This window comes from Ictalurus punctatus, chromosome 9 (assembly GCF_001660625.3).
Source record: "Ictalurus punctatus breed USDA103 chromosome 9, Coco_2.0, whole genome shotgun sequence".
Lineage (NCBI taxonomy): Eukaryota > Metazoa > Chordata > Actinopteri > Siluriformes > Ictaluridae > Ictalurus > Ictalurus punctatus.
Window position 1 is genome coordinate 25053617 of NC_030424.2, and position 143656 is coordinate 25197272.

The 143656-nt window shown below is 38.0% G+C and overlaps 6 protein-coding genes and 1 long non-coding RNA gene across 17 annotated transcripts; 5 read left to right on the forward strand and 2 right to left on the reverse strand.

The window, feature by feature from the left end:
* Positions 1-306: 306 nt before the first annotated feature.
* On the forward strand, positions 307-17541 carry plekhd1 (pleckstrin homology domain containing, family D (with coiled-coil domains) member 1). The gene is made up of 13 exons (XM_017476899.3): positions 307-909; positions 2811-2904; positions 3026-3115; positions 3248-3324; positions 5175-5266; positions 5524-5576; positions 7310-7404; positions 8550-8643; positions 8793-8986; positions 11982-12114; positions 13811-13955; positions 15609-15752; positions 15978-17541. Exons 1-13 carry the CDS (start codon positions 803-805, stop codon positions 16124-16126), a joined length of 1467 nt encoding a protein of 488 aa, XP_017332388.1. The 5' UTR covers positions 307-802; the 3' UTR covers positions 16127-17541.
* Positions 17542-18561: 1020 nt separating this feature from the next.
* Positions 18562-30246, reverse strand: ccdc177 (coiled-coil domain containing 177). Its single transcript, XM_017475449.3, has 3 exons — positions 29477-30246; positions 23981-27113; positions 18562-19516 (listed from the first exon to the last, which is right to left on the reverse strand). Exon 2 carries the CDS (start codon positions 27105-27107, stop codon positions 24570-24572), a length of 2538 nt encoding a protein of 845 aa, XP_017330938.1. The 5' UTR covers positions 27108-27113; positions 29477-30246; the 3' UTR covers positions 18562-19516; positions 23981-24569.
* An 8613-nt stretch (positions 30247-38859) lies between these two features.
* smoc1 (SPARC related modular calcium binding 1) lies at positions 38860-108434 on the forward strand. 10 transcript variants are annotated; one of them, XM_053682730.1, is made up of 16 exons: positions 38861-39175; positions 58483-58648; positions 59904-59987; positions 65130-65236; positions 65630-65729; positions 68535-68585; positions 69498-69545; positions 75471-75560; positions 75704-75787; positions 87085-87277; positions 89419-89495; positions 90892-90997; positions 92004-92248; positions 93482-93535; positions 104093-104211; positions 108408-108434. In XM_053682730.1, the coding sequence occupies exons 1-16, from the start codon at positions 39092-39094 to the stop codon at positions 108417-108419; spliced, it is 1620 nt and encodes a 539-aa protein (XP_053538705.1). In that variant the 5' UTR covers positions 38861-39091; the 3' UTR covers positions 108420-108434. The 10 variants fall into 10 exon arrangements, with proteins under 10 accessions (XP_047013780.1, XP_053538705.1, XP_017331429.2 ...); XM_017475940.3 differs by lacking the exon at positions 108408-108434 and having other exon boundaries at positions 104093-107182; XM_047157823.2 differs by lacking the exon at positions 108408-108434 and having other exon boundaries at positions 75504-75560; positions 104093-107182.
* Positions 108435-108568: 134 nt separating this feature from the next.
* On the forward strand, positions 108569-117805 carry LOC108269854 (solute carrier family 2, facilitated glucose transporter member 1). The gene is made up of 10 exons (XM_053682732.1): positions 108569-111514; positions 111883-111981; positions 112765-112925; positions 113023-113263; positions 113389-113551; positions 113650-113834; positions 114865-114969; positions 115245-115346; positions 115464-115667; positions 116650-117805. The coding sequence occupies exons 1-10, from the start codon at positions 111500-111502 to the stop codon at positions 116827-116829; spliced, it is 1455 nt and encodes a 484-aa protein (XP_053538707.1). The 5' UTR covers positions 108569-111499; the 3' UTR covers positions 116830-117805.
* An 8278-nt stretch (positions 117806-126083) lies between these two features.
* On the forward strand, positions 126084-130864 carry LOC108269857 (nigrelysin). Its single transcript, XM_017475950.3, has 3 exons — positions 126084-127494; positions 129135-129286; positions 130039-130864. The coding sequence occupies exons 1-3, from the start codon at positions 127393-127395 to the stop codon at positions 130448-130450; spliced, it is 666 nt and encodes a 221-aa protein (XP_017331439.1). The 5' UTR covers positions 126084-127392; the 3' UTR covers positions 130451-130864.
* LOC108269860 (uncharacterized) lies at positions 129506-135484 on the reverse strand. Of its 2 annotated transcripts, XR_008397013.1 has the most exons (4): positions 134893-135484; positions 133386-133520; positions 132496-132663; positions 129506-130079 (listed from the first exon to the last, which is right to left on the reverse strand). It is a non-coding gene; the product is annotated as an uncharacterized LOC108269860 (long non-coding RNA). The 2 variants fall into 2 exon arrangements; XR_001813571.3 differs by lacking the exon at positions 129506-130079 and having other exon boundaries at positions 131323-132663.
* A 1195-nt stretch (positions 135485-136679) lies between these two features.
* Positions 136680-139288, forward strand: LOC128628789 (F-box only protein 36). Its single transcript, XM_053682737.1, has 4 exons — positions 136680-136836; positions 137010-137118; positions 138305-138477; positions 138918-139288. Exons 1-4 carry the CDS (start codon positions 136741-136743, stop codon positions 139125-139127), a joined length of 588 nt encoding a protein of 195 aa, XP_053538712.1. The 5' UTR covers positions 136680-136740; the 3' UTR covers positions 139128-139288.
* The last annotated feature ends 4368 nt before the right edge of the window (positions 139289-143656 follow it).

Genomic DNA, 143656 nt, shown 5'->3' on the forward strand with positions numbered 1-143656 from the left:
AATCCGGTGCTTCCTTACCAGCCTTTTTTTTTTTTTTTTTTTTTTTTTTTTCTCTACTTGCAGTTATGTTGCATTCGACTAATGTCCTCTGACTTCCTTGTGTTGCTTGTCGCCTAAATTATTAAACCATTTTACTTAATGTCATACTTTTGTGTAAATAAAAAAGCTGGCCACATTTGATTTATGGATATCTGGTATCTTTTATGCTGGACTTCACTTAGGAGCACCTTTTTGATGTCTCTCAAATGGGAGTCTCAGTTTCTGCCAATTGACTGCATTAAGTACTCTTAGATCTGCACTATATATATTCAGTATAAACAAGCTGTGATGGTTTGTCTGTCTGTCCCTAATGTGTATCAGTTAAAAATAGCTATAACGCTGTGAACCTGACTTGCAGAATGCCTTAACGTTGATTAATGCACTGTGAAAATGGGCTGTTGCTCTTTTGTTGGAAGTGTGAGTGTTTCTTTAGTCGCACTGATTTAACCGATATGACTGTTGCAAGTAATCTAAATAAGTGTCATATGAGACATCTATTGACCATCTCTCAGATTTAGAAACTCTGTCATACACCGCTCTCTCCCTCGTGCTCTTATGCTATTACGTATTCGATGCTTCTATCGATGTCCACATCATTCTGCCTTGTTGAGTTATTGGAAGTTCCCTAATTGGCTGTGAGTGTGTGTGTGTGTATTTGCTTTAGACTCTCCCCTGCTAATGTTAACCCCTCCACCCACTTCTTTGAAAACAACAGCCGTGTTTTGCTCCTCCACGCTCTTTTTATTTCCCTTCCTGGATCTCCATGGAGCAGCCGGACTCTAGCGTCCCAGACGTCAGCAGTAAAGTGCAGCTGCATGGCGTGCTCTGGAAAAGATCCTCCGGAAGACCATCAGCCAAATGGGCTCGAAGGTACAGTCGGGATCTCATCTTCTATCGAGATAAGCTGTTAGGTGTATTACTATTTTACCGTCTGTACTGATTTTAAAAGCTTGATTTTCAGAACATTTTTATGAATACAGGAGTTTGTATGTTGTTTGTATGGATAGGTACTGGTTAATTCTGAGATTTTATTCTCTTGGTAATAGAAGTATTATGGGTTTATTCCTAGAGATGATGAGTCATGCAGTAGGACTCTGTGGAAGTATAGAGCACATATTCAGCTTTTTTCAATCCATCCTAGAACAGAGTATGGGAGAATGTACACATCATTATTACTTGTGTAGTGCCTGAAGTGCATTATTGATCCTGGTGCTTTTAATTCTACAATTGATACAAAAAATAGACACACATTTATCATCTAGATTCTAAAGATTAATATGCAGATGTACAATAAAAGTTATTTACCTCGTCATCTTCGCAACACTTTTTTATTGACGTCCAAAATCTTCACACAGACTAAACAGTTTGCAGTCATATTAATAAATTAATTACAATCGATCACTGATTTAATACAGAGCAGTGGCATTAATGGATAAAAACTAAACAAAAACAACAGCCTCCAGCGTTGTACAGCTTTGGAGAAAGGAAGAAAAAGAACAGCTTTGTACAGATTCTGTAAGTCTCAGGAACTGTCCTAGAAGGATGAGCACAATTCTTCCAAAAGATATTCCTTCGGTTGGTGTTTTTGATGATGGTGATGGAGAGCGCTGTCTAACACATCACTTGAAAAATAATCTCCCATTGGTGATCAATTGGATTGATTTCTGGTTACTGTAAAGGTCGTAGTATATGGTGTGATTTGATTTACATCATTTTCATCCTTGTTAAACCATTCAGTGAGTCCTCGTGCTTTGAAGATGTGGGCGGGGTCATCATAGAAGAGACCACTCCCATCAGGATAGAAAAGTTTCATCATAGGGTATATGTGATCAGTCAGAAGAACCGCCATATTGATTTATTGTTGGAGAACGTCCACATTGAGCTTATGATGTTCTTGAGAACCTGCAAATTCTTCTGTCCTGAAGTAGTGGAAAACTACCATAATGTAAAATAAACGGCTCATCACAGAGAACTTCGCCATATCAGTGATTATAAAGGGTTGTTTTAAAAACCTGTTTATGTGGAGTGTCTGGCATGATGGTTTGCATGTTTGCCTCACAACTCCGGCTTTGAGGGTTCGTTTCCCACCCCCGCTTTGTGCACGTAGAGCTTGCATGTTCTTCTGGGGGTTTCCTCCAGCTACTCCAGTTTCCTCCTCCAGTCCAAAGGCATGCATTGTAGGCTGATTGGCATCTCCTATTTGTCCGTAGTGTGTGAATGGGTGTGTGAGTGTGTGTTTCTCATTTGTAAGTCGCTTAGGATAAATGCGTCTGCTAAATGAGTAAATGTAAATGTATGATTAGGCCCTATGATGAGTTGGTAACGGGTTGTCCCCTGCCTTATGCCCGAGTCCCCTAGGATAGGCTCCAGTCTACCCATGACTCTGGGTAGGATAAGCAATATGGAAAAGGGATGGATAGATGGAGTATTGTCAGAGCTGCAGTTTTTTATATATATATATATATATATATATATATATATATATATATATATATATATATATATATATATATATATATATATATATATATATATATATATAAATGAATCAATACTGACCAATCATAATCAAGAATTCAACAGCACTAGTAGAAATGCCCAACGAATAGCAAATTGTAGCTAAAATAAATAGAACGTAAATTATACACGACAACAACAAAAAATTCTCTACAAATTAAGGTAGAATGTTTTTTTTTTTTTTTTTTTTTTTTTTTAAATTAAAATAAATGTAACATCTGACCTGTTTTATTATTATATTTTTAATTGAACAGATTCTTCATTATCAAAGACAGCTTCTTGCTTTACTATGCTGAGAATGAGAAAAGAAACTTTGAAGCTAACAGATACTTCAACATCCATCCAAAGGTGAGCGTCTCTGACTTCCATTATGAAATACAATCCAAAATCCAAAGAACAATTGGTTCGCTTCTTTCCAGCCTGTTCTCTGTTTCTTTTTCTCTGACTCACAATCCTGTTGTTTTAACAGGGAGTTATCCCTCTAGGCCGATGTGTGGTCGAGCCAAAGGAGGAACAGGGCATGCCCTTTGCCATGGTTATCAACCATGAGGAATTTAATGTATGATCTATTCTTCTGATTACCCTAAGGCGTCTCTAAAAAAAATAAATAAATAAAAAAAAAATAAAAAAAAAATACACCAGAGAAGAAATTGTACAGTATTTTGTTACTAACTTTTATCATTCTTCACAGGGAGACATCGTGTTAGCAGCAGAGTCAGAGTCAGAGCAGAGCCAATGGCTGGAGATGCTGGAGGAGTCAGGAAAAGTGTGAGCCTAAGTACTCAAGTGCATACAGTTAAGATTGTATACTTTTAGAACACAATGTGTCCATTCACTCATCTTCAGTAAATACTTTATCCAGGTCAGGGTTGCACTGGATCTGGAGCCTATCCCAGGAGCACTGCGAATAAGGTGCAGACGTACCAGTCCATCACGAGCACCTTTAAGGCAAAATGACAAACAAAAGGCATTTATTTTATACAAGCAAGCCATTTAGTGCCTTCCTTTGCACAATTCATCAATTGCCACTCTCTAGCTAACTCTCTCCAGCATAGTTGTGAACAAGCTATTGTTTGACACATCTTTTCAAACTGTTGCTCATGCTGCGTTACAGGGCCAGACTCAGAGGACAGCATTACCTGCCATCTTCCACATACATGAGATAAAACGTACTTGCGATTGACTAGCGTTGCTCTGATTGACAGAGGAGTGCTGGTAATGCCATCATTCCCACCCAGAGAGCACGGCCAATGGACAATCCCGCAACGATAGGGTAAATGCTTTCCTGTTGTGCCATTTAGGAGCCCCCCAATAGTGTATAGCTTGGGTTACTGTCTGCACATTGACTTTCTGTGCATGGTTTCCCTGTGTCCAGGTGGGTTTCCAGCACGTTCTCTGGTATCCTCCCAAAAACATACTAGCAGGTGGATTGGCTACGATTTTTTTCTTTAAAGTGTATCTACCGTGATGCTTTATCTGCCACCCACAGATATGTAATATTGGATCATTTTCCTTAATAAATAAATGACCAAGTGTAATTTTTTTTTTCATTTGTTTAATCGGGTTCTATTTATCTACTTTGAGGACTTGTGTTCTGATCTGATTTTGTTATGGTAATATTTATGCAGAATATTTAAAGGGTTCACAAACTTTCAAGCACCACTGTAGTGTGTAGTCTCGCATCATGCCTAGTATTCCTGGGACTCCGGATCCAACGTGACCTTGACCAGACGAAAGCACTTACTGAGAATGAATGAATGAATGTTTGTTTATGATACAATACAGTATGTGGCCAAAAGTATGTGGACACCTGATCGATACCACCCATATATGCTCATTGAACAACTCCTAAGTTGATTCCCACTGTGTTGCTATAGCAGCTTCCACTCTTCTGGGAAGGCTTTCCACTAGACTTTGGAGCGTGGGTGTGGGGATTTGCCCCTTCAGCCATAAGAGTATTAGTGAGGTTGGGCACTGATGTTGGGTGAAGGCCTGGCATGCAGTCGTCCTTGGAGTTCAACCCAAAGGTGTTCAGTCAGGGCTCTGTGCAGGCCACTCAAGTTCTTCCACTCCAATCTTGGAAAACCATGTCTTTATGGAGCTCGCATTGTCATGGTGGAACAAGTTTGAGCCCCTTAGTTTCAGTGACGGGAACTAGACAATTGTGTCTGTCCAGTAAATATTATGACAGCAGTTTTGTGCAGAACCACATATGGGTGTGATGGTCAGGTGTCCACATACGTTTGGCTATATAGTGTAGTTTTTGGCAAACTTTTGTACTCAAATGTATATAGATGGGTCCAAATATCTGACTTCACTACCAATAACTTTTTATTTCATCATACTTATTTAAACTGATACAAACCAAATTTTAGCCAGATGTTTGTATATAACTGAAATAAATCATAATATAATGTTCATACAGAACTTTTCTCCAAATGCTAATGAATTTATGCTTCTAACATACTCCTATATTAAAGAAAATATAGACTCTACGTATAACCTTTTTACTTGACAAAACTACAGTATATAACTGCAATATACAGCTTGAAGAGCAAGACATATAGCATACTAATGGTGTTTGTTGCATAATTTGTAATGTGATGATCTATTTTCAGCACCTGGAAGAACGCCCAGTTAGGCGAGGCTATGATTGAGAGTCTGGAGGCTCAGGGACTGCAGTTGGCCAAAGAGAAACAGGAGTACCTGGGTGAGGCTCGTGGATGCATCAGCATGAGGGTTGAACTTGATTACATTTCATAATAATGCTTTTGAAATGATATCTTTTATACTGGTATAGCTCAAATAGGTTTTAAAACATATCAGTTTCTTATCTTGCTGTGAGCAAAACCTAATGTTGGTCAAAGTAACACTGAGAATAATGCATTCATACACACACACACACAGTCAGTTAAGACTGATAATGACTTTAATTAAAAAAAACTCTCTGTGCTTGTTTTTCTTCAGATAAACTGATGGAGGAGACTGAAGAACTAAGTTTACAGAGAGAACAGAAGGCGGTTAGTTACAAGCTGTTATTTATTTTAGACCTACACACACTGAGTTGCCAGGTTTTTTTTTTTTTTTGGTTTTTTTTTTGTTTTTTTAAATAATTTTTTAACTCTGTGTAATTAGGCACTTGTATTTACTGTGCTTCTATGCATTTAATAAGTGTTTTATGCTGATAGGGGGCTCTTATTTTATCTCATGGTTCTCGTACAAATTATCACAATTATACGGATACAAATTGGGCTGTGTATTAATAATGCTTGCATATTTACATCCATCTCTGAATGCATGGCAAATAAGGCGTGTGTGTGTGTGGAATTTTTTATTTTTTTTTAAATGGCATTTTTATCGAGCAAAAACATCAGATTAAATATTGAATCCCGTCAAATGTATCTAGTATTTCCTTGTATAAGATTACAATAAACCAAGTGTAAGATTATTAAACCTATTTCCAGAACAATAGTCTTGTTCTATTGGCAGGTATTTGACCTAAGCATTTATTTCTAGGAAAAGAAAAAAAAAAGCAAGATTATCTGCCAATAAAATAAAGAAAATGAAACCTTGAATCTACAGAGTGTTCCAAAAGTCTCCATACACAGGGGATTATGTTTGTTAGCACCACGTCGGTCATGCCTTCGTCAGTGGATGTTCGTGGACGTCCACTTCTCGGTCGGTCCGCAACACTTCCAGTCTTTTTGAATTTTTAATAAGTTTGGCAGCAGTGTCGTGTGTGATGGGCATTCCATGTTTCCTGTTAAAGTCCATCGCAGGCTTGTGACAGCTTCCCGATCCAGCCGTGAGAATGATTTCAATACGTTCTTCTTTTGTCAAAGGCGTTCTGAAAAAACTATCTGAAAAAAAATAATAAACTAAATATGAAAAATTTTGAAATACATTTTGCTAAAAAGTGTTAATTCCCATATCTATGGAGACTTTGTGGACACCCTGTAGTGAAATTAGCGATGGCAAGATTTTCTAGTTTCTTCTCATGCTAATACTGAAACGTTGAACATCTATATCTGTATATACAGATACAGACATCCATCCAATATTGTTTTCTTTAAAAACGACTCAGCTTTAACCTGTTTTTTTTTTTTTATTATTTCTACCTGAAGCACTTCACATTTAAACTCTCACACAAAAATCACTGAAAATATAACAAATATAATAACATATTAAACTATAAATATAATGAAATCAATCTTAACGAAAGACAATCAAGTCTCTTTATATGTAAACATTTCCCATTCCAAAAATACATTTCTTCTCCAATTCCAATCATTGCTTGGATCATTTGTTACAAGATACAATATCTGAAATGATTTCTTTGATATTTAATCCACCCTTTCTTTTACTTCTGTTGGCCCAGTACCGATACTGGTATCATATCATCTTATATTTGGCTTATGGTAATCTAATAATAGAAAATTCTAGATAAATCTGACTATATTCAAGATAATTTCACTTGCTAAGATGCTAATTTTGCTTTGTGTATCTACACTCTTTAGCTGTGTAGATAGCTACAAGTACACTTTGTAGGTTTACAATTACTGACCACAGTCCATCTGATGCTGTGGATAATTTCTCAGCCCAAACCACCACTGGAAAGAGACCATTGTATGACCTCCGGTGACCATATATTATTTAGTGGAGGATTCTAAACACAACAGTGACACTGAAACAGTAGTGTGTGTGGCACTGGTACACATGTACAGTACTGTTTGTGTGTGCAAACACACTGTAGGAGCTGGAGCGACTGAATCAGGTGCTGGAGGAAGAGAAGCAGAGGTTTGAGGAGGTGCTGATGGAGCTTAGAGCCGAGCAGGAGCAGATCAAGCGGTATACCTCAGTGTCTGTAAATTGCTGCATGGAATTAGTTTAATGTTTTTCTTTACCCTTTATTGCACAATGCTGCATGTTGATGCCATGATTCTGATTACTCAGAAGGTGTTGATTTTTAGTTTTCTATAACAGCAGCTCTGATCATTCGAATCATATTTATTCACGTTTATTTTAATGCACGTGTTCTAGTCCGTTATCATTTCTATAGTAACAGCTCAATCACAGTTATGTGTTTGCTGGATGCTCCATGTAATCTAAGGCTAATATATTCCAATTTTAAATGCAGTGAATTTCTGTTTTAAAATGGGTTGTTATTTAACAGTTAGTTGATCTGGTGATTTTTATTTAGCATTTATTGAAGGGTCTTTAGTGTCAACACTTTCTTATTAGTTTTCCAGAATGATGATCGCGTTTTGTGATTTCTCATCATGAAAAGTCTGAATATTTTGTCTCAATAACTAAAAGTGATAGAGAGAGAGAGCTGTTTATAGCCACTATAGCCAAAGTGATAACAAGAACTAACTTGTTTCACAGACATTCCATAACATTAAACGTAAATATAATGTATAAAAAGTAAGATTCAGTAATCAATTAAAAATTGTTAATAGTTAACCAATTGCTGTGGTATAAGATGAATAAAACACTTCAGAATGTGCTGTTATAGGAAAATAATCCACTTTGGCTGCATCACACCACCCCATTGTTCATTATTTTCCTGTACATTTTATTCTTCTGTTCCTTATTTACTGCATATAGCGATAAAGCAAAACACATAAAAGTATATCAGTATATGACAGTTTTTCATCAGTAAGAGATGATGGAAATGAGCACTATGTGTTAGGATTGCCATTTAAAGGATATGTATGGTGTCACTACCATATTTTTTTTTTTTTTTTTTTTTTTTTTTTTTTTTTTTTTTTTTTTTAAATGGGGCACTTCTGCAGGATGTATAGATACTGTATGATTTGAAGTAATGTGTCATGAAGATCTAGGCGAGGTAGATGTGTCAGGTTACTGAAGTGGAACGGATGAAGCCGCTCATATGAGTTGCTAAACATCTTTAATAAACAGGTACATTTCTGTTTTAGGTTTCGGTAAGTCAGACGTTTTGACGCTGCTGTAATGCTGTAGTGTGTTTTTAGGGATTTGGATGGAACAGCTCTGTCACTGAAAGGAGTCGAGTCTGAGAAAGAAGAGCTTAACAGTCTGACCATTCGACTACAGCGGTCTCTTGAGGTACACAGCTTCTTGGAACTGCTTTAATAAATTGATCAGAATGACTGACTTACTGATAATACTATTGAGAATTCGGGATTTCATTAAGTGAGCACTAGGCTTAGTTCTAGTGCTGCAGTATTTAGTGTTTTGTGTTTGTGACTGCTCAGGAGCTATCTAAGGAGAAGCAGCATACTCTGGATATGCTCAGAGCGAAAGAGATGGATGGGATTGACTCTGTGGACCAGGCTTCTGCTCCTGACCTTAAATGCCCCAAACCACAGGAACAGCTACAGGGCAACCTAAGAAACATCGAGGAGCACATGATGTGTCTACTCTGTGAAAAGAAGCAGGCAGAAGAGAGGTAATAAATAAATAATTTTAAAAAGCATCAAGTTGATCAAACTCATCATGTGTTCTGTTTTTATAAATGCTATATGATGTACAGTATTTTAGCTCCATGGAGTGTATATAAAATGCAAAAAAAAAAAAAAAAAAAAAAAAAAAACATGTATCACAAGCAACAAATATGGTCAAATAATGTATTGTTAAATTGTTTAGATGTTTAAAAAAAATCCAAATTATATCAGTTTATACGTCATGCTGAGTATGACGTATAAAGAAAACTATTACAACATGTTCATAACACAGCGCTGTTTAATTCTTGATGCTAATTGGACAAAAGGTACTGAGTAATTTCTTATTGCAGCAGCTCTGAAAGTAGTTCTGGCTGCAAGGAAAATCACAGGTTTATATTAATGCGCGCACTCTAAAACTTTAGCATTTCTATACTAACTTACATGCGAAGTTGTTCTACATAAACGGATTAAACATGTGTTCGTTGCTACTGTGATACTGAGACGTTTATTTAACATGTTTGGAAGGAGTCTCCAGAGTTAGCACTTTGTATCAGACAGAGGTAAAGCTGCAGCTTTAAGATTTCTTCCATCGGAAAAGAGTTTCTCAGTGACAAGCTGCGTTTTTGTCTCATGAAAGAAAAAGAGAGGGTGGTGAGGGGAAAAAGAGAGTATGACTGCATCTGAATATCCCTGCTAACCTACTTTACAGTAGGCGAAAAGCAGTACGCCAAAGGAGTAGTATGTCTGAATTCTCAGTATTCATAAAACAGTTGGCGAGAAATACCCAGATACCCAGACTGCTTCCAACGAGATTCTGCAGTAGGGAACCAGTGGACTCTGCGCTATCCCATAAGGCAACGGGACTGGTGCAGAAGAGTTGTCAGAATCAGATATAGAAGAAGGCAGCTTGTCGGGTCTTCTGAAGTTGTAGATCACATGACCGTGCCAACATGGTGGATGTAGTATGTCCGGATTGTATTCATAGTACACACTTACACTGATCAGTATGTGAATCAAATGCAGTATGTACCGTCATACACAATTTCAGACGCAGGGTCTGTTTATAGCTGCTCTAAGAAAAGTGATAACAGGAGCTGATGTTCCACAACATTCATTAACTATAACTAAATCAAACATGTCATCCTTTTATTTAAAAATTTGCAAATTGCTGTCTTATAAGAGGAGTAAAACACCTGATGTGCAGTAACTTCACCTGATGTGAGGTCCTACCAGTAACTACCCTTCATCCAACTGTTTTATTTCTTATATAGACCATACATTTGCCACATAATTTAGTCAATTATGACAAGCTTGTAGTACATTCATTACTGTCTTGAGTACTGTCATCCAGACGTATTTACACACATCATGCCATTTGCACTTTTGATAACATGCCATTTGCACGTCACTCGCACTTTCGAGCCATCCTACCTCATTTTCTCTTTGCTCTTTACACTTAATGCGACTTGCTCTTCTGCCCTTCTGGTTAAATGCTAACTGCATATTGTTGGCTTTGTACTTGTGCTTGTACTTTTACTATAGTACTTCAGCAGACAACTTAATATATTAATGCCTGAATGCAGTACTAAATAATTCAGTACAATGCAAGTTGTGCTTTAAAGTATGATTTGTCAAACCGCATCTGAAGGACTGAACCTATATTCCTGACTCAGACCTACCCCAGTGTTAATGGAGGCTGGAGGCGGTTAAGTGGAAACATCCATTGATTTGCAAACGGACATCATATTGATCAATGACCACCATGAGCAGAGCACAGTGAGGATATAGACTGACTTGAGGCTAGGAATGACTTGCATGACAGTATGGTATTGGTTAATTATGCTTTAGAAGGGTTTGTGCTATATTGAAGTCTACCTCAGGTATTTATTCAATAATGAACTCTGATTTAAACACTAACTTTAATAGTAATTAGTTGAATGTAGGACTTAAGATGAGGACTTTACTAAAGGAAAATGTCACACTTTTTTTTAAATCTCAACTACTTACTCTGATGACTCTCTCTATAAATGCTAAATAAACGTCTTGCTCACGAAATCCTGTATGGACTGTGTTTTCGGTAAGTTTTTTTGTTTGTTGATTGTTGTGGCCAAAAATGCTTGATTTTGCTGTGGCCTTTTTTTTGTTGTTGTTTTGTTTTGTTTTGTTTTGTTTTGTTTTTTTTGCAGAAACTACTTTATTAATTAGCAAAATTGCAATTCAAAGGAATTGTCTTTCACAGTAATGTTTGTTGGTAAATGAGACCTATTCGGTGTACTCGTTCGACACACGGGACTCGAAGAGGGCTTTGGCTGAGTGTGTGTTGTGATGACATCACGTAATGTGTCTTGGCCCAAATCTGCTGAAAATCTATGGTAATTCTGAAAAATTGCAAGCTCCTCCGAATATTGCGATGTTTCCTTGATTTTGCGTTCATTTCTACGATCTCAAAATTGCTAAATCCTGGAGAGACTGACTTCACCACATCAACTATTATACACTTTTCTTTGTTAAATAACAACAAATGTTTAAACACATTTCATATTAGATGTAGATTTTATGAAGCGTCAGCCATAAAAGTCCCTCTGTATTAGCTGTTACTATAGAAACGATAACATATTTGAACAAGCTCATTGATGTAAAACTGTGGTTTGATTACAGCCGGAAATACTGTTATAGAAACTTAGTCAACACCTTCTGACCAATCGGATTTGAGAATTCAACAGCACTATGGTATAAAAGATGATAACTGTTTAGTACATCATTGCATCTAAGATTGAGCCCTTTTCTATATTTCCTACAAATGTCAAAATGCATTATGGGTATTTGTGGGGTGACAAAACATAGGACAAAACACTTTTAATAATGCATTATATAATGAATATAATGTGACGTATATAAAGTGTGCATCCCAGTAGGGCTTTATTATTGAATACAACACTCCCGTTAATGTATGGATGTGCGTGGTGAGAGCCGAGAGCTGCTGTGTGTCTCCCTCTGCAGGCTGAGAGAGAACGAGCAGCGAGCTCATGTGCTACAGGAGGAGAGAGAATTTTACTCAACTCATGCTCAAGCACTTCAGCAGTCCCTCAGTCAGCTAGCAGCTGATAAACAGCAGGCCGAAACTGAGCTCAAGGTGAGTAGGAAGGACATTTACAAATCACATTTACAGTATATTGCACCTTGAGGCACGAAACAGAACAGAGAGAAAGCACTCTGGCTGTGTTGAGCAGTAATATACAGTAGGGGTGATAAAGGTATATCAGTAATAGTAGGATGCTACTTGCCTTGAGCCCACTAACAAAAGCACACTCATCGGATAGAGCAGGGGTGGGCAATCTTATCCGGAAAGGGCCGTTGTGGGTGCAGGTTTTCATTCCAACCAAGCAGGAGGCACACCTGATTCCACCTGTTTAATCAGTTGCTCTTGGCTTTCATGGATTCAGGTGTGGCTTCTGCTTGGTTGGAATGAAAACCTGCTCCCACACCGACCCTTTCCGGATAAGATTGCCCACCCCTGTTATAGAGTGTGCTCTATATCAGTGTTCTCATAAATTCACATACCCCTCGCAGAATCTGCACAATGTTAATAATTGAAAAAACATAAAAGGGCTCATTAAAATTGCATTTAGTTTGTTATTTAGTCCTGCCCTGAATAAGCTATTTCACATAACACATCTTCACATACCGTCCACAAGACTCAAAAGTTTAAAAGTGTCGTTACCTGGATGATCGGTGACTGGTTTTGTTTTGTGATAGTTGTTCACGAGTCCCTTGTTTGTCCTGAGCAGTTAAACTGCCCACTGTTCTTCAGAAAACAGTTCAGGTCCTGCAAATTATTTGCTTTTCCATTTTCTGCATATTTGAGCCCTTTCCAACAGTGGCTATATGATGTTGAGATCCATCTTTTCACACTGAGGACAACTGAGAGACTCGTACACGACTGTTACAAAAGGTGCAAACATTCACTGATGCTCAAGAAGGCAACACAATACATTAAGAGCCAGGGGGGTGTAAACTTTTGAACAGGATGATTGTTGTAAATTGTTATTATTTTGTCTTCTGGGAAACATGTAAATATCTTATGTAGGGTCTGAAGGGCCGTACTAAATGATAAAATAAGATCTTTAAACAAAATAACAATTTTCACGGATCATATTATTGTTGTTGTTGTTTTGCCGTTACTCCAGACCTGATATATGTCCAGCAAATGACAAATATCACATTCAGAAAACCATTTCAATTACTTAGTTCTTGTGATAATTTGTGGTACTGAATTTAATGCTTTGTTGGTAGAAATTAAATTTCTTCCTTTTGTTCTGTGTGCAGAATTTTACACAGAATTCACACCTGATATTTACTCAGCCAGTACAATCCCCCATGCATTAGACTCGACTGCAGAAACTAAAAACCACAGTGGTTACATGCATTAGTGTAAAACTAATTCTAAGCATTTTAAAGAAAGGTTGTTTAAGAAAAGATCAATCTTTTCATATTAAATACAAAGTCTTTGATTCTGTGTGCAAATGTGAAGCATGGCATTCATGCACGCTTCTCACAACCTAATCTGCTATTAAATTTCATAGAATCTCTCTTCTCACTTTTCTCTCTTTGTCTCCTCTCTCTGCACACATCCATTATTATTAAGTTACTCCTGAGTGATAAAGAAAAAAAAATCGATGCTTCATCTCCACACTCCACTGCATCGTCCTTCTCTCCCGTGAAATAATCACTCATCTACACCATCTATATTCCACACATCTTCCTTCAGGGCTATATAATTCTTATGTAAGTAATGTATCTGTGTGTGTGTGTGTGTGGGGGGGGTCCAGGCTGAGATGGAGTCCAGGGCAGAGTTAGAACGCAGGCTGAAGATGGCTGAGGAGGCCCTGAAGAACCTGGAACAGGGTCTACACTGTTTGGAGCGCAGTCGAGAGACAGACGAGAAGCTGATAGGAGATGTCAGCCACCTCCGCAGTGAGTGTGCTCAAAAAACACGTTAAAATATTTACAGTCGTGCTGTTTCTAGATACTATAAGTGCTATTTGCAGGAGCTTAGGGCCACTGAGCCACCAGGGGCTCCCATAAGAATGCATATTTTACTGTACTGTACAATATATATACATTTGATTTACCCAACAAAGATCCAGAAACACCCCCTTTTGTATTTCTAGTTATCACGTCACTTTCAGAATAACTGAACTGATTTGATGTTATTGCTTCATTACATTACATTTTACCACAGTGTTATCGAATTCTCAAATCTGATTGGTTTGAAGGCATTGATGAATTTTTTATAACACTATAAGATGTGCTGTTATCAGAAAATAATCAACTTTAGGGTGCTAACAGTAACTCCTCTTCGTGTCTGGCTACATCACACCACCCCAACATTGATTATTTTCCTACAACAGTATGTCATGTTGTGTTGAATTCCTTACTTTGTCCTATTAAATACTAACAAAGAGGAAAAAGGGACCAAGCAGGAAACCCAAGTAAAAACAACAATTCAAACAAATCATACTTTAAAGTCAGTATAGTCACAGAACTTTTAAGGGTTATTATCAAATTCCAGTTTAAACCCCTATTAAAGGTTAACTTTCTATGTAATTCATTTTCTTTAATATATCCTCTACCATTTGGGACTACTCTCTCAATCTGAAAATAATGGAGATATATTACAATATGGTATGATTATGGATTTATTAACTAGTGAAAGGTAACAATTTTGAGAAGTTGAGCATATGTTTGATATGTTTTTCAGTGAAAGCCAGTTAAATAGACCGGAGGGGGGGGGCAACGAACATAATTTAACTCAAGCCAATGATGTGCATTATTGCAGACTATGGGCAATAAGTGAGCACTTAAATCCATGAGAAGGGAGACTTTATGTAGTCAGACTTTATCCTCTCCGCATGCTGTTTCTGGTATGAAATGTTAATGATAATTTTTGCTCAAGCGTTCAAGCTGTGAGCTGTAATGTTACTTTGTCACATGTTAAGATAATATTTAAGTCTGGCTGTGTCTTCATTTTTGCTCAGTGCAGTGTTTAAACGTGAGATGACCGTGAGATGTGCTTTATTTTGTGAAGGTTAATATGCAGGAGTATTTTATTCATCCTGTGGTTGTTGGACAAGTGAAAAAAAAAACCTGACTGTTGTAGCAACAGCTGACTGAACCTGCTTGTCTGCCAGGCAACTGTGAATCAAAAACCTGATGAATAACATAAACTGTGAATCAAAAACCTGATGAATAAAATAAACTGTGAATCATAAGCCTGATGATTAACATAAACTGTGAATTGAAAGCCTGGATACATAATTTGCTTGTCTTGGGCACCACTGAAGAAACCACCCAGACATTTCAAGGAATTAAGCCCATTTTGTTCAGTAGCAGGTGATGAAACTTTTAATCTTAAAAATGTCGCCCATGAAGGTGAAGTTTAAGGTTTTACCCCATAAGTGAAGTTACACATGAAGTGAAATTAGACTTCAAAATTTAAGTGTGACATGTTAAATGTTTTCTTTGCTGCTGAATACATTTACCATCCGAGTCGGGTTCTTTTCTGCCTCTCTCTCTCTCTCTCTCTCTCTCTCTCTCTCTCTCTCTCTCTCTCTCTCTCTTTTTCAGAGTTCTTTGAGGAGTGTATCTGTGCTGCAGAGATTGAGGCCAAGCTGCCTGCCATCATGAAAAACTCTGTGTATCTGCATAAAGCTGCTGCACGGCGAATTAAAAGCTGTCGCATCCAGAGACATGCTTCCAGGCAACACTGGCGTGAGTGTTTCTCTTCTGTCCACTCACACACATACACAGCACACACACCCCGACATTGTAGTGTCGCTGTAACATGGGATTTAAAAGGATATTTTATATTGACCTGCAGTTGCATTTATGATCGAAATCTGATGATGCACTGTAGAGCTCAGTTTAGTTATTTGTATCCCCTAGTTTTACACACACACACCTTCTCATCTTCCATTTCTTTACTGTGAAACACAGGGAAACACTCTCAGTCTTTTGCTGGAACACATGGAGAGACTTCCAGTCTGGAGGACCTGAAAGAGACCACTCGGCGTCTGACCTCGGACAGCTGCTTTAGACAGCACAGCAAAGAAGGCCATCAGCCGACAGGGCACAGCGCAGTTTAAGGACTGAGATCAGTGTGAGGCATCAACACCAACCTGGTCTGATAATCGTTCAATGAGTAAAGATTTGCACAGATTTTGGATGAAAAGTTGTGAATGGCTAGAAAGGTTAGTGTTATGAGAAGGCTTAGTGATTGGATCTTTTCTTTGTTTGTGTGAAATCTCTTGCACTAATAGGTTCCAATTATTGTTTGATCAACACACAGGAAGTCCTGAAGGATATTGAACGTCTTTATATGACCGCTTTCTCTGCTGTAATAAGTTATTATACATTATATACACTCACTGTCCACTTTATTAGGAACACATGCACATTCATGCAGTTGTCTAATCAGCCAGTCATGTGACAGCAGCCTGATGTTGCTGTCAAACATCAGAATGAAGAAATTGTGATTTCTGTGACTTTGATCGTGAATGGTTGTTTTGAGTATTTCAGAAACTGCTGATCTGGTGGGATTTTGAGTGTTATTGGCCTTGAGAGTTTACTCAGAATGGTGTGAAAAACAAAAAAAAAAATAGAGTGAGCATCAGTACTATGGGTGTAAATGCCTCATTGATAAGAGAGGTCAGAGTAAAATGGCCAGATTTGTTCGAGCTACCAGGAAAGACGTAGTAATTCATGTAATCACTCTTTATAACCATGGTGAGCAGAAAAGCATCTCAGCATGCACAACACATCAAATCTTGAGGAGGATGGTCTACAACAGAAGAAGACCACATCAGGTTCCACTCCTGTAAGCCAAGAACAGGAATGTGAAGCCATCATGGGCACAGGCTCATCGAAACTGGACAGTTGAAGATTGGGGGGAAATCATCTAGTCTTTTTCCAGTCTTCAACTGCCAAGTTCTACCATTCTGTGTAAACTCTAGAGACTTTTGTAGGTGAAATTCCCAGGAGATCAGCAGTTTCTGGAATACTTATTCCCATGTGGTACCAACCATCATGCCACAGTTAAAGTCAGAGATCACACTTTTTCCCCCATTCGGATGTTTGATATGAACATGAACTGAAGCTCTTGACCTGTATCTGCATGGTTTTATGCAGTGAGCTGCTGCCACATGATTGGCTGATTAGACAACTCCATGAATGTACAGGTGTTCATAATAAAGTGGACGGTGAGTGTATATTATGCTGGACAGTTAATTTTGTTTTACTTGTCACAATTTTATATTCTTCAGTTGTTTCCTCAGGATGTGTTCATATTTATTCATTTACTGTAGTTCATGTACATCATTATATTTCTGTCTTAAACATTTCTGACAATATCAGTTACACTGGTCAAGCTCAGCTACAGTAAAAAATGATTAATATTAACATCCTTAATGTAATGTCCATTTATCATAGCAGCACACTGTATTATGTTTAAATCGAATACAATACTGTATTTTTACAGGACATATTAACTATATTACTGTATGTGTATATATATATATATATATATATATATATATATATATATATAAATAAACCCCACCTGTTCTGTTCTTTGATTTATTATGTGATTAATGTGATGTGTTAAATAAGCAATCATTTTTTTAGTTCACAAAATGAATCTTATTCTGTAAAGAAATGTAAAATTTAAATATTTAAATATTAATATAAAAAAGTAATACAAATAAAATAAAGAAATGAATGTGAATCTTTGTAGAACATGGATCTATAGCTATGAAATCAAATTATACACAATGACAACTGGCTATAATGGAAAAAAAAGTCATGTTAAATAAACTGTTACAAAATAAGAAACTTAAGTAAAACAGAAAACTTATTATGAAAGATAATGGAAAAAATGGAGTGTGTGTATGCATGTATGTATGTATGTGTGTATATATATGTGTGTGTGTGTGTGTTATATATGTGTGTCAGGGTTATTGTCAAAATGTACAGCTATTTGCAATGAACAAATCAAAGAAAAGCAATTGAATTAGTTCAACACATCAAATGCTTTAAGTGGTTTCCCCAAATTCAACTGAAAAATGCAACTTATAATGACTTCTCCAGTCTCAAAATTATTCAACCCCCCTTAATAGAATCCCTCACAACAACACAAATATGCAACTAATCAAGGGCTTCATTAGTTGCAGCAGGTGTGCTTGAGCTGGAACACACTAAATACCTGGACGGGGCAGAAAAAGGAAGCTATCAACGGCTGCAAGCAGATTTCTGAGAAGGCAGGTTGTGAAAAACCCTCGAGTGACTGCAAAAGACCAGCAGCAATCTTGGTGGCAACAGACACTGAGGTTTCAGTGAGCACAATTTTGATTGCAACTGTATGTATATAAAATAAGGTCCTTTTGATACAGAATCTCACATGGCTTTTTGTGTTGAACTGTAACACATTTACAATATTATACAGCTGAGGCTGGAGTATTTTACTGTATGTGCTACATAGCCACATGAATCTTGAATTAAATAATTATTAAAATGAGGCAATATCTCAGATAAATAAACTTTTATTTTTTTTAAAAATGGACTGGACACAATACCACTCATTGAAAAGTTCAGACTTTATTTTCTTTAATCGTTCATACAGCACCCTATTCACAAAAACTACTGTTGTAAGCAGGTTAGATCACATGTTTTAAACAGATCAGTCTGTTTAGTTTTGTTTGTGCACACCCAACAGCTTCGATTTCTTCTTCTTGTGAGAGTTTAATATTTTAAGTCTCGTGAGTTTGAAAATGTGGTGATGGACTAAAAATACACTTAACTGATACACACACATGAACATAATACTGCTGTGCTGTAACTAACAGCATTTCAGGGTTACTGTTAGAGCAAATCATTTATTGTACTAGTCAATGACACATACTACATCCTCACAAAAAAAAAAAGAATCATTATGAGAATACAACAGCCAATAATCATTTAACTTGTGGGTTTTACTCTATTTTACTTAATTAATACAAGATGTTCAGATGATTGATGTTCACATTTTAATTTTATCCAATGAAAATACTCTGTATTGGCAATCTAAATTGAAACAGCGCAAGCATGATGTACAATATGAAACTAAGATTAATTTCACAGTATCCTATTTTTATTTATTTATTTATTTATTTAGCCAAATAGCACTATTTTTCCTTTAGTTGGCCATCTTTACAACAGAAACAGAAATCCAGCATTGATATGTGTCAGTGAATGATAATGAGATGGCTGTTCATTATTGCCATCTCATTAAAAAAATTTTCTCCATTCCTGACACTGTAGCTGTACATCAGAAAATAAACTATTTTAATGCTTATTAAAATCACACGTATCCTAATCACTGTTAAATTGGAGAAGAATGTGAGATTGCAGGTACCAGCATTCTTGTGCAATTTATTGGGAACAATCTGCAGCTCACGAAGGATGCCACCTTCATCATCTCCAGACCTACATAAACATATGACCTAAGAAACAAACAAAAAGTAAGCATGTTAATATGCCCATGAGTCGAGGCTATACCATGCATGCGTTATGAAACCTTGACCTGTGTTGGCCCAAGGCGTTATACAATAGGGGAAATTCTGTGTCGGAGGGAAAAGCAATTGTTCCAATGGAAAATGTGAAATGCAAGACACAAACGATATTGCTTTTAAATAATGACATGCAAAAAAAAATGTATTGCTTTTATGTCACTTGATCGGATTTGTTAAGTTATACTATAATTACTGTGTATTAGAAGTGAACATCAATGTACTGCAGTCATGCCATATTGAAATGCAATCACTGTCCAATCATAACCCTAGGCCATACTCATGGGTGTGGTTGTAATCGGAGAATCCATTCCATATAAAAGAATGCTGGAAACTTAATCATCAAGCTTTGAGAAAGTGTAAATAAGACTAAAATACTCACACACTCACAGCAGGACCTAGAAATTATGCTAGCTTTAGTTTTTAAATATTGACAAATTTAACATTTACTTCTTAAAAAGCAATCAATTATTTTTCATTATTCAGTCCATATAGGATTTCGTTTTTTTATTTTATTTTTTTTTTATTTTTATTTTTTTGTGTGTGTGACTGTTGCAGCCAAATATGCTTGATTTTGCTACGGCCTTTTTCAAAAATTTGCGATGCAACTTGCAGTTTTTTTGTGCTTTTTTTGCGGGAAAACTACTTGAATTAGAATTGAAATTGCAAATGCACAAAATTGTCTTTCGCAGTGATGTCTGTTGGTAAATGAGACCTTTTATGTGTACTCAAGTTTGACGCACATGAATCGAAGGGAGCTTTGTCTGAATGTGTGTTGTGATGATGTCACATGACGCGTCTTGGCCCAAATTTGTGGAAAATCTGTGGTAATTTTGAAAAATTGCAAGCTCCTGCAAATATTGCGGAGTTTCCTTGATTCCGCAATCATTTCTGTGATCGCAAAATCCTGGAGGGACTGATTATTAAGGAGAGGTGGAGTGACTTAAATTGATCTATTAGTTAATACAACTAAACAGCTTGGCAGATTTGAGCTCACTGTCTTCTGATCATTAGGCCAACAGCTTAACCACTGAGCTACCACTTCCCTGTCAGTGTGCTATGTTGTTCAACCCCCCTGGAATTTATTAGATTTGTCTGAATAAAACCTGATAAATACAAATATTCTTCCAGTCATATTTTTATCACAAACTCACATGCTTTTACAATGAATGTTCAAAGTTTAATTTAAATGCTGCTTGCGTAAGTATTCACCCAACTTCTAGAAGCTCCAAATGAAAGATACTTGTCTTAACAAGGACACAATTTACTTATAATTAGCCTCCATCTATAAAATATAAAAACAGCTCCCACTATCTAGACAAAAACTACCTCAGATGAGTTGTCACTGAAGAGACTGTCAGTCTGAAGGTAAGGAGTGAAAATGAAGACTAAGGAGCCTTCTACTGTAAGTAAGTTAAAGACGACGTAATGGAATTTCATAGCATTGGAATAAGGTGTAAAATTATATCTAAGAGGTTGGACATCCCAGGAATTACTGTTGGATCAATAGTGAGGAAGTGGAAGCTGCATCACACCACTCAAGCACTACTTAGACAAGAGTTTTCTCTCAAAAAACAAGATGGAGGCTGGTGAGGGACACCTTCAACAGTGGATGAGAGAATGAAGTAAAACTGCACCAGACAACCATTTCAGGATCTGTGCATAAGTGAGGACTGTATGGGAGGATGGCTGGAAAGAAACCATTGCTCAAGAAGTGCTTTATGAAAGCACAATAGTGACCCAGTTAAGATTTTTATTTTTTTTGTGACGAGATCAAAATATTTGTTGGATACAAGTTTCAAAGTCCCACATGTTGCACAAACCTAATGGAGGCCATAACTCAATTGATATCATCCCTACAGTGAAACATGGTGGTGGCAGCATCATGCTCTGGGGACACGTTTTATCCTCAGAACCTTGGCTTCTTATCAAAATTGAAGGGAGATTCAAAGTCCAGATTTGAATCCCATTGCTTATCTGTAGCACTGTTTGAAAATTGCAGTCAACATGACATCCAACCAACTTGAAGAACCTCGAGCAAATCTGCCAGGAAGGATGGGCATAAATCACTCCGAAGCAGTGCGCGAGCTAGTAGGAACTTCCCCTAACAGACTTAAAGCTGTTATTGCAGCAAAAGGTGGTTCTACGAAATACTAGTCTTAAGGGGTTGAATACTTAAGCAAGCAGCATTTTTCAGTTCTTAATTTTGTTCAAAGACCTGCTGTTCGAAAATAAATTTTGACTTTAAAAATGTCCTATAAGCACGTAAGGAATGTATAAATGTAATTTGTAATCCAAATGAATGGGAATCTATGGCTCGGCAGCCATATATGGCTCTTTCAGTGATTGTCAATGGTTCATCATCTGGAAAAAAATATAGGAATCACAAAAAATAGTGTCAAGTCAATTAAACTCTACATATTACATATTTTAAAATATTACATAATTCATAATCGATGACCGTTTTGTCATGTATACACCAACCTGTGGCACAACAAGCTGAAATTCCACTGGAGAATGTAAAGCAGGGCAGTAATTTCTCTGTCTTATTCATAATCAGTTGAAAACCACATAGCCAATCTGTTTAAATTTTTTTAACAAAGGTGAAATGGCTAAAAGAAAAAAAAAGACAACGAGTATAGTTCTTTCCAGTCCAAACGGACAGACACATTTGCATATTTATTCTTTCTTACGTAATGCATCTTGTATTGATTTACCATTTGAGGAAATTGTCATAATTGTTTAAATGACATATACAGGTTTTAGAGCAACATATGCTTCCATCCAGATTCCATCTCATCTTTACTTCTGAGACTCTACCTCTCTAAAATACTCTTTTTATACCCAATCATGTTACTAACCTGTTGCCAATTAACCTAATTAGTTACAAAATGTTCCTCCAGCTGTTTCCTTTTAATCATTTTTTTTTTCTTTAAATGGTACATTTACTCAGTTTAAACCTTTCATATGTTTTCTATGTTCTACTGTGAATAACGTCTGGGTTTAGAAGATTTGCAAATCACTGCATTCTCTTTTTATTTACATTTTACACAGCGTCCCAACGTTTTTGGAATTGGGGTTGTACTTTGGTCTCTCAGCAGTAAGCAAGCACTCTTCTAGATCCAGCACTCACCCACTCACATTCCCCTGTTCCCTTGGGATCTCATCAAAGGCTTGGGCCACCCTCTCCATTGCACATTACTATGGCAACTACTGCACAGAAATGTGTCTCAGGCACCTCTCCATTTCTGCTTCCCCTTTTTTTCAGTCATGAAGATTATGTAATTGTACGATTTGTTACTTTCAGCTGCAGATTAGTTCGGATAATTTTTGGAAATGTCTGACTGCAGTATGACCCCATTTCTACATTTGAAGACCACAGTTTAAAATTAGTTTGTATTCAAATGGTGAACAGTGTCCTCTACTTCAGGTGTTGTATTCATGAGCTGAATCAGAAGGATGTATGCAATTTTTCAGAAAACATATTGCTAACGTGCTAATTAAAGGCGCATAATTACATAATAAATAAAGATTACATCTTAGCGGTTAAGTGGGTGACGTGTTCATTATGTAAAAACTGCTTAATGCTTTATATAGACTGCTTTTCCATACCTGTCCAGGCACAACTTAGCTAATTCTGGGTACCATCACTTTCACCAATAATAGATTTCCCCAATGGTCCCTGCTACCATTTTTACCAATGGCATAATAAAAAAAAATTCTGCCTATGTTTATTCTACTTTCCAAACAGACTGAGATGGGGGTTGAGTGAAGGGCCATTAGAGAGACTCTATAAAAAGACTGACAGAAGGCGCATGTATACCCAAACAATCACGAACTGCAGTTTTCTAAATGAGTTTTCTTAGTTTCTTAGTCCCTGACCTAGTGAACTTGCATGAGGCTGTGTTTTGGATAGAGACTTCTATAAGTCTCTCTGGATGAATGCTGTAAACCCAATTACATTAAGCAATTTAACCATTAAGCAATTTAACCATATATGTGTATATTCCACATATATAAAAGTACAGTAATCCATGCAAATTATAGGATTAGAAGTTGATCAAGTTGAGGTTTACATCAGTTGGTCTAATGTACTGTGCATAAATTTACATATACTCAGGAGCAGGGGTAAGTTACAAAGTTTTTTTTTTTTTTTTAATGTACGTGATTTTCATGAATACCAAAGATATTGTTTAACGACATACTAATGATTTACGCATAAATCCATTCGTCTCCAGCTTGATAAAAGAGGCCGTTTGTACGGATGCCATCGCTTAAACAATATTTTTCATGTTCTACATATTTTGTAGGTTATTTGTACTAGTAAGATTTTTGAATGGACTATTGCTTCATAAAATAAATGATTAAGTAAGATTTAAGCAAATAAAACGAACATACCTGATTGTGAGAGAATGCAGAATGTCAGCGCAGGTTCATGGATCCTGATGCTGAACCAAACACTTCACTGCTTCATCAGCAGCTGAACTCTGCTGAGATCACTCTTTGCCACGTCTTCACGTAAACCCTGCTCTGTCAGCATTGTCTATCACACATAGGCAAGTCCTGGTTCAGCGTCAGCAGGTGTCAGATTGGGACTTCTAACAATATCATGCACCCAGTTCTATATTATGAAGCACTCTGCACTCTCCTTTGTTTGGGTCTACCAAAATAAGTCATAAGTGATTAAATGGTGACTTGCTATTTAGTAAACAATAAAATTTTTATGAACAGTCTTCAGATAAGTTTGGCTATTTGGCATGTTACGAAACAGGCATACCATTGCAAGTGACTCATTCACACATAACCACCAGTGGCAAAACAAAGAGAAATGTATTTCGTTCATGATGAATGGCTCAACAGTTGGAAAAGAAACATGATCCCATGAGGAGATATGTTTCAGCAAAGCTGTGGGTCCAGTTCTGTGATGAGGCGGCCATGGAGGCTCAAGCTGCTCATTTCCAGTCGTAGGTAAATGTAAGTAAACATCTCACTTTTCATCCAAACTAGCCTTTAACTGTGCTTCCAGGACCATCTTGTCAAAGGTGCGCATGTTGGTCTCTTCTCGCACACGGTCCCGGACATGGAAGGAGGCACGTGCTACTGAGCGGGCACTTTCTAACACAGCCCGTTTTTCACGGAATATCTGTTCACTTTTCTCTAGCTTGCGCTCTATTGATTGGAGCAACTCCAGGCGCCTCTGCTTCTCCTCCTCCTCCACTTTCTGACGATTTAGTCTCTGAAGGCGCTCCTTCTCCAGTCTGCTCTGGACAGCTCGCTGGGCTTTTTCTCGGGCCCTCTCCTCTGCCACCACAACGGCCTGATGTGCCCGCTTCGCTGCTTCCCTCGCCCGGGCCTCCATCTGCTCTTTCTGTTGCCGCTCGCGCTGCTCAGCAGCCTTTCTGGCTTTCTGGATCTGCTGTTCTTCACGCTTGGCTTTCTCCCGCAGCTCTTGTCCACGTCGTTCCTGTATCTGCTCATAGTTCTCCAGTGAGCGGCTTAGCTTCTCTTCTGCTGTCCTACGTGTTTCCTCACGCTCGTCTGTTTCGCGGCGCTCAATCTCCTGGATGAGTGCTGTATGCCGCCTCTTTTCAGCGCGATTGAGGCCACGAAGCTCCTCTAGCACACGGTGCTCTCGCTCCTGCCTCTTCAACTCTGCAATGGTTAGTTTCTCTTTGATGAGCAGCTTCTCATGCTCCACCATAGCAGCCCGCTCTTCTTCCAACATTTTTAAGTTCTGCTCTTGCATGGCCTTCTTCAGCTTCTCCTCACGAGCAGCCTGCTGAAGTTTTTGCAGCCTGCTTCGCTCTTGTTGCTCAGATAATTCCCGCCAGCGCTCTTCACTTTCAGCCACCCGACGTAACTTGGCCGCTGCTGCCTCCCGTTCCTGCTGGCTGAGTCTCCGCTGCCTGGTGGAAACTTGTGACTGCCATGCTCGCTGGCACTGAAGCACCACTCGCTGTTTATCCCGCTCTTCACGTTCACGCCGCAGCTCCTCTATCCGGCGTTCACTGTCCCACTGCAAATGGGCAACGTAGCGTGTCTGACTCATAATATCTTCTTCCTGGTACCTGGCTAGCATTAATGCTGCAATCTTGCGGTCACGTTCTGGTACAGCCTTGAGCCCTCGCCGCTTTACCTCTTTTACAATGCGATCTACCTTCTGTGTAGTGTGCGGAGAGTGACTCAGATCTCCCAAGCTTAAGCTTCGGCCCATCAGAGAGTTAAAGGTAGCTAAGGTACGAGCACGAGGACTAGAGGTCTTACCCCATTGATCCCGTACCCCTTCCCAGCTGTAAGAGGAGGATGCGGACTCTGAAGAGGCACACGTGGTTGTTGTTGCTGTTGTAGTAGTGGTTGAAGTATTAGAAGAGCTAACCACTTCCCTTCTTCTTTGTAATGATTCTAAAGAATGGCTTCTTTCTCTGGCTTTTGACATGAACATAATGTGCCCATTGTGCTGAGTGAATGGACTAGTGATGCCATTGGCAGGGCTTTGCGCTGCCGATTTTGATACAACTGGCGCAAGAGATGATGACATCCTTGGAAAGGAGGAAGGCTTTGGTGTTGACCTAGGGAATGTGTTTGCAGACTTTTTTAGGGTACTGGATGTTTTTTTGGATACTGGTGTTCCCGTTGTCGATGATTTTGGAGATATGGATCCTTGAGATCTTCCAGCAGGCTCAGCAGCGAGTAATTTAGACTCTTTTACAGATGTTCCTCTAACTGTATGCCCACTGCTCACTGGACTTGCTGTTAAGGATTGAGCTAAAATTGGTTTAGTAGATGAACTTGCACATGAAGGGGATGTTTTTGCTAATTGGCCTGAGAACTGAGATATATTTTTTGAGACGGGCTGTGAAGTTGGTGTACTATGTGGTTTTGATGGACCACTGCTAGAAGGTGACTTTTTGGCGATGGGACCAGAGGTAAGAGAACCATGACTGGTTTGCTTAGTCACTCCAGTGCTGGTTGTATCTTGAGGCTTTTCTGAATCCTGTGATCTGCTGCTGTTGTTCACTGCTGCCTGGAGGCCCCTTCTTTTCTCCTCTTGAACTATTCTTTCTCGTTCCTCTCTGCACTGTCTGAGTTTACCATGTCTGTTCTTCTCATACACTTCAAACATGCCTGTGGCTACACGCATACTATGGCCAGGTGCCTCACGTGCAAAATCAGACAGCGATCGAGGCAGAAGTTCCACTGGTTTGACTCCACATCGTGCGCATGCCTCGAGTGAACGAGGGCTGGTCAGCACATAACGGCTACCTTCTGCAGCTGGGGAATCAAAGTTGTAAAGGTCTAGATGTATCTTAGGATGTTCAGGTTCACTGTTCTGTAACTGGCTACCTTGAGGGATCTGTTCAGGCTCAACTGTGGGTTCTTGTTCTTGAGAGTCACAAGTAGTCTTTTCCTTTTCCCCATCTTCATCCTGCTCAGGTAGACAGGGGGCTTCAGGTGCTGCAGCTGGGGTCTCAAGATACGAGCATCTGATCTTATTCTGGTCCTCGGGTTCCAATGGATCCACCATGGTGAGCTGTGTGATACAAAGAAAAAAGGAAAGAAAATGAATAGGTGAGGTGCTGTTTGTAGTGCTCAAGAGATCCCAGAGATCATAGTTTAAGGGTGATGAACCTTAGTAACCCAAGGTTACAGGATGCAACTCAACTGTCATATAGTACATAGAGTGAGTTGCATAAGTATTCACCCCCTGGAACTGAAATGGATTAAATTGGGATTATATGACATGAATCTACAGAAAAATAATCCATAATGTTGAATATTGTTGCTTCTCTGACTAATGCCCTCTTTACCTGGACAAAATCCTCTTGCCAGAGCAGTGGTTGTGCCATATTCTTTCCATGGTTTAATAATGGATTTAATGGTGCTCTGAAAAATGTAAAAAGTTTTTCTGTCCTTTTTTTCAGCCATACGAGTTATCATTTTTCCAGAACTACATCCAAATAACTGTTTTTGATAGATGCATGGTCTTCATGATACTGTTTGTTTTATATATGTTTTCTAACGATCCATGGGGTTTATACTGAGATCACCTAACATGTAAATTGGGCAGAGGTAGACTCCATTCAACTAATCATGTGACGTCTGATGGAAACTGGTTGCACCAGAACTAATTTAGGTTTTCACACCAACTTGTAATTTTTCTTTTAGAGATAATTTTGCACTTTTTGTTATCACTTTGATATTATGGGCTATTTTGTGCAGATTCATGAAGCGAATCCCAAATAAATATATTTTAGTTTCAAAATGTGAAGGAATTCAAAGGATTGAATATTTAGGGTTATAACACACTGTAGGTCTATTTTATTATCTGCTCTGCAAGTACTAGGGAGGCCTAACTACATTTGCACAATTACATTAGGTCCACATGCATACTGGATAGCAATATGAAACTTATTTATCTATCTATCTATTTATGTACCCACCTATCTGTACATACATCTACACACATACAGATAAGGGCAAAAGTTTGCATACCCTTAAAACAAAATATAGACTTTGTTTAAAAAATAAATAGTAGCAAGATATAGTGCAACGATTCTATTCTTACATATAAATTACTCCCTTAGGACATATTAGGTATAATTTTTTTAATTTTTGACCCTGGATTACTACAAGGTATTGTATGGTGGTTGGTATATTGGAACTCCTCCATCAAATGTCACTGTGCTGCTATTACTGTACCATTTAAATATTGTCTTACACTATTGCACTTTCAACTGTCCGCAAACGTCTCTAGTCTCTACACACAGATTTAATGTAGATATATAACTGCATTTTATTGTTGGTTTTGTCTATTGTAGGAGTTTTCTACTCTACTGTGAGTTGCAAACCCTGTTTCACTGTACATATACAATAGCAATAAAGATGCTCTATATATGACGTATTAGGTTTCAGAGATGATCCTACTGAAAAGATCCATTCATCCATCCATCCATCCATTTTCTGTACCGCTTATCTTACACAGGGCCGTGGGGAGCCTGGAGCCTATCCCAGGCAACTCCGGGCACGAGTCAGGAAACACCCTGGATGGGGGGCCAGCCCATCGCAGGGCACAATCGCACACACACTCACACGCCCATTCACACACAATGGACAATTTGAAAATGCCAATCAGCCTACAACACGTGTCTTTGGATTGGAGGACAAAACCAGAGTACCTGGATGAAAACCCCAAAACATAGGGAGAACATACACACTCCGCACACAAAGGGCAGAGACAGGATTCGAAACCCCAACCCTGGAAATGTAAGGCAAACGTGTTTGCAAAATCAGTTAAACAGTGCATAGCCCCCCCCCCCCCCCCCCCCTTTTTTTTTAATGTTCTCTTAATATTCTTTAACATATTCTCTGTCCACATTTATGATTTTTTAAATAACCAATTGTTTTATAATCACTGTCCTCTGACCAGCCTTTGGATCCTCTATCCTGTAATAATTGTGTATTCTAATTGGAACCCAAGGAGAATGCAAACTTTTGTACTCAACAGTATCACTGCTAACCCTATATAGCTGACATAATCTGCTCAAATGCGTCATCTCCTGCACATATAAACACATCCCCTATAACAAACAGGCCTACTGCTTGTACATAGCCTATTGGGTTGAATCCCAGCACAGAAAACCTCTTTAACACCACGACCACCTTGAACAGCTTTGTGTTCCATACTCTGCATGTTACAGGGGTGAAACATCTGTTTTAACAAACATCAAATGAAGCTGACAAAGCTTGTAAACCTTGTATCACGAGAAAAGGCCCGACACAGGCCCACACATTGAGCACTGAAAGAGATTACCGACACATCAGGATGAGTCCACTGTGCGTGAAAAGAAATGTTGCGCAACTTAAATCCAAATCCTTAGACTTGACGTGATTTACCTTTCAGCTCGCTGATAATTTGACGAAGCGTTGTGCAGCGCTGTGCATGCACTCCCTCGTATAGCCTGCATAATAAGCGCTTAGGAGCACTGCATCCCTCTGCGCTGAAACCGAATCCCACAGCGACACGATGCGGTTTTATTTATCCGAGCTGAACAAATCCGACGTTATCAAAATCCCGCGACCTCCGTGGACACGACAGCCAGCGTTGGGTTACAGATCTGGCATGCACAGAAGGAACTCGGTGTTGTCAGATCGGGTATGGTCCTCCTCCTCCTCCTCCATCCTCTTCCCCACATCATCATCATCATCATCAGTCTCCACCTGCATCCCGCTTCTCCTGCATCCACACTGCGCCTCCTGCTGACTGCGGGCTAAAATTATCCAACACAGCCGCCCTTGGTCACTTCATTATGGCTTTACTTCTCTTGAGCCCCTGCTAAAAGCAGAATGGAGGCATTATAATTAAACTTATAGTCTATATCAGTCTATATCTATATATCTGGGTGCCCAAAAGTTTTCCAGGGCAAGGCCCCCTAAATGGCATTAACATTTGACCGAGGCTCCCCTTTTGCAAGATGTCTTTAAAACACATTAAAAATACAGACTTCTGAATATATCCCCCTTTTTTACGTTGATGTTTTGTCTGTTTAGCAATTAGAGAGTTAGGTATAGCAAATGTGATTTTGATGTGTATTGTTACAAATAACATGTTATAGTAATGCATATATATAACAAATCATGTATTTATTTTTCACACCAAATTGTTGACGCCCGCCGGGCGCCCCCTGGCGGCCCCCACTTTGAAAACCGCTGGTCTATATAAATATATAACGCTGAATGGTCTAGCTCAGTGGTTTTCAAAGTGGGGGCCGCCAGGGGGCGCCGGGGGGGGGGGGGGTTTCAACAATTTGGTGTGAAAAATTAATTCTCATTCTCAGACAACCACACACACACAATCAATTCCTAATGTAATGTAATGTAAATATGTGAGATGTAATTATTAATTTAAAAAAGGGGGGATATATTCAGAAGTCTGTATTTTTATGTGCTTTAAAGACATCTTGCAAAAGGGGGGCCTCGGTCAAATGTTAATGCCATTTGGGGGGCCTTGCCCTGGAAAAGTTTGGGAACCCCTGGTCCAGTTCAGTACATTTATTGAGGACTGTAGTCCTACTATTGTTTGTTTGTTTGTTTGATGTAAACTATATTGAAACATGTAATACGTACTGGTGAATTATAGGTTTGTTTATTTATTAAATATAATATCTATTGTATTGTACTTTTTGATGTTGTTAAATTCATATTTGCATTGTAATCTATTCAAATTAAAAAACAGCATAGTAATTATTTGACATTCTGTGCTTGGTTTGTTAGAATGTATTAGTTCTGTTTGTTTTGATTTGACTTCATTATGCTAATGTTTACTATATAATTCTATTAATATTTGGCCCAAGCTAGAGAATGTGATTTTGTAGCTACTGTATGTATTTGCTTTAAAGTATTCTTAGCTCATAAAAGGACATTAACTCAATGTCTTTATGAATATGCATTAAAGATTATGTCTACATCCCAACTATTCATTCATCCATTCATTTGTGTCCCTCTGGCATTTAAAGGTCCTATGTAGACCCTTTCAGAAAGAAATGTTGAAAGTAGAACTCCTTTAGAAAACAATTAACCATTCAAAGAACTCTTCAGGAACCCTTTTTCTATTATACAGATTACTATTTTGAAATCTGTCCATCAAAACTCTGAAACGGTGGTCTGATAACACGACACCTGTCTCCCAAAAGTCTTTACAACAATGCCTTTAAACGATGCATGTGTTTAATAAAAGCTTAATACTAATCACAGCGTTTGCACATGTGGTATGTTTATTATTTTAAATAATAATATATAGAACTTTCTCCTTGTACTTTCACTGTTTTAATACAGTAGAACTGCAGTACCACCAACTGTACACGTGGAGGCGCCACATGCCCAGCACAGCAAACTGCATGTACCACTGAAAGGCCAGGGCCTAAAATCTAGAGCATTGTTCCTCAATCCTGGTCCTGAAACACCACCAGCAGCCTGCAAACTTGGTTGTTCTACTTCCTCTAACACTACCAGATTGAGTTTGTTCAGGTTTGCTTAGCTGATGAGCTGAATTTGGTGTGTTGGGAAACAGGTAAAACAACAAAATGTTCAGGAGGGAGGTATTCCAGGAATTTATTGAGGTACACAGTTCTTAACCCTTCCATTCACTGATACACTCATATTACATCATGAAGAGTTTAGGAAAGTGTTGATCAACTGCTCAGAGGAGCAGAAATGGGAAACACTTACATCTCAGTTCACTTATTTACCTAATCATGGTCATAGAAATGCAAAAATAATACGCTTATGAATGTTTTATTAATCTGATTACTCCTCAGTACAGCTCTACAAGTATACACGTTATACACTGTATGCACTGCTTGAGGGAAAACCCAACCCCATTTTTTTCCTTCTTTGTCAGCATGCGAAAAAATTCCAATGATCTGACCAAGCATAAATATTTTTCAGACAAAACAAGAATTTTTTAGCCACAGCAGAACAGTAATGTTTACATGGTTGGGAGAGGATATCCCTAGAGAGTGGCGTAGGAAACCGACTGTACAGTAAACTGTTGTGTTTAATGGTTTTGATGTGTCACATTACACATAACTTTTATGGAAGTACCTTTGATCCATATTTCAATGTGTATTTTGCTGTTGTTGGTGGTGTTGATGGTGTTGCGATTGTTGTTGGTGGTAACCAGAATGAACTAAAACATACTAAATCTAAATCTTAATTATTCATAAAGTGAAAGTCTTCTTCTTCTTCTTTTTTTAAAATTCAAAACGTATTTAATAAGGACATGATGAACGTCATCTAAACTCAATTAGCATTAAATCACTTATATATATTTTGTACATTTGTCTTTACTGTCAGTCCACCATGTCCACTGTATATGTACAAGCAGTGTGTGGGTTTAGGGAGCTGGATTGGGTGCTGGTGACCCACTAAACTCTTGACCTGTGAGGGGAACAGTGCGAGTTTAATTGACCCCCTGTCTGTCAGCCGTATCACAGAAGCAGCGAGTAAGAACTAACAACAGGGAACGTGCTTGCTACCATGTAAATTGGGGGCATGGGATGTAGCAGGGGGTCATGATTGGTGCAGCCAGTGCGCAGTTCACTGGATCAGGAGTGTGTATGTGTGTGTGTGTGTGTGTGTGTGTGTGTGTGTGTGTTCTCTGAGCTGCACAGGGGTCATAGAGAGGTGAGATACATGGTGAAGGTATAGTACTCAGACACTTTCCCCAAGTTTGGTATTTGTCTAAATATGATTTTTGTTTATTTTTGATTCTTGTTTATGATGTAAATGATTCCATGCTGCCCAGATTGAACCCACATTGGTCTAATAAGCTCTGATGTGGAGTTGGACATGGAACATGTCAAGATGTGAAAGAAAGATCAGTCGATTAAAAAAAGTACAACATGAGGCATGTCTAATTGATACTGATAGAGTAATATATATATATATATATATATATATATATATATATATATATATATATATATATATTTACCTGGAAGTCTCATAATATTTGAGGTAAATTTAAAAAAAAGATTTTGTTCTGAGAATGGAATGAAAATCGTTGATTATATTGTTATATTGTTTTAAAAAATGTATTTGGGTAATAATTGTTCGACTGGGAACTGAGTAATACATTAAATGGGAATGAGCACAGTTATTTATTTGTCATGTCATTAAATTCTTTGGGGAATAAATCAGCCTTTGGACCCTGTGTCTTCCAGGCAGGCTTGTTCTCATGAAGACCGGGACCTCTGCTTGCCCCCAGTTGACATTTTCAGCTTGGCTTTGTCAACAGCAAGGGCCACGTTTTTCTGACAGTTTTGACAACTCCCGGCCCCTCTGTTCTCTCTCGCTTCGTCTCTTCCCCTGGTTCAGACGGAGAGAATCCCCTCTCTGGAAGAGGGAAAAGGTCCCAGAGACCAAGCTGTTAATTCAATCAGGAGTGTGGCATGCTCAATTAGGCACCCATAAGGGCCCAGGAAGGGTCCGCGGGGCCCTGTGGAGGGCAAGCAGCCCAACCTCTGAGAACCATTAATTGTGAATGACAGTGTGTAAACATTTGGGTGAATAGGCGGCACAGGTGCTGGACACCCAAGCCCTGTCTCAATGGCCCTTTTCACACCCAGATTCCCTCTCCACTCCCTCACTCTCACTCCTTCTTCTTTTTCTGACATTACATAAGGTGCAACAATGACAGGATTGGGAGAAGTTGAGTATTTAAGTATATGTGTAGGAAAAAAAAACTGTGAAACAGTGGTTGACGAGATGTGGAATTAAGAGGCTCCTCTGATTCAGGAGAAAGAACTCACTGTAACCAGAACATGTAAAAGATGTGGAATTCATCAAATGAAAGCCAGATGAGAGGCTTTAACGCAAGCAGACTCTCCTTCTGACCTCGCATTTTTTTCTGTGAAGTCCCCTCTCTGTCCATCCTCCTCTTTCTTTCCACTTTTCTGCTTTACTTTTTCTATTGTTTCCTGACAAGGAGCTACCAAGGGGTATATAAATATATAATCAATCAATAAACAATAATCTTGTTTGTGAGCAGGAATTTTTACATGATCCAATCTGACCTTTAAATGCACGTTTCAAATCGAAATCCATAACAGCGCAATAAAATATCAGATTTATCTGCAACTGTAAGCAGAACTGTTGTAAAATACAACAAGGCTGCACATTGCTGAAATGTTAATCAGGTTCGTCTGGTATAAATGGACTTTCCATCTCTTACGATTAAAAAATGCTTAAAAATAAGGCTCAGTTTTTGGCATCCACATCATCTTGTTTGCTATTAACAAATAGCTTGAAGTGGATTCTTTTTGACTTTCTGGAGTCGAGTACACAAGCACCACCAGTGGTTGTAAGTAAAAAACTGACTTAATGGTATAAAGAAGAGGCTGGGGCTGATTTCTTTCTAGCCCAGACTGTACATTCACATAGCCTCAGTGTGAGTTGGGTTAAATGATTACACTTGGAGAAACCTTAGATTTTGTGTAACTAAAAATGGCGGTGGTTAGCTAGCTCAGTGGGTAGGATGTTGGATTACTGATTGAGAGGTCAAATCCCAGCACTGCCAAGCTGCCAGTGTTGGGCCCTTGAGAAAGGACCTTAACCCTCAACTTCTCAGATGTTTAAAAATGAAATAAGTGTAAGTCACTCTTGATAAGGGTGTCTTTTAAATGCTGTAAATGTTAAAAAATATATATACTTAAGTAGTATATATATATACTGCTTAAGTAGTATATATATATACTGCTTTGCTGACTCATTCATATCATCAGTCAGTGATTAAGAAAGCAGATGTGAAATACAAAAGCAGCTGTAAAAAACGTGAACAAGGTGGGATACTGTCTCGAATACAGATTTTTCAAAATATATTTTTTAAACTAGTAATTAGACTAAGCAAACAATATCAAATCAAAACACAAATTAGACAAATTGCACAACGTAGTAACAGAACTGGGTTTTTTTTTGTGTGGTTTGAACAACACAGCTGGCTAATGAGTGATGAATGTGTTAGGGCAAAATGTGTTGGGGCAGTGGGTCATGAGTTCAAACCCCAGCACCGCCAAGCTGCCACTGTTGGTCCGTAAATGTAAATGTACTATACATGATTACGAGCTTGAACCTTTTGTACACACTGTTCAATAAGTCTGTACAAAATGGAGTCCTGCTTGATGTTCCAGAGATTTGTTCTGAAAGTTAAGAAAACAGTATCATTAGAAATCTGCTAAGTATACATGTGCTTCAGAGGGGGCTTTTGTTGTTAAAAAAAATGATTAACAATTAAGGAAGCATCTAAAATCTTTAGAGTGTGAAAATGGCCGAACAATTAAAATTTCCCCTTGATCTGTCAAAGCCACACTAAAGCTCGGGCCAGATGTCTAATTACACAAGATGAAACTGGTTTTAACGGTGAACCGCACAGTATAAAACACACAGGTATTGTGACCATTCAACGTGAACTGGTCTTGTCATGCTTATCTTAGACATCAAAATAATATACAGGCAGGGGGGACATTCTCTGGTCTCTACATTCGTGCTGATTAAAAGCATGCACGGCACACAGCCTGGCGATAATTAAACCCAAATCGGTAGGGAGCCGCTAGCTGCTCTTGTCTACAGACACCTGCTAATTTTCTGGCGGCTCTGTTCCTGTAAACAGACAGTGGACAGTGAATTGAGGATCTTTCAAAAGGGCCGGCGTGATAATTGGGTAGCGCAGGTCGTTTCAGTTTGTGCGTTAATTTTTTTTCCACCTCTCCCTTTGTCAAGCAGATGTTTCAAGTCCAGCCAAGTGACAACCCCAGACCGTGTCAGGCAACTTTCCTACAGCAGCAGTTTTTCACATTGAGCTTTTGTCTGGTGCTTGGGCATAGTTAAAGCAGAGAGGGCAGAGCGAAAGTGGGTGCAGAACATTAAGTGATCTCGTTAACATTCCATTAGACCCTCTTGATCCCACTCGCAGCCGTGCCCTCCCTTTTCTCAGAATAACTTCACACAGGAGTGGACCAGCTGGCACAGTGAGGAGTTGTTCAGCACAGCCAATTCCTCAGGGAGAGATCCAGGAGTGGATCAGGACACAGCCCAGTTCTGCACTCGTGATACTGTGTATCGCTGTGTGATAGTATAGTGCCCTGAGCTACATGCTGTCTGTACCCAATGGTAGTACTCATCTAAGATAGCTTCAGACTGAAAGAAAAACTTTCCCATGTTAGGACCTTTCATTTTCTAGCCATGTCTTTTCTGTCCTCTTTCATGTTCACACAAACATGGGTAAAAATCCACAAGTACAGAGATTATTCTTCCTCATTACATGCCTGTTCAGTGCTGATCTCTAAACCATCATGACCTACAGAGTGAGTGTGTGTGTGTGTGTGTGTGTGTGTGTGTAAGTGTATAAGAGAGTGCAAGTGGTTGGAGCAGAAGGGGTGCAGGACACCTGCGCACAGCTCAAAGCCCCTCTGTCTGCTTCACACTGTCAATCACACACACACACACACACACACACACACACACACACACACTTAACAGGGAGTGAGTAATAAGAATAAGACAGAGAATAAGGGTGTGTGTGTGTATATATATATATATACACATACATACATATATATATATATATATATATATATATATATATATATATATATATATATATATATATATATATATATATATATATATATATATATATTACACACACCCTCACACAATACCAGTCAAAATTTTGTGGACACTTGACTGAAATGTTTCTCATGAGCTCAAAAATCTTTTGATCTGAAGACGCATGATTAAATGTTTGAAATCGGTGTTGTAGACAAAAATATAATTGTGCAAACATATTCATTTCTTTCATTAGAAAAACTATATTTTATTTACATTTTTTTTTTTTAACCGGACGACTTGGAGCAAAATATTCTGAAAAGTAGCCGATAAGGGTCCAGCGTAGGTGGGAACTCCTTTAATACTGTTTAAAAAGCATCTCAGGGGAATTCCTCAAATCTGTTGAGAAAATGCCAAGAATACTTTTCTGGAAATTCTAGGCAAAAAAGGGTGTCTACTTTGGAGATTCTAAAATACTAAATTATTTTGATTTATTTGGGATTTTTTAAACACAACATAATTCCCATAGGTCCATTTGTGTTACTCCAGAGTTTTGATGACTTTATTATTATTCTATAAGGTTCTATGTTGGAACCTACAACTAAAATTTTAAAAAGGGAAAATAAGATGAATCTTTTTACAGAACCCTTGAAATACCCTTTAAGAAGTCTTTTTTTTTCTAAGAGTGCATGCTGCCTACTTAAAGGCAGGAGGAGATTTTGATATCTATTTTAACATAGTGCCATGCAGTTTGGTTTTTATGATTGATTGATTGCTTGATCTATTCATTTATTCATTTTATCCCATTTGGGTGATTGTATAGCGATTTTAGATACATAATTGTATTCAGACATGTGTTTTAGTGAAAATGTTTTAGTCAAATTCTTGCTTATTTAACACAATATCTACAAAAAAAACAACAACAACAACAAAAAAAAAAACAATGATGCAATACTAATTACTGAGTTACCCCAGTGGATACACACAGTTCAAAGCATAGAATAAACATAATAGTCAGGAACAGTTATGACACATGTCTGAAATTCAGAAAAACTCTAGCAACACTTTGTAAGAAATAAAGCAGAATGGGGTGTGCTGTTATAGGAAAATAATCAACAACAAGGCGGTGAAGCAGTGTTACTGATTATTTTCTCTCATGCATATCACATTCTCTCATATCACAGCAATTTGCCATGATTACAACTATTGTAGGCGATATAATTTATTAATTAATTACACGGCATACTTTTTAATGTTGGGGAATGGCCACGAAACACATTGTTCCTGTTATCACTTTATCATCTTTTCCTTTCCAGACTCTTTTTCTCTTTTTTAAAGTCAATAAGACAAAAACATGCCAATCACCATGTTATCCAGAAACCAGAAAGTGCAAAGTCTTCTACTCTAGACGTCCCTGTGTCAGGGAGAAATATACTGTTGTGCCTCCGTTAATACACAAACAAACAAACAAAAATTAAAGAAAGAAAGTTGATTGGGGTTTAAGGTTTTAAAATATATTTAAAATGTAGGGTTGTATATGACGTCTTGTATATAATCTATATGGTTTTTAAAAATATATTTTTTAATGAATTAAACAAGTGGATAATTTGGGAAGTGCTGGAAGATGCCCAGGCAGCTCTATTACACAGTATAGTAAAGAAATGTAAATAATCACATGGCATAATTGTAGTTATAATTATCACATTTTATAATATTTTATACAGCTATTCCTTCTGTAAATGTATCTAACGCCTGATTATTACATATTTAATCATTATTTTTTCATTTCATTATCATTAATCATTTAATTTTTTTGTATCATTAATTTTAATATCAAAACTAACAAAAGAGCAATACTGAAACCTTAAGATCTGAACATCCAATTGTAGTTAATTAAATTAAACCCTTAATGCAGAAACAAATATATATACTATTTATATATTTCCCCAATATTTTAGCAGTACTAATTTTTTAAACTGTATAAATTTACACAAATTAACAGTCGCCCTTTTTCCCCCCTCCATATTGTTGGCACCGGTGAAAGAAATCCTATTTTCCCCCGGACTTCTCATTACAGGTAATATATGTGCAGCGTGCAGCGTTCATTGGACGGTTCTGGTGTCAATCATCCTCGGTGATCCCACCTCCTGGGTTTTTAAATAAGCGCCAAAAGAAAGTGAACTATTCAACCTGTAGCTGTCGCGAGGAGCGCGCGCGCGTGCTGGATAAAAGCGGGTTGCTATGGCGATCATCAGTCTGTGAGCGAGCGCGAGCACTATGTAAACTCTCACCTTCATACAAACCTAAAGAAGAAAGTGGACGAGAGGAGGACTTTTTTGGCGGGTGGGTTTCTGCTCATTAAGCATTTGACTCGTGCATAGCAGTGACTGTTCGACATTAAGAGACATGTTTCTTCATCACTTGGTGGTTCTGTGTTCTTTGACCCTGTTCGTGACGCGGATCTCGGCACAGAAATCCAACGGTCAACGGGTGAGTGAGAAAATGCGCGCGCGCGCGCGCACGCACGCACACGTTTATCATTTGTCTTACAATCCTTGTGAGGACCTTCCAATTACTGCAGCTAATTAATGCTATGCAACACCTAAACCAGAGTCTATCATTAACCTCAGTAACCATAAGGAAAACTTTTGCCTCTTTTATTTATTTATTTACTTGTTTGTTTGTTTGTTTATTTATTTATTTAGGGTTTTTGTGTGTGTAAAAGGCAGTTTTGCTTGTGGGGACCTGCTAAATCTCCCCACAAGGCCAAACTGTCAGATACTCTAATCCTTGTAGGGACTTTATATCTTGTTTCCCACCAAGATATAAAAACACACAAGCTGTCACACATACACACACACACCAGCTAGGATTAATTATCAAGTATTTATACACCAATTGTACGATAGTCATCATTTATTTGGTTTCATTTATTGATTAAATAGTCGCTAACATGTGCCTGAATGAGTCACATGACCTGGTGACCTATCCCATGTACCTGAAGGACATGAAATCAGACTGCACTGTGTTCTCCTCTTCGTACTTTGAAGGTCTGCCTGCTCAATACAAAGAGAAGCAGATGAATCAGCATGGCATGGGCCTGTGCTATATTATATATAATTATGAGTCTAATTATAACAGAGAATCGTGATTCAGGATGTTCCAATCCAGATTTTCTGTTTTCAGTCCGATACTGATATCAGAGCTCTGAGTATCAGACTACACCTGATGCCGTACAGACACCCTAACAGTAACAAGCTTTCGACACTTATGCAAAACATTAGAGATGTGTACTGACGGCACGCATTAGGACATGTGTCCTTTGTTCACGGGCATGATCGGAGTTGCGTTAAAACCTGTGAGCAGATCGGAATAAAAAAAAGATGTCATTTACGTTTGCTCAGCAAGTTATAAGCGAGACAGGATGAAACAGAGAGTTAAGGGCTTTCCTCAAGGAGTCAAAAACGACTTTGTGGTGCTGGGATTTGAACTCACTTGAATCCTTCCAGACAGCAGTCCAAAACCTTAACCACTGAGTCGTCACTTCACACACAAGGCTTCGAAAGTAAAGCTCTCCCCAAAAAGCCCTAAAGAAAGTAAAGATAAAAGTATAAGTATCAGATTGGTGCATCCATAGTCTCGCCGTATTCTAGGCATTAATGCAGAGTAAACTTGAAAAAAAATAAGAGGAAAAGAAGTAAAGTCAGATCGGAATGAACGCATATACAGTACATTATTGAAATAACAGCTACTCAGTGCTGAATTATGAGTCTTACACTCATAATTGTTAATGGTCATTTGTGTCCAAAGGGTGTAGGTGTGAATTCAAGACAAAGCTTTTAGCTGCATAGACTATTCAATCGAATTACAACAAATGATTTGAGTATACATTTCAGTCTTCATGATTACTGAACTTGCATAACATTTCGAATAAATAACACACCACTTTGGATGTAGAATTATTATTATTTTTTTATTTATAGATCAATACTGAATAGTCCAGCTGTGTATGAACGGAGCCACATTGTCCTGTGGGTTTGCCAGTGATACTTCAGTGAACCCATTGCCCTTTTGTCGTATATGTCTTTTGCTCCCCTTGCACCCCTCTGAGTTGTAAGAAAGGAGTGAGCTGTTGCCTTCTTGGCTCTGCATTTTATACAATTTCAACAAAGACAACATTGTGGATTTCTTTTTTTTTTTTTCACAGCTGAATCGGTTTGTGGGGGCAGGACGCCCTGAATGGTAGCACTATATGGCTGTATTTAAAAGCAATACTTTTCCATCAGCCAGCTTTTGTTTTCCGTCCATACGTCAGGCCGTCATTTTCACAAGTGAGAAAGTCTGAGTCACGGTGATGAGCCTTATTCTTTCCTCGCTCACTTTCTCTCCTCCTTCTTTTTTTTTTGTCTACTCCCCTACCCCTTTTATACTCTGGTCTGAATCAATGATATGACACTGGCCAGACAAAACTCTACAATGTGCCCCAGTTACAGCATTTTTTCCATCTGAGAGAGGGAGAGAAACCTCAAGTACCTGATGGGCCAACATATTAGGCCCGAGAATGATTTGGCAAGATTGTCTTTTTTGGATAATGTCTATTTAATGAGCCACAGAGACCACAGAGAATGAGTGAAAGTGTGTGAAAGCGAGACAAAAAGAGCAGGAAACGTAGGATGAGAGCAAAAGAGAGGAAACAAGTGAGAAGTTGGCGGATGGCGCAGAGGGACTGTCATAGTTGTGGTCTAAGCGTGTGTTGACTCATAGATGAATCCATGAGCAAGTAATGCATTATTCTGATTTAAAAGAAGAAAAATGGATCATCTGTAAACGTTGATGAGAATGTAAGGAACATTCGCATGTTGTTTTAATTATGCCGTTTTAATCAATATATTTTAGACGTTTTATGGAGTACCAAAGCGTTTTATTGGCGTGTGGAAGAATCTGTTCATGTAGGACTTGAATGCGAAAGCAACAGAGTATTGCATTAGGAGCAGTTTCAAAAATTTTAATTGCTCCATTTTCTTGAGACTATCATGAGAATGTCTTTTTACCTTTTCTTGAATTAACACTGATACAGATATTATATTCAGTTACTGGGCTTCCTGAGACAAGATGACTCTTTTAACAGGTGGTGTGTGTGTGTACACTGAAAGAGAAGAAAGACTGAAAAACTTTGTCGGCAATACTAAACAAGTCCTCCCTTTTGCGCCTGAGAGGTTTCTAAAACACCCTGGTGTAATCATTACTGGAGGTCAGAGGGGTTATGATATTAAAACGCTGGAGTAAAACGCTTTAAAAACTGTCCTCCCCTTTGTGCCTCATTAAAGCTAACTTATCTCTCGGTTGTGAGAACGGAAAGCTTTATGAGGAGTTATGAGCACCGTGCTGGAAGGTGCATCCAAGCCAGTTACAGAATTCTGCACAGTAAGTTTTATGGAAAGTCAAATTCGATCAGGATTTAAAAAAAAAAAAAAAAAAAGCCTTTCTTGCCATCAGAGGGATTGTAACTTTCCATTTCTGCATTTAATCAGAATTGAGGGCCTCGTTTCTAGAACATACACCTGAACTTTAAAGCTGCATAGGGATAAAAAATAAAAATAAAAATAAAACGTTTTTCACCAAAGTAGGGAATCTAGCTAAATGAAACAAATCATCCACTTGGAGTGTATGAATGCCACATGAAAACAGTCTCTTGTTTCACAAGTGGACAAACATGACCCTTGTATCTCTGTGGTGACAGAGTAGAGAAAGAGAAAAAGGTCTATCATGCCCTTAATAACTCAATCTTTCAATAATTGGCATAAATGACCACCAATGGACTCATATTTTCACTGTATCAGTTAAATTAATTATTGCAGTTTTTGTCCAGTCACCATTTTTCAAAGGCAGAACATGGTATTTCTGATTTATTGGATAACTTAAGGGTTAAATGTCCAATAGCCACGTGTTCTCTGTTTTATTTTATTTTTTTCAGCCCTAAGAGATGTTTCTCAACACTATCTTGGGAAGTACCAGCTGTAAAATTAATAAAATGCTAATAAAAACAAGATCTACAGTATTTAAGTTGGACATGATGCAAGCATCTGAAAAATCAATCAGAGCAAAGACTCCAGTCCAGTCAAATGAATTCACCTAGGATCTGCCGTTTTGTCTGTGCTTGTAGAAAGCCGTATATTTGGCAATGTATAGATGTGTGACAAAATAAAGGAAAAAAGTAATAAATGATTAGCAGGTGTACTGCTTGATATATTTAAGCATTTAGCATTGTAACATGCACAATGGCATGTGTAAGTATGCTGAGCAGGCCCATATGACCTTGATTTTGGATCGAGATAGCAGTCACAAAGACTGCTCAGCTGGAGGCAGTTTCAATAGAAACATTGAGTAAAATGACACCTGTATTTAGATTGATGGTGAAGTTGTCAGTAATTAGGGCTGGAAATTGTGGCATGTTCAGTGAGTGTGATATTTAAGAAAAATCAAATACAAAAACAGAAGAGTAAGTGAGGTTCTTCAGGTAACTTTGCATGTCAGTGCAAGGTCATAATTCGACTGTCAGCTGTCAGCAAGAACAGTCCATCAACAAGTAGAGAAATATGAGAGAATATGGATGTAAGCAAATATTAATATGGAATGGACAGATAATGTGTTTAAATTAATACAGATACAAATAGTAGGCTGAGAATAGAGGTGCATTTGAATTAGGATCCTGTGGAATGCAATGAAAAAGTCATGCACGTGGGAGGTTTTTTTCCCTTCATATACAGTATCTCACAAAAGTGAGTACACCCCTCACATTTTTGTAAATATTTGATTATATCTTTTCATGTGACAACACTGAAGAAATGACACTTTGCTAAAATGTAACGTAGTGAGTGTACAGCTTGTGTAACAGTGTAAATTTGCTGTCCCCTCAAAATAACTCAACACACAGCCATTAATGTCTAAACCGCTGGCAATAAAAGTGAGTACACCCCTAAGTGAAAATGTCCAAATTGGGCCCAATTAGCCATTTTCCCTCCCCGGTGTCATATGACTTGTTAGTGTTATTTGTGGAACAAAGAAAGACCACATTCATTTACAGAGGCACTGCACGATGCATTTACAGCATCTTTAGTAATGGCCTGGTCAGGGTTGCAATGGTTTAAATTAAGCTACTATTTTTAAAAATTATTTTATATATTACATATTTGGGAAATACTAGTTGTAACCAACTATATTCATTATAAATGATCAGGTGCAGGTATATATTAAATAATAACTACGTGAGCTGGAATATTAAAAAACAAAAAAAAAACAAAAAAAGCAGTTCCACTCACATCTCTAGTTGAGACCAATTATGAATTGTGAGAGCCAGAATTGCTGATCTGCTTAGGGCGTGCAGGTGGGATTGGTCATATTTATACCCCTCTCATATGTAGTGTCTGGTGTTCCCTTTGTTATTGAGGTGTGTGGCGTCATCATGCCAAGATCAAAAGAGTTCTGTAAGGCCCTCAGAATAAAGGTTGTGGATGGTTATGAGTCTGGCATGAGTCTTGCCAATAAGCATATAGGCAAAGCCCAGGCCTTTTGGAATAATGTGCTCTGGACAGATGAATCAAAGATTGAGTTGTTTGGTCACAGTAACAGCAGACATGTTTGGTGCAGACCAAAGACTACTTTTCAGGAGAAGCACCTCATACCAACTGTGCAGCACGGTAGTGGAGATGTTATGGTTTGGGGTTGCTTTGCTGCCTCAGGGAATGGACATCTTGCATTCACTGATTCATTTACTAATTCTGCATCATATCAAAGAGTGCCTGAAGATAATGTGGGGTCATCTGTCCAAAAGTTGAAGTTGAATCGAAAGTGGACCTTTCAACAGGATAATGAACCTAAGCACACTAGCAAATCCACCAAGGAATGGCTCAGAAAGAAGAAATGGAGGGTTATAGACTGGCCTAGTCAAAGCCTGGATTTGAATCCCATTGACATGATATGGGGGAGATTTGAAATGGGCAGTACACGCAAGAAAAACCTCAAACATCTTGCAATTGAAAGAATATTGCATGGAAGAGTGGTCAAAAATTCCAGCATGCCTGATGGTCAATTATGCAAAATGTCTTCTGAGGCCAAGGGTGTACTTACTTTTTCCACAGAAGCATCTCACATGTATTGATATTTCTATTGAATAAATGATTGAAAAAGCTACTTTTCCTTGTGGTTTTGTTCAAGTATGCCAACTTTATTAATAGGTACTGTAATATTTACCATAAAAGCCTGAATAAAGCTAGTTAATATGTGGGGACTTCAAAGAATGAAGTGCAACCTCCAAAGCTGGCACCCGATTTAAAGAAAATAATTAATAAAACTTCTGATAAAGGATCTGTGATCTATGATTATACAATAGCTAAAACAAACCTGTTTGAAAAATGTTCACCTGTACAAATGAATGAAAACCATTCATTACTTTTTAGACAGGATGCCAGCTTTCCCGAGGTTGATGTCTACACACTTCTCTGATCTGTACATGGTTCCGATCTTTACATGGTGAATAATTTCAAATCCTTTGTGAAAGCTTCTAGCTTGAAGTATTTGGACATATTGTATGTAAATGTTTTCTCAATATGTTAGTTTAGTTTATTAAGGCCAGCTGACCGCTTCTACCTTTACCTTACCTCTGCCGTTTCAGTGCTGTCCCCTACCTAAAAACACCATGAAGGGAATCTGGGAGCTGTAGGAAGTATTGCAGTATAGGGTCTGAAATAAAACAGTTTAGCAGTTCAGTATGTTGAATAATCTCACAAAATGTCCTGTTTTACTGAACATTTTTGTTGACTAGACACATTGACTGTTAACCAGAGACATTTTTGTGCAATCACAAGCTTATTTCACTGTGTGACTAGTCCTACTCCACAGAAGCTGTGTCTCTAACTACAGTGTATGTGGGTGGGTGGGTGGGTTGTGTGTTAGACTGATTTGTGCTCTCTCTCGCACTTGTATTTGGCTTTAACTGTTGGTTCCTTTAGCAGCTCTGTGCTTGGATTGAATTCTGCTTCACTTGGACGTCGCTTCGGATAAATACACTTGCCAAATGAATAAATGTAGAAGTAAATATAACTGACATGATTTTGAAAGGAAAAATGCTGTAGTAGATGTCAGTGAGAAAAACGGAATACCCCAAAGAGAAAAAAAAAAAAACATCCTAGCAAGTGAAAATATTTAAAATATTGTTAAATATAGCCAGTATTTCATATTATACGATTATAAAAAGCAAAACAAATATATGATTATTAAACTTATTTCTATACATTTTTAAAACTAATTTTCAAGCTTAAAATATTCTTGTTCTATTGGCAGATTTCTAATTTTAAGAATTTATTTCTAGAAAGAAACAAAATTATTTGCCAATAGAATAAGACAATTTAAAACCCACAATTAGTAAAAGTATCTAAAAATATTATTAAAATTATAACATTTTTAAACATATGTTTAAAAATCTCATAATAAGAAATCTTAAATAAATTTGCCCAAATTTGAGATATTTCCACTTGGGGTTTTTTTTCTTTTCTTTTTTTTTTTTTTTTTTTTTTTTTTTTGTAGTGACGGTCTGTTCATGAATAAAATTAACCAAGACCATCTGGGCTTTTGGCTGTAGTACAGTGAAATATGATCAATATGTTTTAGAGCAAACACTGTAGACCAAAGATTCTGCTATGATTTCATCTTGGTAGTATAATTTAATCCTGACCACTGGATTACAAAAAAGCTCCACAACATCAGATTCACATCTGTGATAGATGCTCAAATATGTTCTGTTCTTTAAAGTCAGTTTAGCGTGTAAAAGTTTCCATGACAAATCCCTGAATAATTCATTTCTTTACTCAAATCTACCTCAAAAAATAGTATGGGATCCCAGCCTTATGATTCTCAGGGTTTGAAAAACGATTGATGTTTTCATCAATCTGTTTCACGCTGCTTTAAATGGCGGTCGCACATTTGTTTAAGCACCCATTAGAGAAAGCTCATGTTGGGGTAATAAAAACGAATGTGTAAATTGCTGATGTGCTCAGATGCTGGGTCTCCAGCATACCTGTGTGAGTGCATCACCAAAAGCCTTGTAAAGCTGCATGAAGAACAAATGCAGACAGACCAGTGTGTGCCAAGAGTGCATTCTCCCAGCCTTACAGATACAAAGTCTGGTCCCAGCCACTTTTCTCTTTTCCCACCTCTCTTTTAATTAGCTCACATCACAACCCACCACAAGCTGCAAATGTACAACATGAGAGCGCGAGAGAGAGCGCGCGCGCGAGAGAGAGAGAGAGAGAGAGAGAGAGTGTACATGTAATATAGCTTTTTACAGCCTACTTTTAACAGTGTCTTCTCTGACATACTGACACTCACTACCGACAGACAGAAGGCAGACGGCTCAGTTGGACCGAGTGTCTGAAAGAGAGTGAGAGACTGAAAGATAGGGAAAGTGTGTGTGTGTGAGAGAGAAAGCGAGAGAGGGGGGGATAGAAGACTGGCTGTGTATTTGATACACAATGAAAGACAGCTGGGATTTGGATCAGGGAGGCTTTTCGACACAGAGAATGTGTTCTGGGTCAGTGCTAAAGCATTTCGCTGTGGAGAGATAGCAGTGGGTATCAGCGGAGTGATATGGCACACTGTGGGAAACACCGGCAAGATTGCCAGCCTCCCAGAGCCTTCAATTACAACAGGATAAAGCAACACTCCAAACCCCCCCAAAGAAGTGTATCATTGCAAAATCGGTTTTTGGCATGTTTTATGAAACATGACAAGATATAGGAAGTCGGTGGTTAACTGCAGCAACCTGATCTCATGCAGGAATTGTAAGGAAAAAGAGTGTTGGATTTTATATTATTGAAGCCGTGAGAAAAGCTATGGCTGATAACTTTAATGATTTGCTCTTCTGAATATTTTTCACATTCTTCTGAATATTTAAGTGTGATTGTGTGAAATCTTCGACATTTCCACATCACTTTTCTTGTTTCTTGCCATGGAGAATTTACACCATTTGGTCTTAAAGATTAGTCACATGTTCAAGTCTTGCAATCCAAAAGCTCCAGTTTCAGATTATTGCTGTCCATGTTTTATTACTCTTTTGAGACTGAATGGGTTGCAAATATATGTTTTGTAAGTACTTTCCCCCCCTGTTTTTCTCACCTACTTGGTCACCTGCCAATTCTCATGCCCTATCATATGACAGCTACCAACCAGGGAGGGTGAGGGCTAACCAATACTTCCTTCATGACATTAATTCCTGCCATAATGGATAATAATAATAATAATATCTCAAAAACCTTCCTTTGCTGTCTCTTTCTATCAGCTCACTTCAGAGCCTTTGTGCTTCGTATTTTCCCATATTCCTTTCTCAGAGTCCTTCCTATTTCCTGGGTGGCCTCATCATTAACAAGATCTCTGTTTCCTAACTAAATGAATAAGACTAGAATAGAACAGTAATATGTAACTCTGCTCTGTCCTCCACCGCCCTACCAAATAAAAAAAAACATATTGTAACAGGAATTGCAAAGCAAAAATTAATAAGTCAGATGTGTAGATGATGAAGTATGAATGCTTATGAGGTATGAAATATGAGTGAGGTATGAAGCTATAATCTACCGCAGTGATCACCATCCATGTTCCTGGAGAGCTACCTTCCTGAAGACTTAAGCTCCAACTGTAATCGTGTCCAACTGACCCTCTAATCATTGCCTTAAGAAGTTCTTGGTCAGCAAATACAGGTGTGTTAGATTTAGGTTGGAGATGCAACCTGCAGGAATGTAGATCTCCAGGATCAAGGTAGGTGACTACTGATCTACAGTATTTGTGGGAAATAGAGGGGTGGCTTATCATACAAATTGAATTTATAGCTTCTTCAATTAATTGGTGATATTGGTTATCTTGATATTGGAGGATGCATGTGCAAACACACACACAAATTTATATTTAAGTGTCTGTTTAGTTGTGTATTTAGGTGCACATTTTTTCAAATGAAGGAATACAGGCTCATGTGTAAAGTAAAAGCAATCACTGCTTCCATGTGATTTAACGTAACAAAGCAAAAAATCGACAATTTTTAAAAAATTATAGCAGGAAATTGTTGCGATTGTTGTATGTAGTATGTAGCCAGTTGGTTTTGACCAGAAACAAATACTTGGGAATATATGAAGAATATGACTAGTCTAAATACAACCTAAATGACAAAAAAGTTGGGACAGTCTGAAAAAGTTGGGACAGTATGGAAAGTGCTAAAAACAAACAGACAAAAAGAGTCATTTGAAAATTCAGTTCGCCCTGTACTATATCGAAAACACATTATTAACACATTATTTTATGTGGGACAGTCCACTGTTTACCACTCTGTAACATCACCTTTTCTTTTAATAACACTTATTAAGCGTTTGGGCGCTGAGTGAAGACACTACATGGTTAAGTTTAGCAAGCAGAATTTTCCCCCATTCATCCATTATGCATTTCTTCAGCTGCGCAACTGTACAGGGCTTTCATTGCTTTATTTTGCGCTTCGTAATGCGCCTCACACTCTCAATCGGAGACCGGTCAGGACTGCAGGCAGGCCATGCTTGCACCCGCACTCTCTGCTTATGCAACCATGTGCTTGTAATCCAGGCAGAATGTAGTTTGGCGTTGTCTTGCTCTGGATGGCAGCACATGTTGCTCCAAAATGTGTACATATCTTTCTGCATTAATGGTGCCCTCACAAATGTTCATGTCAGTGCCCATGGCATGGGTAACTAGGGCTGTGACGGTGGTCATGACAACCTCATCACCACTGTGGTAGTTTGCCACCACGGTGGTGGAGAGCCACCTGCGGTGGGATCACATCACATGCCACGTTAATGTTTCTGCTTGAGTGGGCACTACAACAGGTACAAAGTACAACATTTTGTATACAAGTATAATAATGAGTTTCTATATTTATTTGTATTTATAACCTACCATATAGCGGAAGACTTTATATTAATACACAGCTTATGTAATCATAATCAAACGCCTTATATGGTGTTGTCTGTTAGTTTGGTGCGGGTATGTCAGGCGAATTCTGCACTTTCAATTCGGGTTCTGGGATGGATCTTGTTGGGAAACCAAATGTTACAGGCGATGTAGGAACATTTTGGATTTGTGCCTAACGAGAGAGAAACATGCGACTGTATCCATTTCCTCATTCCACTTCTTCTCCTTCTCCCCAGGTCATTCACAATACCGTATCCCATAGTGCTCTCAGGCTGTTTCTCATTGCAACAACACTAGAGCTGCAACAAATATTCAATAAAATCGATAATAATTATCGATTAGTTGGTCTGCGCGCGGCACGGGGAGATTTACTCATTAAGTTACTTCTGTTCAGAAAACACGCTTCGGATAGTAAATACTAAAGTTGTGTCCTAAGTGACATACTGTGCACGGAGTACTCTACCATCTAGTGTATGAATTTTAGAAAGGTAATCTCACCTCAAATGGAACATTAGCGGGTTTTTACTAACTGGAAGTATAAGCCACTTCCTAGTCGACGGCACTTGACGTCACACGCACGTAATGCAACACCGCTAGCTTTAGCCTCAGAGTCACGATAATGGCTTTCTTCAGTTTACTGTTTCTGTCAGCGTTACCTTTTTTCCCAACATGACCTCAGTCCTCATCAGACGGAGGCGAAATCGTCACGTGTCTGAGGAAGAAAGTGTGCGACCTATAAGTCCCCTAAGGCATGGTAGCATTTTATATTAAACACCGGTACAGGGTGTACCCCGCCTTGTGCCCGATGCTCCCTGGGGTAGGCTCCGGGTTTCCCCGTGACCCTGAAAAGGATAAAGCGGTATAGAAGATGGATGGATTTTATTTTAAATAATAAAAAAAAAGGCACTGAAAATTTGCCCCACTCTGTCCAATTAATCGAAAAAAATAATCGGCCAACTAATCGGTAATGAAAATAATCGTTAGTTGCAGCCCTAAACAACAAGGCTTTTCACGACACAACTAATGCTGAGTTGTTTCACTGATGGAAGTGCTAAAATAAAGCCCCATTTAAGTTTTTTTAATTAAATGACATACCATGACGGACGCTGGCTTTTGGACCTGATGCTGATAACAGCTTGGATGGTGCTTTTCCTCTTTGGCACGGAGAACACGACAGCTGACCACAAATCACGATTCTACTGTGCTGATGAGACCGAGCCCAGAGAAGTCGGTGGTGCCTCTGGACAGTGTTGATGTTTGGCTTCTGCTTTGCATAGTAAAACCTTAACTTGCATCTGTAGAAGCAGCGGTAAATGGTGTTGACTGACAAAGGTTTACCAAAGAACTCCCGAGCCCATGTCAGGATATCCATTACAGACTCATGACGGTTTTTTAAGATAGTGACGTCTGAGGGATCGGCGATCACACACATTCAGAAGTGGTTTTTGACCTTGCCCTTTACTCAACAAGATTTGACCGGATTCCTTGAATCTTTTAATTATATTGTGCACTGTACAAGGTGAAATGCCCAAAATCTTACCAATTTGTCTTTGGGGAATTTTGTTCTCAAAGTGTTGGATTATTCGCTGACGCATCTGTTGGCACATTGCCGAGTCTCCACCCATCCATTCTCTTGAAGGATTAGACCTTTTTTGGAGGCAACTTATATACTATGATTAGACGATTGCCTCATCTGTTTCACATCACCGTCTTATTTCAACTTGTCACATCGCTATTGGTCCTAAATTTCCCCTGTTCCAACTTTTTTGGCACGTTACATGCATCAGTTTCAAAATAAACATTTATCTTCAAAAAAACTATACAGTTGTTTAGGTAAAACATCAAATACCTCGTCTTTATATGTTTTTTGTTTCAATACAAGTTAAAGTACATTCACAAATCACTCCTATTTTTATTGGCATTTTACATACTGTCCCAACTTTTACGGATGACCTGATGCTTCACATAGTCATAGTCACATAGTCCATTTTTTTACTTTATATAAAGTTTTGAAAATGACAACAGCAGCTCTCTGGTATCTAAACTCCAATGACCGTCTCTCCATCCCCCATATCACATTATCTCATGTTACTTGATGTTTTGGCTTCACTTCTTTTTCTTTTCTTTTCATCAGGCACTACTTTGACTGATAATCATTTGCAAGCCCGTCAAAAGATTTTTTTTATTATGGCAGTAGTTATTTTTTGGTTTTAGCTTCATTACGGCTACATCATATCTATAACTAAGTATTTACATCTCATGCATCTCAGGCTAGAACTCAGAGGTTTAAATGTGTAACTAATATTTTAAGCATTTTAAGCACATTTACCCAAATGCATAGCCTGTGGTTGATTTTCTTTAAAAGAATCATTTCCCAGCAGGAAATTAACATTATATTGGAGCTGAAGAACCAGTCTACTCTTTCTAAAAAAAAAAAAAAGCTTGCTGTGCTCCTTCTCTGTGCTTTCAGGTTGCCGATGCCTACATGTGTTTTTCATGTTTTAAAGCAGTGCCTTCCTCCTTCCAATATAAATGCACGGTTATTATGTAGGTAAATATGCTATAAATATTTTCACTTTCGGTGAAAAGTTTTATGTTTTGTTGTAAGACCGTCCAAAATGTAATCTTATCCAGCAGGAGTAAAATCCATGGTTAATTTTATGGTCCTACAACTCAAACTACAACGCGAGAGCCTGTGAAATGGGGTTGGATTCTTGCAGAAGGAACACTTTTAATGTTTCTGGAGAGGATTTATTTTGAATTCCTGCATTTTAGACTCAATGTGTAGTCATTACTATATCTTGTAATTATGTATTTAGAAAATTAATTACAGTAAGATACTGTATACCATTTTAAAGTTGTATTTTTATAAGTAGTTTGTTAGATTTAGTCAGTTTTAGTTAGATCGGCATGCCTGTTTAACAAAAGGTTTTTAGACAGATTCAGGAACTTCTAAACTTCATTTCGTTACACTACATAGCCAAAAGTTTATGGACACCTCACGGTCACACTCATATGTGCTTTTTGAAGATTCCATTCCAGATTATTCCTGTTATAATAACCTCTACTCTTCTGGGAAGGCTTCCCACTAGATTTTGAAGCATGTCTGTGGGGATTTGTCCATTCAGCCACAGGAACATTAGTGAGGTCAGGCACTTATGTTGTTTCAGGAGGCCAGGGGTGCAGTCAGCATTCCAGTTCATCCCAGAAGTTCAGTGGGGTTGAGGTCAGGGCTCTGTTCAGGACACTCGAGTTCTTCCAGTCCAACCTCGGCAAACTATGTCTTCATTTACCTTTGTTTGTGCACAGGGGCATTGTCCTGCTGGAACATGTTTGGAACCCTAGTTCCAGTGAAGAGAAATTGTAATGCTACAGCATACAAAGACAGTCTATACAATTGTGTGCTTGAGACTTTTTTCACAGCAGTTTCAAGAAGGCTCACATATAAGTATAATGGTCACATGTCCACAAAGTTTTGGCTATATATCCATCCATCCATCCATTCATCCTTCCATCCATCCTCAACCGCTTATCCGTTATTGGGTCGCGGGGCAGCAGCTCCAGCAGGGAACCCCAAACTTCACTTTCCCGAGCCACATTAACCAGCTCTGACTGGGGGATCCCGAGGCGTTCCCAGGCCAGTGTGGAGATATAATCACTCCACGTAGTAATCCACCTAGCACAGAAGTCCAACAACAAACATGCGCTCGGGTTTAAATCAGGGAGGCCGTTCCTCCCAATCACGCCTCTCCAGGTATCTCCATCATTGCCCACGTGTGCGTTGAAGTCTCCCAGCAGAACTATGGAGTCCCCTACTGGTGCCCCATAAAGGACTCTGTTCAGGGTCTCCAAGAAGGCCAAATTTCTCTGAACTGGTGTTCGGTGCATATGCACAGACAACAGTCAGAGTCCCACCCCCCCACCCCCACAACCCGTACACGTAAGGAGGCGACCCTCTCGTCCACCGGGGGTAAACTCCAACGTAACGGCGCTCAACCGGGGACTTGTGAATATCCCCACATCTGCCCGGAGCCTCACACCCTGGTCAACCCCAGAGTAGAATAGAGTCCATCCCCTATCCAGGAGTACGGTTCCAGAACGGAGACTGTGCGTAGAGGTAAGCCCCACCAGATCTAACTGGTAATGCTCGAGTTCCTTCTCCCACAGAGAGGTGACATTCCAGCCAGCCTCTGCCTCCCGAGTCTGGTCCATCGAGGCCCCTGACCTTCACTGCCACCCGTGTAGCAGCGCACCCGACCCCCACAGGTCACTCCACAAGTGGTGGGCCCATAGGATGGAGAGGGGGGTCCCACATTGCTTTTTCGGGCTTTGCCCGGCTGGGCTCCGTGGCAAACTCAGCCACCAGGCGCTCGCATTCGGGCCCTCCCTCTGGTCCTGGCTCCAGATGGGGGCCCCGGGCTTCCTCCGGGCAGGGTAACTCCTCCTCTCTTTGTTTTCTTCAGGAAGGTTTCTTTGAACCATTCTCAGTCTGGCCCCTCCCCTGCGACCACTTTGCCTTGGGAGGCCCTACCAGGAGCACAAGGCTCCAGACATCACAGCCCTCAGGTTCATAGGGACACACAAACTTCTCCACCACGATAAGGTGACGGTTCCTGGAGAGGTCATATACCACTTATACCACATATACCACTTTTGGCCATATAGTGTATACAAAAAAATATACCATAGAAACACATTTATATTTCAGTGATAATAGACTTCAAAGTCAAAGTCAGCTTTAGTCAGAAGACCCATATTGCTGAGTACTAAAGCCAACAGTAAATATAGACATTAAATACAGAAAATAATACCATAAGGTATACAGAGCCACACAAAATTTAACAAGTCACATAAATAGGAAATATATATATATATATATATATATATATATATATATATATATATATATATAAGTGTGGCAACAAGAGTTGGTCTCCTTAGTCTGGACATTCTGGCCTGAATACTTCTTAGCCTTCTCACACTCCTTGTGGTGTAAATGTCCTTAATGCCAGGAAGGTTGGTTCCAGTGATGCGCTGTGCCATCTTCACTACCCGCTGCAGGGCTTTCCTGTCAGACAATGAGCAGTTTTCATACCAGACCGTAATCCAGCTGGTGAGTACACTCTCAATGACACATCTGTAGAAACCAGTGAGGCTGGAGGGGGGCATGCCAGCTCTCTTCAGCCTCCTTAGAATATACATGTGCTGTTCTGCCTTCGTTACTAAGGAGGAGGTGTTCAGTGACCACCTCAGGCTGTTGGAGATGTGTAGGCCCAGGAATTTGAAGGACTGTGTAGTTTCAGCTTCTTTGCCATTGATGAGTAGTGGTCAACAATCATCTCTTTTCGACTTGAGTCCTATTCAATGTAATTTACATTTTCACAGATTATGGGACTTTGACTACGGCTGTGATTTGCATGACATCATGTACATTTAATCATTTCTTATAAAGTTTCCTATATCTTTCAATTCAGGCCATTGCATTTCAATAAGAGTGATCAGCAGCAAGGCTCTAGAGAAATGAATGCATCAGACTTTGTGGCTCTACAATGCTAATCACACAGGTTATTATCATTTTATCTAAAGTTTTCATTGGTTCTTGCTACATGAATCTTCATGACCTTTAGGATTGCTATTATTCAATACCATATTAATGACTCACAGATTCCTTCAAGTTTCTGGCATCGTGAGTGCCACTTTCATGCCATGTGATTTTGTTTACATTGCCATGATCCTTTGTTTCTGTGCTGTTGTTGGTTTGTTGCCCCATGGTGTTCACCTGTTCTGTGTTTAGTTCTTGATTAGTTTTTGTATTTATACCCTGCTGTTTTGTTTGTTTTTTTGTCTCTGTGCATTTCTGTATTGTTGAGTTCTGGGGTTTTTCCTGGACAATTCTGACTCTTGTGTTTATTGAGTTGTGATCATTGATTACCCTTGTGTGATGTTGCCTGTCTGTGTTTTGACCCCTACTATGGACTTTGACATCAGTTTTTGGATTTGCCTTAATAAAGCAAACACTAAGTTCATGCACTTGTATCCTGCCTTCACTAACCACATGTTACAATAGCAAAATATATTGCACGTATTCAAATATTGGTTGGAGTAATTAAAAAAAAAAATCAACTTAGAATATAGGCATGTTCTGTGTCCATTTGCGTTATTGTTGCATGAAAATCTGCTTTACCCAAAATCCCTTCTTTGAATAACTTCATACACTAAGTATGTTTTGACTTTGTGCAAGTGGAAAATTTTGTAAACTGAATGTCTTCTGAAGTAATCTTTTTTTTTTTTTAATTTTAAAAAAGCTTGCATTAAGGGGCTGAATTATATCTTAACATTTAGACTAGGCACATTTTGAATAAAGTCATTTGGCTTGCGTAAGACAAAGCTATCATGTTACCATAGCGTTCTGTTTTTTATTTGTCTGTTTTTGACTAAAGCCAGTAAAATGATAAATAAATTATTTCTCCTTCGTCTGCTGTCGCCAGAGCAGTAATTCCGTTTTATTTTGTCTGCTTTTAACAAAATGCTCCCATTCCACCAAGAGATTACTTTAATATCCATTACTGCATTGAGCTTGCACTTAACATGGCACTTTTATTTTATTTGAAAATAAGCCATATATGGATGAAAGATTTGTCTTAAAGTTGATTTATTAAGCCTGACCCAGAACAATCAAGTTAACACAAGCTTCATAAAAATGAATTTACATGAAGTTTACAACCGCTATTTTTCAGTCTTATTGGAACTGGCAGGTACACAGTTTGAGTTTAAATGGCACCACTACCGAATACATCATTATCATGGGATAAAAATATTACATAATTAACTTAGAGCTTTACCACTCTTAGATTGGATATTACACATTTCACTACAGCGCATATCATACACGTTTAACATTATAAAATGTAGCATTTTGACACAAGGCAGGGGACACCCTGGATGGGGTGCCAACACATCTCAAAGCACAGTCACACACACACTCACACTAAGGACAATTTGGAAATGCCAGTCAGCCTACGAAGCATGTCTTTGGACTGGGGGAGGAAACAGGAAAAATGGAAGTCCCAAAAGCACGGGGAGAACATGCAAACTCCACGCACACAGGGCAGAGGCGTGAATTGAACCCCCAACCCCGGAGGTGCTAACCACTAAACCACTGTGATTCTTGCTATTACTGTATTTGTAGCTGTCCCATGAGTTTGCACCTTCCTATGCAGTCCTCCTCTTGGTGCCTTTTAAACAAGCACCACAGCAGTGGTCACGATCTCAAGTCATGACCAAAGAATTCTTTTACAATGTGTGATTTTATCTGCGACAGCAAAATAGGGCTGGGGATCATACAGTGTAAAAGCCAGCTTAAGAGCTCAAATCTCTACATTTATTATTTAGTGATTTATGATTCAGTAACTACAGTGAAACTACTAGAAGAGGAATGTAGTTACAAGATGGACAAATGTAAACCTATACCTGCTGACGGCTTAACCAATTTGCTTTTCCATTTGGAGGATTAGTATGTGCACTTCTGGGGAGGAACGGTCAGCTGTTTTTAATCTAGCGGTGTGTCTTAGCATAACCTAACTCTCAAACTCCTGCTCATCGACTAGCCACTGGACAGCAATGCAACACAAACGAATCTGGTGTTAAGCACAACTCCTCGTGTGTTTCCAGAGCAATCTCTCACTCCTCATATGACATTAAGTATTGGTTTGACTGACTTTTTATGTTGAAGTCTTGGACGCTGAAGTATGAACTATTTGAATGTTTGAGGGAACTGTGGGGAGAAGAATAATGTGTGGACTTTACTGTCAGAACAACAGGCCTAACTGTGTCTAATTTAGAGCAAAGGGAAGTGCCATTATTGTTGTCTGCTGAATGATTTACAGCCTCTATTCCACTGGGTTATGCTCATCTGGGGGAAATTTCATGAATGTTAAGACTGTGTGAATCTGTGAAACACATGACGCTACATCTGTATTTATCTACATGGCATGAATAGATCCATCTGACTGCCTATTAATTCTTCTGTTTTGTTTGGATAACTTTTAGTACAACACTAGTAATGGCACTTTGAGCAATTTGGATTCAGCTTTTCCAGACACATGATTCATCTAAATGGTAGTAGCAAAGATGGGATCAGACTGCTTAATTTTTTTCCTAATAGTGAAACTCTCTTAAATCTATGAAACTCATTGTCTTTCAAAGCTCAGCTACCTTATGCTTAATTAGTCATTATGCATGTCTTTGCATAGACTATATTTAGACCACAGCACTGTTGAATTCTCAAAACTGGCTGGACAGAAGGTGTTGAAGAATTTTCTCTGATGGCTCGGAAAGTAGTTCTGGTTGCAAGGCAAATCACAGGTTTATATTAATACATTCGTTCTAATGCACTATTCATTTTGTGTGGTTTTTTTTTTTTTCCAGCTATAACATACTTGTCTCTCAGACATTCCACAACTTTAAATGTAACTGTAAATGGTTAAAAGTATGACATGTCATTCTTTAAAAAAAATAATAAAAAAATTCAAATTGTAATCATTGGCAAATTGCTGTGAACAAAACACTCTAGCTCGTGGGCTAGATCATGCCACCCTGGCTTTGATTTTTTTCCTATAACAGCTAACTCCATCCTGTTTTATTCCTTACTTATTTGTAGAGTGTACATACTTTCTTCTCTACATACTTTCTTACATACCTGAATAAGTCATTAATATTGCTTAATATGTCTATGTAATATATATTTGGAGATCTAACTAACTATCTCAATTATCATGGTGTGTGTGTGTGTGTGTCTGTGTGTGTGTGTGTGTGTGTAGTGGTTGATCGGGGATAGAGACAACCACTGCACGGTTGCCTGCTCAAAGACTCATGTCAAACCAGTGTGTGGCTCAGATGGACGCAGTTACGATACAAACTGTGAACTGCAGAGGGCAAAATGCAAGGATCGCACACTGACTCTAGCCTACAGGGGCCGGTGCAAAGGTCAGTAACCACACAGCTCAGATTTAACTTACTTCTTCACTCAACTTGTTTACTTTTTTCATGTATGTGTTTAGGTTTGAGGTGACATTATTATTATTATTATTATTAGTAGTAGTAGTTGTAGTACAGTTAGTAGTAGTTGTAGTAGTACTGTAGTAAAAGTTGTTGTTGTTGTAGTAGTAGTAGTAGGGTAGTTGTAGTAGTGTAGTAGTAGCAGTAGTAGTAGTAGTAGTAGTAGTAGTAGTAGTAGTAGTAGTAGTAGTAGAGTTAGTAGTAGTTGTAGTAGTGTAGTAGTAGGGTAGTTGTAATAGTGTAGTAGTAGTCGTAGTAGTTATATTAGGGTAGTTGAAGTAGTGTAGTAGTAGTAGTAGTAGTAGTAGAGTTAGTAGTAGTTGTAGTAGTAGAAGTAGTAATAGTGTAGTAGTAGAGTTAGTAGTAGTTGTAGTAGTGTAGTTGTAGTAGTAGTAGTAGAGTTAGTAGTAGTTGTTGTTGTGTAGTAGAGTTAGTAGTAGTAGAAGTAGAGTTAGTAGTAGTTGTAGTAGGGTAGTAGTAGTAGTATTGTTAGTAGTTGTTGTAGTAGGTAGTAGTAGAAGTAGTAGTAGTAGTAGTAGTAGTAATAGAGTTTGTAGTAGTAGTAGTATTGTTAGTAGTAGTAGTAGAGTTAGTAGTAGTTGTAGTAGGGTAGTAGAAGTAGAGTTAGTAGTAGTTGGAGTAGTGTAGTAGAAGTACAGTTTCAGGTCATACTATGATAGAAATTTAAAGTCTGTGATGGTGCTTGCACCATGAAGGATCATGTCTTACATTTTCCTTAGTGGGAATTATTTGGCATAGAGACTTTATTTAATTCGCAGATTGATAAATAGATCCATGGTTTAACGAGGGGGAAAAATCCATGCATATCTTCACAGTTTAGCAGTAAAAAACTTTTTTTCCCCCACATTAAAAACCAGCACTCTGTAAAGGTTTTCATATATTCATTTGTTTGTTGTTTGACTTTCAAAGTAGATGTTAGTAGTACTGCAATCAGCTTTCAGACGAGCTTTTTGGGCAGTCCTTTTATTCAGTCCCTACCCCATCATAAATCTGGTCATTCAGTTTTGTGTGCATCATCAACCTATCAGTGCGGAGAAGAAAAAAATACCAGATATCTATTTAGGGACCCTTTTATTGACTGTTATTAAAATTTAGCAAGAATAGCCCTATGTCTAAGAGGTAATTGATTATAATTGAAAAACTATGGACTCCTATATTTCAGGTAAGCTGTATGGGCGGATTGATCAGTCCCCCATGCTTACTGTTCCCACGCTGACTTCAGAAGGTAAAGAGCTAGAAATCAAAGGTAAGTCACACCTGGCTCTTAATCATCAGAAATCTTACTTACAAGGATTTTTACACAACTGTATCTGTCAGTGAAACATTCCACATACCCCATCTTACAAAAGCGTTGTGCTTTTTAGTGGAGTTGTTTGGGTACGGTTTGTTTAAACAGATGGTGATAGGTATGAAGATTAGGTCACTGGAAATAAAGCTGTATCAGATTTTTAGACTTTACAAGACAGGTGTCCAGCTGTATGAATGAGATTAGTCTCCAGCGTGTTAAGTGTTTTCATTCCATGCTCATCGGTGTGCATGAAAGTGTTCACAGACCGTGTTCACACACAATGAATTTAGGAATATGGCTGGCACTGTGAAACCGGAAGAATAAATTAGTATACAGAACAGTAGAATCCAACATTTTCTATACTTACACTGACATACAGGCAAGACGTTATGTTGATGCTGGAGAGCATGGTCTATTGCAACTATTGAATTTCTTTTGGTATGTTGGTTTACCATATAAAAAAATCTATTCATGATATTCAGAGGAAGCCATTCACTGCTATTCCTTGTTATAGCCAAGTTACTGTCAAACATATCAAGTTTGGCTCAGAAACCCCATCTCTCAAAGAGTTAATCATATCAAATAATAACTATGTTATATAGTTTATTTTGAGTTATATTATACTATTCTCAAATCATATCATATTAATTTTCATATCAAAAACATATTTATACCACCGCACTGTTGAATTCTTCAATCTGGTTTGTGAGAATGTGTTGATTAGTTTTTGCTAACAGTAGCTCTGACAGTAGTTCCAGCTGCAAGGCAAATCACATTTATATATTAATGTGCTTTATGATTGTGATTTACATTATGATCTCAATATTAACAACTAATTCACATGGACCTGTATATTGACAGATGTGGCACATAACATAAAGCTAATAATAATTAACAATAATTAATAAAACTTGCTTTTTTTAACAAAGTAATACATACAGTACTGTATAATAAACATATTTGTTCATATACTCACTGATATGGTGAAGTTTAGGTAGACTTTGTTTAAAATTTATGGAAGGAGTCTCCAATGTCAGTGCTTTGTAATGCCAGAGGGAAAGCTGTAGCCTGAAGTTTTCCACCACAGGAAAGTTTTATTAACTTCAAGAAAGAGAAAGAGGGACTGGTAAGAGGGCATTGTTTATTGCTATTATAAAATGATAACAGGAACTAATTTGTTTCAGGGACGTTGCACAACATTAAATGTAAATAAAAGCAGATAAATTTATGATGCATCATTCTTTAATTAATAAAGAAAAATGTATCATTATCAAATTGGTGTGGTATAAGAAGAATAAAACTCTTTGGGACATGCTTAAACTCTTAATTGTTGTTTTTTGTGATTGTTGCGGGGAAATGCTTGATTTTGCTGCAGTTTTTTTTCGTCAAAGTTTTTGTGTTTTTTTTTTTTGCTGAAAACTACTTGGAATGGTGAAATTGCAATTGCATGAAATTGTTTGTCTTTCTCAGTGATGTTTGTTGGTAAATGTACTCATGCTCTACGTATGTGAATCGAAGAGGGATTTGGCGGAATGATGAAATCACATGACGTGTCTTGGCCAAAATCTGTGGAAAATCTGCGGAAATTTTGAATAATCGCGAGCTCCTCCAAATATTGCGGAGTTTCCTGGATTTTGCATTAATTTCAGTGATCGCAAAATCTTGAAATCCTGGAGGCACTGACCTAATATAGAAAGCTACAAATAATACATTTCGGCCTCATTATATGATTAAAATCCACATTCAATCGCAATCGGAAATTATTACAAACACTCGTTTGTGTTTTAAAGGGAGTTTTGGGCAAACATAGTAACATAAAATAGCTACTACATTCATAACATTAACATAGTAATCTCATAAATTGTAATGTGTAGCTTGATGCTATTAATAACAGTCTGAGGATTTCTGAGGAATTTTAAAACGGTAAACTCTCAAGTGTCAGCTTTCTAAAGATACCTTGTTTATGTGCATAGTCAGATGGACTCATGCGCAGCAACCTTTTGATTTTGGGTAGGTCGTTTATGCACCCCCTTGTCAAAATGGGAGGTGGGGCGGAATTTGAGAAAGGGTTTAAAATATGCAAAAAAATAAATAAATACTTTGGGGATTCATGACAGGCAGCATCCCATCATCTGCTCATTGATTATTTTCCTATAAAAGCACACCCCATCTTGCTTCAGTCCTTATTTAGACTTTGATCTGATTTTCCATAAATATATACCCTGTTTACATTTACATTTATTCATTTAGCGGACGCTTTTATCCAAAGCCACTTACAAATGAGGAAATACAAGCAAAGCGATATATCAAGCGGAGAACAATACGAGTCGCGCTACCATACAAGATTTATAATTGAGTTCTAGAGAAGCAAAGTGCGCAGAGTAGAGGTATAAGGGTTTTTTTTTAAAGATAATGTGGGGTTGGCATTTTAAGGGTGAGTTAAGTGCTCACGGAAAAGGTGGGTCTTTAGCTGTTTTTTCACAGATTCTGCGGTCCGGATTGAGGCTGGAAGTTCATTCCACCACTGAGGGACAGTTAGTTTGACGGTTCTGGAAAGGGACCTTGAGCCATGCTGAGTAGGCACTACTAAGCATTGGTCGTTAACCGATCGTAGGTTGCATGAGGGAATGTAAACCTTCAGGAGAGTGTTGAGGTAGGGGGTGCTGTTCCAGACGAGGTCTTGTACGTGAGTATCGAGGCCTTGAATTTGATGTGGGCGGCTACAGGAAGCCAGTGGAGGGAGATGAAGACGGGTGTGACGTGGGTTATTTTGGGCTGGTTGAAGACGAGGCGTGCTGCTGCATTCTGAATCATCTGAAGGGGTTTGATGGAGCTGGCTGGGAGGCCCGAGAATAGTGCGTTGCAGCAATACAACGCACTTGTAGCAATTTTGCAGCAATACAAAGTACGTGTAGAATCAATAAGAATTTATAATCTAAAAGACTAGAGATGTCCTGTTTAAGCGACCAGCTTCATTATGTCAGTGGGACAGAGATTGGAAATGGGTCATTCTTAAATATGGAATTTCTTCTGTTTGGACTCTTGGTTGTTTATTTCTATTTATTTCTATGTTTCAGGTTTCATTGTTATGTTGTATTCGCCAGTGTTATTTGAGTTTCAGATCCTTGACAGACATTCTGCTCTAAAGTTCATTTTTCTGTCAGCGTCTGTAAGTCATCCAGGCCTTGTGGTAGAAAAGTGGCTGGGATGAGGTTTTCGGTGTTGGTGTTCAAAGTTTTGCTTTCTCCAAACAGGACACGGTTTGTATTTACCCCAAAAGTTCAACTTTTGTGTCATCTGTCCACGCACGGTTGTTTGAGTAGTGCAACACTCACGCGGTGTTTAGCAAACCTGAGAAGGGCAACAAAGATTTATTGAGAAAACAATGGTTTCTTTGGCAGTACCCTGTCATGCACAACACACATTCACATTCGTATGGACTTATGCAGATGTTATGGTTGCAACACATTTCTTTGTCACGTTATCTTAGTGCAGTGTTTTGCAACATTATACTATTAAGAAAAAGTGCACCTCTAGGGTTCTTGGATGGATAAGGGTTCAAATTGGGCTGTGATGGAGGTGAACATCTTTGGGAATTCTGTTGTAAACCTTACCAGTTGTGTGAAGTCTTTATTGATCAGCTCCTATTGCTGAGTCAGACCAGGCCAAACACACACCTGAATCAACTTAGCCAATTAGAATCGACTGGCGCCTTAGTCCAATTACTCTACTTTCATTACACTGGAGATTCACATATTTTTTTCATCAATTATTTTTATTGTGTAAACCGTTTCTCCAATATGGCACTATAAAATATTGTATAATCCACATGCTTTAGGCAACTCCATTACTAATGTGAGTAATATGAACAGAAGTTTCCAAAGCCTGCAAAAACAAAGGTCAGTCCAACTTAATTTCATGTAGGCTTCTAACAAATTTAACAAATTTGTTAAATCTGCTTTAAACAGGTGTTGCCTGTTACATTTTCCTACAATGTTTTGAACCTTTGCCAGGGTCTGAATTCACTGCCAAGCTGTAAACTATTAATATAGGCATGGGGGGAAAAAATCACAGTATGATAAGAGTCTGAAGTGACTGATTATAAGAGCATGTTTTTAGCTTTTAGTAGTGCTATGACCAGGGTTGCCATATCTGTGCATAAGATTCCATATGAAAAATGTAGTTCTTTAAATCATCTTGTATTATTGTACATTTTTCTCATGCATAAACATTATTTTTGATAAACATTCCAATTCTCTGGGAAAACCATACACCTGGCAGTGTGTTATTTCGTCTTATGGGAAACATCTAAATATCATATGTAGCTTCTGAAGGGAAGTACTGAATGAAAAAGAAAGATATTTAAACAAAGCAATAACAAATTACACCAATCATCCTGTTCAAAAGTTTACACCCCCCTGGCACTTAATGTATCGTCTTGCCTTCTTGAGCATCAATGAATGTTTGCACCTTTTGTAGTACGAGTCCATCAGTTGTTCTCATTGTGAAAAGATGGATCTCAACATCATATAACCGCTGTTGGAAAGGGGTCAAATATGCAGAAGATGCTGAACCTGGAGGATTTTTCTGAAGAACAGCCGGCAGTTTACCTCCTCAGGACAAACAAGAGACTCATGAACAACCTTCACAAAACATAAAAACAGTCGTTGATCATCCAGGTAACGACACACAGTATTAAGAATCAAGCGTGTGTAAACTTTTGAACTGGTTCATTTGTGTAAATTCAGTTATTATTGTGTCTTGTGAACTATATGTAATCATCTGTTATTTGAAATATTGTATTCAGGGCAGGACTTAATAAAAAGTATAATTACAAAGTACAAAAATACAATTTTAACGATCTCTTATTATTTTTTTAAATTATTAACATATTGCAGATTCTGCAAGGGGTGTGTAAACTCATGAGCACAACTGTACATTGTACCAACAGGATTTTTTAGGATTGTCTCATATGATTGTTTTTCCATATTACCATATTACATGATTTTGTAATTACATATAAAGTTGTATAAATTGTGTTCCAGTGATACAGATGTCATACTTAATCCTATTTCAGCTGTGTATGTGTTTCACACTCAGGCCTGTCAAAATGCCTTGTGGAGAGGAGCCTGGCGCTGGAGCAAGCCAAGATGGCACAGGAGTCCATCTTCATCCCAGAGTGCAACGAAGACGGGACATTCGCCCAGGTGTGTCAGCGCTCTGGATCACTAAGTCCTATACATTACATCTGACACTCCTGAACACGAACAAACGGGTCGTCTGGGACTCGCACGGCACCTTGATCTAACTCCAGGGGACACACTGCCTCCCTGTATTTCTCATCAGTAGCAGAATATTGGGAAAATGTTTGGAAAAGTGTACATTAAATCACTTCAGAGACCTGCTCCACTCACTGTTCCAGTCATGTATTAAACTGTCACAGACGGCTTGCCAAATCCAGACTATCTGTCCATGACGAGGATTTATTGCTAAAGCTGCTAAAGCTCAGTCTGTATGCCTGGTGAACATCTTCAGTAATACCTGTGTAGTTTTTTTGTAGGAAATGTTGAAACATTTTTTTTGTGTTTGTGTGTTCTTAGGTCCAGTGCCACACACTTACAGGTTACTGCTGGTGTGTAACCACAGAGGGCAAACCCATCAGTGGCACCTCAGTGCAAAACAAGACTCCAGTGTGCTCAGGTACTCCAGTGTGTGTGTGTGTGTGTGTGTGTGTGTGTGTGTGTGTGTGTGTGTGTGTGTGTGTGTGTGTGTGCTAAGCCAGCTCGTTGATCTATTGGGCTCTACACGATCTTAAGATCTTAAAAATGGGCCACAATTATAGTTTTTTACAGTTTTACAGATTTTCTAAAAGTTGGCATGAAACAAGAACATCCATATGGGTGGTGGTGGCTCAGGTGGTAGAGCAGGTTGTCCACTAATCGTAGGGTCGGCGGTTCGATTCCCGGCCCACATGACTCCACATGCTGAAGTGTCCTTGGGCAAGACACTGAACCCCAAGTTGCTCCTGATGGCAAGGCAGCATGGCATGGCAGCTCTGCTACCATTGGTGTGTGAGTGTGTGTGTGAATGGGTGAATGAGACACAGTGTCAAGCACTTTGGAAAAAAGTGCTATATAAGTGTCGACCATTTACATCACGCCAGTTTCATAATGCATAACATTTATATATGCATTCTATTGGAACAGGTACATAAATTAATTAAGGAAACAATACATCATGATGGGATTTGCTGTTATAGGCTGGGTGATGTGATGCAGCCCAACATAAAGTGACGTTACTGTTACTACCCTGAAGTTGATTATTTTCAAATAACACAAAGTGTTTTATTCCTCTTACACCGCAGCAATTTGTCAATGGTTACACTTTTCTTGGTATTAAAGAATGACACCATACTTTTTATCCCTTTATAATTATGTAATTATGTAATTATGAAACAAGTTAGTTCCTGTTATCACTTACATTATAACAGCTAACAGTCTTTACCTCACCAGACTTCCTTTAAGTTAACATTGCAAAACTTTAGTAAACTAGAAAGTATCAATCTCAATACTTTACTAGCATGATGTAACACTAGGTTGACTGGAAAACATTTCAATTACAATTTAAAATTCTGACTGTTGGTGGATATTTAGTTAGGTAAGTAAAGGTAATAGTTAGCGTCTGTTTCAAAAAAGTGCTAGCATTAGTATTTACTTACCATGACAAAACAAATAGCCACCTAGATAATACAATACATCCTATTTTTTCTTTTTTTTATATATATATATATATTACCTAAACACTGTAGGGTGTGAAATCAACACTGGGGGTTTTACTGGGGATTTTACTGTGTACCTGTCCCAGCCAACTTTAACTTGAAATATAATCATTAACATATATATTTTTTAAATCCTTTGCATTAATATGTGAATCCATTTAACATTTCATGCTTGAAAGATTATGAAAAATGTCCACTTTATTTTAGCGTCCAACAACATTCACTCAACTCCGTTACCTTCTGTTAACACATTCACCCCATAAAATATCTGAAGTACTATGTTCATCACGAAATTGCATCAACCAGATTTCCAGCAGATTACAAAAGATCCTCATTTGTAAGTCAGTTTGGATAAAAGCGTCTGCTAAATGAATAAATGTAAATGTAAATTATAGGAAGAAGAACGATCGGCTCTTTTGTTGGCTCTTATTTTCGTTGATATTGTGATATTGTCCTTTATATACTTATGCCATTAGCATGGATGCTAGTTCACCAGCATTTTGTGTATTTCCTAATTCTGAGCTCAAATCCTCAAAATGGGAATGCTGTCTGAAATGGGTTAACACACACAAAAAAGTGCTAAATGACATCACAATCATGGAATCGCCAAGATGGCTAGTCTAAAAATGAAAATAAGGAACAGTAATAAAATAATTTATGATAAAAAAAGACATAGATTGGCTATGTGTGTGGATATACTGTATATGACAGAACATACACACATGATTATGAGTCGAGCAGCCTTGCTTCAGTTGTAGTCAGATTTAATTCAACACTGATATTTATTGCTGCAAGCTTTATTGGCGAGGTTGTTCCAGCATAAATGAGTCTGTTCATCATAACCTTGAGACCTTTTGTTTGATCAAGTTTCTGCTCTTTATTGGAGTTACTCTGATGTTTAACTTCAGCTACCACTGTGTTTATTTTACACGTCCTCTGTTTGTGCACTGCGTCAATGCTTGATGGATATCGCAGCACAGTATCTTGTACTTTCTCTCTCCTCTACGTCTCACTGCTTCTTTCCACAGCATTTATCCGCCAGATCATACCATTACCATAAAAAAAACAACCCACATGCAATTGCTTTCAAAGGAAGATGTTTGGAGGGGAACTGAAAGTGAATGGGAATACTTTACTATAATAGCTACAATTTTCCTGCTAAAGATAACTCCCTGGACACATGCCAGAATTAGATTGCAATATGACCAGAGCACCTGTTTCTAGTCTGGTCTCTTTCTTCTTTTTTTCCTCCATGTGTTTTTACACTGCATAGTTAAGCAATAACTCATGCTGACTCAAGCTTCTATAAATTCTCCAGGCCATTTCACATTGTTGATCATCTCACCCATTACGAGCGCAAGTACAAAATATAGCGGAGACGTTTCGGACGTTTTTACAGTCAAATTTATTTTCAGACATCTTTGAAGGTGGCAGGCTTGGTATGTATTTTTTTTTTCTGAAGTTAGCGCTAACGGTCTCTACCTGTAGCCCTGCTGTCCTGCATAAGATCCAATAATTTCATTATTGTTTCTTGTGAAGACACCCTCATGTCCTAGATTAAGTAACAATAAAAGTGTAATTCCATTCAATGTGTTTATTTCTGCCAACATGGCAAATTCTTCCTTGGACATATTCAGATGATGGAAACCTGTAAAAAATCAAAATAGGTGCAAATATTTATACTGATGGATCATAACACAAGTGAAATATCTCGAACACGTTTTCAGGAAACGTCCATGAATTTATGGGAACTCATGCTGGGACGAGTGGAATGACAGGTAGTAAATTCTCCTTAAAATCGCCTTATTCAAATTCATTTCTCCCTCCCGTTACAATTGGTGTCGATCTAATTCGGTGGATATATGCATGCCAACTTATGTGCATGCGCCTTGATTCCTGTCCATTGACTGACCTTGTCCATAACTGTAAATATTGTAACTGCCTGTGCTATTATTATTATTATTATTATTATTATTATTATTGTTATTGTTGTTGTTATTATTATTATTATTATTATTTTTATTTATTTATTATTTTTTTTGATGACGTGTGTCCAGCATCTTAATGTTAGTATGCACCCCTGAGATTTCTGTCTTAATTTTCCATTGTGGTTTTTGTGTTTTCTGTCTTTGTTTTATGTTTTGGCAGAATGGCTAATAAAACATGTTTACATTTTATTAAAATATGTTTATGTTTGTAATATTTTAGGTTGACTTCAGAGTAATCTACAGTTAATCCATTTCAGTGTTGTGCATGACAGTATATCCTACACAAATCTATCTTTCATTCAATGTCAGTAAATGTATTTAATTGTCTGATCAATGTCTGTGTCTGTATCAGGTTCTAGACAAGTCACAGTCCCCCCCCCCCAGACTGTACACTCTTAGGAAATGAAGATCTCTGAATCGTTCTTTTTTTAATTCTATGAGGTCCTGAGTAGATCCCTACAACCAAGTTTTTCCGTATCAGAAAGAGAATTTTAGATTAAAACAAACCTCTAATTATATAATTATGTCCCTTTAATGAAACCGTGATGAGCCCTTTTTTTTTTCTAAGACTGTACAGCAATATGTGCATGCTCCTTCATAAATTTCTCCTGGATGTTTAAACATTTAGGATGCATAATCCAGGGGAAATCCTGCGTCAGAGAATTTTTTTTTAATTTCTAATCCTTTGCTCTGTTTCTAAAGGTTCAGTAACTGATAAACCTCCAGGACCACCTAGCTCTGGCAGAAAAGGTGAGTTGAGATCTACAGAAGCTGTGCGTGACCTCTATGGCGTGCAGTGAGCAAAAAAAAATTAGAAAAAAAATCATAAACTGTACATTCATACATGAAAAAAACAATCTTTGTCAGTTTTTCAAGCCTCAAAATAAATAAATAAATAAATAAATAAATGTCAGGTGATACGTTTTTCTGGTACTGTAGGTATGTATGTACATCTCGGTGTGTCTGTGTGTTGAAATTTATTTGGTTTGATGCATAATCCAAGTATCAAAGAAGTTAAACTGGATAGTCACTCCCTGTGAACTTTAGAGGATGGTGTTTTCTAGTGTCTTCTTGCCTTTACTGTAGGCTGTAATGTAGCAGGAAAAAGCACTTTCCTCTTTTATCTTGCTAGTTTATCCAACTTCAGTCAGCTCGCTCCGCGGTTTCTATTCTACAACTATTCTACAAGAAGCAGCTTATTTGTGTCGATCTTGACTCCAGGCTTGAGTTTATGTAATTAGGTGCTTGGCTTCTCTGGGCCGTAAACAATGAAAACCTATTCACGTTGTTAGCTTTTACAGTCGGTGTAAGGACTTAGTGCTGATCAAAGCCTTGGAATCAATGTTCCTGCCCCACGACACACAGTGAAATCTCAAACCGCTCATCCAGAGGTTAACAGCAGCCAAGATACTCTGGAAAGCTAGACTGTCGTTTACAGGCCCCGCGGGCGGCGTAGTGGGGTGGGAGTGTGGCGAGAGGTTTACTGCGCAAGGGCAGAAAGGAGTGTGTATATGGAAGGGGTTTATTGTGAAGCTTGCTCAAAGTTTGTTCCTGGATCTCACTATTTTGGATCATGTTTCACTTTACCTACATTAGGAAGTACCCTCGGAAATACAACTATGGCTGAGTGCCCATTAAGCACTTTCACATAAACACATAAACTTTCTGTTCATGACGACTATGACCCAAGCCTGTTCTTACTGTTCTCCTCAGGTTATCCATGTCCCTCAAGCTGTTCACTTTCTTCATTTCAGCTCTGAAGTACATACAGTGAGGGAAAAAAGTATTTGATCCCCTGCTGATTTTGTACGTTTGCCCACTGACAAAGAAATGATCAGTCTATAATTTTAATGGTAGATTTATTTGAACAGTGAGAGACAGAATAACAACAAGAAAATCCAGAAAAACGCATCTCAAAAATGTTATAAATTGATTTGCATTTTAATGAGGCAAATAAGTATTTGACCCCCTCTCAATCAGAAAGATTTCTGGCTCCCAGGTGTCTTTTATACAGGTAACGAGCTGAGATTAGGAGCACACTCTTAAAGGGAGTGCTCCTAATCTCAGCTTGTTACCTGTATAAAAGACACCTGTCCACAGAAGCAATCAATCAATCAGATTCCAAACTCTCCATCATGGCCAAGACCAAAGAGCTCTCCAAGGATGTCAGGGACAAGATTGTAGACCTACACAAGTCTGGAATGGGCTACAAGACCATTGCCAAGCAGCTTGATGAGAAGGTGACAACAGTTGTTGCGATTATTCGCAAATGGAAGAAACACAAAAGAACTGTCAATCTCCCTCGGCCTGGGGCTCCATGCAAGATCTCACCTCGTGGCGTTGCAACGATCATGAGAACAGTGAGGAATCAGCCCAGAACTACACGGGAGGATCTTGTCAATGATCTCAAGGCAGCTGGGACCATAGTCACCAAGAAAACAATTGGTAACACACTACGCCGTGAAGGACTGAAATTCTGCAGCGCTCGCAAGGTCCCCCTGCTCAAGAAAGCACATATACATGCCCGTCTGACGTTTGCCACTGAACATCTGAATGATTCAGAGGACAACTGGGTGAAAGTGTTGTGGTCAGATGAGACCAAAATGGAGCTCTTTGGCATCAACTCAACTCGCCGTGTTTGGAGGAGTAGGAATGCTGCCTATGACCCCAAGAACACCATCCCCACCGTCAAACATGGAGGTGGAAACATTATGCTTTGGGGGTGTTTTTCGTCCATCGTCCCTTTGACTGCATCAAAGGGACGATGGACGGGGCCATGTACCATCAAATCTTGGGTGAGAACCTCCTTCCCTCAGCCAGGGCATTGAAAATGGGTCGTGGATGGGTATTCCGCATGACAATGACCCAAAACACACGGCCAAGGCAACAAAGGAGTTGCTCAAGAAGAAGCACATTAAGGTCCTGGAGTGGCCTAGCCAGTCTCCAGACCTAAATCCCATAGAAAATCTGTGGAGGGAGCTGAAGGTTCGAGTTGCCAAACGTCAGCCTCGAAACCGTAATGACTTGGAGAAGATCTGCAAAGAGGCGTAGGACAAAATCCCTCCTGAGATGTGTGCAAACCTGGTGGCCAACTACAAGAAACGTCTGACCTCTGTGATTGCCAACAAGGGTTTTGCCACCAAGTACTAAGTCATGTTTTGCAGAGGGGTCAAGTACTTATTTCCCTCATTAAAATGCAAATCAATTCATAACATTTTTGACATGTGTTTTTCTTATTATTTTTGTTGTTATTCTGTCTCTCACTGTTCAAATAAATCTACCATTAAAATTATAGAATGATAATTTCTTTGTTAGTGGGCAAATGTACAAAATCAGCAGGGGATCAAATACTTTTTTCCCTCACTGTAAGTACATTTGGAGTAAAGCCTCAGGCCTCGAACCACACATATACATATAGTTTTTACTCCTCCATTAACAAAATTAAAAATCCAAATCAAACAGGATGGATTAGTAAATCCTGGGCTCCTGGACAGGAACCTATGCAGGACCCTCCTCCCCATCCTACTACTCATGAACCAATGCAGCGACCCCTGACTATCCTGCCCCACCACCCCACACATGCTAAATACAGTGCATACATTATGATGTTGCACATCCGTTATGAATATTGGATTAGCCCTGGTGCTATGAGGAAGGCAGTCTTATCTACAGCTTCTTTCTTGCTTTTCACCTCGCAAACTCATCCACCAAATCATCAAAGCCTTTAAGAGCATGTGTACTGAGCGGTAGAGAAGTTGAAATGCAGAAAAACACCAACATGTCCAAAAGTTCTAAAAACAAAAACAAAAAATGACAAACATAAGGATTCGTTTGTGTGAACTGACGATGAGGTGGCGCCACTGGTTACGATATGCTAGAATACAAAGAGCTCACCTGGGTGTCATGCAAAACCACCATATGCAGTATATTCTGTACTGCCAGAGAGGTAGATTTGGTAGCAAACCAGCATATAGCCAGTCCCTCTCGGATTTTGTGATTTTGCGATCGCAGAAATTAACGCAAAATCAAGGAAAATATTCACACGAGCTTGCGAATTTTCTTGTGCATGTGACGTCATGTGACGTCATCACAACACGCATTCAGCTAAAGCCCCATTCGATTCACGTGCATCGAACATGAGTACAGCTAAAAGGTCTTATTTATCAACAAACATCACTGTCAAAGACCGCGCAAAACAATTCCGTGCGATTGCAATTTTTGCAATTTTTTTTTTTAAAGCAGCAGCAAGATCAAGCATTTTTGGCTGCAACAATAACAAAAAACTCAAAATCCTGGATGGACTGTGTAGGATATTCTGGTTCAAAAGAGTGTAATAATAAAACAAAGCAAAATTAAATGGAAACGCACTGTAATCTTACAGACCACAAAAGTAACAACTTGGGCAGCAGCCATGATACAGGATCATCATGATAAATGATAAAATCCTTCACACATTCATAACACAAGAAACATTGCAGTGCGTATGCACAGGCTGATACTGTTGATGTCAGCATCAACACACAACAAACAAATGTATGTATGAAAAACTTTATTTTAAGAGTCCCAAGACGTAAATCACTCCCTGCATCCCAACTGGCATACTATCCGTACTAAACAGTATCTGAGATTAGAATTGGTGTGTCCTAAATCGTAGTATGTTGAACTGAGAATCCCAAAGGTAACTTGAATGGTCCAAGATTTCCTGTAGGTTTTCGAAACATGGATCCGTGGACACGTTTTCAGCTAATATTGCCCACAAGACCTTGCGCGAGTGAGAGGGGAGGAGTTTTGCGACGGTTTGCTTCACCAAATTCAAAGGCGCATTTTAGAGAGGTTTGAATGAAATGGGAAAAATAAATCAAGGGAATGATAAACGAAGCTATATAGTATAAATGATATAAGTAATAATGAAATGAAGAAAAGCTGAAACGGAACGAGGAGTTTGTTTACGGTGACTGTGTGCGTAACTAGGCAACAGCGTTCTCTTATGTCTCAGTACTTGCATAATCTTTTGCTACACACTCAAAAGTATGTACTTTTTCTTCACAAAAATAGTACATACTTTTAGTCTGTAGTATAGGTAGGAGAATTGAGATGCAGGGACTGTTTTTTTGTGTTTGAGGCAAAAATACAGAGAAAAAGAGCTTATCCAAAATAGCCAAATAAGTGCAGATGGAGCCTCAGTAGGGAATTTTTAAAAAATTGTTTTGATGATGGTTGGTGGTTCTTATTTACAACTGAGTGTCACGTAATGGAGGCTGAGAAGGATGCAAGTGCAGTTTAGAGTTTTATTAAGAACAGGTAATCCAAAGGGCAAGGCAAAAGGCATAAACAAAGACAGGCAAAGGTCAGGCGATCGGCAAACAGGCATGAAGTAGGCAAGGCAAAGCACGAAACGAGAAGTCAAAACCTGAATAACAACGTGAGATCAAGGCTTTTTAAATGACAGGGAACACACTGACTGAGCGTATACTTCGTAAAGACATTGTGAATAAGCAGTCTCTTATATATTGTGGTGTGATTGGGAACAGGTGTGTGATTAGTTCTCAGGAGAAGGTGATGTGTCTGTGTTCCATTGGCCAGGTTTGTAGTTTGCAGTGCATTCTGGGAAATGGAGTCTCTAGTTTGCAGTGACATGACACTGAGACAAAGCAATTTTTTCCCATCTGTTTGTGCCCAGGGTTTGTTGGTGATCATCTTTTAAAGCAACTGAGATTTGCGACTTTCTAATACAGTTCATGTTGAGGTTGGTTTTTGTGGGCACACAATATGCATATCAAAAGTATATCTAAATAATTGGTGACTTTCCACTGTGAACATGTATTTGGCCACATTGATTCCCCTTTGGCAGGGATACTATTCAATAAAGCTTATGCAATCTTTACTGTTCAGCACTTTTTTACATTAAACAAGTAAAATTAAGCAACCTGTCATTTGTGAGCCTCCTAGCAAGCAAAAGCTAATCTTGCAAACGTAGTCTATTGGGAACAATTGAATAAATATGTACATGTAGGGTTGAACAACAACATTTCTAAATGTATAGTATAATGTAACACTCAGTGGGCCTTATTGTATTTAGAATGCCAGAATACATATTAATATTCTAGTCAAAGCAATGTAATATACAATGCACTATAGGTTTAAATCTGACCATTGCTGCTGTTTTTTTGGTAATAGCTTAGTGAAAGTGAGAATGTTATACTGCAACTGAGAGGGTTTTTTTCCCACTCACTGAGGTTCTTGAGAGTGGGCTCCCTTTTTGAATGGCAGCTGCAATACCTAACTGCAGTTTTAAATCATGACCTTGTGTGTGACCCAGCCTCCTATACCAGCTGATTATAGCGTTAGCATGACTCCCTTGCATGTGCTCGATGGGGCCCAAAATGCAGCGGGCCGAATGCAATTCCACATATCTGGGTAAGTACTGTAGGACACTACAGTCATGATACTGCTTAATATGTATATAAATAGAGAAATAGCCACCACAAGAGCGCTATTGTAGACCAGGTTGGTTTTTAGGTGTTACTCATACTCTATTCTTTATATTCTGTCTATTCTTTCTGTACCTCTTACTTATAATTTTTTCTGTTTTCTGTGCTCTTGGCCGGGCCATGTGCAAATCCCAACCATTCAACAGTTCTGGAGAGTAGATTGTATTAACCTCAATAATGGTAGTCTCTTTCCGTTTCTTTCTCACCCTCAACCCAGATGATGGCTCCAAACCCACACCCACAATGGAGACCTACATCATCCCAGATGGTGAAGGTAAGTCCATTTCAGAAATAAGGATTACAATACTCTAGATGTTATCTTGGGTTATTTCTGTGTTAGCCATGTGTGCTGCTCATTACAAGCCAGTGCAAAATGTTGTATGTTAAAAAGTTCTCCTGTTGTTTCGGGCTTCACAGAGATCACAGCCCCCACACTGAGGGATAAACAGACGCTGCCCTACAGCAAAGACAAACAGAACAGCTCCAGCAGCAGAAAGCCAGGTGGTAGTGCACACTTGTTCACATAGTGCACATAATTATATTAACTTTATACTCACTACTCAATATGTTGCTGGACACTGAGTTTCCGGTGATGCATTGATGGCAGCACGCTACATCTTATGCTCTGCCACATTATGCCAACTTTTATTTTAAGTTGATTTTACTCACCAAATTCAGATTTACATTGATTGACATGGCTTCTCCAGCCAAATCATCACATAAGCCATTGATTGACCTCTCTCCAGTTCAGTTCAATTCAGTTTTATTTGTTAATCGCTTTTAACAACGGTCATCGTCTCAAAGCAGCTTTACAGAAATGTATCAATTTCAGATCTAAATTTTAAATTGATAAATTTATCCCTAATGAGCAAGTGAGAGGCGACAGTGGCGAGGAAAAACTCCCTGAGACGATATGAGGAAGAAACCTTGAGAGGAACCAGACTCAAAAGGGAAACCATCCTCATCTGGGTGACATCCCTTCTATAACTGTGTGCTATACGATAAAAGTATTGGCTTAGCAGGGGCAGTGGTGGCTTAGCACTTAAAGCTCTGGGTTACTGATCGGAAGGTCGGGGGTTCAAGCCTCAGCACTGCCAAGCTGCCACTGTTGGGCCCTTGAGCAAGGCCCTTAACTCTCTGTGCTCCAGGCCCTTAACTCTCTGTGTATCATGGCTGACCATGTGCTCTGACCCCAGCTTCCTGACATGCTGGGGTATGCGAAGAAAACAATTTCACTGTGCTCTACTGTATATGAGACTAATTATCATAATCAAAAAAAAAAGTGTAACTGTGTAATCAGGAAATTCAACAAAGTCTAAAGTTAAAATTTAATGACAACAATCTCAATAGAAAATTTGGATGTAGCCATCTTAAAAGGCATTTTGAGCAGCAAAGCAGGCTGAACTCTCTTATTTCATCTGCCATTATGGATGCCTTAGCTAATATCTTACCACCTCAACTGGAACATCTTAATAGGGCTTCTCACACTTGAAATGGTCATTCTAAACCCGGGTAAACAGAATCCTTGGTTATCTTACTTTCACACTGCTAAAACTTTACCCAGGGTTAACAATTAATCCTGGGTATTGACAATCTGACTTTTCACACTGTACATTCCTAATCCCTGGGTTAACGCTCTTATTTGCATATTTGTGGTGTTAGTAACCATGACTGGATAAATACAGAGCACAACCAGTTTAAATAACGGTTGTCTCTCACTCTCGCGTCAGTGAGAAAAAATATTGCTGCCTAAATCCTCTGTGGTTGTTTTAAGCCTCCTTAGATGCACAATAGGCAAGAAAGCAAAATCTTTTTTCCCCTAAAACGCTGTGTGACAATTCCTTTTTGGTTCAGAGTGAAATGAGGAAACGGAAGGCAGGCTCGCGACAAATATAAAAGGGCTCGTTATTTTAATTAACTTTTTAACTTTCACTTTTCAGCAATTTAATTTAATAAATAGCATTTTTTTCAATTGTATTATATATATATATATATATATATATATATATATATATATATATGTAATATAATTTCTGATTGGGTGTCTGTTGCTAAGCATCCAGCCATAACATCCTAACACCGCATCGTTTCACACTGTACACATTTGGCACCACAGAAGTAGTGCTAACCCTCTTTCTAAATACAAGTGAGAAATGTTTAAGGGGTTTAAGGGGTGAAAGGGGTTTAGTACGGTGATAACCTGGGGTTCAGCGCAGAGTGAAAAGCCCTAATCTCGGATTTCCGGAGGTTTCAGACAACCTGAAGAGACAAGATAAAGCCACTGACCACCTACAGTCCCAGGTTGACATGATTCAACACACCAGCCACTCTGAGTGTGCTGTACTCCAGGAGCGGTGACCAGCGGTCGAAAAGCTGCATGCTAAACTTACCAAAATGGCAGACAGAAGTCACCAAAATATAGTGAGGTTAGTTGACCTACCTGAAGCAGTTGAGGGCTCAGATGTGTTCTCAGATGTGTTTCTCCAGCAAGATTTGGATCCATACCCTACCTAGCCATGACATCCCAATCGAGAGGGCCCGTTTACATGAGGGAAAAAATGGCCTCAGTCGAAGAACTCTTTTTTTCGTCTTCTTAACGTCACCGATAGCCAGGGCTGGGCATGCCACACATAACCAACACACTTTGTTTTTTTTCACGGATTATAGCAACAAGACGTTGAAAACCATCAAAAGAAAATAGCGTGACAGTTCAGGAAATGTTTGGAAGCAACAGGTGTGCAGCTTCAGTCACATCTGCTGTACCCAGTGACCCTGGCAGTTGTCTAACATGACAAGCACTCAAATGTCCTCTCACTGAAACAAGCAGAAGTGTTTCTTCACTCCGTGTCAAAGTCACTACGGTCCCACGGCGATACAGATGGCAGTCAGAAACAGTGCACCCTACCACAGATGGACGTCAACGCCCCTGTTCAGGTTCAACCTTCAGTCACTACATGGGCAGCAAACTTAGCTCCAGCATCTCATCAAAACATGACCCCAGAGGACAGTAGTTTGTCTATCAAGGGTGTGGTGAGTTCCTCTGAATTTAGCCAATTGGCTTGGACCTGTGTGTACCCACTTAGGCCTTTTGATTATACCGTTAAACGTTAGCCGTTGAACTGTGTCTTAGAGATTCTTTAATGGATCAATGTTCACCTTACGGACAGCTATATCCTGCCCTTTGAGAGCAATCATAACTTGAGAAAGCCTCAATTCCAAGTAGATCCATTTGTTGGTGGAAGGATGGGTGTTGTCATTCAGCAGTCACAGCTGAGACAAAGTTTATGGTCACAAACTAAGGGTTCCTATGTCCTGCGGATTGCATGTAGGTACATAGGTTATGTAGTTTGTTTAGGCTCGATTAGGTAATCACAGTGATGTTATATTTAACATGCAAGAATAGGTGGGCAGTTTGATCTTTTTTTAGCTCGCCTACATACAGTACATAAATGGATGAAATTAATATAATGAGCTGGAATCTCAATCGTGGAAGCTTAATTGTGCATGACAGAACGTTTCCGCTGCAAACTCATGACTCTTGTTCAGTCGACACGGGCCGCTTTGTTTACGTAGCGGTCGGTATTCATCATTTTAAAAGAATTCTTTCGCCAATTTATGCACCCAACAAGTTTGAAAAGATTTAATTCCTAGAATTTGTCATTTGCTGTTGTAAAATCCAGCCTACAGTATTCACTCCCTCAGGAACATCATTCTTTCTGTTTCTCAAACTGAGATCATCTGTGAAAACCACTGGCATCCCCTGAGGCAGCCCAATTAGTTCACATCCAATGACTGAATGGTTTATGCCCTGTTCCTCTAAATGGGAATTTGGTGGATAATACAGTACAAAATACAGTATTTTGGTGGATAACCATTACCAGTGACTATAACTGCTACATGAGAAAGAGGATTAAAATTGGCTTGGCATTAATCCTAACTGGAATACTATTTGGCCTAACTTAAAGGCAATCTCATAAAATCTAACTTTAATTTTACTAAATACTTTTAAATGCATACACACCATACTTATGAAACAAAATGGGTAGGGTTTCCATTCTTTATTGTCCATCCGTTCATTTTCTGTACTGCTTATGCTATATAGGATCACAGGCTGCCTGGAGTCTATCCCAGGGGACTCAAGGCCCGAGGTGGGGGACACCCTGGACAGGGTGCCAACCCATCACTGGGCACAAGCACAATCACACACACATTCACACACCCATTCGTACACTACAGACAATTTGGAATTGCCAATCAACCTACAATCTCTTTAGACTGGTGGAGAAAACCCCTGAAGCACAAGGAGAAAATGCAAACTCCGCACACATAGGATAGCGGCAGGAATCGAACCCCCAACCCCGGAGGTGTGAGGCAAACGTGCTAAACACTAAGCCACCATGCCCCTACCCCATTCTTTATTGTACCATTTGTACTGCTAATGTTATTGGAACGTACTTGCATGTTCTGTGATAGCAGTAAAATCAGCAAATCTTGGTAACATGTATTGTCAGTATTGCCAGAACACCCTTAGGGAAAAATGCCTGTCTATTTTTATTATGTGATGACAGCTGTTTTACACAGACTCAGAAGGCGGTAGTTTTCACTGTCCTAATGTCTGCAGAAAAGATTATTTAACACAAATGGTATAATTCAGTTACAATTATGCTTAGACAATGGCTTTTATTTTATAGTGTCATATAGTGTCATTAGAACAAAACAACAGCTATGATAAGGCCAAACCAGCCACGGTAAGGACATGAACAAGGATTGCATTGATTCTGAAGGGCCTGAAACATGTGCCCCTTGTAGCCCACACGCTATGCTTTATTTAATTATTTCCATTTGATATAATGTCTTTTTTTGACGGTTGTTACTTCAATCTATGTTTCTCTTTTGTCGGTTTTTGTTATTTTACATGTAACAAGATCTTTTTTTTTTAAACTCAGTCACAAAAAAATACATTGCTGGACACTTGTTTTTAACCTTTACTGAGAAATTGTGCAGTCTTGCTGGTTTACTACAGATCAGTGTTTGGTTACTGCTTGTTGCTCACTGTTCCTGTAATCATAAGCTACTGTATGTCCAATATGTTGCCAATCAGAACCCATCAAGGCTATATGTCACCCATGTGTAGCACCGGTGCTAGAAAAGTTGCAAGTCATTGAGTCAGTAATAAGACTGCTAACAATTGTTGATCTTCCTAAGGAGTTAAATTAACTGTTGAAAAAATACAGACCGAATATTTTAGTTTTGAGCAAAATGTAGAATATTCCCGAAGCTTCCATTCAACACTGTGCGACCTGACATTAAAAACAACTGGCTTCTACAGTTAAAGGAAGTCTATACAGTATTTGTGTCAATCCTAACAACCAGTGAAAGCTATTGTACTGGTCAGTGTGTGTTGCCATAAAAACCGAGTCAGAGGAGATGAACAGCTCTTAATCTCCAAGCTACGACAATTAGCAAAGCGCTGATATTACGTGAAACATGCTAATATGTACAAAAAAAACATTTACACCACATAAATGGATATTGAACTGTTTAAAACTTTCGTTTTATGGGGCTAATTTAGCTAAGGGAAGTTTACTGTTAGCAGTTGTGTATTGTGCAAATCACATGCCTAAATCATCACACAGTCTTGAACTTTGTTGTGGTGTTAAGTAATCATGTATACAGTATTACCTGTTCTGTAAAAATGGACAAATCCTTGTTTCATAGCTAAAACACTAGTAGCTGCCATCTTGAGGCCAGAATCTCTTTCTTCCTCACCAGATACTGTACAAGTGAGTCAGGCGATATTATATTTCTCACACTTTTGTATGATGTTATGAAGCTAGAATGTACACTTAGTGTTATGTAGCCAAAGAGTATCTATTGAGGTGACACTTCTGTTACCTGTTAGCTTCATTAGCCTTCTAACACCACCTAAAGAATTTTTTTTTAACTAATATATATATATATATATAAAAGCTAAGCCAAAATTACTTCTTTAAATGTTTTCTTTGTCAGTATTAGTATTAGCTGCAATGATTAAAGCTTGTATTGAACCTTTAGCTCACAAATTGTCTGGACAGATGGATTTCAATACATCTCATGTTGAAGCATTTTTTCCAGAGCATTGAAGTGATGCCGATTACACAATGTGTTTGGTCTTGTTTTAGATTCAATGTAAAACATGTCCAGCACTGGGAAACCTAACTCCATTCAGATTATGGCGCCTGTCTCTCTCGCTTTCCCATGGCTCTCCTTGGGGTAATTTGTTTAGTGTGTCTCTTCCGCAGTTTCCTTCAGATGAATACGGCACCCTCTGGGCATGCCTAGTCAGCTCCGCAAGACTGGGGGAGTTTCATGTCTTGGCAGGGGACGTGCACAAGAACGGCTTGGATTATAGTCTAGGAGATTCATGATTGAGAGCAGAAGTGTATGTACATTATGTTTGAGTAAGCATGTGGGTAAAGGATTTGCATGTGTAATTCCAGTAGCACATTAAAAACTGTTTTGAGACATGGCTGTGGGATAGCTCTGTGTTCTTTTGCACACATTGGTTACGGTTGGTAAAGAGAAAAAAAGTTGTTTATCTTCTCGTCTGACATGAAACATATTGTGGCATTTTATGGTGCAGCAAACACTCAGTCAGTGTAGCTTAAAAACTTATTCGTGTTGACAGCTGTTTGTGATCCTTTCGAGGATCCTCCTGTTTCTGATTAGTATTTGATGTTCTGAGAAGATGAGTAGACCATCAGTCCTCTGTCTGGCAATGTGGTGGTAGTTTTGGGACAGTTGACAGAGGCTGTTGAGCTGGCTTAAAGATCTAGCTGTTTATACTTGAAAGCCATGTGGTGGTTCACAAGAGAGAGAGTAACATTGAAATTGATATTTCATCTCAGCATGAGAGAGTCGAAAAATAATGTGTGGTGTTTTTTGTATTGTGTTCTTACCAGTGTTGGGTAAGTTACTCAAAAAAAGAGTCATCCACTACAGATGACTAATTACTACTTTAAAATTATAATCTGACTACTGCATATAGAAAGTACTCAATAAATTTGTAATGCAAGTAACATAATTTTATTGACATCAGTAACTGTAATCAAATTATATACATTCAAAATGTAATGCATTACATTACTGCGTTATCAGAAAACGTAATTAGATTACAGTAATGCGTTACTTTAGTACGTAATACATTGCACCCAACTCTGGTTCTTACTATATTAGAGATATGAAAATCAGGAAGACACTGTATTTTGTAGCTATACACTATAATTTAAATGCCTTTTGTTAAATCTGTCTTTTTCATTTTTGTAGAAAAGTTATACCAGCATATTGTTAATAACAGGGGACATAAAAAATTTGGTTTCCTCCTTTTGAACTATATCAAATTTATTTTTTATATATATATATATATATATATATATATATATATATATATATATATATATATATATATATATATATATATATATTAGTCTCTTCCCTATAAGTAAGTCAATCTAAATATGGTGAATGAAATTAGTTTTGTCTGTTTGAAAATTAATCTGCAAATGTTGACATCCAAAAAAATTCGAGCTTGTTATCTGTTAACAATTAACTGACAAAAGCAAATAACTGATTTCAGAACCCTATATTTAAATTTTATATGCAATTTTTAATATTATGCTAGAATTGGTGATGGCAAAAGAAACAATGTAATGTAAAATTCTCATTACATGCACGTTTGCCTCGCATCTCCAGGGTTGGGGGTTTAAATCCTGCCTCTGCCTTGTGTGTGTGCGGAGTTTGCATGTTCCCCCAGTCCAAAGACATGATTGTAGACTGATTGGCATTTCCAAATTGTCTGTAGTGTGTGAATTTGTGTGTCTGATTATGTGTGTCCTAACCCTAACCCGGGCCCCCCTTGCATGGTGTCCCCCGACTTGTTGATAGACTCCAGTTCTAGTTCCCTGGGATAGACTCCAGATTTTGGAGTGGGGATTTGCCCATTCAAGAGTGAGGTCAGGCATTGTTATCAGGTGAGGAGGCCTGGGGTGAAGTCAGTGTCAGTGTTCAGTGGGGTTGAAGTCAGGGCTCTGTGCATACCACTCGAGTTCTTCCACTCCAACCTTGTCAAACCATGCCTTCATGGTCCTTGCTTTGTGCACTGTGGCATTGTCTTGCTGGAAAACATTTGGACTAGGCCCCTTAATTCCAGTGAAGAGAAATTGTAATGCTACAGCATGTAAAGACATCCTATGCAGTTGTGTGTATCTAACTTTGCGGCACTGTTTGAAAAAGGAACACATATTGGTGTTATGGTCAAGTGTCCACATACGTTTAGCCATATAGTGTACAATGTGCTCAAATCATGTGTGATCTTTCACTGGAGTTCTGTGGGTTGTGTCTTTCTAATGTTACAGACTAGCTCATTTAGTATTTTTATTCACTAAATTAATGACTTACAGCATGAGTGATGAGTAATGTAACTACTCTTTTAGTTATATTAACTACTATAATACTATATATAATAACTATTAATACTAACCGTTAATTGCCTTTCGATTCTTTCAGTGTAATTCATGGGCTATTACTCATGAGGTCTTAGAGAACTCTAGTAGAAGAGATCATTCTTGTACAAGAGTCGAGTGTGCACAGGTCTAAAAGATTTCATAAATGTGTATCAGTCAAATAATTTGCACCAGATTGGGATGGATATGTTAATGTCATGACACACTGATGATGAGGGTTACCTCTGGGTTCTCAGTTTCTTCCCACGTTACAGAAACATGCTGGTACCTGGATTGGTGACTCTAAATTGCCCCTAGATGTATGTGTGTCCTGTGATGGATCTGCCTTGTGCCCAGCGTTCCTGGGATAGGTTCTAGATCCACCACAACCCTGACCAGAATAAAGTGGCTACTGCAGATGAACAAATTAACAGAGATAACATTATATTTACAGGTTACTTGAATATGTTATGAGCACTTCAGAGCTGTCTTGTTTGGCCTGAAATTGGAGACTACTATGGAAATCAGAGCACTTTACTGAACGCTCACTTCTAATAATTTATTCATCCATAGTAAACATAAATAAATGAAATGACAATACAGTTCTTTCCTCAGTTGTTCTATCAGTCTTTTTGTTTCTGAAATCCCCTGTTCTGTCAACACAAGACAATACTCACCAATAATGTTTCAGAACATATTAGCAGAAAAAGCATGAAAAAGTGATGAATGAATTCTGACTATCCAGGATTTTTTTTCTTTTTTGTTTATAAGGGGAAAAAACAATTTTCTTTTGAGAATCACAGCTGTCTGGCGCCAGTATACCCCTGCTATAGTAAACAGTGCAAAATAATTTGGTTTCAAGGAACCTTGGATAGGAGCGAGAGCAACTCATAGCAGCTCAGAGCACTTGAGCACGAAGCCTTGACTCGCACTCATGCTCCGATGGCAACTGCTTGCTGGAAACAGGTCCCATTCCAACCTCCCCCAATCCCACACCCCTCCACCCCCACCCTACACACACACACACACACACACACACACACACACACACACACACACACACACACACACACACACACACACACACACACACACACACACACACACACACACACACACTCTCTCTCTCTCACACAAACACTCACCACCCGCTGTGCCCTTCCAGCCAGGTCCCACTTAAATCGCCCCAGGACTGTTCCAGAGCATGTCAGTACTGTCAGGCTGTGTACCAGAACTGTTTGCAAAGGACACAAAAACAAAAACACCAGTATTTGGTTACAGCCAAAGAGGTCATATATCATGCTTTCCAGTCAGTTTTAGACATCCCTTTGGCTTCTGCAGCATTTGCTGGCCCGTGGCATGGTCTACCATTTAAAATCCCACAGTTCCTTCTTTATCCGAGAAATTCTCTTACCCACAACGTAAACTTGGAAAGTAACATGAGCTTGTATAAGATGACTAGTGTCATTAGATTAGAATTTTTTTGGGTGGGGATTTGGACATTGGCGTGTTACTGCTGTTAGGTGGGATAGTCTTGGATGGCCATGTGGTGTGTGTATATGTACACATGTGTATGTGTGTGAGCATGTATACACTACATAAGCTCCTGTTTGTTTTATTGGCTCACTTGTTTGACAGCTCGAATAAGACCATTACAGAAAGAGCGCATGATAAGGAAAGTGGCTGAAAAGGCTGTTTTTGGGGACTCTGTATACACACTCCATTAAAAAGGACATGAATTAACAGTGTTAAAAACACTGTGCAGAGCTAGCTCGATTAGCTTCAACATGTTATACAGCACTGTTGTACTTGGCCTCCACAGAGTCAGCAATGTGCTAAATGGATCTTAACATAAATAGAGATTTATGAGTCAAGGCATTAAAACATTTAAACAAACATCTGTTAAGTGTTCATGGTGTTAATAATGGTTGGAGGAGTGTGTGTGTGAAGTTTCAAGCCTCAGAGAAAGGTCAGGGATGAGGGAATATCTTGAGAATATTTCCATCACTAAGCTTCTGCATGTGCTAATTTAAACAAGCACTTCCACTTTCCATCCACTACCTTGTATCAACACTGGATTTCATCTGGCAGTCGTAATTTTGTCAGTCTGGACTGACTATGAGGAGTGTATGGCTATATGTTGTATAATCACAACCTGTAGAGCTGACAACATTTTCCTCTTTATAGCACAGAGGTTTTATCTCATAAAATTCTTTATTTTCTTTTCCTTTGTCTTGTCTCCACCAGTTGTTATGTCATGTGTGTATCATTCTAATTGTATCCAGTTGTATCTGTTTACTTCCTAATTAGTTTGTCTATTTATTCCCTCATTTTTCTCTGCCTTGTTGCAAAGATTCATTCCATATACAGTCTCTTCCGATAACTAATGGAACAGCAAGGCCAATTAATTCTTTGTTTTGCTGTAGACAGGAGACATTTGGGTTTGAGATCCTAAGTTGAATATGTGAAGAGAGTTTTGAATTTCAGCTTTATTTCCTGGTATTTATATGTAGATGTATTAAGCAACACAGAACATAGCAGATTTTGTGTCAGACCATGCAATTTGTAGCTGAGCAAAAATATTGGAACATGTGACTGACAGGTTTCTTATTACCCAGGTGTGTACTGTTAGACTGATTGTTTAAACAATACATTGCTTTGAACATCTACTCTTGGTTTTAGCCTTCAGTTTCACCTGTAAAGACTGCATTTGTTGTTAGCAAGAATAAGCCAACATGTAGATCAAAGAGCTGTCTATAGGAGAAAAGCAAGCCATTTTGAAGCAGAGAAAAGAGGGGAAATCAATCAGGGGCATTGAACACGCATTGAGCATAGCCAATACAGTGATTTGGAATGTCCTAAAAAGGAAAGAAGCCACTAGTGTAATGGGTTAGCCAAGGAAAACAGCAAAAGCTGATGACAGAAACACTGTAAGAGGCTGTGAAGAAAAACCCTAAAACAAGGGGTGAAGGTATCACAATTCACCATTCAAAGAACACTTTGAAAGCAGAAATATAGAGGCCATAACACAAGATGCAAACCACTCATCAGCAGTAAGAATTGGAAAGCCAGATTGGAATTTGCAAAGAAACACTTGATTCTGAAGTTTTGCACAAATTCCTGTTTCTTGTTCATTGCAAGATGTGGCTTCATATTTTATTGTCTTCACTTTACATCTCAATGTGATTAATCATATTCAGTCATAGCTATTCATACCTCTTCTGTTTTCCGTTATTCTCTCCACTCATAAAAGGAACATGTGACAGTGACAGTGTTTCTGTAAGGTCTGTTGCCTGAATGTGTTTATCATCACTCCAGAGAAAGTTCCTTCTTGTGACCAAGAGAGACAGACGGCACTTGACGAGGCTCGGCAGAACCCAAGAGACGGAGTCTTTGTCCCAGACTGTGGGCTGCTAGGCCTGTACAAGCCTGTGCAGTGCCACCAATCCACCGGATACTGCTGGTGTGTGGTGGTAGACACAGGACGACCCATACCCGGAACCTCGGCCAGGTAAACACAGGACATAAAGCTTAATCAACTATATTTAAACAACAGAGCATTTTTATTAAACACGCACTTGTCTTTTTATGCACTGTGTTTTGTGTTTATTAAAACTACCGAGAAGTTCATTTTTATTTAGAATGAAACAGGATAAAGAGTTAATGAGATTTTTTTTTTCTGTACGTGAGAAGTCTGAGTAAAGCAGAGGTGTGTATCAGTTTCGTGTTTGTTCTGACCTTGAATTTAAACCCATTTGTTCTTGCACGGGGAGCAGTATAAAGTCCAGCAACACTGGCTGGTACGTTGAAATGTATGTTTTATGGAATGATGCTTGAGGTCAATATTAAATACATTATTAATGAATTAATAGTATCATCATTTTAAAGTTCATGAAAAGTTTAACGTGAGATATTTCTTATCTCAGGGAGCAAATGTTGAATGCATAAAATTATAAAGGAACATAAAGTGAGCTGTAAGTGTAACAGATGGGGGATTGGTCAGCTTATCCTTCTATCTATGTACATGTTTTCTTTATAGGGGAGCATATCAGATTCAGCAAAATATTTTATTATTTTATTATTAAAGTCATGATAAAATAACATATATAACACATGCAGTAGGGGCACACGGTGGCTTAGTGGTTAACACATTCACCTCACACCTCCAGGGTCGGGGGTTCGATTTCCGCGGTTCTGTGTGTGTAGAGTTTGCATGTTCTCCCCGTGCTGCGGGGGTTTCCTCCGGGTACTCTGGTTTCCTCCCCCAGTCCAAAGACATGCATGGTAGGCTGATTGGCATGTCTAAAGTGTCCGTAGTGTATAAATGGGTGTGTGATTGTGTGCCCTGCAATGGATTGGCACCCTGTCCAGGGTGTACCCCGCCTTGTGCCCGATGCTCCCTGGGATAGGCTCGAGGTTCCCCCGTGACCCTGAAAAGGATTAAGCGGTATAGAAGATGGATGGATGGAACACATGCAGTTTCATGACCTCAATTTAATATCTCATGGCTACATTGCATTTTGCACACAATGGAAATATTAAGTCTATTTTTCCTTTTTATATTAAATTTATATGCTTTTTTATTTATTTTTATTTATTATTTTTTTCAATTACATTTGACAGCAAAAAAAAGTGAAATCTGCCATCCCCTAATTTTTTTGACATTAAAGAGAAATGCTTATGTTAAAGGCATTGGTCTACATTTTTTTGAAAAGCATCTCAGATATCACAGATGCCCCTACTGGTCATTTTAATCATCGAAATGCACCACATGGAAAATTATCTTAAGCAGCTGTGTAATCTGAGTCTGAGTATGCATAACTTTCTTCGGATAAATATTGATGTAATTTAAGAATGTGGCCCATACTGTCTCCTGACAAAAAGCGCAAATTGTTCTTCTAAAAAAAGCACTATTGCTTTTTAAAAAAAGCACTATTGTTCTAGTGATCCTTTTTTCCTCTAAATCTAATAGTTTGAATGACTGCTTTGATTTAAATCTTTTAGTTTGCAGTTTCATTTTGAGTTCAGGCACTTTCTTTTGTTCAGAGATTTTAACTACCGGATGGATCTTCTGCACGTTAGCTCTCTCATTACCCAAAATGTGAGACAAAGTGCACTCTCATGCCGAAAACATTCATTTTTGGATCACTGAACATTTTTGGAAGTACAAAAAGCAATCCTACTTGGAACAGTCAGCGAAATGAAATACACATGCTCCAGCAAGACCTTTTTTTGTTCAAAGCTTAAATAAAAGTGCCCAACATCAAGATCCGCAAGAACCACATTCATTCATTTTTATTTTAAAGATGAGATCAGTTTGCTAATTCTCAATTCTAAATCTTCACTTCGGTCATTATTAATGACAAAATAAAACTAAAACAATGCATGTTCTGCAAAACAACTCGAAGCTTCTTTTGTTTTCTAAACTTCCCAAGCAAAGAGGTTAGTCACTGGGTTAGAGCTTTTGCTTTAAAATGTTCTTGACTCATTTCTCTAGTTGGTGAGACAATAGATGTTTTCCCATAAATGTACAGGTTTGTATTCTTGTCTTGGCTCGTGTGGCTTTTTCCACTCCCCCGATTTCCTTTGTGTCTCAATTAGTTCAAAAATCTCTCTGCCTCTGTTTCTCGCTCACTGTCTGCTTTCTCTTAGATATAAAAAGCCTGAGTGTGCAGTCCGTTCCCCCGTGACTGATATGGAGGATCCTTTCCGAGACAGAGATCTGAATGGTGAGGAAAGAACGGCACATATTCTCTCAGACTGCTCTATAGAAACCAACTGTGTAAAACAGACAATATTCTCGCTGCATAGCTGTGAACTTATAAGTACTCTGTGTCTGTTTATGCACACTAACATCATTTGGGAAACAGTTATGGGATTAGAAGTCCCATGTGTTGCCACCTCAAGGTGGTCTTTCTTTTAAGTGGTAAGCTTTCACAAGGTTCCCGGGCCCTTTCACAGGTTCCTGTTCCTTTACTTTGGTTGATCTACTTTCTCCCCTTCATTTAAAGTTTCATTATAACTGCTCTTTAATTCCCCATCTGGTAGATTTACAGAGTAAAACATGGCTCCTGACTGTGCAGCAGATGTGTGCCGTGGTTTATGGCTGGTTGGAGCAGTGGAGAGGGGCTGCATTAGGAAGCAGGGGGGTTAACTAGTGTGTTGCTGCCCTTGCAAGGTTGAGCAAAATAATTTTTATGTACTCTAGCTGCGTGACCTGTCACTCGTCAGGAAAAACTTCACATTCTTATTTGTAAAAATATGACTTTTCTATCTATAGTAGTGATTTAAAAGAAAAAATAGCAACAACTCATGAACCTTTTCACCTTCCTGAAACACTTGCTGTTAAAAAAAACACTAACAAGGCAGCAAATCAGATATTTTGCATCCATTGAGAACAAGAATTTGAAAAGGTTCGATCCAATTCCATATTCGATATGCTCTAATTTAATACCCACCTGGAGAGGTGGTGAGGCAGTGAAGCGGTGCGTCACGACTCTTGTCCTTGCCGCAATCACACTAATTGGATTCACCTGCATGCAACCGGACCCCAAACTCCCACACACTGACTACCAGAGGTCAAACAAGAGGAACAGAAGGAACGTTACGTGAGGAGGTCAGAGGGAGTGTGAGAGAATGCGAAAGAGGCTGAGACCAGGTTGAAAATGTAAAACTAGATTTGTTTATTATGTTCTCCTGTTTGAAGTCGCTCTTTAAGAGACATAATTAGGGTGGAAACACTTGCTGTTAAGGCTCCACATCTGGAGCAATTAAAAGGTACAAGTCAAAGGGGAAATGCACCGTAAAAGTTAACTGGGTGCTGGATGAACATTATGTCAATTTGAATTTCTCTCTTTTTCTATCACCCCCCACCCCCCACCCCCACCCCCACCCCCCCCACCCCCCCCCCACACACACACACACACACACATTTATACATGCAAACACACCTTACAGGCATTTCTCAAGCAAATTGCAAGGACTTTTTGTATATTTCCAAGCATTTTGAGAAAAAAAAAACATGTATCTTCCGACTATAAGCCAAATGAACAAGTAAAACGTTCTCCTTTTTGTCATTGTGTAGGCCTGTAGATCATGTATATATCCTTTGCTTAACTCTGACAGGCTGTCCAGATGGAAAGAAAATAGAATTCATAACCAGCTTGTTGGATGCCCTAACCACAGACATGGTAAACACCATTAACTCACCAACTCCCTCTGGTGGTGGGAGGTAAGAAGCTTTTTATTTTGAAAATCTACAAACAAATAAATGCTCTAAAAAATAAAAATTTGAAAAAAGATTAGTTCTTATTGTGGAATTTTTTTTTAAAATATATAGAACCTCACAAAGCAGTGTTTCTGTTCATAGAGGCAGGAAAATCTCAGAATCAGCCCTTGCCTCATCTCTACCTAAAGAGAGCAATGCAGCAGCACTTTATCCCTTTAAGCCGTTTGTTGTGACTGTTGCTTGTCATATTGTACGTACTTGACCCCCACTGTAAACCATGTCACACTGTAGTATCTCAGTCGTGATTAATGTCAGACTTTACAACAGTCAGGACGCGAAAAATGCACGCACGCAAGAAGACTCATACAGAGTAAGAGAAGCCGCACTACAGGACTGTGCCTCAAATCTTCTGACACTGGCAGAATTTAATAAGAGGAAAAATTTGATCCCAACGGCCGTTAATCGGCTGTCGGGGAACACGTCAATCTAGTGATCAAAAACTACAGATATTGGCTTTATCATTATTGGAATCTTTTAGAATTCTCAAAATTTGTCTCAGACGACCAAAATCGTACAGTGTGAACCTGGCATTAGTTTGTCCAGCTCCTTCAACTCTGCTCAAACAGATCATCTTCCAAAGCTTCAAATATCTTCCTAATGCCATCATCAACCATATCATGCTTGTCATCAGAATAGCTAAACATATAAATATAACATATTTCAATATACGCTGACATATTTCAATATACACATATTTCATTAGTTTCAGCATTAAAATTTTCATAAAAAAGTGTCGAGTTGAGTGTATTCAGTTTACTTCAACACACAATATAATCTTATACACAATACAAAACTATGCCAATTTTTCCAAACATCTGGTGTTTTGTATAAAATAGTATTTGACTGTGATCTCCCAGTTGTTTATGTCATGCCGCTGGAAGACAGCTGAAACGTGTTTTAGGTATATGCATTGCATGACTGTCTCTTACCCAGCTCCAATCTTCTGCAGATTTGCAGAACCTGACCCGAGCCACACTCTGGAGGAGCGTGTGGTACAATGGTACTTCTTTCAGCTGGACAACAACGGCAGCCATGACATCAGCAAAAGGGAGATGAAGCCTTTCAAACGCTATGTGAAAAAGAAAGCCAAGCCCAAGAAATGTGCTCGCAAGTTCACTGATTACTGTGACCTGAACAAGGACAAGGCCATTTCTCTGCAGGAGCTGAAAGGATGCCTTGGGGTCAATAAAGAAGGTGAACATTATGAAGCGAATCCATTGGCAGAATGAAGGATGGGGCGATTAAACTGATTGTGATACTTGAATACGTTTTCATGATAGACAATATGTCATGTTATTTATGTCTGTTAGGGTTTGCTAACAAGCCACCAATAACATAATGGAACCATATTTGTGTGGAAAACATTTTTGTGCTGGCTGTAACACAAAATGTGTTTTATATTAAACCTTATTGTTTCTTAAGTCACAGTTTATTCAGGGCTCATAGACTAATACTAACCATGTTATAGAATGCTGCTATGTAACAAAGGAAAAATATACTCAGTAATATGGTGAAGTTTTTTGTAGAAAGAAGCGTTTGTTTAACGATTCTGGAAAGAGTCTTCAGTGTAACAGTCAGTAACATTCGGTTTTCAAGCATACAAACGTCTTCAGGACAGAAGACTTTGTTCTTTGAGGGGTTTTTAAGGTAACATTTTAGGCTGCTAGAGAGAGAAAAAATAAAGGGTAGAAAAGAAAGGCTGTTTAGAGCTGTTGTAACGTAAGTGATAAGAGGAATTAACTTGTTTCACTGACCTTCCATAACACTAAATGAAACTATAAATTCCATTTAATAATGTATTTGAAAATTGCTGTGGTGTAAGAGGAATAAAACACTTTTCTTGAAGCAGGACATGCCGTCATCTCACATCACATGACCTCACGGTTGTTTACGTTCCTATAGCAGCACAGTTCATTGTAGTTTATCCATCCATCCATCCATTTTCTGTACTGCTTATCCTACACAGAGGCAGGAATTGAACCCCCAACCCCGGCAATGCGAAGCAAACATGCTAACCACTAAGCTACTGAGCCCCTTCCAATTGTAGTTTATTCGCTACATAATGCTAATGTTCATTACTTAGCAAAATTCACACTTAACTAATGCCATAAATAATTTTAGTTACATTGCATTACTTTAATGTAAGGCATTACCATGAAACAGAAATGATGAAATGTACAGGGAAAGACAAATGGAATAAGAAAGCTTTCCAAGGTTTCCTGGATGCTCAGGAGCTACAGGACATTAAATGTAGACTCAGTGGCAATTTTCATCATGCTGCTGGAAACAGACAAGACAGCTAGTCTTGTGAAATGTTCCTTGAGTTCTTAAGCTTTACAGAATATGTGAGTTGTATAAGTAAATATATGTCTCTCCTTCTCTCTCTCTCTCTCTCTCTCTCTCTCTCTCGCTTTCTGTGTTCTGCAGGTACTACAACAAGCAGCAGCAGTCAGGGGACAAGGCAAGGAACTAATTTGTTCAGTAAGGCCCCACTAATCGCTTTCACTAACATGTGCTTGAGTGGCTGCAGATGGCTCCAAATATAATCCATTAACATTCTGAATCACTAACAGAACAGAATTTCAGAATGTAAGTGAAGGAAAGTGTAGTGTTACCGCTAATCGTGTGTGTGTGTGTGTGTGTGTGTGTGTGTGTTGAGCTGGAAAGAGCAATTAGTTTCATATTTGAATATATTTCTTTTGTAGTAAAGATGCTGCATGTTTAGATTACAGTGTTAATATTTCATGCTGAAGGAACATAACGTGTTGTGTGACATGACAGTCAGCCATTCCGTTCACCTCAATGGCCCAGTCTGTGTGAAGCAATGAAGTAGTGGAATTACAGGAGACAGGGTCATCATGTCTGACTGGAAATAATTAGTCCTTGCCCTTAGCTGACCTGACCATGTAGGCCTGACAGAGGAGGATGCACCTGTTTCTCCATTCGACACTCAAGCGAGGTTTAATCCAACTTTTAACTTTACATGTCTTAGCTGTCTTACCCCATTAATCAGAAATCACTGGCCATGGTATGAAATGTTCCGTAATTTGTACTGGATTAAAGCATGTCTATGTTTGGAAAGCGCTCCCGTTTTTTTTCTTCTGCTTTACAGATATGAAATGACAGCCTGTTCGGAGGGAATGTAATGTTTCTACTGTCATAAATCCGAAAGTATGAGCATGTGAGTTTTAAAATAAGCACTAGGAATCGGGACTGCGGTTTCTGCTAAGTCAGGTGTCTGTCTGTCTGTCTGTATGTCTTTCTTGTCTTTTAGAATATGTTGTAGGGACATAATGAAATAGCAGTACATGTCTGGATTGCATGTATGAAAATGCGGTGATGAAATGGATGCTCGAGGCATCATCATCCTGAGTACACTGTCAGAAGATGGGATTTTTCAGAGTTCAGGCTTTCCAATAGTTATTAGCAGCTGGATTGCTTGTCTGTGATTTTTACTGACTCTAAGGGAAGGCTACAATTCGGATTTGTCTCATGTCACCTGTTATTTATTTTATTTTTTTTAAATGACATTGATTTTTATTTTAATTCTATGGACTGTGGAAAAACATTTCATATTTCACACTGCCCAGAATAATTTATGTTACGAGCTACTGTGTTCTTTTTCACAAGCTTCTCTCTTTCCCCGTGAGTCTTTTTTTGTCAGCCTGAGAATCTCTATCATAGTTCGGTGGTTACTATGTGATGACAGGTCATCAGCCCTCTGCACTCGATTCTCGTCTGTCTGGTGGGATCGTCTCGTTATTAGGAGCGTTGTGTTTGTTTACCCTGGCCTGCGGGCTGTGTTGGGTCCAGCGAGGCCTGAGCTCATATGTTTACCCTGGCACTACCTGCTTCGTGCTGAAAAACAGTGGCTGAGAAGGGGCATAACGTCAGGCATAGCAGCATATGGCTAGAGTTGCCAGGATAAATATCAGGTTCATTTGAACAGCCAAGGGGAGGGTTTCTTTTGCCCCCAGTCCACTGGTTTGCTTTAGATCCCCTTAGACATGCATGCCTTCCCCAGCACACACTCAGGGATTGATAAATTGGTGCAAATGTCTTCTAAAAGACAGTTTTATGTCAGTTCACTGGAACACAGTGAATTGAAAATTGATGAGTATACTCAAGGTTTGGGATGCACTGCTGCCAAAATATTTAAGACACGATGAGAGCGACTGCCCATTTTCCTGAATCTGGCAGTAGCTGAAGTTGAAATTGAGTTTTTCACTTTTTCTGAGCACTGTAAGGATGTTGGCGTAAAGCAGTATGCTGTATCTGTATCAACACCAACATTCCCACAGTGAATAGCTGACTTTACACCTTAAAATCTCACTCAATTTATTATGTTGTAAGGATTTAGGAGGCTGCCTCCTTGATTTGTGAAATGGATAGATGTCATTTTTCTTGGCTCTGTGTTCTTACAGTGTCAGATTGAACAGAGGGGGCTTTATTTAAAATAGACATGTTTTAGAATTGTTTACAGATTAAAAAATATATAAATAAAATAAAACTTAACCTTCAACTTTGAAGATTATTAAGACATTGGCTAATCAAAGTTTGTAAGTACAATAAAGGGCCAGATTCAGAATAGTGAGTAGCTATAGGCTTGCACGCTTGTCAGAGAATGTGATGTGGGTTTACTTGAGGAGCAGTATTAACTCCATTTGCTGTCATTTCGTGATGTAAAAGGAGAAAAAGAATTAGTTTTTTCACCACTGCCTAAACATCATACTTTCTTCCACCGTGCTACTAGTTCATCGTGTAAAAAACAGGGCAAGGTGGATCAAGTGCTATTTTATTAGCTGCCAAATAATGAATCTGGAAGCCATATTGTTAAATTAAACCAAATGTGATAATTACAAGTAGAACTTTTCATGTAGCAATATATTGGCAATATACTAGACTTCTATTAGATGTATATTTGAATGCTTGCCATTTTCTAATTTATATATCATCATAGAAGTATTTAATTTATAAAGTTATTTATAAAAGTACCTCTTGCTTCTTGATTGTGTCATATTATAGATAGCAAACCAAAAAAATTGCTTTTTTGGTTGTATTTTATGGCTTAAAGCCACGTGCTTGTCGTTTAAATCAACCTAACTACCTGCATGAGCTGACTCTGAATACACTCTGGAACTTTACCCTATGTAAATATTGACGTAAGTTTTGAACTTAAGTTTTGGTTGTTGTTTTTTTTTCTTAATCTGGGTTTTTTTTTTTTATCCTGGCAAACTTTACAATGAATCATCTCTATCAAACACCACATTCCTTCTCTATCACAGAGGAAAACCAGAGCTCTAAACACAGTAATTGTTACCCTGCAGAGGGACAGTTTAACTTTTATGTCTTTACTGAAAATTAGGAAGCTTATTAAACCAGGGTGGCCGATTCTTCCAGGCCATTTGTTTTGGGAGTTATTCTTCTCTATTTCTCTCTCTCCGAATCCCACCTGTCCTGCACATCTCATTACACATTCTTCAGCCTCGTTGTTAGTGTTGTTTGGAGTTGCCTGGCATCAGCAATGTGCTCCTGCTTTGGAAAATTTGTCTAACACATATTTTCTAACAGGTATCTTAGAGGGTAAAGATGTTAGTGACTTTAAATTGCTGTAACATCAGCAAAGTGAGTAATACCAAAACCAGAAGGTAAATGTGCTCTTGATACTTATGTTCATTGGGCTAGAAAGTGTGTGGCTAGCGTTGCCAGGATAAACATTAGCTTCATTTGGACAGCAAAGCGGGGCTTGTGTTGAATATTCCCCTTGAAATTGCTAGTGTATCTGAAGTGCTTCTTGCACCTTATATGTTATCAGTGCTGCATTACTTTGTTTCTGTGTTCCGAGAGACAGATTAAGCTGTGTTTGTGGTGTATTTGTCTGGCCATTGGCCTCATGGAAGAACAGTTTTTCTGATTGGCATCTTATAACTTCCAGAGACAGCACACTTTTTTTTTTTTTTTGGAAAACCCTTCACATGGTCAAATTGTAGAATTTAAAGGGAAAATGGAGAAATTTGCATTTAAATATTTCATGTTAATGTCTATCAGAAGGTAGTTGTTAAGATATTATTGTAAGACACTGAGTATATGAATATATATATATATATATATATATATATATATATATATATATATATATATATATATATATATATATATATATATATATATATATATATATACTTCTCAACATAACCATCTGGTACATGTTGTATATTCTTACTAATATTTATCCGATTGGATTCTTGTATATTTCAAGACTTTAGAATTATAGACAGTTTTGTGAACTTATGATACTGCGACATAAAGTTTGGATTCTCAATAATGTGAAAGCAGATACAACTTTAGAATTGGATAACTTTTGTAATAATTTAGGGCAACTTTTTGGTTGTTAATGACATTAACTGGTTGAAACCTTTATAGGTCTCTTTATTGAAGGAATATCAAAGGATGTCAGATAGATCTAGTCCAAAATTCTTAGGAAATCAGTTTTTCAAGAAAGTTACAGCACCTTACTCTACAGCTTAACCTGTTTACTTAACCTTAAAAATTCTATCTTTTCATACAAATTGGCTGGTGTGAGACCATGTTGGGAATACCAGACCCTTAAGCCACAGTGTCAGCCTGAGTGTCAGTGATTCAGTCAACTGTGTAGTCATTTTGCACCGGGCCATAGTGTGCATGGCTCTAATCACAGATCAGCACTCAGGTGAGGCTGTTCGAAGGCAGAGCGGATCTGGTTTCTCCGCTTTATCAGATGATCGTGTCCGGGGAGCAGCTTTGTGTCCTTAATGGCGCAGTCATTTCACCACTTTCCCCTGCTGAATGAGGAGAGGCCAAAGTGGACTGCTTCTCTGGAGCCTCTTAATTGCCATAGGGGACTGGAGCTATAGAGGAGACTGAGTGCGCAGACACGCAGATCTTACAAGGTCCTCAGAACTAGTAGACAAATGAGAACTCTCAAATTCTCTCCAAAAAGCTCCAAAAGGCCATCACACTAAATAATGGACATAAAAGTCAAGATATCTTGCGAGCGCTCAAATATATAGCTGTGCTTGATAGTGCTGTCTGTTGTGATACACATACAAAGCATGTACTTTTCAGTTAAGATATTGTAAGCAGTAAATCTGGCGGGTGTAATAAAACACACACATACCAGTATTTGACTTAGAGCACACCTGTGTCACCCCACTCCCCCTCAGAAGCCTGCTGTTAACCTTTCATTCTTCTACACACACACACACACACACACACACACACACACACACACACACACACACACTCATGCAGCCATGTGATCGGCTCTCCAGGGCCAACAACCCCTCTTCTACACAAGCCCTTCCCCCATGGGTTGTGAAGCTGACTGGAACTCTCCCACTCCTGTCTTCAGACGCCACCTGTAAGCAATCTGGGCTCCCTACCCCAGTCAAGCCCTCTATTTCCTTAACACTACAGCTTTACTGTGATTAATGGGCCCAAAAGGAGCCCCATACCCCATGCTGTTGACGCCGACAATCCCCCTAGTAATGTTAGATTGATTTTGTCATATGTCATACTGTGCAGTATTTCATGAAATAAAGTGAATATGAATACAATAATTAGGATTTTAATATGTAACAATTTGCACAATTCAGTTTGTAGGAAACTTTATTTGATTGAGGCTGAATTGAGGCTGAGTTCTGTCCACTAGAGACATTTACTGAGGAAGGAATAAAACACTCCGGCGTTTGCTGTTATAGGAAAATAATCAACTATGTGGTGGTGTGATTTGGGCCAACATGAAGCTCAGTTACTGAGCACAGTACAGCAAAGTTGATTATTTTCCTATAACAACATGCCACAAAAGGATGGGGGTGTGATTGTGTCTGAGATTATACCCTCTAATGGGTTGGCATACCATCCCATGGGGTGTCCCCCACCTTGTGCCCTAAGTCCCCTGGGATAGGCTCCAGTCTCACCACGACCCTGTATAGGATAAGCGGTCAAGAAAATGGATGGATGGAGGGAACATGCCACAAAATGTTTCATTCCTCTTATACCACAGCACAACACTAACCATCATTTTATATATTAAAGAATAACAAATGGTACTTTTTTATCCATTTATAATTGCAACTAAGTGTTAACCTACGCTGGAAATAAAGTTCATTTATGAGAAAGTTAGTGTGTTGTCTAGAATATTCAGATAATTGTACGTGAATAGGATTTTCAAATACAGTCTCAAGCAATTCCTTGCTTAATCTCTTGCATGTTTAAAAAAAAAAAATTTACATTATGATATATTCTGATGGTAGACTTAAAGTACAGTACTGAATAAACCATGACAGTGTGTAAAACAGCACCTTCGAGGGTCAGCAGACAGGACAGATGACAGAGAAATAGTGAGTGAGAGAGAAAGAGGGCTGAGTATAGGAAGATAGAGAAAGAATTACGGCGTGATCACAGAACAGAGATCTGTTTCCCACATGACTTCCGAAAGGGAGAGAACACTATCTCATCCTCCCATGCTCAGACACACATACACACTCTATATGCATGTCATGCATTCTTCGTGAATCCTATGCATCGTGGGAGCTGCCATCAGTCATCTCATCCTGTATGTGTGCAATAGCTGGGATTGACGTCCTTCTGTAGTGTACTTCATATCATCCTCCCATATTTGTCATCTTCAGGCAAGATGCGTGTGTGTGTGTGTGTGTGTGTGTTTGTGTGCGTGCATGTGTGTGTGTGTGTAGGCAGGATCGTAGATGCTGCTGTCTTGTCATGCGATGTGCACTGAAGTGAACGCACCCTTGACTCCCATTTCTTATCCTGTCTCTTCCCAGTAGGCCGTCTAGTGTGAGGACAGAAGCTTCCAGAAGATGAGCCAAGAGTAGAGAGAAGACAGGCTGACGACTTGAACAGAAAGAGAGAAAAAAGAAGAGGTTCCTAAAGAGAAAAAAAAAAGCTGAAATGATAACATTGGAGCCAAAATATTTGCACTTTCCTCTCCCATCGGTAGACATTTGCCCTGTCTCTGATTTTGTTGTAAACATTTTCTGACTTTTATGACATCTGATGTAAGCGGACAAAACTTTGTATAAGAAAATGGCACTCGTACTCGTACGTGGCTGACTTCCTGCGTCAACCCACACAACACGTTATAAGTGTATTATCATGTGTGCTCAAGAATACTAATCACACAGCAAGATCTAGTCAGTATTATACACCACAGCAGATTTTAATCACAAACCTTCCATGTAGTCTTCTGAAGTAGAGGTCATAGTTGCACATAACCAGTTTGTTTGTTTTTATAAAGGTCACTTCTTTTATTTTTACATTACATTATATGTACATTTGGACTAAGCATGAACAGAAAAACCAGCCCAACATGGTTTCCATCTTCTGTGTACTTAATCATAAGCATAACACACGTTATTTCAGTAGCTGCAGGTTTAAACATGTATCACGTCTTGGTGAGCTTTACCTGAAGTACCTAAAGAAAATGTGGCATATCAGATGAAAGATATTTTTGTTGAGTGACTTTATTAGTAACCACTTTATTAGGAACACCTGTACACCTGCTTATTCATGCAATCAGCAAATCCTGTTTGTTTGTTTTTTTAAACAGACTTAAGAGGATAATAATAATAATAATAATAATAATAATAATAATAATATTAATAACAATTTCAACATAACTTGTTTTCTTCCCCAGAAAACATATGACCAATCCATTCTTCGTCTTCATAATAAATTTGTAAACACTTCATAACACATGTATAAGGTTAGACTTAACATTTCTGTAATAATCCATTGTAATATAAGAACAATTTGTCAGTATTGCAATGCACTGTAGAAAGTAAACAACCTTTTTTTGTTGTTGTTGTTGTTGTTTACATAATTGGAAACAATATGCTAATCTGTTCAACTCTTTTATATATATCGGCTCGTGGCAGAAACGAAATATCGCCCTGTTCATTTCTCATCTGTAATAAAAACGTCTCCTCGATGATAAACTCACATGACACACAGTGAACACAGCACGAGCGAGTGTCTCTCAGGTTTCATTTCCTGAGAAGCTGGACGTTTGCATCACACACAGCAGTATGGTCACGTCGGGTCATGAATTTAATTATAGAAATACATATAATATATTGGTGGCATGTGAGAATATAAAGCGAGCTCTATACCGGCTTTAGCGGTCATTATTTTCAAGTCTACAGGATCACATGCTTTACTGTTTTTTTACTCTTAACAGCTTCAAGTGAACACACATTGCAGGATGTAAACCGTATCAACTAAATTATTGAAGACTTGCAAAGAATCCATCTTTCTGTGTTTGATGAAAGTGTTTTTTTTTTTTAAAAAAGCTGGTGCTTAAAATGGAGGTAAATCTTTTCCATCAGATGCTGTTGATACAGACACTTAAAACCTGGGCTCTCGGGAGGTTTTATTGGATTCTCGTTCACAGCACATTTAAAAACAAAACGAACCTTATATAACGTTATTCATTTGTCACATGTGCCATGTATCAATGGTAACATTATTCTTTCAATTCTTATAGGCGTTAATCGATGCTTATAGATGTCCTTATATAGACCTTTTAAATAAGGAATAAGAAAAGTAAGAAGGAGAAGAATATAAGAAAATATCACAGAGGTATACAGAACACCATGTGAAGTGATCTTTCGGATTGAAGAAAGATGGTGTGTGTGTGTGTGTGTGTGTGTGTGTGTGTGTGTGTGTGTGTGGATGTCCTTGGTTGTGATTGCTTTGGCTTGTGAAAGGAAAAAATGAACCAGTGAAGTTGTAAATATGTATCATATGTGCTTTTTGTTCTTTCTAGTTTTTCAGCATCGGTCATGCAGCTGTCTTTCTAAACACCGTTTATTTGGGGGGGGGTTTTGCCGTCATTTAGAACCTCTTGAGTAAATTGTGTAATTAAAGTGTTTTGCTCTCAGCAAGAGTTTGTTTGAAAGTTTGTTCATTCCATTTAAATGCTTGTGTGTGAAAATACATTTGAAATTCTAATGTAATCTGCCACTCGTCTGTTTATTTTAGAATTTTGAAGTGCATTAGTCAGCTTTACTCAGTTGTTTAGCTTGTACGTAGAAAGACTTTTTCCTCAGAAAACAGCCACTGTGAACGGCTGCTTCATCTAAATTAGCACAATCTCAAGTATTTGAGCTGAGATTACTAAACTAGTCCCGTTTTCTAAATGATGCTTGACGTGTATTTAATTGGCATCAGATGACATGTTGAAGCCAAGCCCTATGTTCTATTCGCTACTTAGCAATGAGTGTTATTGTCCTAGATTGCATATTTACTTTTATATTAATGCACTTATATATGAACACCTTCTTGAACATTTCCAGGAACTGCTTGATGGGTCAAGGGCAACATTCCTCACTATAAACTAGTGGTTGCATAGACTTCTCAATTACTATATTCATTAGTCACCACTGTGGGGATATCGACTGGGGACAGTGGAAAAAACAGTGAGGCAGACAGTGAAGAAAGCTGGCTAAATGTACTTTGTTCATCTAAAACTATTTCATATTGGATGGAGCCAAGTCTCTAGTCAACTTAGATTACACATTGTGTAAATCTCTGCTAGGGAAGGTTATTTTCTTATGCTTTAATGTAAAGTTTTCACTTTGATATCCCTTTGTGGAAAGTGTAAGAGGTGTCCACTCCAGGTATTTTTGTTGTCCCCAATTTCACACGCTTTATCCTGGTCAGAGCCTCAGGAACACTAGGTGTGATACAGAAATGATACACTGATACACTAGGTGTGATACAGAAATGATACACTGATTCATTGGGTGTGATACAGAAATGATACACTGATTCATTAGGTGTGATACAGAAATGATACATTGATTCATTAGGTGTGATACAGAAATGATACACTAGGTGTGATACAGTGTGATGCACTGCAGGTTCTCCTTAAAAGTTAAATAAAATTTTTATCATTTGACCATGGCATAGTGAAAGAACACATTCATAGCCATGGGTTGCACATCATTATCCAATCCCACTCAACTAGTATCGAGCATGGCATTCCAGCTAACCGGCTGATCCAGAATCATCCCTTGATGCTATTCAAGCTAGACAATGCATCCTACATCTAAAGAAGGCTGGCCACTGAGATATAAGGACATGAGATTCCACGCTGTGCACTCTCATTTCCAAATGCAACAAGAGACTGAGCCATTAGGCCAGACTGCATTTTAAGAACTTTAAGAACGATCCGTCCTTATATAGTGCAGTATGCTATTCAGACTTATTATTTTGTACTTTTATTGCATTTATAGTTTGAAAAGCATTGTATCTAGAACTGTAATGTGCAGCCTGTTAATTACTGTTAACTGAATCGTGATTGGACACATTCCTTGCTGTTTTTTTTTTTTTTTTTTGTCTTGTTTTGTTTTGTTTTTTAAATCAGCATTTAACTGCAATAAAAAAAAAAAAACAGCTTTAAAATCTTGCTTTCCTGAATCAGTTTTTGCTTTAACTATGGAAAAGTCAGCTAGTTAACTACTTTTTTTTATTATTATTTTTATTTTTACAACTTGTAAAAGAATCTGAATTGTTATGCAATACCTACTACAAACCCATTCATAGAAGTTCAAATGAATAAAATAATAAGCCAAAACTTTACAAAGACACACAAAAGCCCTTGCTGTGTTTGGGGAACCTCTTTATATCAGGTGTGCGTTTAAAAGTAAAGGTGGAAGTTTAAATAAGAGAAATCACCTTTTAAGTGCAAACTTTCCAGGAGGTCCATTTAAATTTAAAATTTTCATCTAAATAAGTCACATAAAGTCTCATGTTTGAAGATGAATTATCTTATACCACAAAAAAAGTGAGTTTAGGACTAGGAGTGTTTGTCTCTGAACACAATGGTTAATCTGTTAATCAGGACATCTGCTTAATTAAGTCAAGGCAGGTTTAATGACCAGCTTAGGCTTGAAATGCCATGTGGTAATGTACTAAGCATTTGGCTAAGGCCTCAGACAAGGTTTTTAGTAAAGCCCACACCTCTTTTCACAGCTGCCCTCCATTTTCCGCAACCCCCACCTGCAGGAATCGGTGTGCATGCCCCCCTGAAGTACTTCCAGACTGAAGCTGAGCAGCCATCGCGCTCCAGCCGTTTCAAATCGCTTGACTCAGTAAGCATGGCTGCAATCACAGCTAATCAAGCTATCAGCATGAAGGCATGTCGATTACTGTGAAATATATGTATGTATATATATATATATATATATATATATATATATATATATATATATATATATATATATATATATATATATATATATATACTAAGAGAGAAGCACTTTTATTCTCCAACAATTTGTTGTGGTGCAATAAATTTCACAGAAGTCATAGAAATGGAAGTCAAAACATACAGGATATAAATGTAAGGGCTCAAGTAAGAAAATATCTCCTAGTTCCTAATTAACCCTGAAATGGAGTTCTTTTTATGTGTTTTTTGAACAGTTTAGAGCTTTTAGTTTGTTAATAATTATTGGTGTACCTTTATGGTTCTACATTGAACTGTTAAGAGAGAAATCCTCTTGGAGTTTCGATTTATACTATTGCATATTTGTCATTTGCAGTTGCTGACTTTATAGTTGGTAGATTTAATACGTTTATTTAGTAATATTTGATTCTTTAAACAACCACCACCAACAACAATAACAACAACCACCAGCAACAACCACAATATATACAGTACCGTGCAAAAGCACTCTCTTTTTTTTCTTTAGTACAAATTTTGTTATAAACACTTATTTTATGAATTCTGCATTATTGAGTCAGTACAAAAAATGTATAAATATAAATAAATAATAATAATAATAATGCTACATGAAAAATGTTTGTATGTCAGTAAAGAATGCAACATTTTATGTAAGAATCACTTTTCAGATAAAAACCGTAATGAAGGCTAAAAAACATAATGAAACTCACCAGCATATTTCCTTATAAAACTGCGCAAATTGTACCCGAGACTACTATTTAAGGGGGAAAAGCGAAGGCTTGTCATGCCAAATATTATTATTTGTTATTATTATTTAGTTTATTACTGTTTACTGCACAGTGTGGTATTTCATTATTTTTGAAGGCATTTCTTTTTATGCATATATACAGAGAGAGAGAGAGAGAGAGAGAGAGAGAGAGAGATTAAAAAGGATAATTGTTTTTCTGGTCCTTACATGAAATTCTAACAGAACAGAACTGGGCTATATCACACACATATTTAAGGCTTATGAAGGTGAGAGCATTAAATGCTTTGTGATGCTGGTTTGTATGTGAAGGTAAAGATGCTGGTGGTGTAGGATTGAGGCTCGAGTGTGTTAGACTGGAGAAAGGAGATGGGCGGGTGGAGAGATATTTAGTGTCATAGTAATGAGAAATCCTGTGTAGAATTAGAGGAGACAGCAAATACATACCTATAGTATACAGATGAAGAGGTCAGAGAGCTGGATAGAGTAAAAACTAATTCCATTCACTCAGGTTAAAAAGGCTCTATTTGTTTGTTTGATTTTAATGTTTATTATTATTATTATTATTATTATTATTATTATTATTATTATTATTATTAATCTAGTAATAACATGAAACTCTAACAGAACTGGGCTAGTCACACATATTTAAGGTTTATGAAGTTGAGTGTATTAAATCCTTTGTGTTGTTGGTTTGTATATGAAGGTAAAGATGCTGGTGGTGTAGGATGGAGGCTCGAGGTGTTAGACGGGCAAAAGGAGATGGGTGGGTGGAGAGATGAAAAAAAACAAGCTTACAAGCAGCTGCACTACATCTGTCTTACACTGACATGTGGCATTTGTGAAGTTCAAAAGAAGTTTTATAATGATGCAGCTGCTTGTGCGTGTGTATGTGTGTGTGTGTGTGTGTGTGTGTGTGTGTGTGTGTGTGTGTGTGTGTGTGTGTAAATGTAAAGGTGTGTAGATTTTTTTTCTACTCCTGAGTGAAGCGTTTTTTGAAAATTAATTTGTTTAATAAATTAGCCCAGGTTTTAAAAAGAAAGACAATTCTCACTTTCAACACAGGAAATGGGTTAGAGCTTGAAAGGCTAGATTTAAAACAAGAGCTTTTATATAGTTTCAGAACAGTAGAATAGCAGTCCCCTCCTTTTTCCAGCTCCCCCTCAAGTGTATGAAACAAAGATATTACATAAGCAGCTTTGCCCATGTGTACCCACTGATCCTGATGGATATTTCAAAGGCCATTAGAGCTTATTAAAGGCAGTCAGTTGTAGGATCACATAGTTAATAGTTACAATGAGGGTCTGAGCAGTGTGTGTGTGTGTGTGTGTGTGTGTGTGTGTGTGTGTGTGTGTGTGTGTGTGTGTGTGTGTGTGTTGTGGGGGATTGGTGGGAAAGTGTTTTTAAAACTCGGGGTATTCACTGTGTTCCATTTGTGCCTGATGCCCTGCTTGATTCTCTGGAGCAGCACCTGCTCTACATGCCCAGAGGTCACCTGTCAAGAGGTCAATACCTAAAGTCAAAGGTCATGTCACAGAAACTCAGAAATGATTGAGAATGTAGATGGCCTCATCAGGGCAGGTGTTTGTCTTTGTTCTATCTCTTGGTTTTTTTCTGTCCTAGTTTTTTTTATTTTTTTATTTTTTTTATTTTTTATGGCTGTTACAAGTGGCGTTAAAGTGAGAGCAGAATCTTATACATATTGATTGATTATAAAAGCACATACATCATTCACAAAACCCATAGAACAGCTCATGTCAGTAAAACAAGGTATGTTTAAAGTGTGAGGTCTAATGCAGCTTAAAATATGATCTCGCACCATCTGTTTCCTATTACATTTTTCATTAGCACTGATTAGGTTTCATTTCCAGAATGATAAAAGCCTGGAAAAGGTTCCTTTCTTGCATTTCTTATCGCTTATTTCAGGGCTAAAACTGCAGTTTGGGATTAAGCCCAGACCTTGTACTTTTGCAATACATCAGCTCAGTCTTTTGTTTGTATGTGCTTTTATTGCTGATACATAATAACCCTTAAATACATTTTCAGTCAGTTTACAGTTTTAATGTTACAGCAAACCAATAAATGTTATTAAATTCATGGTCTTATTTAAATTGCATAAAGGTAATAGATGCCATCTTTTTCTGTGTGTGTGTTTGCTTGTTTTATTAAAGCCCTTTTGAGAAAAGCCTCCAGGAAAGTTATGTATAAAAGGGAGCCCCCTGGTGGCAGTAAAATGGAAGTAAACAGTTTTATTATACAACAGCAACAAAAAAAAGCTGAACTCCTTCCAGTACATGAAGAAATTATTATTGAAATAATTTTATCATCATTATTTCAGAAAAGTAAACCAGAGAGATAGACATCACAAATACAATTTCTTGTGGGTGAGGCCTCGCTGCTCTGAGAGAGATCATATGTGATGAATCACTTGCGTGATGAAGTCATCTGCGGGGGATGCGGGAGGGATTACCTGGAACTCTGAGGGCATGTTCAGGGCACTTCAGTTTTATAGTATTTCACTCAGCTTTAATGGCTGTGGGTTTTCTTCCCACTTGTGATGTGGTCTCTGTGTAGGAATGCCTCCTCACCCAGATTCATTACCCATGCACATTTCATCTCCCCTTTTATACTCATCTTGCATGAGAACCGTTAGTTCTGTGAGTAAGTGTGATTGAAAATCCTCATATATTGTTTTGAGAAAAAAAACAATAATTGTCACAATGTAGACACTCCCGAAACATTTGCTTAGTGTCGCAGTCTCACGGACGAGATGATGGTCTGATTCAGTACACAATGTGGTCACTGAAAACATCTCTTATTCTTCCTCTTTTTAAACAGCAGCCCTTGACACTCAGACAAGCTTTGCTTAGACTTCATTTTTTTAGGTTCTGGATTACATTGGCTTGTTTATACATATGTATCTGTAGAGTTTATATAATATTACTATCCATCCATAAGTTTAGAACTATAATTTCTTTCATATGATCAGTAATGGTATGGCATATTGGTATCACAGTGTACTGTGATATGGAAGTGTAACATTGTTATAGCTTTAACCTCGTGGTATAGCATAGAGATGAAGTCATCTCACAGGTCCATTTAAATATATCACATGACAGAGTAGCCTACTTAAAAAATAAATGCACGTAATATCTGAGGACAGTGTGTTTCTGTGCTGCTTTGGTAAACCACTGAAGGCTATGTATAATATTAGAAGTTTCCATAAGCAACATATTGAGCCCTTGCTTGGCTGCTGCAGTGTTAAATAAACATTCCCCTATGCAAATCTGTTTTATCGTTCTCATATGGATGCCATGAATTTTTTTCACACCACTCATACCATCTACTATCATTTTAAGGTGAATGACTGACAGAACAAGAGGTGAGTTCAAATATCTCCATCTAAAACAAGACCATGTTATTACGTTACCAACACAACAATGTATTCTTTATTGTAGTCATTTAACAATTTGTTAATTTTTTTATTCTTTTGTGTGGGGGGAAAATATCACAGTGAGCAACTCGAGGTGTTCAACAGGCAAAGCTATGACATTATATCAGGGAATAAGAAAGGAATAAAACATTTGGGGACGTATTGTTATAGGAAAATAATCAACAATAGGGTGGAGTGATGCAGCCTGATTAGAAACAGCTACTGTTACCACGCTGAAGGTGATTATTTGCCAATAACACTGTCCAGAAGTGTTTTATTCCTCTTTTACCAAAGCAATTTGCCAAAGATGCATTCATTAAAGCATGATCACTGCAATTGATCCAATTATAGTTATACTTAATGTTGTGTGATGTCTGCAAAACCAGTTAGATCTTGTTATTACTTACATTATAGCAGCTATAAAAAACAGTTGTTCTCTCACCTCTTGAAGTTAATAAGAAAAAACGCATCTTACTGAGAAACAAATTGTTACAGCTTTTCCTCTGACTGTTACAAAGTGCTTACACTGGAGATTCCTTTCAAAATTTTTTTTAAAACGTCACCATATCAGTGATTATCCATTGTTTCTTGGGTAAACAGACGTATGTTTTTATTTGTTTATTATTTGGATTAGCTTGTATGGAATGTCTGACATGCAAGTCCCTTAATAGTTACTATAGAAACTATAGCATATTAGAATGAGCTCATTAATATACACCTGGGATTACTGTCAGAGCTGATGTTACAGAAAATAAATCACTACCTTCTGACCAATCCCGTTCAACAACGCTGACTCACGGAAAAGTCAGAAGTACATGTACTAGGAAAACATGCAGCTAGACGTAAGCTTTCGGGTTACATAGTAACTCTGATTGTTCTTTCTGTTTCGTCAGGTGCAGTAGTAAAAGACATTGGTGTGATTGTTGACTCCAGACTTTCATTTGAAGCTCATGTAGATAATATTACTTGGATAGCGTTCTTTCATCTCAGAAATATTGCTAAAATAAGAAACACAATGTCACTACATGATGCAGAAAAATTAGTTCATGATTTCATCACCTCTTGGTTGGATTATTATAATGCCTTGCTGTCTAGATATTCCAGTATGAGCATAAACAAGCTCCAGTTAGTCCAGAATGCAGCAGTCCTTACTGGAACCAGAAGATACGACCACATCACCCCTATCTTATCCACATTGCATTGGCTCCCATTCAAATTTCACATTGATTATAAAATACTACTATTCACTTATAAAGCACTAAATGGTCTCGCGCCACAGTACCTGAGCAAACTTATGATCTTTTATGTACCACCACACCCACTTTGATCAAAAGGTGCAGGCTCTTTGTTGGTATCTTGAATAGTGAAGGCTACTGTACACCAGGTGGCAGAACTTTCTCTTACAAAGCCCCACAGTTATGGATCAGCTTTCCAATTCATGTTATAGATAGTATGTATATTATGTAATCCAAACACACTTTTCCATTCCTTTTAATGAAATAGCCAATTAAACCCCATCTAGGAGACATTCTTACATGTATATGTGAAAATTACCAGACAGGACCCACATCACATGTACACAGAGATGCACGTAGAAATACATACACTTTCAACCAGTCTCAGTTGCAAATATATATAATACATTAACAATATGTGAAGTTGTAATACAATACATGGTCTTTAGAAAGACCTAGACTGTTGAATTATTGTCAGAGCAATTCTTAATGATTAATCTAGCCCTTCAGTAGATGTTCCGAGTTTTATGACCAAACTTAAGAAAATAACAGAATTATGACAGGCTGATGATAGAGTGAGAGAGAGAGAATTTTATGTAGACCTGGGATGCCTGCCGCTGCCATTCTTTCAGACCCAACTCAAAATTCACCACACTGGTGTGACTTCATCAGGATCACATGGGAGCATGGGTATGGACAAGTGTCTGAAAGCTTACCGGAGCGATATCATTGAGATGGTAGTGGGGCAAGGGGCACGTAGGGGTGGGGTGCAAATGAAGGACTTGGAACCATCGGTGTGTATGTGAACAAGTGTTAATCCCTGGATGAATTGTATACACACTCAAGAGGTGCCAAGAAAGACTGGATGTTGGATCTCGAGCAGATATAATCATTCCTCTCTCCTGTAAACAGGTAAGGGACTCACTATATGGGTGACTAGCTTTTAGAAAATAGACTTGATTGGCTGAGCTGTCATAAATATCCTAATTAATGCTGGTAATAAGTCATCATAGCATCCATAAGAGGTGATTCAATTGATAATTCATTTACCAAATGAAATGTCCTGTACTAGTGAATTTCCACAAGGTGCAAAGATGGTTCCTGTGTTTGTTTACCACTAATGGCCTCGTTAGTACTGATACTGTACATGGTCGACACTCTAGAGGTGAGGACAACCAAAACTAGTCTCTTTATTCTAATCTTTTCTTTTGAAAATAGAGCAATTAACCCATAGCAATAAACACAGCTACACACAAAATGTGTTTATGATATTTGATTTTCAAAGCCAAAAATGTATATCTCTAAATTCATGTCTCTTTCGCTTTATATTTTTAAAAATGTATAAATCATTTTGCAAAATATATCATGAAATAATATACATCCTCCACTTCAACATTGTTATTATATTACATTATAATCAATATATTATAATCAGTGATTATCAATATTAATATACAGTATATGTTCCAAATATCTGTGCATTTATAATGTATCTTTCAGATAAATACAGAGTTGTTTATGTATTGTTGGTCTACTAAACAGAAATTTTTTTATTATTATTTATTTATTTATTTTTGCTCTGGGCCATTTGACATTGGAATAAATGTAATGTGGCCCATTACCTAAAATGTGTTTGACACCCCTGATCTAGAGCTGTCATACGGAATATGCTTTCAGCTCTGAGACGTGGCACTTTAAGAACCTCTGGTATATACACTGTAGCTGGAAATTCAAGCTTTAAAGTAAATACAAAGTAAAAACGTAACAGTCGTCTGACAAGCTGATGGCACTCAGAGAGGTTAGTGTTTCCCCTTTTATTTCTTTATAAAATACCTTATAAAATGCCATTTTTTATATGTACTTTTTTGTGTATAATAATATAAATGAATGGGACTAATGATGGAAGTGTTGATGGTGATCAAATGAGACTTAATGCACAAGCAAAACATAAGTGCACCTATTGAGCTATGGATAGAATTTGAATTGAGTTTCAAATGTCATTACATAGACTTTGCTGTATAATTAAAGAAAAAGATTTAAGAAGGAAAATGTGAGAAGGGAAAATAAGAGATGGATGTGCTTCGTGTGAAAGTGCATTAGTCAGTGTGTGTTTATATTGAGCTTACAGAATTGTTTAACCATGACACGTGTTTGGTTTGTGGCCAGAGTCAGCTGACTGCCACACTGCTAACCTCTGTGGTGGCGGCAGTGTTTGGCTCGCTGCAGATTGGATACCACACCGGCAATGTCAACTCTCCAGCAAGAGTGAGTACATGACTCTGGGTAGCATGGCACGAACATGCATATTTCACTGAGTAAACGTTACAAAGTCGTGAGAGCTTTCTATTCAGCCAGCCATGGTCTTAGAAGGCTTTATGTTTACAGACAGGTAGCTATGATGTCTGGACTGTGTTGATTTATCAGCTCGGTGTGTGGATACTGTGCAACGTTCTCCAGTTGGTATTTCATTCCAAAGCTACCAGGATGGCCTTCCAGGTCTTAGTCATGTCTTTCAAGTGGATGAAATGCAGTCTCTTAAAGTATATTCATTAATTATGTGAATTTGGCATGAAAATGGTATCTGATGTCATAACTTCAATACACATACTTTTAAAATGTGAAATTATGACAACCTTCTCACTGATGTACACAAGAGAATGCATGTTAATAAGGACCTTTGTCTAATTTAGAGCCATTTTAGGAGCCTCTTCATATCAACATTTGGTTTCAAGAAACCTTGGGAGATTTTAGGGTATGTAAAGCTGCAACTCACAATGTGTTTGCACTAGAATTATCAGGAGTAGTGGGGAAAAACTATCCTAAATGCCAGGCTATCAGAAATCAAAGCACCATTAACCCACAATGCACAAAATCCCATTTTTATTTATTTATTTATTTATTTTTACATATTTATTTGCCTACTCCTTTTAACAATAGATATTGTCATAAAGCAGCTTTACAGAAGTCCCTATCTCCCAAATGAGCAAGTTGAGACATAATTAGGAAGAAACCAGATTCAAAAGCACTTGTTATACTTTATTTACTCAGATCATTGAAGACTTTTTCAATCTGACATGGAAATCAAGACACAATCAGTCCATACCAGAAAACAGTTTGAGATTTCTATGGGCTTTCTCAGTCAGCATCAAGGACTTTGGAGCCCTGTTGGGGTCACTGGGCGTCAAAGGCCTGGCTGATTCCTATGGGAGGTGAGAATTGGTTTTAGGAATTTGCCTTGTTTAGTAAAAAACCTGTTGAATACTTATTGGTTATAATTTTATTTTACCCCTTTTTTTTCCCCTGTAGGAGAAATGCCATTCTCATAGCAAACTCTTTGTCCATAGCAGGCGCCTGTCTGATGTTCCTTAGCAAAAAAGCTGAATCTTTTGAACTTCTTATTGTGGGCCGTTTCATTTTTGGCCTTTTCTGTGGTCTGGTGATGAGTCTGAACCCGCTGTATATCCAGGGTGTGTCACCAATTAACCTCCGCGGTGCCTTTGCAACTCTCAACCAGGTTTCTTTTGCCTCTGGCATTTTCCTGGGCATGGTGAGAGACCACACACGTTCTCTTCATCTCTTGTTCATCCTTTAAAAACTCTCTAATTATGATCTGGTTCTCATCAGTGGAAGACTAACCTAGACTAATCTTGTTGTTTGTGGTGGATGTTACAGGTGGTTGGCTTAGAACCAGTCCTGGGCACATGGAAGTACTGGGCGTTTATGCTGTCTCTGTCCCTTATTCCAGCTGTCCTTCAGTATATAGTCTTGCCTTTTTGCCCTGAGAGCCCACGCTATTTCTTCATCAACTGTGGCAAAGAGCAAGAAGCCGAAGCTGGTGGGTGTGAGAGAAATTTACAGCTTCAGACTTTAATGTATAATTTGTTATCACTTGTTATATCTCATCTGCATATCTCATTTTCATTTGATCTTCAGCTTTAAGAAGGTTAAGAGGAAACTCTGACAAGGTGACAAAGGAAATGGATGAGATGAGAGAGGAAGCATCTCACAGTGAAGCAAGAGTAACTATCAGGGAATTCTTCATCAAACGCTGCTACAGACAGCCCATAATACTTGTTCTAATCATAAACCTGGGCAGCCAGTTATCCGGATTCAACGCGGTTAGTGTTCATTAAGCAAAACTGAACGTCCTTATTCATGCCAACCATCATCTTTGATTTTGTGCTGTTTTGGGTAAAGACATGCCCTTACACTGGAGTGTGCAAAAGTTTGCACACCCTTGGGACTAAATAAAGAGGAAATGTAATTTATAGAAACATTTAATGTGTTCAGTTTCACAGATGATTTTTTTATTATCACTAGTGAAAAAACAGTCAAATAGTGTGTACTTATAGTGTGGAAAACTATATTAATGAAAAAGTTAGCATTTCCCTTTCTGTATGTGATAAAAAATATTCTCTAATAACGTGCATGTACACCAACCGAGCTTGTGTTCTCTATATGCAGGATGCATTTAATTATACTATTTTTGCTGTGTTCTTTCTAGCACATCTTTTATAACTTTGCCATTGTCATGGCCTTTGCAAAATCCATTTCAAAGAGCTTTATGTCAGCATTTATATATTGATATTTTTGAATTGTTGTCTTGTTCTCACATTTCATCTTCTTCGTGCAATTTCATGTTTTTGTAAAATAGTGGTATAATTCTCTCTTTTTCCATTCAGAAAGTATGGAGCACACAGACCTTTGCAATCATCTGTAATTCCTTTTTCTTTTTTAAAAAAAATTATAATTAAATGAATATATTTAAAACAAAAAAATAGAATCATTGAATGCAGCCCTGTTTTGTGAAAGGGGACATACTGCATATTATAGTGATCTGTAAGTCCACAAATGTGGTTTCAAAGGAGAGCATTGGTACTTTTTCCATCCCAGCTAAAAAGCTGAATAGGAATGGCACAAATCCATACTAATATTCTCCTTAAAACCCACAACACCACAGCATCTTTTCATCTCATTTTCATCAATAATTTCTTCAGTGGTTTATGGTGGATTTTGTCTCTGTTCCAACCACCAGATATCACTCAATGCGACTCATGCATCATTAGGAACCTCGTTTTAAAATTCGATCTTTTTAAGTCCTTCTATTTCTCTGATTAAATACCACACTGTCTCTTACTTCATTTTCAGATCATAAATTATTCAACGAAAATATTTACCAAGGCCAAATTTGAAGAAGCAAAATATCTAACACTTGGAGTGGGAGCTATCAACGTGGCGTTCACCATCGTGTCTGTGAGTGTTAGAACGTTCCAGTATATTCCGAGCTGTGTGTGATTTGGGGACACAAATTGTGATATTTGAAATAATAATAATAATAATAATAATAATAATAATAATAAATACATCAATAACAACAAACTTTTAGTGAAAATATTCTGTCTATTCTTCTTCTGTATTAACAATGACATTCAGATACTCTGAAACATTTTTGTCTCCTTGAAACTTTTTTTAAACAGGAAGGTATGCTTTGTGCTATTTCATGATTTGGCATTTGTTTCTTCTCAAAGTTGTTCCTGGTGGAGAGGGCGGGGCGCAGGAAGCTGCTACTCACTGGCTTCCTATTGGTAGCTTTTTGTAATTTACTTATGACCATCACAGACTTATTGCTGGTGAGGTTAATGCATTTGTTTTACAAAAAAAAAATGGTGAATGTACTCAACATGAGGAATCTGTGTAATGATAATGATAATAGAAATGATAATGTCATTCACTTTATACCTCCTCAGGATATAGTCCCGGACATTCGTGGTGTTCAGGTGCTTGTGGTGTTTATCCTGATTTCAGCATATGAGCTGGGTCCAGGGCCTATCTCTTGGTTCATTGGTTCTGAGCTCTTTGACCAGCCGGCCCGATCCATCGCCATGGCTTTCACCAGCATGCTTAACTGGGGAGGGAAATTCCTTCTAGCCCTCCTTTTCCCACCATTATTGGTATGTCGTTTCTATCCTTTACAACTAAAGAAGTCCTAAGATCAGTTAGGATATAAATAGAAGAAAAGGCCAGGGAGTAACTGCATTATACTACAGTAATAAGCAAGATGTAGTAGAAGGTCAACATATTGGACAAAGTTTAAAGAAACAGAATGTTTCCGACATTCCCTCATGATCTGTGTAAACAAAGTACTTTTGAAGCTGTTGGAGATGAAACCAGTTGATATTTGAAATTGCTGATAATGTAATAATTGCCAGCAAAACATGCCAGGTATATTTCCATCTATCTATCTAGCTAGCTAGCTAGATAGCTAGCTACGTGCAATTCTTCAGGATGTGCAAGTATTTATTAATAACAGAGCTACTAGAATCACAGGCCCTAAAGAATTAGTATTTGTCACCCATCATTGCTGAAGTTGTTTATTGTCTCTGGTAAGAGATGCAATCAGCTGTACATCAGAGGATACTGGCCAATCATTTTGTCAAGCACCTTCGCACCACCAGAAGGAATGATTTCTCCTTTCAGTGGTGAGGTACTTCAACAGTGATGTACAAAATTATTAATGGCATCTCTCTCTGCATTGCTAGTTGTTGCCACAGGAGCAATGGAATGAGGAAGTAAGGTAAAGTACGGAAAAAGTACAGAAAATCTACACTCTCCAAACTTTGGAATGAATGTAGGGTTTTGTCCACAACCATTATCAACTATCAGTCATTTATCTTCTGGTTTTACCTCCTACAGCCTCAGAAACACTTCGACTTTGACATCTGGCTTTATATATCGAGTGCTCTACTAATAAGTTGGCCCATGGCTGCTCAGTTCGTTCAGTTGGTTTAATATCTGGAACAATATGTTCGATATCCCCAGTGATCAGCGATGTTGAGAAACCGGATACGAAAACTTCTTCTGTTTTGCATATCCTGACTCATTTCCTTGTCATTGTTAATATTATGCATTCTACATTTATGTTCCTCGTTCCAGCACCTGTGTGGAGCTTACGTCTACCTCCTCTTCATGTCCATGGCCTTGATAGCATTTACTTACACAATGTTCCGCCTCCCGGAAACGAAGGGCCGAACTTTTGATGATATTGCTGCTGAGTTTCGTGGGGCAGAGAGCATTCCCCTGCATAACAAAACAAGTTTCAATACTTTCACATGAACAAGGAGTCACTACAGTATGGCTCCTCTGGCTCAGGCACAGACAAGACCACAATGACCCGCAAAGAGGTTCATGTATTCAGTCCAACTTAGCAATGATTAGTCCATGATTCAACATGGTAATACCTTATTTTTTACTACCTCTTACGGTGTTCAATGCAGTTCTGAGTGTTTAGGATTTGTGTAAATTAACCAAGAACAATGCAAACATGTTGTTCCACAATTACGAATAAAATATAACACATTCGCCCATCTGCATTCACTCACTGGTCTGATACACATTTTTATACATCCATTAAACAGAGACCTATGAACAGCCTTAGTAATAAACAGGGCAAACCGCTTTGATTGAATTGTTTATGAAATCTGACATTTGTCTTGCTTACAACAGTTTTCCAAGTTTAATAAACCACAGTACCTTGTTGAAACAGAACCGGACTATGAGTCGACAAGACTCCTTAATAATAACAATAATTCCATAGAAGAGTTTATGTTCAGATCTTTGGCACTGTTATGCGCAGTAAACAGTAGTTCTTTTTAAACTGTTTAAAATGTGACCCGCATTGGCTTTTTTATTGTGCTTACTAGGATGCAAGAATAGAATAAGACAATAGCTCTTTTCACCATTATATAGTAAGTCGAGATTGAATGGGGTTTTATGATTGGCGATGAGATTTCCATTTTCATTGGTTCATTTGGTATTCATTACACAGGAAACAGTCCAAGCATAGAGTGTTGTTGGATCTGAGCCGTTTTCTTTCTTTCTTTCTTTCTCTCTTTCTTTCTGTTTCGTTCTTTCTGTATTTAACAGGGACAATGCATAGTAATCAACCTCATATTAATTATGTAAATGTCAGATTTTGCAAAATGACTCATTTTCATCTGCTGTCCATGGGCAGGTTGATGTTTAAGAAAAAAAGAATAAATAGGACCAAGAAATGTGGTTACATAACACATAAAACACTAAAAACTACACCAGACATGTACATATGAGAGAACTGGCAAGTATTTCACCACAACCTTGTGGCCGTTGCTTTAGAACCAGCTGGGAACACAACCCATGATACAATCTTAATTTATGTGAGCATTACAAACATGCTACATTATATAACTGTTCCAGACGTATTTTCTCATTTGTAAGTCGCTTTGGATAAAAGCGTCTGCCAAATGAATAAATGTAAATGTAAACTAAACAATAACTGGCACTTCTTCTTTTCCAGCAACCATATTTAAAACATTTTGAGAATAATCCTATATATTAAAATCTCATAAATTCACAGGAAGTTCACTCCAATGTGATGTATAGAAAGAAAATACTTTATAGATTGACTAAAATTTCCATAGATTTTCCTTAATGCTATTGTATAATCACCTCTTCCAACGGCCCTAGTTGACCTATATGTGATTTGATAAATAAATATACATAAATTCTTCTAACATTGGAGGAGCTCATTCAGAATGACATTTCATTTTCCAAGATTAAAAATCCATACCTTCTATGTTTCTTATACATGTCTTCTACTTGATTAGGTACTACAGCTGCATTACATAACAGCCTTTAGGTTTTCATAATTAGTTTCAAGGAAACAACGAGAAGAAGAAAGAGACAGATGACTGACCTAATGCTTTGACATAACTTTCTAACAGTTTATCGTCCCACATGCACAGTATCTTAATTCAAAACAGTATGGTCAACATGGAGCCAGTTACTTCAGCCAAGTTACACAAGTGAAGGTCTCTCACATAGAAACTACCCAAACTGTGAATAAATCACGATCACACGAACAGTGAATAATAATCAAGATTCAGGGTACAAGATTCAAAAGTTTATTAGTTACATGCACATTCATAGCAGGTCCAAAAGGTGCAGTGAAATGAGATGCAGCAACTCCAAAGCCTGTGCATAGCAAGAAAAATAAATAGACTATACAGACAATATAACAATGGGTATAGGGCTGAGGAAGAATGCAGACAAAACAAGATCATACAAAAAACACACGATTATGTGTATGTATTTACTATGTATGTATGTATGTATGTATGTATGTATGCATGTATGTATGTATGCACATATACCATATGTGACGTACAATCAGATGTGTGTGTGCATGTATTAATGTCATATGCAGGGTATCTGTAGGGTGGTGGTGTTCATAAGTTCAAGGTTCTGAAGGCTTGCGGGAAGAAGCTCCTCCTTAGCCTCTCAGTCCTGGCCATGTGGTTGCGGAGGCATTTTCCAGACCGCAGCCATCGGAATACTCCGTTGTTGGGGTGTGTGGGATCCTTTATGATCTTTCCTGTTCTGGTCCTGAACCTGCCTAGTGTAGATGATCAGCAGGCTCTGGCCAGTGCTGACCTGGTGATCTGTTCAGCCGACCTCACCACCCTTGGCAAGGCCTTTTGCAGTTCTCTGCAGTTTCTGTACCAGGTGGTGACGTTCTCAGTGGGGATTCTCTCTGTAGTGGTGATGTAGAAGGACTTCTGGATAGCTGAGGAGATGTTGAACTTCCTCAGCTGACACAGATGGTAGAGAGGCTGTCTCAATGACAGGTCCTCACTTAAGAGTATGCTGAGATACCTAAAGCTGCTCACTCTCTTCACCGCTGTCATTTGTTTTTATTTTTCACATTATTTATTTTCACATGATGCACATGGGATCACATTATTATGTATTATGTTTACCTGCATACATATACCGTTTCAGAGCATAACATGGTGAAATGCTCCTTCACATGCTTTTCATATGTAATCCCATATTACTCTCATAATCATATGTGAAATGTATGTGATTTTCTACTATACTCAAATACAGGTGCATCTCAGAAAATTTGAATATCGTGTAAAATAAGTTCATTTCCCCCCCCCGTAATTTAATTTAAAAAGTAGAACTCTGATATTTTCTAGATTCATTAAACCCCAGAAAGAAACCACTGACTTTTTACAGCCCAATTAAATGGGCCTGTAAAATATAGCAGCATTACTTACCAGTCTGACTTGGCGGAATAATGAAAACCATTTGCAATTGACAGTTATTCAGACATTTTCATTGGGATCAGTAAAGTTTTAGCTTATCTTACCTAAATAAGGTCCCGTCGTTGAACTTTTATAAGGCTTTCTATGGAAGGGAGCAAGAAGCGATGATTTAATCTAAACTGAGCAGGATGTATCATTCAGAGGTCAGCCTGTGGAACAACAGAATAGTTTCATCTGAACAGTTTCAAGAGTGAACAAGAAAATGACAGTCTTTCCCAACCGGAAAGCAGTCTGGATGGTAAAACAGTGCCATCTAGCAAAACATCAAGCTTAAAACCAGTGGTTTCTGCTCATTCGGTGTCATTTAAAAGAAATAAGGGTTTTGTATTTGGTATTTTTGCACAATTACTGTAGATGTAGACATCATATACACTCCTGGGCAAGAAAAAATAAATAAATAAAATGGCAAAATATTAAGCTTTCAATGGTCTTAACAACAAATCACTGGTCAGAAAATTATCAAGAATTAAACAGATAAAGAACTTAGTATGGCATAGCTTTTTTCTTTAAATGTTCTTTAAATGTTTAAGCCTTGTGGGTAAACATGAGGACGACTTTTTATTTTCTTTTATTTATATTTTTTAATCTATTGATTTTATTTAAATTTTGTATACCCAGACGTGGGTTAGTTTGAATTTTACACCAAACATTTTAATCATTATCATGATTTTAACTTCGTGTGCAAGAAGGTAAAATTAATTTCCCTGTTTCTAGCATTTCCCCCCCAACCAGTTCACTGCAGCAAAAGTAAAAGAGCAAATGGTGGCACAGGTCTCAAGAGTGCAATGATTTGTTCTTAAGACCATTAAACGATTAATATTTTTTGTGATTTTGGGCTTGACCTAACTAAAACTCAGCTCTGACCTGAAATAATCAGACTAATTCCACTGTGAAAAGACTGTAGGCAGCATTTCACAAGGTTGCCAAGTTTACAAAAAAAAAAAAATTACTCTAAGTAAGGTTTACTCTATGTAGGCTATTACAGCTACAATCAAATGAATATCAGAGCTTTGTAGAAAACACTGAACTCAAAATAGATTCAATCAGTTTAAAAAATGCTTTCATAATTCAAAAAAGTGAGTTATTTTAGACAAATTCTGCCCTCTAGTGGATCATATGTCCATTGCACACGCTGGGTCAATGTGTATGTTTTGCTAAATAAGGGCATATAAATAATATGGGGTATGTGTTCATGTTTGTGCAAATAAATAATTTTTGCCTTGTTATTATATGCGAATTTAGTCCTGAGAAAATGTGAAACTGATGCCCTTAGGTGGGAGAAAATCAGTGCATACAAAATTCAGATCACTGGGCCATATTGACAATTACTGAAAACTCTCAAGTACGTTCTGTAGCAAATGAAATTAAAATCATCTACAGATTTTCTGCAATTAAAGCAAGTAAAGTTTCTTTGTCTGTGTACAGTTTACAAATGAATGGGTTACAGGACCTGCACCTACAAGAGGTCAAAATGTTATAACATTCAATTGACTTTATGAATGTTTGCCCTAATGTGTTAATCACAGTTAAAACAAGCATATACACTTGCTGCGTCCGGAATCGCGTACTACCCTACTACACAGTTTGAAAAGCAGTACGCTAGAGGGGTAGTATGTCTAAATTCTCAGTAGGTAAGAACCAGTAGGTGAGAAATACCCGGATGGCGTACTGCTTCCGGTGAGATTTTGCAGTATGCAACCGATGGACACTGCACGAGTCAAAAATCCCATAATGCAACGGGACCAGTGCGGACTAGCTCAGAACAAAGAATGGTGGAAGACATTATTTAAGTATTAAACCTTGGTTAAACAGGACTTGTTTAACAATACCCTAATAAATTGTTAACTTTTTGAAGGTTTAAACAAGAAAACAGATGTCTAAGTATTTGAAACCTTTTTTGTGATCTCCATCATGCCTTAGCCGGCCAAGCTAATGGCAGCACATTTACCTCAGCCTGTTAACCCCGCCCACATTAAATTACATTAAATTAATTAAAACTTTCCTTATGTACATTTTGCCCAGTTGTTAAAGCGCATCTATTATGGTTTTGAAATGTGCCTAATTTTGTTTGAAATGTTTCATTCAATAGATTTGTATGTATCCAAGGTCAAAAAACACTTTAATGTGCTCATAATTTAAATTGCACCTTCCCCCCACGTCAAAACGACTCGTTAAATGATTCGTTCTAAAGTATTCGTTCTAAACTCCTCCTTTCAGAGAGCATACTCTGCTCTGATTGGTCAGATGTCCCAGTCTGTTGTGATTGGTCTACTGCTGTCAGAATGTTTCAAAAAGTAAACGCCCACTAACGAAACGAGTTTCACCTCCGCCTGAAAAAAAAATGAAAAGAAAACCAGAGGCAGAGCCTTTTATTTATTTATTTATTTATTTATTTATTTATTTTTAAACAAACCTTTTTTTTAGTACAGGAAGTAAGGTCTGGAATTACTAAAAACTCCTTTCAGGTGTTCAGAATCGGTTCCTTCTTTTGGGAGTCAATAACTGTTTGCGGTTTGATTTTTGAAACTTTTTACATTCACAATCAGCTCTGTAACACACTACATGAAAGGTAATATTTGAAAAACCATAATAGGTGCATTTTAATCTGGTGGTCCCTTTAAGATTTTTGTGTTTATGTTGACTTCACAGGTCACATGACAATGCCAACATGGCAGATGTAGTATATCCGGGATTGTATTCATACTACACACACATACTGATCAGTGCGTACTGTCTTAACGGCCGTGCAGTAGGGACTGTCACAGTACATGATTTCACAGTACAAGATTCAAAGATGCTCATGTATTCCTTTATACAACTTTTTTTTTAAATGAATATTCTACTGTTTCACTGCTCGCATCTCACTACTTGGCTGTTTGCAACTTTAGTTTACACATTTGTGGAGTCATGTGGAAGCGTCGAACAAGATGGCTGCACATTAATTGCTCTCCCGTGCCCCACTAATTAATTAGTTATATTCCTAACCATCTCCATAGTTTCCCCACATTATTGTATAGGCATGTTTAAGGTTCATCTGAGGTAACTGAAACGGAAGGTAGAAATGATAGCATGTCCACAAATACCTCAAAATATTTTAAAGGAATGCGCATAGCTACATGCCAAAGTTTGGTAAAGGAGCCTTCTACAAGCCCAACATATAATCAACAGAATAGAATATAAGTTTGGAGAGCTTGTTCATGGAAGTTAGTACAATGCATACCAAACTTTGCATACCATGGCGTCACTATTTGACCATGTAGTATTAGCACATTTATAGAAGGAATTTATTCATAATTGTAAACTCCACTTTGGTTCTCACATGCTATGTATTGATGCAGTTAGGCTAGTAGATACAGGTCATTGCTGACTGGACAAGCCATTTATATGTGAATATTTCTTCTTTTGATTCTAGGTTTGACTCATGTATAGAGTAGTGTATTAGAAATATTATTTATGATAAAATAATAATACACTACAATATGCATTAATTTCTGGTGCTATGAAATATTGCATATTCACCAGAAGCTTATAGCAGGACCTCTCTGTTCCAGAGCATCTTAGTTCTCTTGCACTGGTTTATGATGCAGACCATCATGGAAAACTGAAACCAAAAGCAACATTGATCCTAATAAAATGCCCACAGACTAGTCTGAAATACCCTGAAATGCCTGATCCCTGTCCTGCATAATCTCACTGTCCAGCTGGAAAATACCCAGCATCATGAAATCACATTTCCAAGCATATACTTGAACTAGTCTTGAACACTGGCTACATTGAAGCAGGAACTATACAATGATTGATTGATTGATTGATTGATAGACAGATAGACAGGTAGATGCTTTATTGATTCCAATGGAAATTGCCAAATAAAATTTAAATTTCAGTTATGTCCCACAAACAAGTATTTCACTTTATGGCCAAAGGTTTGTGGATTCCTGACCATCACCAACTTCGCTGTTATAATATCCTCTACTCTTCTTAGAAGGCTTTCCACTAGATTTTGGATCAAGGCATGCATAGGGATTTGCTCGTTTAGTCATAAGAGCCTGAGGTCAGGCACTGATGTCGAGCAAGAAGGGTCAGTCAGGGTTCCAAATTTATCCCAGAATGTTCATCAGTGGGGTTGAGGTCAGGGCTCAGGCCACGTGAGTTCGTCCTCTCAGCACTTGGAACACCATGTCTTGAGAACCTCGCTTTGTGCATAGGGACATTATCATACTCAAGCAGAATAAGGTGCCTTAGTTCCAGTGAAGAGAAATTATAATGTTACAGCATGCAATGATATCCTATAAGTGTGTGCTTCCAACTTTGTGGAAACGATTTGGGAAAGAACCACATATGGCAGTCATGGTCAAGTGAAAAACAAATAGAAATGTTTTAGGAAGAAAATGATAAAAACTCATATCCTGGTCCATAGGTGTGTACACCCCTTAACTAATACTTAGTTAAAGCACCTTTTGCTTGTAATACAGCACTCAGTTTGCTTGGATATGTGTCTACTAACTATATTCCACTACATCTTGCAAAAATCCTCCAGAGCAGCTTGAAAGGGGATCTTCTTTACATAGGTTTTCAAAAGGGCTTGGATCTGCCCTGACTGGGCCATTCCAAAACATCAGACTTCTTCTTCTGAAGCCATTCCTTTGTTGACTTGGATTTGTGCTTCTTACTGGAAGGTGAATTTTTTTCTTCATCTTTAGCTGCTGAAAGTTTTAGACCTGCATGTTTTGTGCCAAAATAGATTGGTATATGGAACTATACATGATTCCCTCTCTCTTGACTAGAGCCACAGTCCCAGCTGAAGAGAAGCAGCCCTATAGCACGATGCTGCCACCACCATGCCATACTGTGGGTATGGTGTTTCTTGGGTCTTGTTTTTGTAACAAACATATTTTTCATAACTATGGCCAAAAAGTTTTACCTTGGTCTCATCAGACCATATATCACGTAATGGAGGCAAAGGCAGATGCAAGTACAGAATTGTTAAAGTGACATGAAAAACAAACAACAAAACATTGAAAATAATAATCACAAGCTTAAACAAAGGACACTAAGCAAAACACATAGAGAAAGAACACAGCTGTGTCATAAACAACAAAATATGAACACAACAACAACAGAAGCTTGACAATCAGACACTAAAACACAGGCCCTGTGTCCCAATTGGCATAGTTATATCATGTACTAAAAGTACCAACACGTCATGCAACGGAAGAGAACGTTGTTGCCCGGAAGAGAACACTGTCACCGTAAACAAACTCCTCATTGCATTTCAGCTTTTTTCATTCATTATTCTTTATATAATTTTTTCATTTTGCAAATGTGACGTTGACTCTCCCAATGAACAAAATGGCGCTGTAGACTCACCAGGAAATGTAGGTGGCTTGAAAATATTTATTTTCCTGCCTTTAGCACCTCACTGCCAAACTTTTGGACAACCTAATTAAGTTAATCTACATTACAGTAGAGATAGTGGAAAGCATTACAACCTAACCCCCAACATCTCTTTTTGTCATGTCAACCTTGTGAAGAATTTTTGGCCTCAAAATTACTAAGCTAGCTAGACATCCAAGTTACGCTAGCCACTGATTGTCTGCACCTGTTAACCAGCATTAAAATTTGCAGAATGCAACCCATTCTCCTAATGCTACTTACTACCACTTGCCTTGTTCAAAACACTTTGCTAAAGTTAGATAACCCAGACAATTATAGAATAACCTCAGTCCATATTTCACAGCCAGCATAAACACGTGGCACTAGTAGCATAACACCAATACTGAGGAAGCAGTGCATGATATTCACTTTTGATGCCTTTAACATTCTTTTTATATTACAATATGTGGGCCATTCCACCAAATCGATGTCATTTGCTTGTTGTAACTCTTTGAAATTAAACTTAAAAAAAAAAAAAAAAATCATTTTACAATACTGAATCTAATAACACATACATAACTATTCAAAATGTGTGTTGGTCCAGCTCAGGTAACTTAATTTAATTTTTTTACAAGGTTTCCTGTTACCAAAACTCATGTGCCATTTAAAAAGTATGTTTAAAAGCTTCTCAACTAATTCCTTTGTTTTCCCCTCAAGAAAGTGTTTATTTTAAAGAAATGATTGGATACATGTTCAAACAGTTGATATTTGTGACTACAAAAACACTATTTTTTTTTTTTTTTCAAAAAAAAAAAGATTTAATAATTAATGAAAGAATATTGCCTGGAAGTGTGGTCAAAAATTCTAGCAAGCCTGGTGGACAATAATGCAAAATGCCTACAAGAAGTTATTTCTGCTAAATGGGGCAATACTAGTTTCTAGATTGAAAAAGCTCTTTTTCCTTGTTGAAATTCTTTTATAACCCTCTCCTGATTGATTGATTGATTCCTTTTGACAAGTGAGCTACCATGAGATACCATAAATTCTTTGTGGACCATGGCTTCAGCAATCAGATGAAACCAAGAAGATGTGAAGAAAATCCTACAGAAACAGCGGGTCTTCATCAGAATCAGAACAATTTCATTGATGACAACTGAATGATAATTACTTTTGAACGCAAATTTGAATGTGATTGGTTCATTCTGATCACAGCCTCGTCCCCAATTCTAAAAGGGTGTGCACACTTATGCAACCAGGTTATTGTAACATTTTTCACTTTTCCTATTTTTTCCTACTAAAATGTTTCTGGTTGTTTTTCACTTAATTTATTTAAGTTATCATTTTTCATTGAGAGTGGAAAAAGTTCTGAGATGATTCATCTTAGTAAAAAAATTTCACGTCACAAAAACTTACCATTTTAACAGGGGTGTGTAGACTTTTTATATCCACTGTAAATACACATTATATCCATCCATCCATCCATCTTCTACCGCTTACTCCTTTTCAGGGTCATGGGGAACCTGGAGCCTATCCCAGGCAGCATCGGGCACAAGGCGGGGTACACCCTGGACAGGGTGCCAGTCCAAAGCAGGGCACAATCACATACACACTCACACACCCATTCATACACTACGGACACTTTAGACATGCCAATCAGCCTCCCATGCATGTCTTTGGACTGGGGGAGGAAACCGGAATACCCAGAGGAAACCCCCGCAGCACGGGGAGAACATGCAAACTCTACACATTATATATATTTAAATTAACAATAAGGGATATGCAGTAGAGTCAGAAATGGGAAACCGATGATGAGATGAAATTCCACTTTGGTACTGCACTCATCCAGTTGGTGAATATAAAGAGTTTGTTATATCTCTCATATAACAGTATGACTCGTGTATGACTCATTCATTTTGATACAAAATAATAATAAAATACAGGTTTACAGCAGACCTCTCTTTTCCAGAGCTTCTCTGCATCTCTCAAAGATTCTTGCAAAAGCAACAGAATCAAGCTGACAGGATACTCCTGGTATTCCCCTAAATGTCCATGGACTTTCCAGTCTGGCCTGCATCATCATAAATATTGATCCAGCTTGCATGTGTGAGATCTTCTCGCTCAGTGCCAGCTTGTTCTCTATGAGTGCAGGCTTGTCAGAATGTGTGTGATCTGTGGAAGATTGTTTCAGTCAATCTGTACATGCTGCTGTCCAAAAGAAGAGAATATACTGGTCATGTCAGTATACGAAAACAAAGTAGAGGTGAGTGGTTGAGAAATTGTTAATTAATTAAAACTGATAAGTTTAAGCTAAAAAAATTAGGTCTAATGTAATTTCAGATCAGCTGAAATGCACAGACTGCATTCAGTGGCATAGGCAGGAATTAATTTCAGAGGAAATATACCCAATAAAATGTCTGCATGATATTTGATGTGTGAAACTCATGCAATTTTGGGTGAAGGACGGACAGCAGCAGATGTGGTAATGGCATGAAATTATTATTTATTCATTTAAGACAGCCTACTGTCAACCAGTCTTATCATATTACCATCAGCTTGCTCACTGACTATTTTACAAAAGCTTCAAGTGCAGTTAATTATTTGTCGTGCTATACATACAAATAGATGACTGATTGACGCCATCGGCTGCGGCCGAATTCGGAAACTTACCTACTATATAGTAGCTGAAATGCATGGATTTATCCTACTATATAGTAAGTAAGTATGTTTCGGACACAGTCGTGCTCTCTTGTTTGCCGTAAAACGGTTGAGGGCTGCCGTGTGTGTACATGAAATGCAGTGAAAACTCACGCACAACGTTAATAGTGTGATTAAGGTGTGTACATGTCTGTAATCCACCTCGATAACGTGACTAAAACAGGAATACTCCACACATCTTAATTCGATTTGTGTTTACTTCGAGTACGATTTTAGTCAGATTAACGTCATCAATAATTGCTGTTTACATGCTAGTTTCTTAATCAGAGTATTGTCTTAATTGGGTTAATATTGGATTATTGTTGTCCATGTAAACATACTGAGTGTCAGATGGATCTGTTGATGGATCTTTTGCAATACTGATGGCCTTTTTCAGTTGACCAACGATTTAAAAAAGTTTTGCTGTTTGACAGATATAAGCTGATGCTTTTATTGTTTGCGGACAAAGTGGATAATGTCAATAGAAATACAATAGAAATTCAGGAATAGCTTACAGAGGAAGTCTCCCTTTTCCAGTGCCCAATTTTTTGTAGGTTTTAAGGTATAGTTGGTCTGGAAATTTTGCTGAAACCGGTCCTGGATAATGATACCACCTCAAACACACATAAAGGGCTAAAGGTGTTTAAAACACTATGCCAAGTAGCTGTATGTTTTAGACTCTCTGCTGTAAATTACCGAATTACTCTAAAATTCACTAAATAGTAGCCTATAGCATAAGTCAAGTGTGATAGCCTCAAATTTAGTTAAGATATGATATACTGCCCATCAAAATTTATCATCATGACCCACTGCTGCATATTTATAAAGTTGTCCTAAAATACTTTCATGACTCTCCCAACTAAAGAATGAACAAAGTAGCATGCCAGTAATAGAAAATAACATTTTACATTTTAAACCCAGATCTACTATTAATTTTCTCATCTTGCAGTAAAACCTCCAGTATGTTATCTGTTGCTTTGATATACTTATCTCCTGATTATATCCAATACTAATAACAGACCAATTAGATATACTGATCTGTTATTTTAAATATTTTTATTCCATAACTATGAAGATGTGTTATGTTAACTGCATAATTAATATTGATGTGATGAGCTTGAATAAAAAAAAAACCTCTTCATTTCTGTAGTTTCCTAAAGCACAAATTACATTATTTATGGTGTTGTTTTTCCCTCTTCGAAACAGACAATCAAAAGTGCAGAACCATCAGCTATTATGGCTGGGGAGTCACTGAGAGGCACCAGCATTGAGAATATATCTCACAATATAGACACAATAAGAAATGTTTCCATTCAAATTACCAATTTCAGTGACATGTACACCTTAGCCAATCCAAGGTAAGTGAAATTAAATTTTATGACCAATATATTTTGACTATTTTGGAACAAACAATTTTAACTATGCATTTTTAGTATTAATTCTGTAATTCATTGAAATTAAAATATAACTAAATACAAAAATTATAGTGAGTTAAAAAATATTCTTTTATTTACTTAAAAATATTTTTCTATTTAATATTTTATATTTTATATCATATTATAAATATGCACTTTTATTGTCAAAATGTACAGACTTTCAGCTGTTTGCAATGAACAAATCAAACAAATGCAATTGAAATAGTTCAACGCAACAAATGCTTCAATGGTTTCCCAAAATTCAACCAAAAATGCTACTTATAATGACTTCTCCAGTTTAAAAATTATTCAAGCCCCTTAGTAGAATCCTTCACAACAGCACAAATATGCGATGGTTGCCTACGCTTTCAGAGCCAGGGACTGTTGGGTAGAACTGTTACTGAGCATTGGTCAAACTTTAGAGCTATGTGTGTACAGTACATAACTCTAGCATCAGAGTATGCCAGTACTCCAAATCAGCTGTAAAATGGCCACTCTTGTATACATTTGGCTTTATAAAAGTTGGTTTGTTTTATTTATCTTAACTTAACTTAATTATGTTCAATTTATCTTAACATTTTTCATGTTTGTAAAATGTTTCATATTTGTAATATTATGCTAGTTCTTAAAGCTTAAATCTTATTGTATCAATGTTGAATTGTATAATTCTTATTATTTTATTACCTCTGTACCAGGGTCCACACCAGCAGTGGATATTGTCTCAGTCCTCCCCAGCCTACAATCACAAAAAAGACCAGTGAATCCTGTTCCTTTACCAAAACACCATATGTAGCACAAGGTTCTGTTGGAGTTCTGACGTATGAAATCCTCACAGATGAAGGGCAAAGAGTTGGTGAACTTGCAATAATGTTCTCAGTACCATTTAACTACTATAAATGGGAAAACTGTGTAGGTCTTGGTATTTATGAACAGCAAATTTCATGTGACGATGAACTGTTTCACCAAATGTATTATGAGAAGGGTCCTTTCACTGCAACAGTAGCTACAGGAAGTTTAATCACGTATTCTGGAAAAGGAACTTGTGTGAAGGGAACAATGTCCCCTGCAGGTAACGCAATAATGAAGGTTGAATTTCGGGATTTGTAGTCTTGTCGCCAAAACCCAAACGTAAGCAAAACATTGCAGATGCAAGATGGGGGATTGAATTGCAAAATGTTGAATATTATTAACCTAATTTATGATATGTCTATGAATTAATATACTACTATACGCAATAACTGTCATTTCTCTAGTGTTGCCTTGCGTATGTTCTCTTGGTGCATTTATTTTTTGTCCTGTTATTGTTATCCTCTCACTGTATGTCAATGTCAGTTATTAAAAAAAAAAAAAAACTTACTCTGCCACTTACACCTCTACTCTGCGCACTTTGCTTTTCTAGAACTTAATTATAAATCTTGCATGGTAGCACTACTTGTATTGTTCTCCACTTTATATATCACTTTGCTTGTATTTACTCATTTGTAAGTCACTTTGGATAAAAGCGTCTGCTAAATGAATAAATGTAAATTACATCTACATTTACAATGTGAATTACAATCATACATCTACCCTCTATAAACAGTGTGATCAGATGACAGTCATGTGCAGTCACAAATCTATGTGATTCCCAGTTTGCTTAATATATATTTTTTATGAAAAAAAGAGCACCTCGTACTTGTAGATGTCCGCAAAAGCATGCTCATGCTTTTGTTAGTTGGGAGAGATGGGAATGACATCCATAGTAACCTAGCAATCAAAACATTTCTACTTTCAATCTATCTAGTTTTATATCAGGTAGCATTGCTTGATCTGATTATTTGATCTTCAGTGCATAAAAAGTGATTAACAGGACATCATTTTGTCTTCAGCTTTTACAGACAAGTGAGCTATTTTTGCAGCCGCAAAGTGAGCAGCATTTATTTGACATGAATTTTAACTCAACTACCAAACTTGGAAATACTACATTTGCAGGATATTAAGGTGAAGATGTAAGATAAATCACTGGTAACAATTTGATTGGAGTCGAGCAATACGTTGCTGTAAAGTGCATCTGCAAAAGACAGTGTGTAACAATAAGACAGTGTGTGTGGAAATGCTTTTATTTAAATGAAAATAGTTCAGCTGACCACTGAATGCCATATTTTTTAACAAATCATGAAAGGAAAGCTAAATTAAAAATGACCAACTCCTCAAAGTGCAGATTAACACAGTTCCAGTATTATTGCCGTTTTCTACTTAATATGAAATAATTGTTAAGGTAGAAGATATTGATACTAAAAATTGTTTGTTATTATTATTATTCTTTTGAAACTGAATCCCATTTATCGTCACTTAAAATAAAAAAGAGCCTTTTAATAGCTGTCACACTGACATTTCTGTAACACCTTTAAACCACAGGATAGCTGGCTTTTGTGGCAGTACCACACTGGTTATGCTTGTCCATTGACATCATTGTGTAGCCTTTGTTACCCCAGTCGAGACCCCAGCTATAAAGTAAATGTAAATTTCGGGAGAAATTTTGTGGTTAATGTGGCACACTGGCTTAATCTTGCTTGATTCTATCTTAAGTCATATAATTTAAAACTAACACAGTTATTGCAAATAGAAATAATTAACTCATGGTTTAGATATTTTAATTTAGAAATGAAAAGGTATAGCCAAAATCGAGCCTTGGATACTACTACTACTACTACTACTACTACTACTACTACTACTAATAATAATAATAATAATAGTAATAATAATAGTTATTTATTATTGTTGTAGGCTACAGTACATGAAACATATTCAAGATAGTTCCTTTGAACCTCAACATACCACAAGTATTTCTTTCTTTTTTTCTTTTTTTTTCTTTTTTTTTTTACCTGCACAGTAAAAAAGCTAGTGTTGAATTAACACCCAGAGTGTTTATATGAGTCCAGTGGACTCTGGCTCATCGTAGATGCCTTTAATCAATCAGATAGTGGTCAATTATTCCGACATTATGGAATAAATTATTAAATATTTTAATCAGTAAATGAATGGACCAAAGATTATGCCAAATAAAAGTGAACCACTACATAACAGCATTCAGATTCAGATTGTTCTGGTAGCATTAGCAACTACCAACTGGTAACACAGGATTGATTTATGATTTTCAATGTGAGACGCACCAGTTTCATAGAACTGGAAGGAGGTGTGGCCTGAATCTATGGCAACAGAAATGGGTCCAATGGTGGCCATGGCTTCCTGTAGAGCTTTCTTGTCTCCACTCATTATATCCACATAGCCAGAGCAAGTGGCCCCCACAGTGCATGGATTAAACCTGCAATCATTATCTCCTGAAGAGAGACAGAGAGAGGAAAAGCTCATAGCAAAGATCATCTGCATATTACATACTGAATATCACTGCATATTGTAAAACTGTATGCTAGCTGGTTAAATAAATAACTATTCACTAAAACTGTTTTTATCCTGCAATAAGCAAGCAGAAGATTTAAGCAGTTTCACAAATGGTGATTATTCCCATCAAAACTAGTCATGCCCAGCTGTTGATCAGATTCTACTCACTCTGGCCTCATTGTACCATGAACGGAGACATGAAACACAGGCTACGAAACTGAGAGAACCTTGGTGAAATTGGGATTAACGTTAGCACAGCACCACACAAAACACAACAGACTGCCAATGAAAATGAAGCCAAATAAAAAAAAGAGGAGAGTGCACTTTGTTCCAAAATGTAAAAAGACACAAAACATTCTGACCTTACTCCCAAAAATTGGTAAAAATAGATTAGAGATGGGGGCATTACGCTATACAGCCTATGGTATACACTTGGGGGAGAAGTCACATGAAATTGTGACATTTAGTCGGCCACTTTTTCAGTCCTTGCTATGCTTTTATTCGAATTAATGACAAGAAACGTCACTAGCCTATATAGCTTCATTTTAACTTACAGCGCAGTAAAGTTGTCATGTTTGGTTTGATAACTTGCAGTGGCTAACAATATTTAACTGGTACAGCAACTTTGTTATAAATTGTTGGTTAATTAAACAGGTATTACCTTTGGGAAAACGGCAGTTGATGAAATGTGTCGCAGACGATGATTGAAAAATGCCTCGAGCGGAAGTGGAAAGTAATTAAAACCAACGAGCTCCCAATGAGTAAACTTGATCAATTTTCTACATCCTTGACTTTCCTGATAAAATACAATTAAATTCTACTCAGTGATTCACAGCTAGTTTTGTTCAAACAAAAATGAGTAAAATGCAATTAATAATTAACAACAATGTTTAATTCCACTCAATGGTGATTCAACTCTGCACAAAGTCTTTTATTATGTATAGGTTACTATCATTTAGTTACTAAATATTAATTAACCCCAGTCTCAGTTTACAGTGTACTTTTGAATTTGATGCCCGCAAGATGTCTCAAAAAAGTTGGGACGGGCAACAAAAGGCTGGAAAAGTAAGTGTTACTAAAACGAAACAGCTGGAGGTTAATTGGCAACAGGTCAGTAACATGACTGTATATATGTTTATAAAAAATTTTTTTTTTTTTTAAATCTTAGAGAGGCAGAGTCTCTCAGAAGTAAAGATGGGCAGAGGTTTCCTAATATGCAAAAAAATTCGTCTACAATTTGTGTTCAACGTAAAATTGTTACTATGAATATCTCATCATCTAAATTACACATCATCAAAAGATTCAGACAATCTGGAGAAATCTCTGTGGGCAAGGGACAAGGCTGAAAATTAATATTGCATGCCTGTGATCTTTGGGCGGCACTGCATTAAAAACAGGCATGATTCTGTAAAGGAAATCACTGCATAGGCTTAGAAACACCTCCAGAACTCATTGTCTGTGAACACACTTCACCATGCCATCCACAAAGGCTGGTTAAAGCTCGATCATGCAAGGAAGAAACCATATGTGCACATGATCCAGAAACACCGCCGTCTTCTCTGGGCCAAAGCTCATTTAAAAATGGACTGAAGAAAAGTGGAAAACCGTTCTGCGGTCAGACAAATACAAATTTGAGATTCGTTTTGGAAATCATGGACTCCGCGTCCTCTAAACTAAAGCGGACTAAAGAGGAGAGGGACCATCCTGCTTTTTGTCAGTGCTCAGTTCAAAAGCCTGCATCTCTGATGGTATGGGGGTGCATTAGTGCCTATGGAATGGGCAGCTTGCACATCTGGAAAGGCACCATCAATGCTGATAGGTATATACACGTTTAGAGCTTCCATCCAGATTTCATCCCATCTTTACCTCTCAAAGATATTCTTTTTATACCCAATCATGTTACTGACCTGTTACCAATTAACCTAGTTAGTTGCAAAATGTTCCTCTAGCTGTTTCTTTTTAGTAACGCTTACTTTTTTTGCCTCCGTCCCAACTTTTTTGAGACATGTTGCGGCCATCAAATACAAAATTACCTTATTTTTTCCTTAAAATGGTACAGGTCCTCAGTTTAAACATTTGATGCTTTCTATATTCTATGAATAACATGGATTTATGAGATTTGCAAATCACTGCATTCTGTTTAGTTACATTTTACACAGCGTCCCAACCTTTTTGGAATTGGGGTTGTACTAGGATGTATGTACTGCAGACATGCAGCTTGGTGAAGATCCAGGTGGCCTGTAGCTGTTCCAGGGCAGTGGGAATTAAAGGCAGAAGATACCGATATTTGTCTGTGCATTGATTAAGTCAAGTCAACTGGGTTGTCAACCGACGTTGTGAAGACACGAATCAAGCGGTGTGTTGTGTCTACAAGCACCACAAAGCGATCTGGCCTCCGAACCTTCCATTTCATCACAGACATAAAAAATAAAAATAAAAAGGCAGAAACATGATTACGACAGATGACAACTGGAAACCGTGTTTTTGTCCACGAAAAGCTTGCTGTTTTCCGTTCGTCAGCACACATATCGATTTAACTTTCATCCGCACAAACTCGTTACGTGCTGAAGACGCTGGTAAACAGTGTGTGTGTTGTTGCTGTTACAGACAGTTGCAGCAGCCCCACTAAGTGAAGTGGGCTAAATCTCAAACAACACCCTACTATCTATATAAGTGCAATATATAGGGTGCGGAATAATGGCTTCCACGACTACCTAGGATGTACGTCTAATGCATAGTGTTTTTGAGACGAGGCCGATCACTACCGGATCAGCCGCGCACGATGTAAACGACGCATGCGCGCAATTTTCACGCATGCGCAGTAAGAGAGACAGTGACGTCCCTTGAACAGCTGAGCGACCTGCATTCTGTTCCAGACAGTCCTGTGTAAATAATGAACTTCTGATAGCAAGCAGTTAAACCGGTGGCTCTTGTTGTCATGGTAACCACTGGCCATAGCAACAAAACATAATGGCATAAAGTTGGTTTGACGTTGGACGGTCGATATTCGCGGATATGCGGAAATTAAGGGACCGTCTCTAAAGTTACATACGACATTGTTATACACGTTTCTAACTTCAGTAAAATTTAAGGGAATGATGTACAATCACACAACCAACTGGAAAGTGTTCGTCTAGGTGTCAGGTATGATGCACACCTTTTAGATTTCTGATATTTAATAAAATAAACTATTAAATCATATACAAAATTTTCCATTTATTTTGTTACTGCATGGGCTCAAACATAAAATATACCATTATTTAAAGCTCAATAGCATTTGAAGGGAATGATGTACAGTCATATAACCAACTGTAAAGTGTTCATCTAGGTGTCAGCTATAATGCACACCTCTTCGATTTTTTAATGCATGAACCAAAAAAACCTTCACGAATATATAAAAGGGGTTCAAAATGATAACGAGATATCAAAAATCTCAAAGGTGTGCGTTATACCTGACACCTAGATGAACACTTTACAGTTGGATGTGTGACTGTTCATCATTCCCTTCAAATGCTATTGAGCTTTAAATAATGGTATATTTTGTGTATGAGCCCATTCTGCAGTGAAATCCATGTCTAATTACATATGATTTAATAGCTCATTTTAATATATATCAAAAAATCTAAAAGGAGTGCGTTATACCTGACACCTAGATGAACACTTTACAGTTGGTTATATGACTGTAAGTCATTTCCTTCAAATGCTATTGAGCTTTAAATTATGGTATATTTTGTGTATGCACCCATGCAGTAATAAAATACATGGCAATATTTATATATGATTTAATAGTTTATTTTGTTAAATATCAAAAGTTTAAGAGGTGTGCGTTATAGCTGACACCTAGATGAACACTTTACAGTTGGTTATATGACTGTAAGTCATTCCCTTCCAATGCTATTGAAGTTAGAAACGTGTTTAACAATGTCGTATGTAACTTTAGAGACGGTCCCTTAATTTCCGCATATCCGCGAATATCGAACGTCCAACTTCAAACCAACTTTATTCCAGGACAAAACATGGCGTCTCTGCTCCCAGACTTACTGTTTGAGATCAGTGGTCAGGCACCTTCTCCTTCTAAAGATTTCGTTCAGCTCACTGTAACAAAAACACAGGTATGATAATTTACATGAGTAGCAATTTTATAATCTGTTTATAACAAGTTGTGTATAGAAATAGGTAAAGGAAGAGGTGGTAAAAGTCCAGTATAGCATACAAAGTTTCCACTGAAACACAACGTACTTCGTAAGCATTCGCTTTTCGTGTGTGTGTGTGTGTTTGTTTGAAGGTAATATGGAGGTGGTGGAAGATTTCTCTGCATGTCAAGTTGCAAGGCATGTCGCCCGGAGAAATGAAACACAGTCATGAGGAGTTTCTAAATGATAACAGACTACAGCGTAAGATTCTGAAAAACAGACAGACAGACAGACATTTTCTATACGACTTATCCTACTGGGTCACCAAGAACCAGGAGCATCAGGCACAAGGAGGGATACACCCTGGGGGGGGTGCTAATCAATTACAGGACACACTCACATAAATACACACACACACACACTTTCACACTTTGGTCATGCCAATCAGCCTATCGTGCATGTCTTTGGACTGGGGAGGAAACCGGAATACCTGGAACACAGGGAGAACATGCAAACGCCGTACACACAGGGCCGCGGTGGGAATTGAACCCCCAACCATCTAACCACTAAGCCAGACAGACATATAAATAGATAGATAGATGGATAGATCTATCAGATAATTTATTGATGCTTTAAGGGAACTTACAGACATCTAGCATTATTATATACCAGAACAGTTGGTATATAATAAAAATACATTTAAAATAGGCTAATTAATGAAGTATTATGAGTTATAAAAAATGCCCACTGTACAAATAATTAACTGTATATAACATGGCAGATAATAATGTAGGCCTCACACCACAAATATTAATTTCTTTAATCCTGTAAATTTGTTCCATTATACTATATTATATTTTTATATTATGTTCTATTATATTTTATCTTGTACTACTACTACTATTAATAATAATAATAATAATAATAATAATAATAATAATAATAATATAAATGTTTCAGGAAGTTTGATTATACATTGTCAGTAAAATGGTATTCACATATAATTTACAGGGTTCAAACCTTTGTTACTGGGATGGGATCCTCAAGGGTACGTTTTTTGTACCTTTAGGTACAACACGAGGGGTGTCCAATCTTATCCGCAAGGGGTCGGTGTGGGTGCAGGTTTTCATTCCAATCAAGCAGGAGCCACTCCTAATTCCATCTGTTTAATCAGTTGAGCTTGGTTTTCAATAGACTCAGATGGGGCTTCTGCTTGGTTAGAATGAAAACCTGTGCCCACACTGGCCCTTTCCGGATGAGATTATGTAGATGAAACATCTTTATCGACTATTGTAAAACCTTTAGATATCATGATATCTCTTTGATGTCACATTTACATTTTGAGGAGCAAAAATTTACCTTTATGGTATACAGTGTGTGTGTGTGTGTGTGTGTGTGTGTGTGTGTGTGTGTGTGTGTGTGTGTGTGTGTGTGTGTGTGCATTTAGGACAAGTTGGTTTGGTGTTTGGGTCACAGATCCTGGAGTACACACTTGGCCTCTGTGAAGGGAGGTTTGATTATCTGGAGCGTTTGCCTGATAAGCTGCTGCTGTATTTTCTTTCCTATATGAGCTACCAGGATATCTGCCACCTCAGCCAGACCTCACACCGTTTCAAGAAGGTCAGAGCACCCAAACAATAGGGTTCTACTTAGTGTTCCTGGGGAAACATTGGCTATTGTTTCATGCAAAACATTAGGGTTCATCTTAGTGATCTTGATAGAACATTAAGGGCCTGTCCCAAACATTATAATTTATGTCTAAATAGTGTTAGATTTCAAGGCTTCATCCCAAACTCAAAAATTCATGTTTATTTTTCCCAACAGGCATGCCAGCTAAATTTATGTCTTCTTAGTGGTTTACTGGAACATTAACTATTTTAAAGTTAAATTCCGAATGTTAGAACCAAAAGTTTTAAATCTTTATCCAAAATTCCAGAATTCATGTCTAGTTTTTGTCTAGCTTATTTCCGTCCTAAATGCCCCTACACATCCAAAGTTGCTTTCTTATTAGCTTAAGACAAAGACATGAGTGGCAATAAATTTTGTTTCTTTGTGTCCAGCTTTGTGACTCTAATAAAGTATGGCAGCAGGCAGTGCGGCGTAGCAGTATTGATATCACACCCGAAATAGAGACGCTGGCCAAGAGGTTTGGCTGGAGGAAGATCTACATCACTTTCCATGATATTAAAGCCCAACTTGGTAGCGAGAAAGACATATCCATGGACATGGGTGAAGATGAGGACAAACATGAACCACATGAATCCCTTTAAACATGGCTCCTAGAAGCATTATGTAAATCTCTGTGATAATTGCTTGTATTTTCTCATTTGTAAGTCACTTTGGATAAAAGTGTCTGCTAAATGAATAAATGTAAATGTAAATTTATTGTTCTTATGTTTGCAGTGTTATCATTAATAAACTTTCCTGACACGCTTGTTCCCCAACTGTGTGTTTGTCGGATGTGGAACATCTATAATGTAATTAGAGATGATTGATTGTAATGCTCTAACAGTTTTTCTAAGTTGCTTACATACATTTCAGAAAACAGTGTCTCTGCTCCCAAGCATTCTAGCATATTTCTCAAAACTACACACACATTTATGTAAACCTTATATATATACTGTATGTGAGCAAAATAAAACTAGCAAACTAGTTTCAAAACCCTTGTGCCATGTACAGAGGCTTAGACAGATGCAAATGCAGTACAGATTCTCTTAAATGAGGCCAGAATACACAAATACAAATTGGCAGGCAGAATCAGAATTAATAAGCAGGCGAAGGTCAAGTGATCTAAAAACAGGACAAACTGGGCAAAGACTAAGAACAAGGATCAAAGAACAAGGCCAAACAAGGTCAACCCAGGTAAACAGACACAGGAAACAGGCTTGGTAATGTCGGGTGCAGAGACAAAACTGACTTCATATACTTTGCAAGGTGTTGGTGAGTGAAAGTCTATTTAAAAGAGTGTGTGTGTGTGTGTGTGTGAGAGAGAGAGAGAGATTAGGAAAAGGTGTGCTTCATCAAAAATCCGGTGATTGTGAACGTGGCAGGTGTGAGTTCTGGGGAGTGTAGTCCAGGAAAGCCATGTTTGTAGGCTGTGATGTGTGTTGGGAAGTGGTGTTTGTTGACTAGGTTGTACCTTGGGCTGAGGTTTTTGCAGGTGTGGGGTTTCTGGTAGTGAGCCAGACTCAGTCTCCCAGTTGTTAGAGGGGTTGTGAGATCCCAGTTGTGAGATGGCCCAATCCAGTTCCCAGTAAATAGTGCCTACAACGCAAGTGGGGGAAACTGCTCCCTGCTTTCTCGGGGGTCATCTGCCTGGATGCTGGACAGTGTGTCCTTCTTGGTATTTTTGAACTCCTGTCTCAGAGGCATCTACCGCCAAAATGAAGGGCCTCAAAGGATCAGGTGCTTGATGATGGGAGCTGTGGTGAAAGCAATTTCGGCTGTGGAGTTCCATGCAAGAAGCTTGGGACTCCGGATCAGCGATGTTGAGAGGTGAGAGATGGATCTGAAGCTCCAGATGAAGTGCCAGTAAAAGTTAGCAAATCCAAAAAAACACTGCAAGTCGTTGATTGTCTGTGGCAATTGATGGCAGTAGCCATCTTGGAGTGGTCCATGGAGACTCCATAAGGGCTTATGATGTAGCCCGAGAATTAGAAGTTGCGCTGGTGAAAGTCGCACTTCTCCAACTTCACATACAACTGGTACTGCAGGTGATGCTGGAGAACCTTGTGGATGTGGTGGACATGACCGTTGAAGGATGGGGAGTAGATCAAGATGTCATTGATGTGGGCAATGACATACTTGAGATAAGATAATACTTTATTAATCCCCAGATGGAGAAATTTGGGTGTCACAGCAGCAGCAAGACAGGTGAAGAAAATACAGATAATAAGGAGAAAAATACAGGTTTATTTAAACTATGCAGTGGATGCAAATATATATAAAAAAGACATTTGAAAATCTCTTGCTCGAGTAGTCATCACTTTTGCATGTTCTCAGGCCGTCGTCATACTTCAGGGTTTCTGATTATCATCATCCTCACTCAGTACTCTTCCAGACCCTTCTTTTCTCTTTTGGTAACATATCATTATTCAGCTACTTAGAGTCACTCAGGAGTCTTTATTAAAATTTGCATCTTAAATGTATATACAGTATAGTGTGTACAAAATCCAGAATATTATTATACTCACATATGTATTTACATAGACAGCATGTTAACAGTATGGCTGCAGAAATATTTTCCTGGTTTAGCCAATACTGTTTATAGCAGCAATGACAGAAAATTTGCCATTCTCTTTCTTCAGAAGTACATCAACTACTAAAAATTTCACCTTCACGGGTCTCACACTAATCACTAACTACTGAAAGCCTACCTTTTCCCCCCACTCTACAGTTTGATATTAGTGGTGCTCTCATTTTCATTCATTAATAACACACACCACACCCACATTATGACATTCAGCTTATAATTATCTTTCTTAAATTCACATTTTAATTCCATAGAATGTACAACACAATAAGATTAGTAATAAGACTAAGAAACCAAACTCCTAGAAATGGGTCGTTGACCAACATCCTTAACCGTCAACTGCTCTTAATCATGAGTTGAACGAATTAGAAAAGCCAAAAGGATCACATCAGGGAAAGCGGAATTGAAAATGCGAACTCAGCAACATCACTTATATGTGCACTCGATGGATAAGCTGTAAATGTGTATATAGTTTCAGATAGCTTCTCAATTATGTCTAACTTGACCTTTGAGGTAGTCAGAAGTGTTCCGTTCTTCTTGTATTCTTCAGTGGCTCTTTCAAAGTACATCAGAGTTTCATATGCAAACTGTGGAATAGGAAACTGTTTTGGCCATGGCTGGCATCGTTCTGTGGTATTTCGCCTAGGCAGAATAATGGTGTCCTGTGAAGACGATGTTCCAGCAAATGACTCTGCATTTGATGCAGACTCACTCAGTTGACAGTTGACCAAAGGACCTTTGATCCAAACTTTCATCAAGAGGAAGCAAGTTAAGAAGAATCAGGGCAGTGTGAACAACCTTTATGGTGTCTTTGTGTTTAATTTGGTCACTTTTATGAAGAGTAAAGTAATCTTCAAATTCTGAGTCCAAATACTGGAGACTGAACTCATCAGAAATTCCAAAGGTCTCCTCCACAACAGTTTGAAGTTCCTCCACAGAGGGTGGGATTCCTGACCAACTTCTCAATTCGGTCATCAACTATTACTCTGAGCTTTGCCTCCATCTCTGCCAGCCAGACAATACTGTGAATAGACAGAAGTTTATATACAAGATCAGATATACAGTGAATAATGTGAGGAAGATTCTGGAGTGTGCCACAAGATTAAAGCATTAAAAAACATTTAAATTATCAATAAACTCATAAAATTAATGGTAATTCAATTGGCCAATTAGAACTATATTTCCTTATTCTTTCCTTATTTCCTTAGTCTTTAAATGATAAATCAATAACTGAACTGATGTAAATGTAGTTAAAATTGTTGAAGTCATTGTAATTAAAAATGACAATTATTTTTATAAAACTATTTAAATTCATCTTTTTATCATTCCTTTTAATCATTTGTCTGCCTTTCATATTCAATTAATTCAGTACAGAACTACATTTAAATAACTTAGTAGCTTCTTAAACTGCATTTAAACTAGTCGAACACACAGTTGATTAACTTCCATAAAATATGGTGAATCATAAAACCTGTGGCGTGCAACAATAATTATTAAAGCGTATTAAATATTTGTAGATCCTTTAAGGGTATGCTAGTAGCAGGAACACTGAAACGTGTCGTAAACAAATAAGAATGAGGCTAAGAGTAAACCTCCCTTCTTCACTGGCTGAAACATTATCACACAAATCATTTATATGAACAATAGAACAATATTGCGTAGCATTTGGATCTAGGCTACCGAGCATGACATGCTAACAATATGTAACCAAATACAGTGTAAACATGCAATGGTAATCTCAAACAGATGGACTAATGAAGCCTCTCTTTGGCAGTCCGCACCATGCTCTACTGTAATTTACTGACCTCAGACCAACTTCCACAAAGACAGTTCAGTGTAAATCCACTGTTTGAAAGCATTCTTCTACAAGGCGACAGAGAAAGACTGAAAAGGGCGGTTATACCATCTGAATCTCTTGCTGTGGCCTCATTGTACCGTGAACGGAGACATGTAGCGTAAGCTACGGAGCTGAGAGAACCTCAGTGAAACTGGGATTAACATTAGCACAGCACCACACAAAACACAACAACAGACCACCGATGAAAATAAAGCCAAATAAAAAAGAGGAAATAGCACACTTTGTTCCAAAAGATAAAAAGACACAAAACATTCTGACCTTACTCCCGAAAATTGGTCAAAATAGATAAGAGATTCGGGCATTAGGCTATACAGCCTACGGTATAAGACTTGGGGGAGAAGTCACATGAAATTGTGACATTTAGTCGACCATTAATTAACGACCATTTATTTAATTCCGCTCAATGTGATTCAAAACTGCACAGAGTCTTTTTTATTACATATAGGTTACTATCATTTATTTAATAAATATTAATTAATCCCAGTCTCAGTTTTTACAGTGTACTTTTGAATTTGATGGCTGCAAGATGTCTCAAAAAAGTTGAGACAGGGAAACAAAAGGCTGGAAAAGTAAGTGTTACTAAAAAGAAACACCTGGAGGTTAATTGGCAACAGGTCAGTAACATGACTATGTATGAAAAAAAAAAGAGTATCTTAGAGGTAGAGTCTCTCAGAATAAAGATGGGCAGA

Coding starts and splice junctions, on each gene's coding strand:
- LOC108269854 (XM_053682732.1), top strand. Junction 111,982..112,764: donor ATGTCAACTCTCCAGCAAGA/GTGAGTACATGA, acceptor TTATTTACTCAG/ATCATTGAAGACTTTTTCAA. Junction 115,668..116,649: donor TCCTTTTCCCACCATTATTG/GTATGTCGTTTC, acceptor TCCTCGTTCCAG/CACCTGTGTGGAGCTTACGT.
- smoc1 (XM_017475940.3), top strand. CDS start 39,092: ATGTTTCTTCATCACTTGGTGGTTCTGTGTTCTTTGACCCTGTTCGTG. Junction 65,730..68,534: donor CAAGACTCCAGTGTGCTCAG/GTACTCCAGTGT, acceptor ACACGTTTTCAG/GAAACGTCCATGAATTTATG. Junction 92,249..93,481: donor CCTTGGGGTCAATAAAGAAG/GTGAACATTATG, acceptor TGTGTTCTGCAG/GTACTACAACAAGCAGCAGC.
- LOC108269857 (XM_017475950.3), top strand. CDS start 127,393: ATGTGTGTGATCTGTGGAAGATTGTTTCAGTCAATCTGTACATGCTGC. Junction 127,495..129,134: donor TATACGAAAACAAAGTAGAG/GTGAGTGGTTGA, acceptor TCTTCGAAACAG/ACAATCAAAAGTGCAGAACC. Junction 129,287..130,038: donor TACACCTTAGCCAATCCAAG/GTAAGTGAAATT, acceptor CCTCTGTACCAG/GGTCCACACCAGCAGTGGAT.
- ccdc177 (XM_017475449.3), bottom strand. CDS start 27,107: ATGGTGGATCCATTGGAACCCGAGGACCAGAATAAGATCAGATGCTCG.
- plekhd1 (XM_017476899.3), top strand. CDS start 803: ATGGAGCAGCCGGACTCTAGCGTCCCAGACGTCAGCAGTAAAGTGCAG. Junction 13,956..15,608: donor AGATGTCAGCCACCTCCGCA/GTGAGTGTGCTC, acceptor TCTCTTTTTCAG/AGTTCTTTGAGGAGTGTATC. Junction 15,753..15,977: donor TGCTTCCAGGCAACACTGGC/GTGAGTGTTTCT, acceptor TGTGAAACACAG/GGAAACACTCTCAGTCTTTT.
- LOC128628789 (XM_053682737.1), top strand. CDS start 136,741: ATGGCGTCTCTGCTCCCAGACTTACTGTTTGAGATCAGTGGTCAGGCA. Junction 137,119..138,304: donor AAATGATAACAGACTACAGC/GTAAGATTCTGA, acceptor GTGTGCATTTAG/GACAAGTTGGTTTGGTGTTT. Junction 138,478..138,917: donor CCTCACACCGTTTCAAGAAG/GTCAGAGCACCC, acceptor CTTTGTGTCCAG/CTTTGTGACTCTAATAAAGT.